General features: G+C 40.9%; 1 protein-coding gene across 6 annotated transcripts; it reads right to left on the bottom strand.

The window, feature by feature from the left end:
• Nucleotides 1-14,529: 14,529 nt before the first annotated feature.
• On the bottom strand, nucleotides 14,530-105,071 carry SEMA4D (semaphorin 4D). 6 transcript variants are annotated; one of them, XM_030236789.2, is made up of 16 exons: nucleotides 104,981-105,071; nucleotides 42,095-42,157; nucleotides 34,527-34,920; nucleotides 32,163-32,308; nucleotides 30,923-30,985; nucleotides 28,622-28,720; nucleotides 27,366-27,459; nucleotides 26,330-26,443; nucleotides 25,258-25,409; nucleotides 23,339-23,514; nucleotides 23,055-23,211; nucleotides 22,089-22,311; nucleotides 21,553-21,668; nucleotides 18,390-18,562; nucleotides 18,123-18,166; nucleotides 14,530-17,006 (listed from the first exon to the last, which is right to left on the bottom strand). In XM_030236789.2, exons 3-16 carry the CDS (start codon nucleotides 34,618-34,620, stop codon nucleotides 16,090-16,092), a joined length of 2,568 nt encoding a protein of 855 aa, XP_030092649.1. In that variant the 5' UTR covers nucleotides 34,621-34,920; nucleotides 42,095-42,157; nucleotides 104,981-105,071; the 3' UTR covers nucleotides 14,530-16,089. The 6 variants fall into 6 exon arrangements, with proteins under 6 accessions (XP_030092649.1, XP_030092647.1, XP_030092648.1 ...); XM_030236787.2 differs by lacking the exon at nucleotides 104,981-105,071 and adding an exon at nucleotides 104,828-104,933; XM_030236788.2 differs by lacking the exon at nucleotides 104,981-105,071 and adding an exon at nucleotides 104,538-104,672.
• Nucleotides 105,072-124,193: the final 19,122 nt, after the last annotated feature.

The following is a 124,193-nucleotide window of genomic DNA, read 5'->3' as shown; positions in this document are numbered from 1 at the left end:
TCTCCAGGTATCAAATTCTTTGGTCCATGCATCCTGACCAGTTCTATCTGAGAATGGAAATGGTATGATTGCATAACTATAAAATGGCAGAGGTCAGTACCTGATCAGATTCAGGACTGCCTGTCCTGCGGGAACGGGGCTAGAAGGAACCCCCATCCTTCATTTTGCTCAACATCCTTTCATGTTATTTGGCATGTTTTGTTGAAATGGTTGTCTCTTACACTGTGCAGCAAACTCAATAGCCTACAGAGTAAACAGGTTTAGTGCCATTATCTATAATTTGCTATCTAGAAGGTAGGATGTACAAAGTAATAGTTCAAACCCATCTAACAAGCACAGGAATGCTCAAGGTTGATCATAAGCCTGAGGAGAAGAGTGACGTGTTGGAGAGGACCAGTTAACATGATGGACATGTCCAGTTAGTATTCCCATTTTTCAGTAATCACAGGACCACAGAATCAATCAGGAAAAGACCTCTGAGATCATCAAATCTAAGCTATGATCCAACCTTGTCAAATCCTTGTCAATGATCAAATCCTTGTCAACCAGACCATGGCACCCAGTGCCACATCCAGTCTTCCCTTAAACACCTCCAGGGACAGTGACTCCACCACTTCCCTGGGCAGCCTACTCCAATGTTTTAATTATCCTTTCTGTGAAGAAATTCCTCCTAATGTCCAACCTAAACCTCCTCTAGCACAGCTTAAGCCTGTGTCCTCTTGTCCTGGGAGAAGAGACTTACCTCCCACCTGGCTACAGGCTCCTTTTAGGTGGTTGAAAGTGTGATGAGGTCTCCCCTGAGCCTCCTTTTCTTCCAGGCTAAACAGCCCCAGCACCCTCAGCCATCACTTACCGGACTTGTGCTCCAGACCCATCACCAGCCTTGTTGCCCTTCTCTGGACGTGTTCTGAGCATCTCAACCTCACCTTCCTAGCTCCCTCATCTTCTGAAACTGAGGGGCCAGAACCACACACAGAACCCAGGGTGAGCCCTCTCAGTGCTGAGTACCAGGTACTATAACTGCCCTGCTCCTGCTGGCCAGTCTATTCCTGATCCAGGCCAGGGTACCCTTGGCCTTCTTGGCCACCAGGACACACTGCTGGCTGGTGTTCACCTGCTGTCACCAGCACTCCCAGGTCCCTTTCTGCCTGGGCACTGTCCAGCCACTCTGATCCCAGCCTGTAGCATGCAAGGGGCTATTGTGTCCAAAGTGTGTCTGCAAAACTTGGACTTGGTCCAAGGCCCAGAACTTGGTCTGGTTGAGCCTCATATTGCTGGATTTGGCCCATCAATCCAGCCTGTCCATACCCCTCTGCAGAGCCATCCTACCCTCCAACAGATCAACACTCCCTCCTAACTTGGTATCATCTGTAAATTTGTTAATGAAAGACTCAACACCCTCATCCATGTCATCAATAAAGATATTGAACAGAACTGGCCCCAGCACAGACCCCTGAGGGACGCAACTGATGACTGGCCCCCAGCTGGATGCAGCACCATCTACCACCACTCTGGGCCCGGCCATCCAGCCAGTTCCTAACTCAGCAAGGAGTGCTCCTGTTCAAGCCCTGGGCTGCCAGCTTTCCCAGGAGTGTGCTGTGGGAATAGTGTCAAAGGCCTTGCTGAAATCCAAATAGACAACATCCATACCTTTCCTGCACCCACCGGGCAGGTCGCCTGGTCATAAAAGGAGACAAGAATGGTCAGGCAGGACCTGCCCCTCCTAAACCCATGCTGGCTGGGTCTGATCCTTTGGCCATCTGTAGAAGCCATGTCATTTCATTCAAGAGTTCCTTATACTTCCTCACAATGATCTTTTTAAAAGGGCTATGTGACTGCATTTTAGTCTATTTGCCAGCTTTTTTTGCAGAATGTAAGACTGGTGATGACACATTTTCTATTTATCTTTTGGGACAGTAGCAAGAGTCATATGTTTTTAGAGCACAGTGAGAGCCCCTCTGTCTGTTTTACATTTACACTGGTTTGGTTGAGATGCTCTTAATTCTGCTTCTGAGACAGACTTCAAAGTAACTGGAGTGATTGCATGGCTTTTCTCTGTCATTGAAAAAAGAGGCATTGAGCCTTCCTTGACAGACTCACATTTGGTATTAACCAGCTTCTTAATTTTTCATTCATCTTGCCAATAAAATCCCTGCTGTATCATATTCATTGCTCCTGCTGTCTTTTTAAAGACTATTCCGACCTTCTGTATACCTGGGTAAGGTCTCAAGAGCTAATTGCAGCAGGCAGTCTTGACACTCCAAAACTGTAGCTGCTGAAGTTACCTAACTGCCCTCCTGCCTAGTGTCCAAATGGTGCAGAGGCAACTGACCTTGCCCAATCCAAACCGTAAGTGGTTTACGAATCATGCAATTTTAAAAATCCAGCATAGCACGGGTTTCTCTTTACCATCTGACTTCCTTAAGTCCTTATAAATTAAAGAATTTTTCTACATTACCCTGTAGAATTCATCTGAGTACTTATTTGTAGCTCTCCATTACTCATCTGATTTTTTGAATTAGTGTATCAGGTTTTGCTTTGATTTCTAGATTATAACTGCTATTTTATATTAGTCCTTTGAAAGGGGGGCAGAGGAAGGAGTTTTTATGCTGCTAAAACCTTTCCATAAATGAAGTGCATACTAATTAGAGTAGGCAAAAGTTACCATTTTTGGGTATGCACATTTTCTGGGTGAATATTACAGAGCCTTACTCATATCAGGGTCAGGCCAAACATGGCACACTATTTAAACAAGCCTACCTTTATCTTCCACTGTGATCAGCACTTCTGACGTTGTGTTCCCAACTTTTGAGATGAATGAACATTTGTATTCTGTGTTTTCTGATACTGAATCTTTCACCCAGCTGAGGACATGCACTCTGCCATCAAGCAGCATGTGAGATTGCTCCATGATGCATGCCTTCATCTTTTGTCCATTCTTTCTCCAGACAAAGTAGGAGTTATCTGGACCTGGAAAAATGTCAGGTTAGTCTGTAAGAAAATAGAAGATGAGTCTTTGAAAAGAAAAACCCCATCACATCAAGATTAGGCTTAAAAACATAAATAGTTGATTGAAATGTTTCTTAGGTTTCTTTAACTGAAATTTTGGGTACCAAAACCCTGGGATTAAGAGGAGCTAGCATGGGAAATCTAGCTTCAAGCCAAAGTTGTGGGTTTGTATTGAGGAGTTCTGTGTGGATTCTCACAACGGGGAACTTAGCACACGTGGTAAGAGCCAATGATGAGCACCAGCACCATCTGTGCGAATTCCTGTGGCACCAGGACACGTTGCCTACTGCTCTGCAACCTAGGTCCTGGTTCAAAGCTGAAACCACCTGAGACATGCCTCACAGGATCTGAAAAAAAGGCCAGGAGGGGAAAAGTTCAAGAACTCAGTGCGTCAAAGATGCTGGAACTAGTAATGAAAGAGGAAGAATTGGAAAAAGCACAGAACCAGTAGTCACAGCAGGCACTTAAGCAAGACAGAACTTGAAAACACCTTGGATGAACAACAAAGACCAACTGAATTTTTCAGCTTTGTTACTATTATTTGTCTTAACCTGCAAGGGCAACATTTGAATAAATCAGAGATTGACAGTAGCCTGGAGGACAGAACAGCTGTTCCCAGAAAACTCGCTAGCAAGGTTGGCTGAAGTGCACTTGGCAGCATCAGAGCCTTTCCATTTAAAATACAGACATTTGGGCCAAGCTAAGAACTTGGCAATTCTTATGTTTTAAACATGACTATTTCTCCCTCTGGGCCTAGGATCCAGACTAGCCTTAGCAAGAGAAGATGTGGAGAGAAATTTGGGGTAAAAAGAAAATTAACTATGGCTGCAAATATGTCTTGACAGAGCCTACTATAGCTTTTACTGTGAGCGCTTCATACTGCAAGTTGATCTGGCATTTTTCCCCAGAAAAATACAATTCTTTCATTAAATTTTAGATAATCATGCAGGAAAAAAAAACAACTAATTTTTACATTTGAACATAGTAGACATTTTTACATTGTGTAAAAAGGAGATCATGGCAAATCCTTAACTCCTAAGTTTTACTTCCAAATCTCCCACAAATATGGGCACATAAATTAGCAGTAAGGGTAAGTGTGAATGATAGAGGACATGTTCTAGTTAAAGCATTCTCTCATTTCTCTGAGGGAAGTGGCACAGTCTGAAGGGCTGATAGCAGCTCTAACAAAGCAGAAAGGGCAAGCATACACTGCACTGAAAACAGCTGGTCTAGCACATACCCTTTCCCCCCACCCCCCCAAAGATGTTTTATGGATGATTGTTCTCATTCTACAGTTTACAGCAGATAGGCTACATGTCACTGAGTTCATGGGAAGTCTGGGACCAGGGACAAATTATACAGTAACCTAAAACTGAAGCTGGAATTTGGGCAAACAGGAGGAATAGTAAGTGCAAGCACAGCAACAAAAATCAAAATCCTTAAGCGCCATTTTAGAGCCATGCAAGGAAGCAGCATGTTTAGTGCAGAACACTTCCCTAAACTTACTTCAAATGTACTATTCTCAGCTGAGAACCTGCTCTATTTTCTAGTGCTGAAGAGCCAAATTGTGCTGGAAAATTGCCAAAATTTCAGCTTACATCCACATTTCACCAAGAGATTAAAGTGCAGCAATTTCCTTATACATGAAATTTTGCAAGCTGTGTTGGTTCAGATTGACCCCTTATGGAGTGCAGCTAGGGAATTTTACCCTTCTGCTGCTTTTCTGTGCAGTCAGAAGCACTGGAAATCCCCAGAGATACACACTCATCCCCACTTACGCTGGTTGACAGGCAATTACCTTCTCTACTTTGATTTCATTTTCAGGATGGATCAATACAAAAAAATACACTGTGACACAGTTTCATCTGCAAAAATTTTGAATCACATTTGTTAAATGCAAATTTTCTACAGCTCTGTGGTGAGAAATTCAGACTCTGATGGAATGGTTAGGGAAATATTTTTTGAAGATAAAGGAATATAATAAAAACATATACTCTGCTTTTTACTGTCACTATAATACAAATTATTTACATGTCTAGTGCAACCTTTAAAATACAAGTTTCTGACCTAATCTACTTACTTTGCCATCCATGTTAGGAATGCTTGAAAGATTTTAAGAAAGTAATTTTATTAAAACATAATAATCAAGCAGAGAGTTAAACAGCACACCAGGATAGGTACATAGGTAACTATGTCTAAGCAGCCATGAAACATATTTCCAACAGTTAACTTCAAAAACATTTCTTCAATAAACTACTAGTTACACATGATTAAATAAAATCAACTTCACCACCATGATGATTTTAGAAGGGGAATTAACAGTTAACAAACAAAAATACAAGAAGCTTTGTGGCTATCTGAACTACTCTTTTCTTTGCATAAGGCCTTCAAAATTTCCAGTGTCTGTGGAAGTGTTTGCTTCTTTCCCACATAGATTTCATTTTCTCTGTTTTCAGTAGTTCGAATGAAATTATAATGCCCAGGCAGTAATGGCCAGAGTAGTAATGGCCCAGGTAGTTTCTGCCAGCACAATGGGTTCTCTGACATATGTCAAATCAGGCTGGGCTACAATAACCACATATTTAATACCCAGATGACTTTTTCTCAATCTCTTCCATGAGACAAAAAATTCAACCACCATTGTTAGCACAGAAACTCAAACCAATGCAACTGCTTGTAATCTTCTACCCACAGTCTGACTGCATTCACTGGGGTATTGGTGTAAATTTGACCTAAGGTTAAAAGAATTAAGTAAATAAAACCAGAACTACTTTAAAGATCTAAAGTATACAGCTACAGATTCAGAACAACATGGGGATGCGCCCTGCTAAGATGGACCACATTAAGCATCACATCCTAATAGACATTTGGTTTTCAAGACAGCTTGGAAACACAAATTTAAAGAACAGATTATGGATTAAGTAGAGCTCAGTGGCATAAAGCAGGGGGAGCAAGAGTGAGCACTGGCCAAGCTGGCTCCTTGTGCTAAGTGCTGCCATGTGCAGAGAGCTGTGGAGACATTTCAAAAGCAGCCCAGTGCAGGTGCATTGTAAAACGTGAGCAGTGCTACCACTGGTGGTGGTTCAGCATAAGTCTCCTTCATTTCTAACCTAGTTCTTGAAGGGTAGCATTTGGATAAGACTTCCCTATATTCATGAAAACATTTTCAAGACAGGGGAGTTTTACTACAAAAGCAGGAACCATCAGAAAACCTACACTCCAGCTAATAATTTCTGCAAATGGACAGCAAATTGAAATCCTGCGAAGATAACTGACAGGTATCCCAGAGAGAAATTCTACCAGGGTAACAAAAAGTCTTTGACACAAATTCCTACAATCTAGACAACTGCTACCAGAGGCACTCCACAGGGATGGGAAGTTCAGGTTTACAAAAAACCTCCCTTGCATAACCTAATACACATCAAAACCTCTTTCAAAGCTCACCACGTACATCAGATTAAGAACGGCATCTGGATTTAATGCTTGTTATCAAGCTTGCAGCTTTGCTGAATTCCAGTGAAGCAAACATCCCAGATTTCTGAAAACCGAGATCATACAGGAAGCTCTCATCTGGAGCAGGGATTAAGTTTTAAAAAGGCACTATAATCTGGATGCAGGAAGGTTTTCTATTAAATCAGACATCAAAGTTATCCCAGGAGGAGGTTAGTCAATCATTAATATAAAACATTACCACCAGCACTACTACATGAATGAAAGATTTAGGGCTGGTCACAGTTTCTTGAGTTGTAGGAGTCTGAGTCATTGCTGCTGATAAGATACCAAAATAATAAATCACTATGAAATGAAGCCATCAGAGAGCAGCTGACTGGAAAAGTGAGGGGGGGGGAGAAACCCTTTAAATTGAGACAAGCATCTTTGCAGTTTTCTGATAACAGAGTGCAAGTTAAATAGCCTGTATCCCCTATAACTGGGGTGCATTTTTTTGGTAGTTTAGTTGGTTGGTGTTTGATTGTTAAATCAGGGCAATTAATTCTAGAAGACAAGCTTGACAGCAATGGAAAAAAACCCAATAAAAAGCAAGAAAACAGACCTCTCTGAAATGAGAGATCTCCAATACCAAGTATTCATACCAATTCCTTCCAATACCAAGTATTTCATACTGAAGAATGCATGAGGTCCTTCAGACACCTGGTGCTTCATTAAGTTACCCATCCCTTTGTGTAACATCAACACCTCAAGCTGATGCAGCCTTATTATGGCAGATGAAAAGCAGGAAGTGCTTCCAATGGAATGTGAACCATGTAAGAGCTGGAAGCAGCAACCAGTCACTAGAGGTAATGCACAGCACATGTAGGTGCAAGTAGGACACAGCATCTGACTTCTCAGAGTGGAATTTAAAAGCAGGTTGGGAAAATGGCTGACTGGCCCATTAGATAAAAACGCAATTTGTAACTGTTCATGCATTTATTCAGATACTCACTGAGAGTCTCCAGAAAAAGGTTTTGCAATTGGAACCTGCATAATTGTCTGTGAAAAAAAAAATCTGATGAAGCACTAGTAAGCTAGAACCAGGGACTGTCACAAAAAAAAAAAAAAACCAACCAAAAACAACAACCAAAAACAACAAACAAAAAAAACCCAACAAAAAAAACCCCAAAAACAACAACAACAAAAAACTAGGTTCTGCTTCCACAGTATCACAGAATTAACTAGGTTGGGAAAGACCTTAGAGATCCTCAAGTCCAACCCATAGCCCAACCCCCCTCTTATCAACTAGAGCACAGCACTAAGTGCCACATCCAGTCTTTCTTTAAACACTTCCAAGGATGATGACTGCACCACCTCCCTGAGCAGCCTATTTCAATGCCCAATCATTCTTTTCGTAATGAACTTTCTCCTTACGTCTAGCCTAAACCTCCCATGGCACTTTGTGTTTGCCTAATTATTTTTTGCCATCCTATCAGCTAGCAAGGCTAGTACGTTAAGTTTTAAAATGAAGAAAATTGGAGAACATATTTTAAGGAGTAACATGCTCTCCAAAAATCACTTCTATTCTCCAGAGAACACAACCTACTGCTTTTGATTTGTAAATCTAGCAGGAAGATGACTGAAGAGATGGAAATGATATTTTCATCTCCACTGGGGGAACAATGCAAACAACATGCTTAGACACTTCCAGTAGCAGTTTCTGCTGAAATAGTTTTAAAAAGATGACAGCTTTGGTCTAAATTAGTACTCAGTTTATCACACCAAGGGATTATTAATTGCAATGTCTACAGGCTGTAGCTCTCATGGGGGAGAAAAACAAGTGTACAGAGTAGTCTGGCTGCAATCCTGGCTGGCAGGGGGTAATAAGATGTTCTGAGGAAAACAGGGTAAAATTGTTGTTATGGTCCAGATTCTAGTACCAGACCAAACCCATCACATCTCACTAGGCAGGGCTGGGAAATACAGCTGCTCAATCATGGCCAGGGTGTAGCAGTTATTACCAGAGTACTGCTTCAAGCTGAGACATTACTGAATCAAGAGTTCCACATTAGCAAGGAGAAAAAGCTGAAATATTTTTGCTGAACTGCAAAAACAGAAAGGCTAAACTGGGAGGTCAGGTAAACTTCTGCAAGCAAATGGTGCAGAAAAGAAAATACACACCTAAGTGAATCCCTCTCCCTCCTGAGAGAGGACATCCCAAAAGGCATTTAGGTCTCAAAGTCCCCAGCGTGAAGCAAGCTTCTCCTTTTATACATACCTAGTCACACTACAAAAGCTGGTGCGGATTCTGCTCCCTCGCAGTCTCCCAAAATTGTGTACATTAAATTCAAATGGAGAATACTGCCCGTTTTGTGACCCAGGAAGTTTGTCTCTGCTGACAGCCCATGCTGACAGTCTCCAAGCATGCTGAAAAACTGAACTAGACAACTGAAAAGCAAAGCTGCTGCTTCACAGAGGTACTCCTGCACAGAGGTGCCAGCTCTTTGCCTTGGCCTAACCAGAATTTTTGACAAGTTGATCTCACAAAAGGGTGGCTTATTCAAACTGTGTGAGTGTAAAAACTGAATAAAAACTGGGGGTTTTACCAGTGGAAAGCTCGGAAAACCTTGCAAGGGCTTTATCTCCCCAAGCTCTGTGCTGACACGGGATGCAGCCTGTAAGACTGAGTGGTGAGTGTACCAAACAGCAGCTGGTGTGCACAGGACACACGGCAGCAGGCGGGCAGCCTCAAGTGCTCTACACGCAGTACAACAGCAGTGACTACTGCAGGCTGCAGCTGCTAGTCCTAAGGGGACTGAACCTCCCAAGGTACTTTAGGGTCTTTATGTTTTGTAATTTATAAACTACCAAAAGCCACACAAGATGTTTTCCAACTGCACCTTATTACTCATTCTGCAGGAAAAACCTGTACAAGTGCAGTCAGCTGCACACTGAGAAATGTAGGAAAACAATAAATTAACGAAATCTTCTGAGGAAACATTAAGATGACATCTTTGGTTCCACTTCTTTTTCTTGCTCTCCCCTTTTTAATTTAATGCCTGATACTTTTAAATTTGCCTTATGCTTAAATTATTTTCACACTGAACTTATTCTAATCTTAACTGGAAAACTAATATAAACTTAAAACAAAGCAAAACAATCAACCAAACTACAACAAAAAATAATCCCAAAAGCAACAACAACCAAAAAAAGACCCCAAAAAGGCATTCTTGATGCACACCTTTCCACATATTTCATACCTTGACCACAGTCTTTCCACAGCACAGCAAAGGAAATTCTTACAGAAATGTTTCAAAATCTACTGCTGGTGTCAGAATTTAAGAATGCATCATCGTTGTCACTAATAAAAATTAATTTTCAATTTTATTACAGAAATCACTATAAAGTTCACATCAGAACTCAGGTAACCACAGCACTTATAAAGGTGGTTAATGCTGTTGGTTTTGTATGCAGACTTAGCTATGAGGGTCTCAGCAGGCCCCATGTCTGAAAAAAAGAAATGCCAGTATTGTAGTAAGAAAATTAGACTGTTAAGATATCACAACCTTAAGTAACAAAGGTATCTTCAATGTCTGTGAGTTTTATGCAAAATAGATCTGCAATACTTACCCAATTTTATAAAACTTCCAAGTCCTTTTCTGTTATATATTAAAGGAACAATCTTAATTTTTCAACTTGTTTTCCAAATGCATCCCAAATAATAATAAACAGGTGGCATGTCAGAGATTTGCACATGGGAAAGGTGTGATAGTGCCACGGTGTTGTTAAGCAATACAAAGTCAGTGCAAAAATAATCGAAAAAAAGAGGTAAAGCACCACAAAATTACAAATTAACGGCTATGAGACAACTAGCCAAACACAGTGAAATTAAGTCAAATAGCATGTGACATAACACCCACGGTCTGTTAAGAAGACAATTCATAAAGTGGGATATGAAATTGTTTAACAAGGTGCAAGCTTACCCATAGGAAGGTAAGCCAGCCATTTATTAAGCACACAGATTAAAGTCATGGGTATTGCTTCAGGAAAGCATCACTGCTTAAATCTCAAAATATACTGCATAAAAATTTGAAAATGTTCCAAAGTGTTGAAATATTTGTGCAGTGGATTGATTTGTCCTGGAAGATGCAGAGCTTTTTCTTTCTAGGCTACCAATTGAACCATTCTCACATTTCAAAAACTAATACTGTATCTCTCCATAGCTGTAATTAAGAGCCACTTGCCAACTTCAACTGGTTATAAAACACAAGTGTATGAAAAATTGCTATTTGATATTGGTGTTCCTGTAAGAACACAAATGTAACAACCCAAGTAAAGCCAATTGTAAGACACTGATATGCTGTAATTTAAATGCTGCCATTTGTCATCCCGGACAAACACTTTGTCTGGCACAAAGAACATTCCTAGGCAGGCTCATTCTGCTCTGGCTGCTGCACACCTCCATGTCAGCCTCTCCTGACTGAGCTCTACACTAGACCAGACCACCCCAGGGCACCATGGCTGATGCAATCATGCAAATGATGCAAAAAAAACCTCTCCAAAGAATGAATTACTCATTTCCATGGGTAAGCCAGTCTCTGATATGTGACCTCCTCCTCCTTCTGGGGAAAAAACATTTCCCCACCCTTCTGCATGTCTTTCAGTGAAACTTCAGGCTCCACCAAAGAGCAATCCCTAGTGAACTACTTGCAATTCTGATTCTTGCCAAGTTATGGCTCTTTTCTTACACAGGTGTGGGAAACTTTTTTGTACTCCTTCTAAAATAACATAACCACAGGGAACAGGCACTGTACATGTTACCAGATACCCATTTCAGTATCTCCATGAAACAGTAACTTCTTGAAAGTGTATTTCCAAGTTCACAGAACTTTTATGTTGACATTACAGGAGTTTTTTTTAACCAAGAATGAAAACAACCCAGTATGTAAAAAAAGTATGTAAAAAATCTCCATCTACAGATGAATTAAGGGAGGGAGTCATCTTGACACCATTCACACAGAGAGGCTTGATCTTCAGGTGAAGCACAGTGGTCTGCAGCATTTGATTATAAAAGCATTTAAACTATTGCACAGCCAACTCACCATATTTTAGTTTTGCCTGTGAAATAATCGACATGGAGATGCTATTCTAAAGCTAGGGGAGGAGGTGCCAGTAAAACATCTTGAACAGAACCAAAACTCTGGAAAAAAGCCTGTTCCTACTATACCTAATTCCAACAGAGCACACCAGAGAAGTTACACAGCAGGTGCATACATCACCAATTCACTATCTCTCCCCTGAACCAGATGGTGCAGTATTTTGTTCAATTTATTTGAAACTTGCCTGAACTGCCTCTAAGAGTTTTTAAAATTTTGTAATGGGAGAGAAATTTTTTATTAGAGAAAGTACACAGGAAACCTAATGTTTGCCCATGCACATACAGATAGCAGACAGGTCTCTGGAAAAATGTGAGACTCTCTAGGGGAGTAGAAACAAACTGGGAGCAAATAAGCCAAGGGAGATTTATTCCTCCCTTTTCCAGAAGAGCAGGAGTATTCTATGCTTGAAAAAACTTATCTTTCAGAAAAACACAGCAGTTTGCCACAACTGCTGTTTGTGCTGTATCCACTTAGCTTTACCTTATGGAAATGAGCCAGTTACAAGGCTGTAAAGCCTTATCCTCAGGCGAGCTTTCAGGTTAAAACATGTGGGATGAGTAAGACATGTGCAAAAGAACTCACCAACTCCTGCTGAGTTTCCAGACAGCTTGAAACAGATATTTACAATTAAAAAAGGAAGAGATTCAGCAATTCTGATAAAACAACAATTAAGTTAAAAACTTAATTAAAAATAAGCTTTGATGTTTTTACTGGATGATGTGGCAATCTATGTATTTGCATCATGCAATTACTGATGCCATATCCTTTTTTGCAGACAACCAGGCACAACATTTAACTCTCTGCCAGTCTTATATAATCCTTTTGCTCCCTGCAAACACATTTTACCTTATATTCATAGCTGAGAGAAATCCAGTTCCACTAAAGCTATGTTAATATAAAGAACCTACTTTGAACAAATTTGAACAAATCCAAAGCAATACCTTCCTTGCAAAAGCAATTGTTTAGCCACCCCCCAGCCACGATGAAATCATATATCCTCACACCGGTTCTGTGTGCTGGTCTCCACTTGCAGGTTTGTTTGTTTTTTAAATCAAGAGACTGAAATTGTAATTCTGGGTAAGAGAAGTGTGATATGTCAGCCAATTCCCTTGCTTCCCAAAGGGAGCAAAACCTCTATCCACAAAACAAAGTCCACTCCTTCCCTGTTTTGACAGGCATTAGAAGCGCTTCTATAGCTGGGTCACCTTGGCCTTACCTGTGCCATTACTGTACCCCTTGGATTTCAGGTGGTTGTTAAAAGAGTTTCTTTCACTATTCACCCCTACACCTCCAGAGGAATGGAGTCCACCGCTGACTTTAGGACACTGTGCCTTCCTTCTTAAATTCATTACTAAGGCAAATACAATTACTGACAATTTTTAAGAGTGGCATCAGCATCATGTTAAGGCAGACACTGCTGGATGAAAAAAAGTAATTCTAAAATGAACTCTAGGTTTGTAGCACAATTATCAAACTGCTTAATCTTCTGTGCTACTGTAACTTTCTTTTCATAGTGGACTACCAAGTTTCCAAATTGCCTGTCACAAAAGTGAACAAATTACTGCTGAAAAGTGCTTTCAAATCCGAATGATTCTAGTCTATTAAACAGCCTTCATCCCACTGTTGTTCCTTTTAGCCATGGAAATACAAATAGTGCCATAAAGACTCAGAAATTTTGATCTGCTTCCACGTAACACTAACAGAGATGCCAATATGGAACACTACTTATTATATTCAATCTATCTACTTTCTTCTTTTAAAGAATAAGGTTACATATGAAGACCTGTTTTGACCCATTAAATCATAGTTAGTTTAAACCAGCATTTTCAAATTGTAATTTGTAACAATCCAAACAAAAATTAGGGGAAAAAAAGCTGAATTGCAGTGAAAAAAATAGCTTTGTCCTCCTGTACACCTCAGATAAAATATCTGCTATTACATGGAGGTTATTACTGTATGTACTTCACCACTTGAAATAAGATGGATAAAGGAATGACTGACATGGTCCACAAAATATGCTAAGTTCAAATTCAATAAAAGTGTATTTTTTAAACTGCACACACACTGGCAATGAAAATATCTGTCTGCTAAACATCCATAAGCAGTCCTGATTGACTGAATTCCTTCAGCATGCAAGTAAGCCTAACAAAATCAACTGATGCTCAACATACTAAAGTGGATTGCTGAAATGAGAGCCCCCATTATACAGCACAGTACTTGCAGTGACTTATTCTTGGTAAGAGCACATTGGCATCCTGATATTGTCTTTGTTCTCCCCGCCCCCCCAAAACATCAGAAAAATTACATGGTGACATAGCTAAACCTTTAATGCAGAAAGTGCTGGCTTATACAGGGGTCCTCCAACTTACCTGTGGCTTGGCAGAAGAGGTGGAAGGGTCCCCGGACACTAACATGCTGTGCCTGGTCACTTAGGAAAGGCGGCAACAACATGACCTTTACGGGGTCTTTGCTAGACCAAACATCAGGCTGGGTACTGGTGGGTGAAGGAGGTGAATCACTTCCCACACAGGACAAAAAGGAGGTACCAGTAGGAGGGAAAGGTATAGGAGATGAGGCTGTGTGACAGAAGAGGACAGAAAAGAAGGTAAAAGGGTACTAAGGAAAGAAGTGGCAAGAAATACAACACACAATGAAGAAATAATGCAAAAAGACAAATGAGTTTTAGAAAGGTAGTAAGACAAAGCGTCCCTAGGCTCCTAGAGAAGAGGAGCACTTTCCTCCTTCTCCCACGTTTTTTTTCTCCCATCCTTCCCACCTCCCCACCCTGTGTTATAACCCATCCAGTTGAAGCTGAGAGGCTGCTTCAAATTAGTTATGAAGTTTGTACATTCCCCCCCACCAAGGAAATCACAAGGAACATTAGTGCTTGCCAAATGGAAAGCACTGTGTCATTGGGTCACATTTCAGAAAAGCCAAGATGTAATACAATTTATTTTAATATTTATTCTGTTATATGTACATAATTAAAAATAGAAAAATAAAACCAAACTGAATCTTATAAAATATAAACTGTTTACACTAAGATGGTCTAAATTATGTTTGCATGAAGGTTCAACACAGAAAAGCAGCCCAGGCATACTGCTATTTACTGTTAAAATGTATTCTACTTCTAGCAATATTTACAGAACAAAGCAGCAAGAGGAACAATTCTTCAGGACTGTACTGCACACATAAAATGCTTTTACAGACAAACAGTGCTGCTGTGAACCAGGCTGAGAACAAATGCACACTTTCACGTTAGCAGGAATGATTCACATAAACAGTTCAAAGGACTGATTGTTTAAGCAGCTCCAGTTTCAGTCTCCAGTTGCATAGGAGAGTGAAGGTATCATCCAGAAAGGGTGATGCTGCAAGTATTTGTCACAAAAAGAAGCTGAGTTATTTCTGAATCTGAAAAGAAGAAAAAAATCAGCAACATTTTCTCATCAGGCTGTGTCCTAACAGTCCATTCCAGCGAGTCACCGGCTGAATTGTTGGAGTTAATTCTTCTTGATTCCTGTTTTCCTTCCACAATGCAAGAAACCTCTTTCCTTGTCACTGCTAACTGACAGTTGCTTGCCTGTACTGTTCTATAAACTATAGAAAAAAAAAATCCAGTTTTGTATAGAAAATAAAATGTGATTATGTCCAGCTGGCTGGCTGGTGGGGGGGAGGAAAAGACAAAAAAAAAAAAAAAAAGAAGAGCATTTGTTTCCTCCTTCCCCATTCCCCACTTACTCCATGTTTTGTACTGATATTGTTGTACCTACATTTCTAGAAAGCAGCAAAGAAAAGAGCCTTTAAACAAGATTATCCCTGAGTCTTACACAAATCAAGGCAATGCTATCCCCATTATACCTTAAAATCTAAGATACTTGTAGAGCAGTTAAAAAAATTAACTTTAATCAACTAAAGAGACCTAGTGTGCCAAAACACAAAGCATAAACCTAAAAACAATCACCAGAAGCAAAGAAAAAAAAATGTCCCAATCTGGACAAAAGTCTATAATTTACCAATCTGATAAACTAAACTCAATTTCCAATTTGGAATTAAAATGAAACTAGATCTTTTTTTAATGGCAACTAAAAATATGTGAAGACTGAAGTACTTTTTAAAGCCAACTGAATTATAAAGTTACTTTTACTCTATCGCAAAATATGGCCAAAGAACAAGCAAGTAGCTTCACTAGAGCAAAGTGCTCCGTGGCGGGGTGGGGGTAGGGGGAGAAAATTGGGAATAAACAAGTGGTGATCTGAAACTGGCCATTTGAAAAAAACAGAAAAAAAGACAGTACAACACAAGATGCTATGGTCTCCAGACGAGTACACCACTTCTCTAATCTGTTGAGATCTGAACGAAAACTGGCTTGCTGTACAGCTTAAGCATGTAACCCCTGCTATGGCTTAGCTGTCACACCCAGGCTCTCCGTGCTCAAATAGCCAGCCGCAGGAGCACAGCTCACTTCCACCACTGAGAGGGACCCCGGGCTCCCTCAGTCCCCCTCCACGTCCGAGTCGGCGTACTTGAGCTCGCACTTGACATCGAAGGGCTTGTCCTTGGCCTCGCGGGAGGCCTGCGAGTCCCCAGCCTGCAGCTGGCTGTTCCCGCAGTCGGGCTCCGTCTCGTAGCCGGTGTCATGCGCAGGCTTGGGCTGCTCCCCGCTCTGGTGGCTGACACTGCCCTGCTCCACCAGTGTCTCTTTCACACTTTGCTCGCAATCAGAAAAATCTGACTTCGTTTTCTTCTTACCAAGCAGCATCACAGAGCGAAATTTCAAGCACTGCCCTGGCAAGTAGCCTTTGTAACAGTTGTAGGAGAGCAGGCACAAAAAGAGAATGAAAAAGAAGAGGAAGAGAAACATCAACAGGAAGTTATCATTTGACTTGAGGAACATTGTCTTTTCTGGGACTGCATCAGGAATTGAATTGAAGAGCTCTGTGTTGGAGGCTACACTTGTTAGGACAGGACCAATGGGCTTTGTTAATATCCTTACTGTGGTTACTGGTACCATGTGAGTGGTCGAGATGTGAGCAGTGGACCCCTCGGTTGATACAGCTGACACTTTTGGCACATCACTATTACCTTCTGTTGGTGCAGCTGTTGCAGCAGGGCCCACCGTGGTATGCTGCATTTTTTTCAGTTCCAAAACATGCTTAGCCAGCACTTGGGAAAATTTTTTATTTTTCACTTTTTCTTCTGACAAACATTGGTAAACACCACTGTCTCCTTCTGATAAATTGAAGATGAGCAGTGCCTTCTCCAGCAGACGGTACTTGGGACTCTCCACTCTCAGCACATCATCTTTGAACTTCCAAACTACCTGTGCCAGATTGGACTTTTGAGAACACTTGAGTTCTGCTGTGCTCCCATGCTTGAATGTATGCTGTAGGGGATTCTCTCTTACTTTATCTGGAACATCAAAATAAATGTGCAGAGTATCAGCAATGATTCCAGTTTGCTCTAATCTGTACAGCTTCACCAGACTGTGTAACAGTCTTACCGGAAGCATGAAGATTATGGCATTCACCTCACAAGACCAGGTGGACAGCATGCAAGAATCTCAGTGGAATACCAAACTGCACGTGGAACATCAAGACAAACTAAGAGATAGGACACCTCAACTCTAAGATGGCCTCACTTCTAGATAAAGGTGAGACCTCACTGATCCACAACTGAGTGTGCACCTGAGAAGTCACCGTTTGGGAAAGATACTGTACTTGGTCTCACTTTATATCTAATCACTGCATTTTAAGTAAAGCAGCAACTACAAAGAATCCAAGAGGAAACTGAACTAGGAACTCTCTTCTGAAAAAAGGATATTTGCACTTATGGCACACCTGCAACTTATGACATCCCGTAAGTTAATAAAAAAAATTACAAGCAAAGCTCTCATGGTGGTCCACACTTTGCTTGGATTATAAATAAAAAGTGAGTACATCAAACTCTTAATAGCTTTTTTTACTTGCAGCTAAAATCTCCTGAACCTCTACTCCAGTTTACAATCTCCTTCATCTGGTGGCAGCAGCACACAGGACAAAGAAATGACCTGTGGTTACTGGCTTTAAAGCACTGTGGAAGGTACTTCAGCTGCTCTATATCATGTCCTAAGTTCCCCCTCCCCTTTCCCATAAAACCAGCTTTTTTTTTCAGAATAATTTAATCTGATGTAGCAGCAATAACCAAGCACTTGTCAAAGCTCACAGTAGAATGTCAAATGCTGCATCAAAGAGACAGAGGCCTCTGCATTAGAAGTACTTCTGGTATTGCTTTCATTCACAAGTCACTGTTGAGGTGCCCCCATTCATTTCAGGGGGTTGTGCACAGCACACTGAAATGCATACAAACACAGACAGTTTTTAAGACAACATGCAGGTTGTACAGATGCTTGAATATTAAAAGCAGAATCCCATACCTATTACAATGTAAATGAATGTCCAGGTAATCACAAAAGCAAAGCTGAACTAAACAGAACTCTCTCACCAGTTCACCTAGACATATGAAGGAGCTCTTTGAAGACTGACTCACCAGAACAAGAAGATGCATCTCCACCTATGTTTTGAATCCAGTTCCTGCAAAAGGAAGTCCAACCATTACAACTTCAAATCTTGTTTCCTAAAGTCTGCCCATCCCCTTATACTAATAGCAGTCATCTAAACAGCACTAACAGATCTAGATGGATAGGAAAAAGTCCGTATTTGAAAACATTCAATTTCTAAAATTCCAATTATCAGCATGGGACAAGACTGATTAAATACTGATTGTAACTGTAAGGTCATCATTAGATACCATTACCTTTCCATTTCACCTTCTTTAAAAATATCAATGCAGGAAGCTTCAAGAGGTTTCCAAGCACAGTAAGGATCCCTTGCTAAAACACAGTCAACACAAGTGGTGTACTTGTCACAAAATGCCACTGGAGACTGCACGACACCAGAATTTGAACCAGCAAAGAGGTATCTTCTGCCCTAGAGAAAACAAAGCACAACAAAACAAAAACAAAACAAAAAAAAAAAAAAAAATCACAGCCAATCACTTTCTCAAACCAAAAAACCCAATTAGTGGAACAATTAAAGTGTTATTAAAGAGCAGCATACATACAGCTTTTTTTGTAAAAAGTGGTGCCTCAGTAGAGTGAGCATTTGATTAGCTTTTGTTTCTAGAAAGTTATCTTGGGAATATTACAGCAATGCTGGAAAGCACAAAAAGACAACAAAAACTGGAACAGGTATGTGGAAAGTAACCATGTCTAACTATGACTTTATCCATTTTTCCAGAAATATGAATTCAATAATCCTTCTGTGAGGCAAGGCAAAGCTGCATTGGTGACAAGGCTGCCAAGTAGGCACACGCAAGACTGAGCAGGCAGTAGGGCTGCTCCTGTTAACCCAAAGCAGCCCTACTGCCTTCAGCTCTTTACCCAGCCAGTCTCTGCAGCCACATCAGCACCAACCTTGCAAGAGTCAAACGCTTCTTAACAAAGAACACTGCTAATCTCAAAGGAAACCGCACTGGCAAGACACTGAGACTAAGAGGAAAATAACTGCAGTGGCTGTTGAACCCTCGCTGCTGGGGATCCCAAAGCAGTCTGACTCTGAGCACAGCAGGAAGAGACCACACTCATCCTTATTATGGAAGGCAGGCAGCTGCCGTATCTCACTTATCTGCTTTAGAGCTCAGGGAAAATGATAGCTAAAAAGCGCTCCATGACTTTACATTCTATCAGGCAAAGCCTCAAGAAAGGAATGTGCTGCAGTGATCATAGAAGGAAGTCTACAGTGTTGGAGACTTCAACTTCCTAGGAAAAGCTTCCCATTCTGCTCCAAGATTTCCACAGTGCACCAAGCACTGCTCACTCTTTAGTGCTCTGCTGGATAACACTGCAACAGTGCAACACTGCACATGGGTTGTAGTGCCTTGGCATGTTTCCCAGTTCATACATCCAAGATTCCAGGGAACATGCAACAAGCTGAGCAAACCATTTAAAAAAAAAAATCCAGACACACCTTCCAGTTAAGCAGGAATTAAGGGGATCTACTGTAGGCTCATCTGACTGTCCACCACCCTCCACACACTATGGGAAGAACCTAGAGACTACTGAAAACTGCTCTCAGAAAGGACTCTGACTCCAGAGAGATATAACGCCACCATCAGGGTAATTATTACCTTTTTGTGCTTAGTCCATTACTGTGGGATGCCATGACAACTAAGACAATACCAGCTCTGCGACAGACTTCAGTAGCCACTGACTGTGGAGGCAGAAACTTGTGTTTTCAGGCTGGGAAGCAGCAGGAATCCCTGTTTGGGTGGTGTAACTATACAGTTACCATGACTCTGGCAGCTGACCCAAACTCCTACTCCCCATCACTGAAAAGAACCTCTGGTTTTACGGGAATGTACTGGGCAGCTGAGTATGCCAATGAGTATGTGACACCTGGACCCAGAGTGAATAAATTTCAATGCCATTATTCCTACAGCAGCCTTCCAAGTATATGCTGAAATTGTTACATGATGTGTATTTGTATCAGGCTTAATGCCCATCTCTTTCTTAGCACTCCCCTGAAATAGGCAAATCATAATTAAGCAAGTGTAGGAATGATCCCACAATTAAAAGAACGGGTATAAGCATATATATTGTAAGAGCTATTAATCATTATCTTCTATGACAGGGCAAATTCCAAAACTTCCTGTCAAAGCAAGTAGTTTGAGCCTTTTTTTTGCAGATATAGCAAATATTTTGTGTGTGTGTATGTATGTGTACATATATATACACACACATAATACAAATACGCTTACGGAAAACTAAGCACAGACATTTTTAATCCTGCTTTCCCTTTGTCTAGCAAAAACATACTCTGCCCTTTATTTCTATTATAAGGATAAAAGGATAAATAAGCATGCGGAACGAGCTTGTAAAAATTATGACACAAAGCTCTGTTCCACTGAGCTGATCATGTTGACATGCAAAATCTTTTTAAATATCACACAAAAATAAAAGCTGTTTCAAAGTATTCCTAAGTCCCTAAGCTGCACAGCACTTATGCATGGATCACTAGGTAGCTACTAAATACTGGCATTACCACTAGGTACTTCAAAGGAGGCATTCAATTCTTATGAAACCCAGAAAACCTCACTGATGCTGATGCTGCAAGTGATTTTAGGCACAGACAGAAATACTCATGGATATGAAGGGCTGAGCAAGTAGGGGCAGAAACCTAACCCATGAACAAACTTACACACAGTGACCATCCTCCTACTGTCCCAGAAGCACTCTAGGATTAAACCAAACAACTGATAAACAGCGCAGGACAGCTGCCAGGTTTGGAGTGTGCAGCAGATCTTCTGCCATGCAGCTGGAGCTGCAGCTGGCACCCCAGTGGGCAGACAGGACCTCACCAGAGATCCTCACCCACAGCTGCAGCAACGTGATTGCTCTCATGACAAAATCAGCATGCAGGAGCCTGTGAGATTTGGGACAGAAGTCAATTAACTACACAATTATGAGTTCCTACGCTTGAAAACTGTTCTCTCCTCTTAGATCTATTTCCTCAGAATCACACACCACTTCTCTGCTAACCTCAATCCCTAGGATTTTTCCTCACAAATCTGCAGTGGCCACAAGGGGTCAGGTTTTTTACATCCCTGCAAAACTGAGTTGGTTTCTTCAAACACCTTACAGTTTCCTGCTTCTGCACATGGAAACCAAGTGAAGACCTGCATGCCTATGCTCCTCCAGCCATTCCTCATGTCTAAGTACCTCCAGAAGCTTACCACCTACCAAACATACTGAAATGCAGCAGGCAATATGTGATTGCTGCAGCATGGTGAGTTACGAATGCAGCCTTTGGCTGGCTTTATGCACAACGATGATCTCTTGTCACAAGGTCACAAAGTAGTGCAAAAAAAAGTTTTGTGAAAGAACAGAAGGAGGTAATGCTGTGATGTTTATACCACTCACTGTTTTGGATGACAGCAAGAGAGTTTGGACTGGTTCAAAATTTGGAAAAAGCTGTGTTTCTTCAATAATATGCATTCCATTTTCATAGCTGATAGCTTTGTGCAGGGCTCCTCGATCTGAAACAAAAGAGCAATATGTTTAAGTAAGATCCTTGAAATAAAATGGCAGAAAAAGTCCTTCACAACTGCTGTAAGTTGTCTCAATAATCTGCCTGCTGTTCAGCAGAACAACTCTGAGTCCAAGGCAACCATTAAACTTGCCATCAGGACTTCTGAGCAGGAAATAACATTTTGGGGCACAGAATGACCAGTCGGGGATTATATTGTGTAGTTTTGCTGAATTCACAGAAGCTTTGCAGTTCTTTCCCTGCAATACTTTTTCAAAGCACCCAAGATTGTCCAGTTACTGTGATACCTTACTTCTTTTCTTACACCTGCTGCTGTAAAAGCCCTGTAAATATGGAAATCTCAAAGAGTTTCTCTAAGAAAACCTAACAGTCAGTGCATCCCCAAAACCAGGCGGTCTGCAGAACTCACCTGTACCAATGAACATAACATCATAGATGGAGCCATTGAGTGCTCTGACTCTGTCAACTACAATCTGTGTATACTTCACATCTCGCTTTACTAGGCGAGGTCTGTCTCCCATTGGGGTCACTGAGTCATCCATTAGAGGATGATCTTTAACAAACTGCAATGTTTTGTCTGGTAAATTCAGAGAACTCATGTAGTTTGATGCTCTGGCTTCATTGTTTATACACTAGAAGAGGGGACAGGGAGAGGGTGAAAAAGAAAAAAGAGAACAATCTGTATCTCTTACTTGTACAAAATAAAGACAATTAACAGCAGTTGCAAGCATTTTCCTCTCCATATTATTTTGGCCAGTAACCACACCTGTACACAATACTCATTGTACCAAGGAAGGTCCTCCGACCCCATAGTACTTTGATGTGCTTTGGACAACATTTTTGTTTCGGTCCAAAAGACATTCTAGGACAATATTCCTTCTATGCTCTCATGCCCCTTCAGTACTTTTAACCATCACCTCTTTCAGCACTAGCAATAGTATGACTATAATGAACATAAAGAAGTAAAAAAGTCTGACCCAGCACTAGGAAAATTTGAGTTTGCACAGCAGTGCACTAGATAAAGAGGCTGATTCTACTGAAACAATGCAACAGTTGCTATACTTCTTTTCATCTGAACAAAAGGTGTGTGATATTGCTAGTGTAGACTGAATTCTATTCACAATGAGAAAATTACTAACAAAATAATGAAATACAAAACCAGCAAACAACTTAATTCCAAATTAAAAAACCCCCAAACCCAAAGACTTTGATTCCCAGATAAAAAGGTCACAACATATAATTTGAGTGTTTTTCTATTAAGTTTTTACAAGAAGTAACCAGGTGAGGGCAAACATTAGTAGGTTACTAGTATTCCCTAGTCTATTTCCTCCTGAGCATTGAAAAAGTCATGAGATCCAAGACTACAGAAACTTACCGCACCAGGTCGAGGATTCGGAATTTCCCCATTGTATCGTACCCACTTTGTATGAGACTGTTCCACTGTAGCACTCTGCATGTATTTTCCTTTTGAGAAAACCTCTTCTACTGTAGACAGATTGTATGCACACACTGCTGACAACCCCACATTATTCCTATTAATTCAGGAAGAAATTAGGAAAAAACCAAAATCCAACAAAACACAGGAGTAATTATCATTTTCTTGTAGTAACCAATTGAGATTAAAGGTACTTATCCAGGAAAAGGCTATACCACACTTACAGTTGTGGGGTGAAGACTCCGTATATCACTGGTTCCTTCAAAGTCGGAGATTTGAGAATAAAAACATCATTGATAACATTGAAAATTAAATTCTTATCAGGGATGGTGCATATCAGTCTGGCCTTGAGAAACGAAGTCCATTTTTTTTGCAAGGTCCTTAATCCTCCTTGGTCCCTCTTATGGTATTAAAAAAATAAAAAGGTGTTTGTGAGGAGAACTAGCAGCATTTTTGCACTTAAGAACCACTGCCATATAGCACGCAATTACTAGTCCCTGGTGTTTTATAGTATTTCATCTATAGCAACATCAATAAATGTTAACACATTCACTAACAAAACAGTATGAAAGCCACAGGAAAACTGATTCAACAAAAATAATGCAAAATTATTTCTATTACACATACAGGGAAGATGAAATATGAGGGTTAATGAAGAACCGTACTTCAGCATCACTCAGAAAAATTAAGATGGGCAATGTATCATTAGGAAAAAAGAAAATTAAGCATGGAAGTATTATACTATCCTTTAAGAAAATATGTAATACTGCATTTGTTTGGTTACATCAAAACTGATTAATTCTAATGTTGCAGTATGCCTTAAGACTTGCCTGACACTGATAATTTCATTAGAAGAAATCTAGCAATGGATTAATCCTTCTAGAAGCTACCACCTGTTTATTAAGGATAAACAGCCAGGTACCAAGGCTTAAGTTGAGATATATTGACTAGAAATGTATTTCAAAATATTTATAACTGAGCTGTAGATCTGATATTTCCCTTATAAAAGGGCATATTGAAACAGTATTAATATTTCCATTCATTATCCAATTGTGTATGCAATGTATTAAAGGAAATCTGCAAAATTAATTAAGTATACATGCTTACAATTAAGTATAAATTGTACATGCATATAAGTATAAATGCAGATTTGCGATTTGTCACTGACTTCTATTTCAAACAACAGTCTGAAATATGTAATAACATAATAAATGAAGCTCTCATATTCCACAGTACTTCTCTTTTAAAGTGTACACAAGCTGTCAGTGGGCAGAATGCCATAGCAAGCCCCATCTAAACCTGCCTCCAGCTCCTTGTTTAATGGAAATCTCAAGGGCATTAACTTGCTATTGATGTTTTGACTTCCCTGTTTAAATACAAAACAGTAAAGTCAAAATAAAACTTTCTACCTCATAAAAATGAAACAGCCATATAAATTTCCTGCTGGGAAAAAAGGAAATTGATACATTCCACTGAAAAAGTTTTTGTTAAATAAACATTTTCCACTGAAAAAACTTCCATCAGCAAGACTTTTAACCAGCACTCCTGAGGATGTACTTGAATCAGCTTAACAAACTGTGGGTTAAGCACAGCAAGTGTGACAGAATCAGGCTGCTGGTGACCATTTTCCTTCAGGCCCTGGCAGCTGTAGCAGCTTCATAGAAGTCCCATCTGCTACACCACAGTCAAGAACTATTTGCTGTGGACACAGCTACAGTTGTGTTTGCATACAGCTACTTCAAAGTCACTTGACACACATCCTATCTGCTCATCAGCTCCAACCAAAGTCACTTCTTCAGGGAGCTGTACTTGTTTAAAAAAAAAAAATTAACAATGAAAACTGAAGCAACACTACTTCTGTTCCTGGGTTTTGTCACAGTTGCTTTGTTTTCTCCCAGACAAGATAAGAACCCCCAGATGTACTGAAATTTCACAACTGTGCAAAATCAAATCAAATATTTATTTACCAAGTAACCATTCGGCCTTCTCAGTTCTGATGAACTGATTGGAACAGCTTATTCATAAAGGTTTACTAAATTCAAACACCTCCATTTACCTGGCAGTAAGTCCAGAATAATATTTTTTAATGTGCACATGCAAAATTCTATGAGATATAGTAAAAGTAAACAGAACTATCTCCCACCTTGCATACTCTAGCTATTCTTGGAATCATCAATTTTCCAACAAATTCATACTCCACAGACACCTCAGTGAAAAAGAAGTATATCTTGTCGTCTTCTCCATCTGTGCTGTTTGGATCTGCTCTTATCACATCAGCAAAAACAAAGTTGGGCTCTACAGACACAAACAGAAGAATTTTCTACTATATATGTGACTACTAACTTGATTCCCTTAAAGATACTCAGAAGTTGTCTTTCACCCAAACTCGACATTGCATTTACCTCCTCTCCACTCACTGACCTACTTACACAGTTTGCTGTACATAATATTAACAGGATTTCTAAAAAAAGTCAAATCACAAAAAAACAACCAGAAACAGAAAAAAACCCAGAACACTACAAAACCTATGTGAAAGCACTAAGATACTGAGAGATCTCTATGATCTGACAAGCTCATTACTTCAGCATTCTTCAGTCCACAGTCAAATGTGGTTTCAGATTCTTTTTAATGGGCCTGGAGAGGTAAGTCTCCCTTGGCTGCCTCTCCTCTATTTCAGCTATTAGCTGAAGCACTAAAATGACACTGCCATTACAACATGTATTACAAAACTCAGAATCCTGTAATTTTTAGACAAAAAAAATTGGTCCCTTTTGGCACAAAGCCTCAAACCTCTGAAAATTCACAAAATTCAGTGAATTTTCAAATTCAAGAACTTTAAGTGTCAAGAACCATGATCAGCTCAACTTAAGAACCAATTCAAGACCAAAAACATTCAGTTCCTGACCATATCATAATTAAGCTGCATTATTGCAAGGATGAACAAGCAGGTAAGAAATAAACCATTAATTTCAAGTCGAAACATATACATTCAGAAGCTGTTTTCGTCATCAGTGCTGATAAAAATACTGAAATTTCAAAACAGAATCTCTTGGTGGCATGCATGAGGGCACACACTCACAGGGTATGCCAGTATAACCAAATCTGTCTCTTTGAGACATCAGACAATTGCTCCTTACCCAGGTAAGACACTCAAAACTCCTTATGTGTGATATTGAAAAAGTAACTTGTTTGGACCACTTCTTCTACTTACTTACCATTAAGCCAAGGTATTGCATACTCTGTTCTCAGAGGGCTCTGATGAGAGTGACGTGAAATAATAGGTTCACTTCCCAAGAAATTGTAAGAAGTCCCAGAATAAAGCTCCTCATCTTCAACACAAAACCAAACATATTAGAACTTATGGACTGGATACCAAAAAGAGTACACAAATATTTTGTGAGTCTAAGTTTTAATTTCCCACAAGAAAAGGTAAACACAGATTTCCTCTGAATTGCCCTAGACATGTCTTTTATGTTTACATTTCTGTCAATCATTCTCAAGCTAACACTTCCACACTTGGGTTTGTTATGATTATTACTCTAACATGAGAGCTAACAAAAGTCAATGCTATTTTTGTGGCATTTAACATGAAAACCTACATTTTATCTCAAAACACACTAATTTACCTAAATGCACCAGAATTCTGGAATTGTTTTCCTCTCTTTCTATGCCACCATTATTCAAACTCAACTTGTAAAGATTTAGGCTCAATGCAGGGAGCATATTTTTTTATTCTCATTTCCTGTTTCATGTGACATTGAGCTTCTCTTTTATGATCTTGATACACGGAGGTGAAAGCCACAAATTCTGGCTTCCCCAGATTAAGATTCAGTGGTGTGTTTCCATGCAGTAAGTACACTTGCATTAAAGATCTCACTTCCCTATTCTGCAGCATGTCTTCAGCTAACAATACTGCTTATTATATTTCCTGAAATTACAGTAATTGATACTAGAAGGGCAGTCTAAGAATATTTAGACTATTTGGATTAAATATGTTTAACATCTAGAAATACAGTTTAAAAATTGGTGTTTTAAAAACTGCTTCCAAAACAACCTAGTTTCAAGTTCTCCTTTTTAAGAAACATGCTTAGGTTGACTACTTAAGTATTTTAACATCTATACAGATACATAATAAAGACAAAAAAATATGGATGCAAGCCACAATTTTGATAATGACAGACTGGAGGGTGACAGTGGAAAAGACAGAACATTTTTAAACCTAAAAATGAGGAATGAGAAGTCTGAACTTACCAACCATAACAGATGTGTAGCTTTGAGCAGGATCAAATGGACATCTGCCCTTACCATCTTCATTTTTACCTCCAAGTTCAAATGAAATTAAATTCTGTTGAAAACCACAAAACAACTATTAGAACCTTTTTCCTTCAGCCACTCAACTTGCGCAAAGTTAGCTAAAAAGTAAACACTAAATAATGGGCTATGTCATTGACTTCCAGCTTCAAAGGCATTCTGTATAAAATTATAGAAGGCATATGTGTTTTCATAAAATCTTAGAGCCCTAAAGACAGAGAAAAAAATGTGATCCCATAATTTGTGAGGGTGGAAGCAGAAAAGAGCATAAGATGAAAAGTTAAATCCAGACAGACTTCAAGAATGAGCACCCAAAAAAGCTAGACAGCAAGAAAGGCAGAGAAGTTAACTGATACAGAGAAAGAACCAGCAATTATTCAGTAAGCCTGAAAAAATGGAGACTCAGAAATTAAAAAGGCTTTTTGAGGTGGATTAAGCAATTTTTGAGATGATGGTACATTTCTGAGATAAGGCATAATCCAATTAGGCTTTAAAAAGCAACAGAGTACTTTTGCGGCTACTTTATAAATCCCTTACAAACCAAAAGAATGACGATCAGAAAGCTGAAAGGTAGCCACAGTACTTGAGAAGTAATCAGTATGAAATGAAATGTATGTATGCAATGAATGCACTATGTTATGAAATGTGATATGTAATAAAAGCACTCGAAGCTAAAGGCACGAAGAATTACAAGATTTCTCAATTTTCAAATTGCCAAGAGCTGCAGTAAGGAAATGATATAAGAGTCAGTGGTGAGAAAAAGGAGTTTTAATTTTGTGCCAAGACTTCACTCTGAAGGATTCAGCACTACACATCTTTGGCACAGCCAGGAGCAGAGACAAGCAGAGACAGGAATCTGAGAAATCTCAGGGAAATTCAGTAATGAGAGGTAGCTGCAAACAGTGTAATTTCAGCTTTAATAACTAGTTTCATGTTAGCACATGATACATGAAGAAGCATAAAAGCTAAGAAAAAGTAGATCTGCAGTTAGACAAGATAAACCAATAATTCATTAAATGCTCTGTAAAAGGAGCAGTATATTCTGCCGCTGCAATGGGACAATGCAACAAGTGCTCCTAGCCTTACAGCCAACAGCAAAGATGCAACAGTTTTGGGAAAGGAGAGTAACTCATTGTTTACCTGAGCCTCTTTTAAGTTACAGCTGTTGCTGGTCAAAACATGTGTACATTTCTTACCAGGTAATCACATGTTGGCTGAAATGCATTAGTTCCACACACGTAGAGAAAAGTATCATTCAGCTGTTGCAACACACGCACGTAATTACGACATTCTGTCTGTAACAGAGGATGAGGAAAGGACTAGTCTGATAAACCATAGCTGCTGCATTCCAACATAAACAAACAACATTGTCCATTGCCGCTACTTATGCCACATCGCACCAGCAAGCCCAGGTGACATACGGGTGACACTGGGACACCATCTCCCTCAAATCTTCAGGAGCTCTAGTCAATCCTGCAAGCAGCTGGTTTCCTACAGACAGTAGTATGCAGCTGCCTCAGCATCGTAGCAGGACAGCATGCTCAAGTAGGTCCATCCCAAGCTGTTTTATAGTAGGACATAAAACAGCTGTTTTATAGTAGGACATAAAACTGCTTTGTCATCCCTTGTACATCTAGATGAAACAATGACAGCCAAGGTTGTTTGTTAAGTGCAAAGCGTCTAATACCCTTAAATAAATAAAGAATACAATAAAAATTCAGAATAATAATGAAGTAAAACAACTCTGAACAACCACTTAGAGAGAAAAAAACACTGTCAGTAACACCCCTTAATTCTTGCTGGTACACTGCCATATCCCTCCACTAACTTGTTGTTCCATGAACTTCTTAAGCAAGTTCAAGCACTGACCTTACTATTCCTTCTTATGAGACAAATTAGGTATTTCAGTGACTGTATAGAGAGAAAAAAGCAGGGGGAAGAGTGTAAAACCAATTTTCAGCCAGATAAGGTCTTTGAACAGCTGTATGAATGCTTTCTGCCAGAAAAGGCCCTTGAACAGCTGTATGAATCCTTTCTGCTGGCATTATAAAGCACAGTGCTGATGGGTGGGGGAGAGAACTGTCCATTAAAGTTCAGTAGTGGCTTAATACTCTGACCCTTTTGAAATTACTACACTGTGCAAAACACCATAGCTACACCATAAATGGGACTAGTAGAAGGTTAGAAATAAAGTGAGGAAAAAGCACGGCTAGCAGTAAGCATGAGCTGCTAAACTGGGAGCAGGAGAAAATAAAACGGATTCAGAGCTCTATCAAAGTACATATTTATGGAGTCTATTATACGCCACCAATAATTTTTGAGAGGACTTTTGGAGATTCACACACATGTCAGCTAAGTATATGTTCATGCACAAGAGAAACTTATATCCCATATTCATCATGGCCGCGTATCAGTATTATTAATAGCAACAACTGATACATAAAGTATTCTTTGATCCTATTCTGCAGAGGTAGACAAGGAGGAAACACACCTTAAATATCTGTCACACCTCATGTTCAAATAATGACTGAGGGTCACCAGTGGTCAGTCAAGGAAAAGAAGTAGCTAGTCAAAGGGAGACAGCCCACTCCTATGCTGATGAACCACAAAAAACCAGGGAAACTATGAGCCCGGGACACAGCATCTGGGGGTTTTTAAGAGCGCGAACTGAACAGGCTGCACGTTCAAGAATCACATCCTTCCAACTGCAGAACAGATCTGCTTTTTGCACTCAGATGACTTGCAGACTTCTACTTTCAAACCTGTGTTAAAGGCCTGACCATCAGTCTTTCCCAGCAAATCCCTGCTTTACTGCACCATTAAATGAAGTGGTTTTATGCAAACAGAAAGGTACATCCACATACAGTCAACTACCCCAAGTAAACAGGCAAGAGAGGCAAGACGAGCAGGCCAGCCTGTGCCTGGGCAGTCATAAGGAGTCAGTGGTTCCCAGAAAAACCAGGGGATCCTGCCAAGCTGACAGGAGGTCTGGCTGCTCGGGTGCCCTCTGAGCTGAGTCACACCACAAGGGGAACACCTGCCAAGTAACACAAAATATGCATATACGAAGCTAGCGAAGAAATAAACTAGCCTAATAAAAAACCCCTATGCCCTAAAGCAAAGCACACAAAATTAATCATTCACTTAGTAAAATCAAATGCTGTGAAGGAATTATTGCAATAACAAAACACAATAGTTACTACCAATTACTACAGTGACAGCAATACTGGTTTATCATCTTAATGGAAAAACATTAAGCACACATTAGGGTGTGTTCAGATCTTCAAACATTCAAATAATATTCAACAAGAAAAATAATGAACTTAAAAAAAAAGACTAAGTGTACTGCAATTTCTAACACTCAAGGTTAATTTAAAAATTTAGGTGATTGTTTTGAAATTTTAATTTCAAACAGTTGCAGACTTTCTTCTTTTAATGTCACTCCTCTTGAAGTAAAACGTGCAAAATCTTTCTCCAGGTTCAATAAAAGTACATACCTGTTCTGATTTGCCCTTAATTGCACATTTAGTCCTTTTATCTTCTGTCACCTTCCAGTGTAACTAAGTCAAAAAACATGCAACAAAAAAGCAAATTGTACACTTTAAGTGAAAGCAAAGTATGAAAATCTTGCAGTAACACACATAAGAAAAGGCAACCCCATCTAGAGGAAATAAAAGACATTCTGCAAGTAGCATTCAAAGGTTCAAAGCCATTTTTTCCAGGGAGGGGACACTTTCAAATCCATGTGCCTTAATCAGAACTAAACCACCATCTTTTGGGCTCATAATGATAATTCCCCACAAATGACTAATTAACTTTCATTAACATATGCATTAGGGAAATGCAACTCTAACTGGTTAAAGTATTTTTTCAATTTGAAGTATTTTCTATTTCATTAACACCTAATAAAAAACACTTGGGGGAAATAATCAAAGAAAATTGACTTGACTAATGTACATTATACTGAGTACAACTTACAATTATGTTGTATATGCTGGTGAAAGTGCCCACCACCACCCATGAACATTTCTTTGGATTAAAAATCACATAAGCATCTTCTAAAGCACCCTGGGTGGTAGTCCATGCTGTACCTCTACATGTCAGCCTGTGTTGCTGATGGGAAGAAAAGCAGGAGCCTGGGAAGGACCTGGAAGCAATATAACATTAGCAGACTTCTGCCTGGGCTAATCTACTTTGAGAAACCAGCACCAACATATTCAAAGCACTTCTCTGAGCAAGTTGATCAGACCTGTCTGCACCACCACTTGCTGTGCAGACACACCTAGACACCAAACAGAAGATGGGACTGAAAGGACAGGGCCTTCTTTTGCAACACATTCAGCACAGCCTGCTCTGAGCAAGCCCCAGATTTGCCTCTGTTTTAGATTACTTTTTGACTCAGATTATCAGAAAATGGCCCATTCCTGATATTAAGAAAACATGTAAGAACTACTGCTATGGATGATACATACAGTCCATCTCATCCATCCTGCAGCCAAGAAGAAAATACCCAAGGAGAACTCCCAATTACTTGTTTATATCCAGCTTCTCCTTTTTTATTCTCTTTTAGTCTGTAAAATCTTCTAGAAATAATAATTGAGTAGACCATACAGAGCAATTTCTCTTTTAGGTACCTACTTGTCTAAAATGCAAAAATGCAATGATACTGATATCGGGAAATTAAATCAAATTTGGAGTACAATTTTTACATGGAGGATAATGTATTAAAAGGCATACCTCGTGCTGCTTCTCAGCAATATTCACCGCGTTTAAGGCAAAGATCACTTCCCTGGCTCCTACATATAGAATGTTTTTGTCTTCACTTAACAGCAAGGTTGAATAGTTTGACACTTTTGATTCATTAAAATGTATCAGCTGGACCTCTGTTGAAATGGAAAAAAAATAGCGCCTCATGAAGAAACACAATCACTTAGGGTCAAGCTCATGAGTAATTTTTTCTAAGTTGTCTAAACAGCTGTTGGAAAACCTGAAAACAACGAAGGTTAATTCAGACAACCCATGTAAAAGACAAGGGACCCCTCAGAAGCTTGATTCAGCAGAAACAGCAGCTTCCACCAACATCAAAATCACTCGTCCCAACTTTCTCATTCTATTTCAAATGCTCTAATATTTCCTCTTGTGGTGATCCCTGTAACTCACATCTTCCTTCATTTTTTTTTCTACTTGCTTTTTCTAAACTTGTATTTTCCACATCCACTGTCAGACTGTTCCTCACCTTTTCCTTTCCACATACCAATCTACTGCGGAAAATCAGGCCAGTCACCACATCCCTTTGCAACTACCCTGAACAAATCCTACAAAATATTCTGCATCTTAAGACAACTCTTCAGCATACTGACATTACAGAAAGAAGACACAGAAGCAAATAACAAACCATATGCAGCTGACTGTGAAGTGAAAACCAGAGATTAAATATACAACATATACACAAAATAACAGCATCAGGGAAAAAATCAAGATGAATAGAAGTAAGACAAGAAAAACAGGGAGATATGAGAGAAAAGGCAGTGGAATGAGGAAGTGTGTAGAATGGACCAGAATGGCTTGAAGAAAGATGACACAAACTGACTAATACAAAAGGGTATTTTTTTTCTGAATGTACAACTATAATGTAAAAATAACTGAAAGCTTTGTACATGAAGACGCAAGATTAATTAAGCATGGCTTTTAACAATACAGATGAAAACAATGTACTACTGCATCCAATTGTATTATCAGTAATTGCACATATTCAATATTCTCATGCATGTAATTCTGAAATCTTTTACTTGGCAGGAAAATTTTCCCAAAATGGATTAACTGGTTCATGCAACTACACAGAACTAAATTCCCTCCTCTATTCAAAATAGGTTTTCAACATTTAAATGCAACAACCTTTAGCAGACAGAGAAAGAAACAGCAAGAATGAAAATAAACTCCATTTATTTTGACTAATTTGGATGTGAGTCGGCAGTACCTTACTATACAGCAACTTGCCAAATTTTAACAACAAGAGAGAAGCATCAAGGAGTCTAAGCAGCCTTGTCTAGGCCACCCCTTCTGAAAGGCTGTGTCAGCAACTCACTAACTGCTATACTAACCAGTAGGAAAAACACTTCCTACAGTCATCCCATAATCTGCTTACTCCTACTACATTCTTAATCTCCATCTATCTTTTCCTACAGAATGTCTGCTCAGAATTTAACATCCTTATTTAAGATTGCTTCATTATACAGTCAATGCATTTGTTTGGGTTTGTTCAGTTATTGTATATTTGGGAAAGTAATCAATTGCTGCTTACTTACATTAAAGAAGGACCCAAAGACTAAATCTCTTATAGCATCCATGTCACAGGGGAAAAGGGGGATTAGGAGCAGAAAAAAGGGAAAAATGCATATATTCGCAAATAACTACTCTACAGACTTTGCTCTGAAGTTCTTTTCAGACCCAGGCTAAATTATTAAACCAAAAGCTAGGGATCCCCTGATTTCTATTACTTCTCTTTTTACTTATATTTGCAGACTTCTGATTATTGTATTGGGAGATTATGAATACATGCTGCAATTTCAAAGGCAAGAAAAAGCACTGCTCTGTGAAAGACTTTCGTATCTAGACACGATAAAATGCTGTCAAAAGAGGGCCAAATGCTGATTTTTCCTTTGTCTGTTGATTTATTTAATGCTCAAGATGGCTCGGTGTCAAAATAGATTATTAGCCGGAGAAGTGCATTTTGCTAATGTATTCAGACTCCAGGTAAAAATAATTTGTTTAAAATAAAATACACCTACTGGGGTTTTCTCCTGAAACAAGTTTCAGTTGCAATATCCTTCAGCTGAAAAAGCCAAATTTGGAATTCCTCATCTGTTTCAAAAGCTGTTTTCAAAGCTGCTTGAAGGAACCAAAATCAGTTAACCCAGTGCCTCAATGACTTTTGAATATTGTGGTCCTAAGCACTTCATATGGTGAGCAAAGTAGCAACACCTGACCAATTCACAGCAAGTTGGCTGAAAGAACCTAAAGCCTCACAGAGCTTCAAATCCCACAGAAACCCTGAGGATGTGGCAATGTCCCATGTTACAATACTTAAATTTCTGCTCTTACCTTTGTGTTCCCAAGTGATCCTCGGCACTGGACCAAACGCTATTGCCACTTCTAGCAACAAACCCCAAACAGCATAAAAAGCACACAGAGCCATCTTCAGTGTCCCTGCTCTTCGGGGCTCACTGGATAACTGCAGCAGGTAGCGCTTCTTTGGCAGATGAAATGGAGACCCCAGGGAGTATTATTAGAGACCAGGCATTTCAGCTCTTGAGAGCAACACAACAAGGGAGGCTGGAACAACTGTACAAGTACGTGCTTTTCAGCAGATCACTTCAAGAGAACGCACATTTTCCAGGATGCTGCATACAGACTGCCCACACACTCCACAGGCTTTTGAGCTGCTGAGAAGTGTGACTGAGTGCATTCTTCTGTTTCACCAGAGAAATAAATGACGCTGTGGAGAGAGGAGGGAAGCAAGAAGTAGAAGAGAAATCAAACCAAATACTGCCAAAAAACCACTGATGTTGCAGTATTTCTACAGCTGTCTGCATATCTTAATTTTGAAACAAAATATATTAATTGGTAAAAATCATTTTCTTAAAAACAAGACTCACATTACATGGCAAATGGGCAACAACTGAAAACAATCGTTTCAATCTAGAATTCCAAGTGTAAATACTTTAAATTATCAATTCTGTTTAATGCACAAAACTTGATTCTAGTCTATTCTTTCAACAGTGTGTCACAGAAAACCGCACCTCTCTAACAAACAATAAACAAAGATAACAAAAAACACTAGTATCACAGAGCAAAGAACATGAGAAGGGCAGCATTAATAGTAAGAATGGTTACACAATCCGCTGTTATCACCCAAACTTGGGATCTTACAGAAGTCTTTTTTTTTAGTGAATTTTCCTTTAATGCTACTAACTCACTCAAGGTGTGCAGTGCGCAGGGGGTAAAAACTCAGCTACAGAAACGAAGAGCTAATGCACTGCATACAAAAATTAAGAGAGAAAACACTTCAACAGTGAAACTGCTAGTACTATGAAAGCACCATGAAAGTCATTGTGTCTCTAAGTCAACTATTACTCTCAGATCATGAAAGGCCTGTCCTAGTAAACAAAATTTCACTGATTTCTACACCATCTTGCAGAAGTGTCCACTCTTCCCATCTTCCTACAACCACTCTTAAGTGAAGACTCCAGAAGCAGTGAGTGCATTCACCAATTACTTGATCATAAATAGATTTTGAGGCCTGTACACTTGGGGTGGTGATGAAAAACACATGTCCTTTGCAGTACAGCACAAGATGCTAGATTTTCACTGTGCACCACTGCCTGAGACACCCAGGTGACTCTGGTAAGAGACACACTACAATACAGCAACTGTAATACCTAAAGGTTATTCAGCAGGAGGGCAAGTGAAGGTGTATGGATTTTGCATGGCCTGGTTTTGGTAGCAGGTGGGCTTCAGGGGTGGCTCGTGGAAGAATCTGCTAGAAACTTCCACCACATCCAGTAGAGACAACCTGCGGCAGCCCCTAAGACAGATGAGCTGTTAGCCAAGGCTGGCCCAATTAAAATGGTGGTAAGGCCTCTGTGATAACATACTTAAAAAGAAATCAAAACACAGTGGTGGAACAGTTTTAGCAGTGAGCAGAATAGAGCAGAGTGAGATCATGTGAGAGAACAGCCCCGAAGACACCAAGGTCAGTGCAGCAGGAGAGGCAGGAGGTGCCCCACGCACAGAGGTTGGATTGCCCTGCAGCCCGATGCAGCCCATGGAGGTCCATGGGGATGCTGAGATCCACCCATAGCCCATGGAGAAGCCCCAGGCTGGAGCAGTGGATGCTATAGGAAGCTGTGACCCCGTGAGAGAACTGTGGAGAGAGGGGCCCTGCTCCCCTGCTGCAGCAGCCTCTCCTTGAAGCACTGCACCCTGTGAAAGCATGATCACGGGGTGCAGTGCTTCAAGGAGTCACAGTGCTTCCAAAACTGCTGCGGCAGTTTTGGAAGGACTGTGTGTCCATGGGAGGGACTCACACTGCAGCAGGTCACAGAGAGCTGCTGCTCCTGGGAGGGACTCACATCAGAGAAGTTAATGGAGAACTGTCACCCGTGGGAGGGACCCTACGGTGCAGCTGGGGAATGACTCCTCCCTTGAGCAGGATAAACCATGGCTGATGGTTTATCATTCCCATTCCCTGTCCACTTGCACCACTGGGGCAGGGAGGTAGAGTTTGGGAAGGAGGGAGGGGTGGCAGTTGTTTTTAAGGGCTTTTTTTGCTTCTCATTATCCTGCTCTGATTGTGCTAGTAATGTTTTCAATTAGTATCTCTAATTAGAGCCTGCTTCGCTCATGATGATATTAGATGAGCAACCTCTACCAGTCATTATCTCTACCCATGAACCCTTCCTTAAATTCTCTCTCCCCTGTCCAGAGATCTTCAACAGTGCATGCTTTGTGGCTACCAGTATAGTAAAAGGCATCAAACAGCTACATCAAGCATCCTTTTTCTTACAAACCAGTATTTTATTATCTTTGGGGCTATATAAAGAGGGCAAGGTAGTCTGATTCTCCCCACAATCGTTTCTGAACAAGACACACCATGAAAATCCATTATACCCATCCATGTTATTAGCACCTGCTTTAGTAAATCACAGGCAAGACTAAAAGACTTAGAAATCTCATTTATTTCTATAAATCTCTTAACTACTAAGAAAATATCCACACAAGACTCTAACTTGCTCAAGCTGAACCTGTAACAATATTTTTTTCTGATTTTCTTTTGGTCTTGGTAAGCATTTTGGATCAAATCCAGCTGTTTGTAGCAGATCATATAAATAATTTTGGGTTTTAGTAATGTTTTCAGTTAAGCTTACTAGGCTTTTTTGTGTGTCTTTCATCCTTCCTGTTTATCATCATATACAAGCAATTCCAGGTTTTGCTCTCCATACATTAAACAGTGCCCACTCATCGGAGTTACACGGCATGACATATTCTGGGGCAAGCAAATAGCTTTACAGGTGAGTGTTTAAAAAGGGAACAATAGTTCAATTATTAAGTTCCAGGCAGTTTAGCTATTTTACTTTAAGAGAAATGTAAGGAGGAAAACAGCAGTTTGACACAGCTATTTGTTTTCTTAATGCTACCTTTTGTTACTGAAAAGAATGCATGTAAAAAATCAATTCCCTGTTAACTCTTGATTTTTTTTTTTAATTTATTTTTTAAAGATACAGCTTGGACACCTTAACGCTATCAGTTACGCACAATACCATACAGCAGACATGACTCTAGAGGAGACTTCTGAAGTCCTGTAAATTTTTTGGACTTTCAAACAGAATTAGAAAATATAAACCCTAGTAAAGAAAAATACTGAGTTTTCCTACAGTCACATTACATTCCTAGTCTAGCTCACCTACCACAGTAAATGGAAAATGACAGTGAAGCTTGAAACAAATTACATTATCTTTTGAAGGAAAAAAAGGTCTGGCTGGATCCTTTAATGCCTGCTTTGCTGTGTGGACTGAGAATTGCTTTGGCTATACAAAATGGAAATCTGTGACTTCATTCCTATTGTACAGGATTGCAAGAAAGGTCTTTTTTCACATTAATAAATGTGACTTGTCAGACATTACTTGATCTAGGGCAAAATTTTGCATGTTACAAAATTACTACCGTGAGCATTACATGCCCAATTGCGCAAGATCCACTTTGTTCTCATTTCTATAACTTTAAATAGAGATGAAAATGCACTCAGAACCTTGTCTTTTAATTTAGCCTTCAATTTAGTTACTCTCCCTTGCACCTCCCTTCCCTGTGCTGAAAATTATCTGGAGTAAGTCCTTCACTGACATCCACTGAGAGGTCATTCATAATCTAATATGAACCTCTTTTTACATAACACAACTGGTACAAGAAGTAAGAGTAAAAAAAAAAAAAAAAAATTGAAAAGCCCAGACAATGGCCTCATTTCCAGATTAACTCAGTTCCATCAGTGCTCACTAGCTTTGATTAGATCTTTGAATTTCTGAAAAGTTAGGTCTCCTAATACTTTGAGCTCTAGTACAAAAAAATAAGCCACAATTTGCTTGGAAACAAGGACATTGAAGAAGTAAAGAAGAAAGAAACCTGAAATATTTGGCTACATAATAAATTCTGATTAAAATTACCACAGGCCTACTTTTCTGTAAAAGTTTTTAAATTTTCTGAGGTAAATCATCAATAAATCCTTAATTTAGGGACTATGATGTTAATTTTGCATCAGTGATGTAATGTGTAATGATGAAATGGCACAAAATGAGTTTTCTGTGATGCTTGTACTTATGGTGACTAAAACCAGGGCAACTGCAGAAGCAATCAATGCAGCTCCTGTCAGTTTGGCAGAACACAGCTGGGAGTTCAAAGCTGTGAACATTCCCCTTGACATTAAAACTGTAATGCATGGGAAGAGAAATAGGTGGAAACAACCTTCTGCTCTCTTGAATCTAAAGCTGTTAGCAAAATTTCAGGCTGCATAACTGCTAGTAAGGAATACTAGTACAAGTTTTAACCAGGAAGTTGCAATGGCATATACTGATTGTTTCAAAGATCAGAAACCATCTCTCACATCAGCTGTGTCACTGGGCATCAAAGAAGCAGCTCTTTAGTCTACACCTTCTGGAAAAATGCAAAATCCTAGCCATGCAGTCGAAGTTGGAAAACCAATCATGGGAAGGAGACTGTCATCCTTCTCATCCTTCAGGACACAGAGGCAAAGTACACACAAAGAAGTACTTGTGAACACAAAGTGTTCATCTTTCAGAGATGTCAATTCCACAAACCCTGCCAGTACCCAGGTTTCTTTTATAAATAATGCAACCCAGTGCCAAGTGTCTCCTTCCCCAGTCAGCACAGTACTGCTGGATCCAAGTGCATACCTCGTATGAGCAAATACCACACAAGTTAGCCAGATTCTGGGATTTCAAAGCTAGAAAATGGCCAATTTTGCAACACTCATTTTGAAATATTTTTTCTTCTGACAAACACTTGGTTGCATTATGCAACTTCTCAGTTTGGATCAGTATTACATAAACTGCTAAGTGGATCTAGTTTTATGCTAAGCGGATCTAGTTTTATTTTGTATATGACGGTTAAAAACAGGAGAATTTATTAACACACCATAAACAGTAAGCATCATAGCTGGGACTCTTGTGATTTCCAAGAAAGAATCATTACCATCACAGAGTATCCAGCCTCTCCCTTGCAGAAAGCCCAAGACAATCTAGCCATTCTGGCCCAATTCCATCACTCTCTTCATGATTCCACAGCCATACTAAGTGCCTCCATGATTTTCCTCCCTTTTTGTACTGCACTTTATTCTCCTTCACAGGGTTTATCACACCTAGCAATCCCTTATCTACTCTGTACTTATTCTCTCACCCATGCTATCACCCACTTTTCTTCCCCAGCATGAGCAATGCACAGCTCCATGATCACAGGGGATGCAGCCCCCCAATGAGGCTGCCAGACAGAAGACCATCTTCCTTAAAGGAAGGCCCTTTAAAACACACTTCACCTAGCTCTCCATAAAATCACCGTCACATCACTCATTGTCCAGGGACTGCAAAATGAGGATCTCACAGTAAAGAACAACTAACTGCAAGACACCCTTCCTTCCCACTGCCAGGAGTGAAACAACCATGGCAGGTTTGCCAGGCAGTCAACCCCACTATTTTTAGATAATGAAAAAAAAGTAAAACAACCAAAATCCCAAAAACATTTGCAAAACTTGCAAAGAGTAACTTGTAAGTTACTATGATGAGAGATATAAAGCTGAATATGTGAAGACAGGCGAATTTATGAGTGAATTGCTTCCACCAGAAGAAAAGGGTGGAAGTAAAAGTATTCAACTGTCAGCATCAATTCCAAGTTCTCCCTAAATAACTTTCTTTTGAAGCTTTAACAGAATACAAGCCTGCTTTAATATTTATTGATGCCTATTTTAGAACAGATTCTAAGGCTCAATACTTGAAAAACAAACCAGAGAAATTCAACGAGATTTTGCTTAAACTTGTTTTTTTTAATTTTTCAATTTTGTTTCCATAACTGAAAGGAAAAGTTAGCAGTATTTGTATTTCAGGTAATCAAAATTACACAGTGAGAAGTGTACAAATTACCTTTGACAGCTGAGTTTTATTTACATAGCTTGTGACTTTCAGACCAGTAAAGACAGGATGCTTTAGTTCCCACCCTTTTAAAAACCTCAAGCACAGTGCCATTTTTATATAGTCTCATGAAAATATCATTATATACAATCTTTTTATTATAAAATACATATGGATTCATCTTCTCCTGAGGTAAGGTACAGCCTCAAACTAGCAGACCAGTAGCCCTTTACGATTAACATGCACATAAAGCATGGAATTATTTGCATTTTGAAACTCTAACCAAAATACTTTATAGTTGCTAGATGATTACAAATTAGATGAGGATTCCAAAGACAATTTGGTGTGGTCTTTATCTCTACCACAAAGCCTGATGGAGGATGTGCGCTAGTGCTAAAATATAAAAACTGAGGAAACAAATTCCTAGTTTTAGGCCAGAAATCAGTACTTTCTGTTTCTACTTGATAAATACTTTCTGTTTCTACATGATAAATCCTCAGGAAAGGACTAATGCTTGTGCTTAAAGAAGAGAATTTATCTTCAGAGGGATACTGCTAGAGATCCATTACTTTTTTTAAACTCACATTCCTGTTCTTTTACGACTATATTCTTTTTCTGTGGGCAAAGATTACACAAAGAAAGAAAGAAAAAAAAAGAAAAGATAGATTAAAATTCTTATTTTTAAGATTATTATGGGTAGATCTCTAGAAATAGGATTCAACTTCAAAGAGCAACAAGAGCTAACCTGGATGGTGAGTTATCCAAAATACGGAATTCAAGAGCTGCCCTGGGCATGTTCCAAGACCCTTATCTGCCTGACTGGGTACTCCCAAATATTAAACCTGGGTTGTGACAGTGACAGCACTGCAGTTAAAACCTAGAAAGAAACAAAGTTCCTGAAGTTCATCTTCTCCTACTAGTTAAACATACTGTCACTATCAAAATACTGTTCCGTTTTTTTCTCATTTTTTCTTGGGCTCATAGGACTGAATGAGTCATCTGAAGTTATTTGAAAATGCCTAATGGCACATGTGAAAGTACTTGCATGTCTAAATTAACAGGTATGTGTGCTTTAAAAAAAACTATGTTAGGTGTCCAGCAGCACTTTCAGAGTCAAACATCTCCAAAAGCAAGCCCAGTACCCCTTCATACATACAAAACACAACACAGGGAAGGTGCAACCCTGAAAATGACCTTTTAGTGGTAACTAAAGAACGGGTAACTACTGAGTATGTTCCTGAGTGAAAGAAGTCCTTTCCTGGTAAGTTTCCTGAGTATTTTGGTCTGGAAGCAAAAGAATCTAATCAATCAAATTTATAATCCAATCCTGATTTACATTTTTCAGTATGCACTAAGTCCCCAGTACTCTTGAAGTACATTTATTTGTTTTGCTAGCAAGGACACCTGTAACAGAGTCACCACAAATCCAACACAGCCACCCCTGCTGTGGGGATGTACCTCTGGTTTCAATGTACATACCTGCCACCCTTCAGACCCTCCTGCACACTCCAGAGCTGGGAAGCCGTCAGAAAAACGTCCTTTCTGAAAAGAGGTAAGAAACAGGCTTTGACATCAGTACCACATTAATCCTGAAGGGCAAGTTCTGATATGGGAATTATAATAAATCCTCCCCCAAAAGTTTGGCTTTTATTTTCCACATTTCCAGGGCAGAGCATTCCTGACAAAAACCAGAACTGCTACATTTGCATCCAATGAGCCAAGATCCTGACACTGCACTTAATACAAAAAAAAATAGTAAGCAGACCTGATAAAAAGCAGACACATCAGCCTTTTTAGAACTCGTTTATCCTATCCCAAACTGGCTGATATCCACCCAGCACAAAATTATTCAGTACTTGCACTGCAGTAGCAACTACCGATACTGGTAAGAGTCTGGGACCCCTCACATGCTGGTATGGGATGTACTAGAGAGAGGTTAGACACCAGCCAGCCTCACAAACAACTACCTTTACTAAATTCATATAAAGCAGTTCCAACACTTTCCTCCATTATTAAAGAACTGCATTACACACCAGCTTGGGAAAGAGGCTCTGGATATTGACAATGAAACCCAGCACGCTCGTATTTATTTTGCTGCAATCACAGGTCAAGAGCAGGCCACTATGAGGCAATCACAACTGGACACAACAAAGCATTAACCTAAGACTCTTCTACATAACATGCTTCCAATATGCAGACTCATAACGCTGTTACATCAGATTGTATTTAGCATACGGATTTCCTGATGTTCAAGGCACTTTTAGAAGGCTGAGCCACGTGAAGGCATAGTGTTTTTTAACAAGTCACTGCCGGTCTGAAGTAGATTTCACTACAGTCAATAGTTAAGGAGGGGCTCCTAAGGATGCAAGTGCACCTGTCAAAAAAATCTCTACCGCACTTCTGAAGGCTTCATTCTTGTCCCAGAAGATTATAATGACTCAGAAGACAGAAGCCTCAAAAGAAACAGGCTAGAAAAAATTACAAGAAGCAGCTCAATACTGCAGGTCTAAGGATGAGCCTATACAAGGTCTTTTCCAGAGATCTTCAGTAGTGCATGCTTTGTGGCTACCAGTATAGTAAAAGGCATCAAACAGCTACATCAAGCACCCTTTTCTTACAAACCAGTATTTTCAGTAACTTGCTAGTGTGTAGAGTAAGAGACAAATGCTGGCGTTTAGGCGTTCTGATTGGTTTCCTCATCGTGTGATGAGGACGAGTGTGGGGATTAGGGTTGCTTCAATTGTGATGTAGAAGAGTATTAGCTCTGAGGCTGAGAAGGCTAGAAGAATGAATAGTTGGGCTAGAATTACTGTTGTGGCAAAGATTCGTTTGCGGACAGCAGGTTCCTGTTCTAAGTGATTTTGGCTTGCTATGATTATGAGGGGCAGGAGTCAGCATGAGAGGACTAGTAGTGGGGAGGAGATTTGGTTGATTGATGTTCAGGGAGTTAGGCCTTTGCTTGGGTAGTATGTTGGTGTTAGTCACTGTAGGCTGATAGTGGCAATTAGCAGGCTGTGTAATCTAATGTTAGTTCATAGATGTTTAAGTGGGGACAAGAAGGTTAGGGGTAGGAATGCTGCAGTTGGAATAATAATTTTTAGCACTGTAGAAGGTTGATGTTGTGTAGGTGGTTGGAGCTGTGGGTCCGGGTAGAGGCTACTAGCAGGGCTAGGCCTGTGCCTGCTTCGCAGGCGGAGAATACTAGCATATAAAGAGGGCAAGGTAGTCTGATTCTCCCCACAATTGTTTCTGAACAAGATACACCATGAAAATGCATTATATCCATCCATGTTATTCCCAACGGCTACTTTTCACAAACAGTAGCAGAATGTAACTGACTTACTTTTGATGTAAAAGGCCCCATCCACCTTTCATTCTGCTGAAAACAAACTAGGGCAGGCAAGCTGTAAATCATCTGATCAGTTATGAAGTTCTCCACAAACCAACGTCCAAATCACCTCTATGGCTTTAGCTACTCAGTATTGAAGTGAATAGGTAAAATTTACCAAAAATTCCTGCTTGCCACAAGAGGCTATCAATCAACACAGACACTATTGGTACCAAGATCCAAGCACGCCTCCCTACAGCTTATGCTCCCAGAGCAAACTATAATCATCTATTTTGGCTTCAGGTACCTTAAGAGAAAAAGAAAATTCTATTTTGCCGCTCTTGAGAAAGAGCTTCCAGCAGCCTATAGCTTGTACAAGCACTTTCACTATAACAAAGCACTTGCAATCTAAATGAATAGCTACAGAAAGTGTGAAACTCCTCGGAAAAGCCTAGCAACAAATTAGCTGACCTGTATACTTTCCTGGCTTACTTCAAACAGCCTGACATGGAGGTTTTCAAGTCTCAGCAAATAGCTCCATGTTTCTGAACTATGATCTGAGGTCACTGGGGACTGAAAGACAGGTGGCAGATGGCTGGAGGTCAGGCCACTTCTCAGCCAGCCTCTGAACCTCCACGGAAATGGAAAGAAGTAGATGAACTGCTAGGACTTCCAAGCTGTGGCACCTCAGCTCAAGAACTCTGCTCCTAAAAGCAGTCCATCCCTCCTCAGTGTGGTCTTTGGGAAGGGGCCAGTAACCATCAGTGCTTCCGGCAGAGAAGCCCACAGGCATGGGGCTGAGTGTGAGGGTAGCTGGGCTAAGGTGAAGGGTGGTTTGCAAGTAGGGGCTCATTCTCCTTTGGTCACACTGCCACTGCCTGCCTGTCAAGACACCACCTGTAGCCATGCTGCACACAAGAAATACTCCCAGCTTGCCAGAAGCTATGACATAATTAAGCCCTTTAATCCAACTAGGACTTGAGCATGAAATTAAACATCTGTGTGAGCACTGCAGGTTGGCAGACATCCTTCAGGTGCTCTTGTTCAACCCAAACCTCACAGGTGATCCTTTACAGCAGGTACTGCAGAAGATCCTTAACAAAACTTATGCCCTTAACAGGTTTTAAGAGTACCTAAGTCTAAACTTATGGGAAAAAAGCCCTCTGAACTGTTTCTTCTGGCAATGATTACTTCAGCTTGGGGAGAAAAATTATACCACGAATAGCTCATTATTTTGACAAGTGTGACTAAGTCTGCAAAGATTAAAGAAAACACCTACTGGATTACAAATGAAAGACAGTCTGGAATACATCATGTAGAATAAAGGGATAGTTGCCCTAACAAAATTTTTCATAAAAGATCCTTCAATATATGTGTGTTTGCATACACTTTATTTATTTGAAGGGCTTCTGTTCTGTCAAATTCCAAACCACATTAATGTATTACAAGGTACTTCTGGCCGTTGCATCCTTCTTGCATTTAAAAAAAAAAATTAAAAACCCAAAGAACAACTACCACGTACTATTTTTCCTCCTGCACATCAATTACCACCTAGATCAGGAGCATTTCTTTCATTTTCTATTCAAGCCCATGCCTCCTGTAACCAGGTCCTTGTGATTCTAAATGAAGAGAAGAAAAAAGAAAACTCAAGAAAACTAGCTTATAAACAAATTTTCTTTACTTGGAAGTTTCTTTGGGAGCCCAGAGGGGCAAATTTTAAGTTTGGGAACATTTCAAGTGCTACAGCACTATACACCGACCTTACTGAAACACCATTTCCAGATAAATACCTTGATAATCACAACTAGAGCTATATTTGCTACCTCTATTCAAGTCAGCCACAACCTATACATACCGGCTTTCTTAAAAAAACTATTTTAAAAGCTTATGGGGAAGCCACAATAAAGCCAACATAAAGCTATGAGTAAGACTGCAGAGACAGCTGCCCACAGACAGTGTCTGTGACTAAGAACTTTCCTGTTAATGCTATGTGTGGTTTTACAGTTTTGAATTACATGAAAAGGTAGGCCAGATTATGAATTTCAAGATCAGTGCACGCTACCATCACTGTATTTAAATAATTCATCTGAAACACTAAAATAACTGCTGCTGACATTGCCCCCACTCCACTCTGGATAGGGCTGGTGATTATACCTGCACCACCTGTGCAAGACACTGGGGGTGAAAAATCAAGTAACAAATGTGCTACAATATTTAGAGAGCAAAGCCCAAAATTTTTTTTCCCCTTTCCTGCCTGCAAAGTTTACTTTTCATAAAAAACATCTTAATTTCACAGACCCATTTAACTGCCTATCAACACCAGTATACTTTTACTAAACATTACAGGAAAAATAAGTTTGTGAGCTTTAACCTGAAGCAGAGGCCCATGTTAAACCTTGTTCTGAAACAATGAAGTGAAAAAAGCCCTGCTGGATCTCAAAAAGACATCTCTATCACACCCAAACTCTGCTGGGATCCTCAGGTTTAATTTCTGTCACCTCGGCACTCCTCAGATATCATAAGCATCTTCAAAAAACCCAGAAAAAATATAGAGAATAAACTGGTGGCAGAGAGCTACAAATGCCTTCTGTATCCCAATGACAAAATAAGAATATCAAGGTTGGGCCAGCTACTGCCATGATAAGAGTTTCTCCATTTTTAAGTATATTGCGAGAAACTGTTGTTAAGCAACTTAACCTCTATAAAACTGAATGGGAGCTTTCATGATAGTATCTAGGAGAGGATTTGAGTGGGTTTCAGAATTTCAGCTTTCTTCCAGCTACAATACTGTACAAATATCAACACAAGAGTATTTTTATAAAAAACATGGTAGTGGTTCTGAACCAAATTCCAGTAAAGGCAGAGAACACCAACACAACTGTGTGAGGGCAACAGCCACAGCACAAATGCATAAAGAAAGTAACAAGTATCAGCACCCTCACTTGAGACTAATCTTTTTAAGGCACCATTTCAGGGGTATGAAAAATCTTTATGTATTCACACAGCCCTCACTGAGGAAACAAAAAATTCAGAAGGGACACAACAATATTCTGGTGAATATACAAGTCTTTGGAGAGCAGAAATCACTGTAACCACCTCCACAATCAAAAATTTTTCTACTTCAAGAAGTTCAATATAAAGGAGACAATTACTACTACTCTTGTCATAAAATCCCATGTAATCCATGTCTTCTCCTTCTATCAGAAAAGGAGCAATCGTGGAAATTATTTGCTGGTTAAAAAACCTGAACAAGAAGAAACAGCAGATAAGCCTCTAAATCTTATTCTTGCTATTCAATGAAAAGTAAAAGAAAATGGAAGTCTACATTCTGCCTGCAATTTTCATTATGGTTCTTTATTAGATGTCTTTAAGGTCCCTAAAGGAAAATCAAGAGCTAAAAAACCCCCAAAGACCCACAAAAACACATCTTACCCAAAAGACTATCAGTTGCCAATTATGGGGAAACATCTTCTAATATTAATAAGAGAAGTTACTTATTTCCATATTCATTCTGACAACATGCCAACCCAGGAAAGCTAAAACAAAGATCAACATGCTCTATTATACCACTTGCTTTCATAAAAGCTTAGATCAAATAAGCAAATTTTCTCACTTTCAGAGAACTTTTGTTCCTTTTCAACTATGTAATACTACAGTATTTCCTGGTTTTACTTTTCTGCATAAACAGAAAAGTCATAAATGCAGTCATAAACTGCATCAGTTGTGTTGACAGGTTTAATAGTTATCTGAACATAGATTACAAAAAACCTACATTTCAGTGTTTCATACTTAAGTATTTTTCAATGCTGTCCTGGTATTTTTCTTTCTTGCCTTGAGAAATACACAGCCCTCCCCCACCTCCCCCCAAAAAAACCCCACAAGGAAAAGACATGAAGAATTGTTCACATTCTTTAAAAATTACTATTTTACTATCTTGATAGTGTAGAAAAACCCAGTTCAGTATCAGATTCTAGTTTTTCAGGCTTTCAAGCGAGTTTTTAACAAAATACACCAGTTACTGACAGGTTCCAGATTCTGAAGTTTCTTGACTCTCAGAACAGGCAAATATAACAACTACCTTTTCCACACAGATGCAGTTTTCACTATCAAAGTATCTCTGGGCCAGCTTGCCCACTGAGAACACTCAACTTGTTTGGCTGTACATATTCCTACACATTGTCAACACCTTGTGCTACTCAGGGAATGCAAAACCAGCCTTAAACTAGCTTTAAAAGCACGTTCAAGACACTGCCTTCGTTTTTCTTTTTCAATTCCCTAAAGTTATTTGGCATTAAGTGCCACAGAAGGAAAAAGAGGAGCAATTTTCACATCAACATATAAAATTACAAACCAGTACTTCTTCAACTGCACAGCAAAACATTCTGCACCCTGAAGAGGAAGAGCCTTGGAAGAAGTTACCTGTCCGTCCTGAGAAAAAGCTTCTGCGCTGGAAGAAACAGGCAACTTCAATTCAAGGAGCCAGAGTCAGCTCCCTGCTTTTGTAAGACCTAGCACAGCCTCCCTGAGGGAGTTGCACAAGGTTGCTGAAGTAGGGAATTTGAACCAAGTTATTCAAAACAGTGGAGAAGTAATGAAAACAAAACTTAGAATGTCTTTGGCTATATAAAAATCAGAAATTGAACCTTGCAGCGGTATTTACTATTAAAAAAATCCCAATTAAAATTCACAGGTGGAATGCACCCATTTTTTGTAAAACCAAAACAAAACTGTTTGTGTCAAAAAAAAAAAAACCCTAAAAAGCTATAAAAAGGGATTTCCTCAAGCATTACAAGTTATGCAAGGACATCTCTGACTTATGAACAAGTAAAATTTGTTCTAGTTCTGAGTGTCTTTATCTCACTATAATGCACCACACCTGCTTTACCACACATGCCACTTTAAAACTATCTTACTCTCATGTTCAATTGTACAAATCATAAAGAGAATGTCACTAGAACTGGTTAGGACAACACTTCACAGCATGACAAAAACACACCCATTCAATGTAGCAAGACAACCAGAACGGACCACAAGAAATTCATACATTCCCAGCTACAGCTGGAACAAAGAATTACAACAACAAAATGCTGAACAGGTCTGCGATAATAATTCTGAGTTCTCAGTTTTGGATGCAGCGAGGTCATGAAAGCATTACCACTTGCAAATGCTTTACCTGTCCCTCTACATAGCCGCTTCTACTGCCAACCACACAAATCCAGCTTTGTATTTTGCATGAATCATGCTGCCTGAACAGTAAAATCTGCGCAATTTTCCCTCTATCTGGCATTACACACGTTGAAGGTTATAAGACCGTGTTACATTTAGTGCAATACAACAGAGGGTGGTGCAGTAAAACCCTTTTTTCAAAAAGCTTTTTCCTCAATTAATTGTATTTCTATGGCAGTTAGCTGAAGATTCGCCATCAGAAGCTGTCAATTCTCTTTCCAACACTCCTGAAGCCAGTGCCTCTATGCATGCGCTGTTTGTTTGGGAAGCTGCTTTTCAGCAGCAAGTTTCACCACTCAGGTTTCTGTATGACAAAAGACAGGGATATTAAGATTTACACAGAGCTTCAATTCCTTTTTTCCTGTCACCTATTCATGCAATAAAGTCACATAGGGAATCCTCTCAAAGCAAATGCAGTCTTGGCTTTTAAACTTATTTCCACTGAAAATCTGATACAGAATAAAGAATTAACAACAACAGCATACTATAAAACTGGTAATTTCCCTCAGGTCTGCTTACCCTTGCACCAATGAAAATAACAGGAACATCTTATTTTTACTTTCCATAAATACTCTTTGATACCTGACTTTCAGACAACAAATGTGAAGCTCTATTTTCAGACACGACAGCAACAGCATAAAAAAGCAATGCAGTTTTTCAAGTTTCATTGCACTGACACAAGTGGAGTCTGACATTCTCAGCCCTCACACCTGGTTTACCACCAGGTAACAATTTTTTTCCTCTTTCTCCTGCAGTATTCCACTTGCAGGATGAGATAATTCACTTTTTTAGTACATTTAGGCTATATAGGTCCTAGACACCGGATGATGCATTACATGTACACCTGAGTTTTAAGACACTTATCATAACTTCACCAATGTGCCAGGGTGAACTGCTTAAAACAATTGTCCCCTGGATCCCCGAAATGAGGCTGGGAAAACAAGCAAGATAACTGCTCTTCTTCCTTACAGTTGCAAGGCATCCAGCCTACTTACTTAAGCCATCCTGCCCCTGCCTGCTTCTGTCTCCTCTGGTCTCTATCCATAACTCCCCATCCAGATCTACACCAGTGTGCACCTAATCAGGGAGGTCAACTGATCAACTTCCACAGGCTGAAAATATGCTTTGGGGAGGGGCTAGATCATGGGAGTTTAAATCCATGCATAGTGTCCCTTTCAGCAGCCATGCTAGCTTCTGGCAGACTGAAATACAAGTGCAACACTATGGGAAAAGTCTAGGCCTTCCTTGGGTAGAGGGGAAAAAAAAAATGGGAGTGCCAAGTAAGACTCACTCCAAGTCCTCCTTGCCTGATCTCAGGCAAAATAAGAAAAAATGAGGAAGAGATGAGAGATCCTGGTCCACGAAAGAAAACCCTGAAGGTCTGAGGGCTGTGTATGACTAGGCCTGTGACAGACATAATGTGGCTCTCTCCCCTCAGATGCTGTACAGCACCCACTAGGTATGGAGCTTCCTGCAGGACTGCCTGCTGAAAAAGATGTTGAGAAGACAGAAGTCTACACAAGGGCAACACCACTTCCCCAAGAGTAAACACTGCTCTTCTGCTGCAACATCATTATGAAAACAACTTACTTTATTCTGCCAGTGATAAGCAGCTACAATTCCCTCTCATCACCTTAAACCCTTGCCACAAGCGTGTTACCATTACATTTGCTAGCATATTCAAGAAATTCCACTGTCCCTAAGGACTGGCAATGATCACATCCCATGGCACAACCACATGTCCCAGCCAACCTCACTCAAAACATGACACATGATGTCTAGGGTCAAAATTCAGAATTCACCACACACTGCAAGGATCATTTAAAATAGCTGAGATCATCTCCAACAGCAAAGTGCAACTCACGTTTTCCTACCAAGCAAGAAATACACTAAAATAGCCTTGAAATTTAAGAAATCATCATCTCACTCTAACAGATATAGCTAATGCAAACAGCTTCAGTGGCAAGCATTTTTAAAAAGGTGTGGGATTTTGCTGTGTTTAAGATTTGGCTAGGTCAGAAATGAACTATCCTTTTTCACTACATTAAAAACTCTACATCAACCCTCTCAATTTTTATGCTGAGAAGTAACAAAACCATACTTCTGAAATACGCTGCTAATGCTTTCCACCAACAGCACAGACACGGATTTTACAAATCATCCTCAAATTATTTTACCATTGCTCATTAATAACTTTTGCTGTTTTTTAAACTATGTACAGCCAGGGAGTCTGCACTCTTCTGCAAGATATACAAAGAAATTATAGATACCAGCAAATAAAAAATGTTTGCACAGAACTTGTTAAACATAAGCAGAACTCAGTCAGCAACAACTCAGCAATGACTGACTCAGGAGTTTGAAAAAAAAAAAAACAAAAACCAAACAACCCAAAACACTCTGACTTTGGGATATCTTCCACAAATGCAATGATTAATCATGTGCTGTTACATCTATTCTATGGGGTTATACAGCATTGATCATAACTTTTCCTGCCTCAATACAACCCTTGTGCTGATATTAATAATGCAAAGGTCACTTTGACCTTTACCTAGTAACTGGGTTTCAGTCTGTGCCCATAGTACTGCTTTCTGTACATCTAAAAACGCAGGTGCAGATCTTTCAGTACAAGTGCTTCAGGTTTCACATCAAATTATGTGTGAGCATGTCAGGAACAGGATTAATACAAGCTTTGCTCACAGAACATTCTCATGAGCATTATTGGGATTTTAACTCCTGCAAAGCCTAAATGAGCTTTTTCTTATGCCAAATGAAATGCTGCAGAGTCATTATAACACTCAATTAACTTGGAAAACTTTGTTTGCACTATCATTATAGATGTTTTAACAAGAAAGATAGGAGATATGCACACCACAGAGGTTCTGCCTCAAACTCTGCTGATTAAACAGATAATTACTATGAGTTTCTAGCCGTTGAAAGCTAAATATGAGGGTTTTTAATATTACAGAAAAGCAGAACTGGAAAATTACACAAAGGCATTAGAGGCAAGATGAGATTTATGTGCTTCCTACAAGGTTTAGGGCTCAACAAAGAAACAAAGCTTTCCTTGGCAATGCTGACCTCCAAATGCCACAGCAACCACCATTCATGTCTTATCTCAAACCAGAGATTCCCACCCCAGAATACTTACAGCTTTCACATTTCAAATGTCAGAGTTGAAAAACTAGGTTAAGCTGAGCCAAATGCAACACTTAATCCCAAACAAGAGAGATATGTCAGAGAATTCAATGGCAATTAATGTTACTTGTGAACCAGATTCTGCAGAGGTGCTCCAGCCATTAGCTGCCTCCCTGTATCCCTTTATAACTTTCTGAGATCATCAGACACTGGTAACACGTTACCAGAAAACATGCAAAGAACATCCTTAAGACTGCTATTTCCCTTTCCCTTGGTGCAAAACCCAGAACAAGTAGAGACAGGACTTGAAAGGACATCTTCACTGTCTATATTCCAAGCGTCATTCTACACCACAAAATACCCTTCTCTTCTGAAGCACGCTTAATAAAGCAAGAAACTAACAAAAGCCCCAATACAGCCTATAAAACAAATAGGCCCTTTTTACAAAGGAAAACAAGTATCACCCTTCTACATTAATTCAACTCAATTAAACTTTAACCTTGAAAGTTCTTTGTAAATGTACTAATTTTCTAAATTTATATTTCGACTGCTATGCAGTTTATTTGCTAAAAATCTGGTCATTTGTTTTGGTTTTTATTTTTGTTTGATAAAGGCAGACTTAATACACTACACAAATGAATGACTCTTACTAAAGGATTATTTTCGTTCTCACTCTCCCTTGACACTTTCCCCAATTTTCTCTAATTGGAATATTAAGCTATTGCAAGAATTTATAACAAAAAAAAATCCAAAACGATGTCCCATTATTAAAATGTGAACACCACAATGTTATTTGTGGAGCAACTTCTGATATACAGTTTTCTTCCCAGAAAATTATTATCTAGCCTTCTTTGAATCCAGAAATTTTATCATTTTTTTTATAATAAATTGAAAACCACTAATCTTCAAGTTTCCTATAGGATGTGTAGACTTGCACTGAGAATTTAAATCTACTAACAATCAGCTTGCTTTTCTTAAGTAGCTTTTGCAGATCTATTAGAAGTCATCCAAGGTAACCATGAATATACACACTACAAACCGAAATCAGTACTCCAGATTAGCATCCATGTATTAGCTGCTTTGCTACCGCTCCTTGACAATTTAAGACAGAATGACAGATCTCATTATTTTTGTTGCTAAGAATCCTGTCTCCTGCTGGACTGTTTGCTAGCAAGCTTCATTTAAGCTTCCTTATTCGTACAGGCTGCAGACATATTTCTGCTTGGCAAAACACTGTCTTGAACAACAGATTTGTTGTTCAGTGACACATGAGAAACTGCACTACAGTTGGCATGCAACGGTCTAAGTTGCTCACCAGCAAGGTCAGCCAACTGCACACCTTAAGGCACAACACAAGCTGCTCCTTATTGATTACAAAATTTCCCTGATCTCTCTCTGAGGAAGTCTAAAACTAGTAGTCATTCTGCAGAAAAAATATAGCTACAGGAGTATCTATGCTCAAACAGCTTCTCTATATTTCTAACACAATGGGCATTATGCACTTTATCATTAGCTCTTTTGAGCCATGGCACTTCAAAAGTATCTGAATAAGTTAAAGTTTTTGAAATCTAATATGCTCTGAAAGGCTGGTGGCATATCCAATGCTTTAGTGACAGAAAATTGTGATGCAATTTCACAACAGTTGACCCCTCCCTCAAGACTGCAAGCAAAATACTTGTCATGCTGTGTTGCCTTAGGTGATGTTAAATGGCATCACCCCTCAAGAGGAAAAAAAAATCATTGGTTACTTACCTTTCTGTTAGAATGAAACAAAAAATTTAAAATGTTAATATTTGAAAGTACTGCTCAAAATCAACCTTCACCAAGGCAATGATGAACTTATGACAAGCTAAAGAATTAGGTTTATTTCATATATGTTTCAGCAGTGATATAAAGGTTCCACCATGATGACATTCACCTAAGTTTTCCAAACTATTCATGATGCACAGGGAACCAAAGATGCTTCTCCCACTGCTTCTCAGACTATGAAAACTGGTTGCTTCATTCTACCTACTACAGGATTTTTTGCAAGACTTCCTACAGGAGTCCTTCCTGTGTAACAAGAGAGGCTTCACAGGACACTTTCCAAAAATACATGTCCTGAAAACAATCTGGTCAGGTCCTGACCAAGAGGAGATGCTGATTAGCAATTGCTCAGACCACTCCATGAGTGATGAGTCTTTTTCCATCTGAGGCTCAGAACTTGTCAATGGCATCTATCTTCTCTCCAGTGCTCTCGTACATTTTCCAGCTCTCAGAGACATGCATTATGTTCAAGCTTCTCTGATACGTGATAGTGCAGTTGCCAGATCCATGTCTGAGAAAGAGTGCAAGAGCCTGGGATCAACTGCTTCACCTCCAAAGGACATGGTAACTGCAAAAACACAAGGTGACCATGCCTGGGAAAACAGTTACTGAGCAGAGCACTCCACCTGTGGCACACAGAGGCTGCTGGTGAAAGCCTGGTTCAGGAAGCCTACTGAAACATCACAATAGACTCCATGAAAGCCTCTTCTTGGTAGGGCACTTGAACAACAGCTCAAAAAAGCCAAACTGTACTAATCAGAAAGACCTGAAGACCTCAGCAACTCCAAAAGAAAGAAGGTGAGAAGCCTGCCTTGTGAGGATTTCCACGTGGCTTGTAAAAGTTACAACTTTGGCAATTCAGTGAAAGTTTGCACTACTTTCAGCTTACACATCTTAATGCTTATGTCACTTGCCAATTAGTTCTCTCTTACTAAGCCACTTCATAAGGCTTCAGGGAGAAAACAAGTTTAATAAACATTATTTATCTGTCCCTTTAACAGTCTGAGGAGCTGGCAGCGTAGCTTGCTTGTAAGCACCTCCCATCACTTTCCATCCTCCTCTGTGAGTATCTCCCAGCCACTCACCACACTCCTTCACAGCTACCTTCACAACTAGCAGAGGTATCTCATTCTAGCAGCCACTGCTTTGCCACCACAGGACTCTTCCAACTGCACAGAAGCATGTACAATGGCCACAGGGGTAGTACAACCACACTTTCAGTACTTACACACAAGCTTAGAAAACACCTATCAGCTGAGACAATCTCACGCATACGAATGCAGACAGATATGAAAAAGTGCCTATTCTCTCAGGAGCACTCTATCTGGTCTTCTAGCAGCCATACCCTGTGCCCTAAACAAAGCCCTCTCCATGAGCTGGTGCTAAGCGAGTAGTGTGAATGCAAGCAAAGACCCCGTGCCAGACCCTGTACTCTCTTCCCATGCTGCCAGAAGAGGCATGGGTTAGGTGGACTTCTCTCTCCCAATGCTATGCAGGGTCCTATTTCATAGTTTTGACTTCAGGAGGATTGATAAATTTTCAGACCAACAAGCATTTCTCAAGACCAAGAAGCACTCTCTCAGACAGCAAAGCACAAAACCTGTTCTGGGGATATCAAAGATGCATGATTTCAAGGAATAAATGTGCCATCATTTGGATTGCCTCAGTGAGACTAAATAACCTAGAGCAGAATGGTATTTTTCAGGTGAAATCTCATCCAGTAAAAGTGTGTAGACCTCCAGTCCTTGTCCTCTCATCTTGAAATTGAGACAAACAAGATTACAAGACCTTAAAGTGATCTATTAAAGACGATAAAGCAAACACTTCAGTGTGTTACTGCAGCACACTGAAGACTTCACAAAAACATAAAAACCATTTCTCAAAGGAAGAGGTCTTCATAGGAGCAAAGCTATGGAGGAACATGGAATTGTTTCTGCTGCTAGCTTGCCAAATTTAAACAGAAAACAACAAATAAAAATGCTTAGAGAATATAAACTATGACCAAATCCCATTCCAATACTGTCAGCTGTTCAGTCCAAAAGATTAAACTCTATTGGATTAGAAAGGATGACATGTCACCTTCACAAGCCTGTCTGTGATAATTTTATCCATAAGACCGCAGAAGGCTGACCACCAGTAGGGGAAGGATAAGGCAAGTCTACAGGCCTGAAAGTCAACTTACTAGTCCACTCTGAAAACAATACTATAGTCAGGCCAGGGTTTACACAGCATTCAGACTCTTAAATCTACACAGTGAATGCTGCCCATCAACAGGACTTGAGGAAGCTAGTGTAATAATGACTCAGTTTTTTGTACCTGAAACAGAAACAATCTCCGATTAGCAGGATTTGCATTAAGCACTAAAGAGAACAATACAAGAACAGAACAGGCACAGCTTGTTTGGGCAAATAACATACCACCTAGTACAGTGGAGGTAAAAAGTAAAAATAAAAATCAAATTCAAAAATCAGCTGTTCAGAATAAGGGGGAATAAGATGAAGAATAAATTTTTTAACCAGGACACTCTAAAGTCCCATCATCATAAAGATCTCACTCAAGTGAAGCAGCACCAGCAGCACAAGAGGTTAAGGAGGGAGCAAAAGGACCTAGAAGAGGAAACTGCAGTCACTCAATTAAGCACAACCTAAAGCCACGACTTAAGGCTGTATCCTTGGAGTACTGGCCTTCCTCCCATCCTGCTCCTGGGCCACTTTCTGCAGCAGCTCAGAGTAGTGTAAAGCTACCTATGAGCTACAGCACTGACAACCAGGTAAAAGCTGCAGGAGTGAATATGGGAACACTAGATTCATTTTCCTCTGTCGCATATTAGGAAAAATCTGGAAACAAAGCAGACTACAACTAAGAATTATTTGCACACCAGTCTTAGCAGCGTTTTATCTTCTTAAAATATGGATGGATCATTATTACATCTCCAGCTTCAAGGAAGCTGAAAATCTACTCCACCAGCAAAGAAAAACACTACCAAACCAGAAAAAAATGTTTTGAGATCTTATTATTTGGTTCAAACCAAGGCTGACCAGACACAAGAGGCATCTGATCTGCAAAATGTCTAAAGACATTCTTTCTTTTGCTTCTGCTTACAAAGGGTCTGTGGCTGACAGAAGCTAAACAAAGCAAGAGCAAAAGGAGAGAATTTCCATGGGTCGAAAGATTAAACCTAGACTGCAAAGTGGCAATCATTTTGGCCTTTATGAGGAAAAGGCCATGGTTAGAACAAGCTGAGTGAATTTAGTTAAATCATAACCACATTAAGCCATTCATCTCTGTGCAGAACATCCCAGGCTTTGCAGCTAACATTTCTCTATGTGAATGGGTAGAAACATTTGCTCACATAAGCTGGTTAAATGTGATTCAGCCCAGATGTCCAAATGGCTTAGCAGTCTTTGTTTGCAAAACATCAATAAAGAACGACAGACACAAATATAGGACTGAGTTCCAGTCCAAAGGACGTGCAAGGCCTGGCGTTTAATAAGACTACTTTTCATAGCATATACTGCTAACACTCAGTGATGTACCAAAACAATGGTTATAAAACATTCAGTTTTTGTTCAAATGAAAGGTGAAAATGGGTGGAATCTATTATCTAAAACACCTGCCCATTAGGGTCCCAACCTTATGAAGCAGTGCTGCATCTGTCAGCAACAAAGAGGTGGAGAGGAAAAAAGAGGTAAGAAAAATGCTGCCAGTCTCGGTGAATACTTGATACACCATGGGGTGGGGTGAACTGCTCCACTTACAGCCATGACTGCTTTCATAAACATGTACCAGGATAAGTCTAAAAGCTTCATCTTACGGACAGTGGCTTATGAGATAGCTGGGGCCAGAACTGCATTTACTGTGGATCTGCTCATATACTTCTATCACAATAGTGGCACTGTCAAGTTCTCTTAGTACCACATACAGTTCTGGAAAACCCACAGATAAAGGTATCATAGACATACAAAGCTTAACAGGAGAATCCAGGGTGCGAAAAACACAGGGAGAAACTTCAAACAAGGGCAGTAACATGCCAGTAATTCATCCTCCCAAATTCAAGGTCATTTTCTACTCTCATGGCGGAATGTATTGATTCTAATTAAGCACAAAATTTCCTCCAGCAATATGATGTCTGGCTCAGCCGGTTTCCATGATGCATGTGTACATTAAAAATTTAGTCTTAAAAAAGCAACCTGGCTAAAAACTATGGTCTTGATCTATTATGCAAATATGTGTAAACATTCACAACAAACTTCAACACAACTACTACTCTGAGTTATTTGGTTCAGTATGGGGAAACAAATCAGTACACAAGTACCTTGACAAATAAAGGCATTCCTCTGACTCAATCATAAACAACAAATTAATCCCAACACTACTGTCCCAGATTATCTGCTAGACGCACTTTAACACAGCCGAAAACAACAAAGAAGCTGGTTTAGAGGCCTTGTTTTATATTCCCCAGAATATACTGTATACCAACAGACAAGCCTTAACACGCAAGTTCAGAACTATCAGCAGCAGACGCACCAATCCTCCTCCACTACTTAAAAACAGGTTAATATCCAATTTGTAACAAAGAGGCATTTCACAGGCAAAAGAATGGGTATGCTGCAAACAGTATCAATAAAGTTAGCATTATAGCTGTCTTCCCAGATACCAGGTTTATTGCCTTCAAATTTAATTTTAAAGACAACAAATTAAAGAAAACACTCAACTCTTAAAGGATTCAACAGCCCTTCAAACTCTCCTCCTTAAAGCTATCTTTGAAGCTCAACAGACATTCTGCTTGTAGGAGGGTATTCAGGTATTATGACTTGAGAGTATTTGCCTTGACCCAGACTTCAGAAGTTCTTTTTTAACACTGGGACAAGAAGGATTGGGAGAAAATTGAGCATCAAGTACCTAACTGCAGCTTAGGTGCAAGCAAAGCAAAAATTTGCTCACACTGCACACACACAAAACTTTGATCAATACAAGAACACTGAAACCCTGAGCAACTATGCTCTTGGTACACTTCTGCCAGAAGTTTTTTATATTCTAAAAAAAGAAAATTACCTTTCAGGTATCACTCTTCTTCAAAAGCCATATATAACTCAATTTTGTTATATTTAGTTATAAATGTAGTTTTCCACTGTGGTCTCCAGAAGGAAGTAAAAAAAAGAGCAAACCAAAGGATATTGTGACAAATAACAGAATTCTGGGGTCAAGGAGCAAAAAAAAAAAAAAAAATCAATTAGCAGAGAAACATGCACAGAAAGTTTACTGATGAAACGTTCAGTCTTTTGTTCTAATTCATACCTATCATTTCACAGAACAGAGGCACCATTTTCCTGCATCTATATTTTGAATGTACATGGAGCAATTGTTTTACACAGAGTTGTACAAATATTCTACCTGCCACACATTTAGAATGGCAATGTACAAGCAGTTGCTCTAGCCAATTTTGTTCCAAAAGCAGCAACTATTTTCCTTGCCTAAAAAGAATTTAATGAAGCCATCTGCTCACAGTTCAGTCTCTTCTAAAAACATCCTGCATTCTTCATGCTCTCTTTTACAGTTCAAAGTCTGGCTAGCATCCCAAGGCTACAACCTTTGCAAAAAGCATACAAAAATTCTTGAAAATATTTTGTTCATATTTATACTGTAATACTTCAGTATCTGCATATATCATATGCAGATAGCATGTTACTGACAATATTTTTGGGAATACTTGTATTTTGAAGAAAGGCAACAGACTAGTAAATTGGAATGCAAATTGAATCTTGGAATGCTTGTTTTTAAACATTTTAATGGATTACTTGGTAATGTAAGCAATGTCCAATCAAGGAAGCTAACTGATCGACAACTTAAAAATACCTCAGTATTACAACTTCATATAAGCACAGACAAGAAATTAAGAACTTATGTTCATTTAAACTCTAACCAAACATCTGTAAAACAGTTATCAGGAAATACAGATTTGTAACAATTGTTGTAGGTGCTGCAGGAATGTGCCATCTTTAATTGCCAAACACCTGTGACAGTTTGTTTCAGCTCCCAGAATGTTGCCATACACGTGGGACGTACAGGACAAGAGTACTGGAAGTGGCATAACCTGGCAAGAATGAACCTGAGGTCAGCCTCCTATGTGAAGTTACTGCTTTAACACATAGTACAGAGAGAGAACAAAGACTGACTTTTAACACTATAAACTTAGAGGCACATTCCTCCAATTTGCCATCTGTTAGCATGTCTCTGGCAGCAGCTTAAAACATGATTTTTCAAGGAGATATATTGCAAGAAAAGATTAACTTCAGCTGCATCTGGCAGTACAAATAAGAGCAAGTGTGGTTTTCCAAATGAAAAATATTCCCTTTACCCACAAGTTCAAAACCTGTTTCATTGTGCATCCAACAGAACTCTGAAACCAACAGTGCAGCAAATCCATTAGGAAACAGAAAATACATTCAGCATGGTACCAAGCACAATGGGACCTTCAATTTTTCCTGGCTCTCCTAGATCACTTTCAAACGCAGTTAATGGTTATGCTAAATTACAAACCAAACACCATGAGCAAAAAACCAAAAACAAACAAAACAAACAAACAAAAAAGCCAAAAAAAAAAAAAACAAACCACCAACCAAAAACCTGTAAATGGCACAGTAATAATACCTTACTTTGTTTGCAGGGAAGCAGAGCCTTCAAGACACCAAGATTGGCAAACAGAATATACACCATGCATGTTTTGGGTTTCACTGTTTCCACATAGGGACTTTGTGGAAGACTGGAAATAAGAAGGGGAGAAGTCTTTCAAATGCTTTTTACGACTGTTTCCAAAAAGCATGGTTTCTCTGTGGGACTCACATTGAATGTACTAAAATACACTGCACATCCAAAATTTCAGAAAGCATCTGGTGCCCAGGAAAGTTACAGCAGTAGCACAGGACAGGCAAAAATCAGACCAAAGCTGCTGTTTAAAAAAAAAAACAAAAAAAAAAAAAAAAAAAAAAAAAAAAAAAAAAAAAAAAAAAAAAAAAAAAAAAAAAAAAAAAAAAAAAAAAAACCAGGAAAATTCCATACCAAAACCTGTGTGTTCATTTGCTGTGTTCTCACAGCACTGAGTGTCAAAATTCCATGCTTGTAGTTCAGAACATATTGTCAAAGCACTGCTTCTTCAGAGAGCCAAGCCTGTTGTCACATGAAGAAAAGGGGGGGAAAAAAATCTCAATTTACATTTTTTTCTCCCAGATTTCTCTGTAATAAAACCAGAATTACACCTTCCAAACTTGGCCTTTTCATGATCAAACAGCACAGAGCAAGGAAAGGCTGTCACTCTGGGGTTTTATACATGGAGAAAAAGAAGCAGAACTGCAATGTACTGTAATGATTAAGCATTATTTTTTTTCAAAAATTCTTCAAAAGCAATCACATGCCTAGGGTCACAGCCTTAGGTAACTTATCTAAAATAACATGTGGCTGACAAAGATGGCTTCCAAACTTGGCCAAAGCTATCAAAAGGCTTCCATAAGGCCAAAATTGAACTTCTCACAGAAGCCAGTTCTCCTGTCGCAAATGGTGTCATTTCCTCATTCTGTGTGTGTTAAGTGACTGAAGCATAAGATTCATGAAAACCTCATCAGAAAGCACTAAGACAATGCCACAAGTGTTGAAAACACACAGCGTCTCCTATTCTAAGAAGCAAAAACAGTTCATAATTCAAAGGAAAATTATGTAAGTAGGGTGTTTGCTACACTCACTAATTAAAACACACAAATATACTTCTCCTCCTCTGCTCTGACCCGAGAATTTGTACCATGACAGCAAAATCTTTACTAAATGAATTGCATCAGCATTACCCTCTGAACCATACTGAAGGCACATATACAGAGAAATGGCAAGATGGGCCTTACTGCGAACAGACCCAGAATGCTGTGCCCTACATCCCTACACACCCCTGGTCTCAAGGCCAGAAGACAGGCACCCTACAACACACCTCATCACTGTGCAAAGGGCAAGCAAAGATCTTCCAACAAAGGTGATATGGGAGTCTGCACTTGGCTCTCAGTGGCTACTTTGGAAATTACTGCTCAAACAGCACCATCATCCAGCTCCTTCTCACACTAAATTAAAATCCCCAGCATCATTCCCCACTGCATACTGAACCAGCCTAGGCCATATGGAGAGAAGACTGGCATTCCCTACAAACATGGCAAAAAGTGAAACACCACTCCCTCAAACACCACTTCCTCAACCAGGGATCCTAGCTGAAAGAACTAAGGACGGGATGCACACTGCTGCTTGTTTCAGCACTTCTCAGACCTGCCATGTTCTGGAGAATATACTTCTGGGATATACAAAATATACTTCTAGGACGTAACAAAAAAAAAAAGTTAAGCAAAAATATATTTTCCAGGTTATTGTCAGAGTCACATCTGCACAGAGGCCTTTTTTCCCCCTTGTTGTCTGGTGTATAATCAATGTTACTTATCAAGGATTAAAGAGAATTGTAAACTATCACGTGTTTGAAATTCGCTCCATTGGAAAAGCCTCCAAATGTTTGAAGGGTATCAGGCACAAGATGGAAGGTAATTAAATAAATATTAGCAGTGTTTTAATGGAGATATAAAGATTTGCCAGCAACAAACACAGTCTTCTCTCCACCTCCACCAACCAGGAACAGAATGTCATCACCCAAGGGATAAGAACAACAGGATCAGATACACAAGCAGAAAAATTCAGACTTTATACAACCCCCAGACAGTGCTTGAGATGACACTTGAACAGCAGTATGTATGTAACATATGCATTAGTATGAGAGATGCAGAAAGCTACACATGCATAGTTTTCTTCCCCCTGTTCTTACAGACAAATGAAAACACTAGATTTGAAGTTTCAAAAGCTTTCCCAGCAGAAAAACTAGTCTATTTGCTTTTATGTGGAGAAATGGAGATGTGACATCACTTTTCAGCCTCATCAGTTTCTAAATGCAGCTCAATATAGAGCCAGACAAGTTTTAGTACTAAAGCAAGGAAACAAGTAAAAGCTCATTTAACTGCAGATTTTCAGGAAGAATATGCTCTCTTTCACAGCGCAGAACTAGTTTTGGAAAGTGTTAAGGTTTTTACTGAAACTCTGCCAACCAGAGAAAACACACTGGAAGCTACCAGACCAGTTACTGCCATGGAACAAAGCATTGTGAATGTATTCTTCACAAGTTCGGGTTTCCACTGATCCACCTGTCTCTTCAATCTCTAAATGCATCAATGTATCTTTTTAATCTCTTTTACATAATTTTTCTTCTGGCAGCTCTGCTTGATGAACTACGATGCATGCCTCTTCAGCTCACAGCACACACAGGGTTAACACGCTTGCAAACCAAGTGAAAAAACACTGCAGAATACCAACCTATTTTATTTGAAGTCTGCTTAACTTGTGTTTGACCTACAGTGAAGGTGAGAAGCAAACAGAGAGGCTGGACCCCTGAGGCTCTGAAAACTCTGTGCTGATACCAGAGGACTGAAAAGGCTTAAGTGCAAGTGAACAAGATGAACTTCTGCCACACACTCACACACACACAGAAGACAGCATTTCAAAAACACCAACCTGACCATCACTGAAACACACAGCCACAGACAGAACTCCAATCTACAATAGTACCAACAAGTCATAGCTTGTCATGCAGATGGAAGGGTGGAAGATCTCGAGGTCAGAATAGCAGGACTCAATGCAGATCCCACTAAACATCTGAGACCCCATTTCAGTCCCTAAAGCAGACAGATAATATGCCTCCAAAGCCTCTCTCGGCAGCAGCATATGGGGAATGCCAAGCCCACATTACTCCATTCTCACTGCCAGCCAAAATGTGAGCGCCTCCCAGAACATTAATAAATAAATAAGTCACTGAATTACAGTGGTCCCACAGTCCTCTTCTGTTCCCATGCTGATGAAAACAAGCAGACTGTGTCAGGGATGTAATGATTTAGCATAATGAGAATATAATGATGCATCACAAATGGTCAGTAGCAGGACCCAAAACCGAACACTGACGAAGAACAGAAAGGGACAGATCACCTATGCTGAAGCCTGTTTATTTACTTTAGTCTTCCAACTTCACTGACTGCAGAACACCAAAAGCCATTCTGAGTGCTGTGAGACAGAGCAGATAAATGCCTGATGACAAGTTCAGCGAGTGTAATTTGTAACACAAGCTGATTTCACTATTTGGATAGGACCAAAAAAGTATGAACAAGCACTGTTAGCATGTGTAAAACTGATGTGCCATGTGCTGAAGACTGAAAACGTACCATAAAGATCACTTAGAAAATCAAGGCAATGGGTATGGCAAATACAAACCAACTGCATTTACAGTTTTAACACAAACTCCCACAGCCCTCAGCCTGATTCAGAGGCTTTAGACAGCAAACAAAGTCTGCAAGAACTAAAAATCCATCTGAAAGACACAGTTCTGTGTAGAAACCATATGAAGTAAACTAACTTGAAATGCACTGATGTTTAACCAAATTCTGCCTTCTCACCCTATCGAAGTTAGAGTGGTACTCTCATCAGAAGATTCTAAAAGCACTGCTAGGGAAGCAGGTAGTGGAGTGAGTAATTAACAGCTACCCACCTCGAGATCAGTGAACAGTGACAGACTGATCATGACACAGTATAGTCACGACAGCTGCAGCAGACAGAAAACGCTTTGTACAAAAGCTGTAATCAGGATAGTTTAGAGCTGGCAAAGAAAAAGTTAACATACAACTAAGAATTTCACACACAGGCACTCCATTAACCTTTGCTTTTCATGCTATGCACCCTTGAGTAACAGATATGTGAAACTTTGTTTCAGAAGGTTTGTCTACCTTACTGTAAAGGTAAAGGGTTCCCAAAGAAAGCACTGCAGTTAATAAAATGGTTTAGGTGAGTACTGCCATCTTGAGAAAAAGAATCAGGTCTGTGGTTAAAGCCCTGCCTAAGTGTGATGGCATCCGCTTACTTCCCTGTGAGAAGAACTGGATACTAAGCCTGTCACTCTCAGAACCAGAGCTTCAAAACAAATAAATCATAATTCACAGCTACTGGCACAAGTCTAACTTTTCTGCCAACCAGTGAGTTTTAGATGCTGCAACTCATACACCAGTCTGAAAGGTTTCCAAGGCAGACAGCTAAATACTCCGGTAGGTTAGTGTATCATTGAGCAATGGGCCTCCTAGCACAGTTTAAACAAACAAACTGTACTAACAGACTGTCCATTAATTAAAGCTGACGCTTCCTTGCCCATCAGGCAACAGCATTCAGGAGCCATCACATAACGAAACCATTGTTAGTCAGTCTCTTACATATTCAACTGGAGAACAATAGGTGACTGTTGTACAGTCAACAAGGACTTGAACTTCTGCAGGTAGCTCCACTTCTCATCTCTCAACAAACAGAAAGTGAAAAAAAGATTTTGCACTGAAGGAAGAGGTGAAAACTCTTAGTAAAAATAAAACAGAGAAGTTTCCCCAAAGTTTCCTTACAGTTTTTCACTAAACAGCACCTTTTCACAACAGCCAGCAGATTTTAAGTACAACATCATACTACTTAACTACTGCCATTAGCTGGAAAAGATAGTACAAAACCCCTCCCCAGGAAGGACAGTTTATGCTCCCTCCATTCTCTCTAGTCACCACATTTAGCACTCTTTTGAAACCTTTAAAACGTATGAAAACAATACAACATTTTGACACTCGAGTATGAGACAAACATCTAAAAAAGCCTAGATATTCACTTCTTCCAAAACGTTTGTGATATGACAGTTATTCTTCAGCAAAAATATGACATAAGAAATTGCAAAACACCGTAAGGAAATAGTAAGGAAAAAATACCTTTCATAAAGGAAGGTAAGAAGAATTTCGAGCTTCTGGTATTCCATTAATATATATAACACTTTAAAATAAAAATCAATTCCATCAATACTGTTTCTAAATTGGGATGTTTGATCAATTACACTAACTACAAGCAGCAATCACAGGTGACACAGTGTGAGGACCAACTGAAAAGAGCAGAATAAATACTTTCATCCCAATTTTCATGAGAAAGGAAAAATGATGAAAAAACATAAAAAGCTTCAGAAACAAATAAATAAAGAAATCCCAGAATGAAAGAGCAGACTGAGACAAGTAAAGGGCCTCTAACAGTAGTGATTTATTCTATCAAAGCCTGTTAGTGTCAAGTTATGTAATAAACCCACATGATTTAGAAATTCACATACAGAGATAATGTTTTTCAATTAGCAAAATGGATCTGAGTTGGCTGATGTCAAGTGCCTGTAAGTGATAATCTCGTGAAAATGACAGATGAACACCTTAAACAAAAGTCTTAAAATTCACTACTTTTTATGACCTTAATCTTACAAAGACATGCCTTAATGCTATCTTCAAAATCAACCACAAGAAACTAGATACTAGATATAAGCTGTAATTCTCCCAATTACCAACATTTCCCATGTTTTTAAATCTCTCTTCTTCTGCACTAGGACACAGATGAAACCAACGCATTAAGTCGAAACACAGAAGTCAGTAATACAATGCTGTGAATTAAACCAGCTGAAGCCTGTAAGAAATGAAACAAACTCATAAGGAACAAATACTACATGACAAGCATTCACAGAAGGGAAGATATGGAAAGGAAAAAACCACACACCTAACAAAGCCAAAGCTACCACTGAAAATTGGTCTGCTCTTCCACGTAAGAGGAAGGCTGCTAAACCCATCCACAAGTCAGCTGAAGTGATAATCTGCTCCTAGAAAAGCAGTTCCCAACATACAGCCTCCTGCAGTGGTAGAATGCATTGCCACTTTTCTTTTATGCAAGCATGCTTTATTACTGCTCTGAAATCCCTGCTTTCAGTTTCCATCTTAACACTGCTGTCTTACACACATTACCCTAAGGAGGTTAGCAAAATTTTTCTTCCTCATCATTTGTATTTATCCATTTATGCCCATTCCTTTTTTTTTGACAAGTCACATAGGCAGTGCTTCTTGAATGTATCTCACTGTAAACATTTTCTAGTACTTATCAACCCTGCACAACTCAGGTCATATTCTGTACTCCCTCAGAGGCAAGATAATGGAAGAAGACTAAACCAAGCTTTTGTGAGTTCCACTCAACTAATATGCATTACAAGCACAACATAATATTAAAAACACACATGGAATCTGTTCACAATCACTAAGACATTACAATAAACTCCAAACTTCCAAAGGAATCTTTTCAAGTGCCTTTTAAAACTGTATTTCGAAACATTCAGACAACGTCTGTCCAAAACCCCATTTTCAAAGCTATGAGGTTCAGAGCCAAAAGTCATGACTGAGACCAGCAGCCTCTGGGGGTTGTCAGCACTGGAGTTCTCAGATGTCAATTTAGGTAGCTTGAGACTTGCTAAAAAGAGAAGCCTAGAGCAAGCATTTACTCTCCAGAATCTGTAAGACATAGATACTCTTTACAACATAAAGGGCACAGGTAAAGCCATTTCTTGGGGCCTGTTTTTGTTTTTTTTTGTGGTGTTTTTTTTTTTTTTGTTCTTAGAACAGTTACTTTTCAGTCAACTAAGGTCTTTCATTAACTCGCACAACTCAGCTAAGCATGGTTCCTAAGGTTAAGAAGCATAAAGTTAAGCCTTAGTGCACTTCTGCACTCCTTCTCCACTGCAGCTACATCACTTCATGGGGGTAAAGGAGGTGTGTCAGGTAGAAAGCCTTCTAACCAATAATAAGCAGACATAACCTACTAAAACAACAGATTTGTCTCGTGGTACAACTTTGGCCATGCCATGAAGACATGTACTTCTCTTTCATCTGAGTCCTATTCTGAAATTGCTAGAAGACACAAAATCCCCTCCATCCTCTTATTCTCATCAACTAAGACCTACTTAAAAGTCTTCAAGAGGAAAGGAAACATATGGGAACATAAAACCAAAAACCATTCTGATATACCTCCTTCTTCCCTTTTCATTCACTACAAGCCAACAAACCTCTTGCCTTCATCTTTTAGCAGAAATCAACCAGCTAAATCGGAACTTACCTTCTTTAGGCAATGAGAATCCCAATGTCTTCCTTTCAACTGAGCTTAAACCTTGCATGGATGAGAGAAAAGCAATTTCAGGGTGGGTATAAAGAAGCAAGGGGAGGGCCACACAGCTGCAGCACCAGGGAAGACAAGAGCTCCCTCACACTATAATGCTCAGTGCTGCACATGCCCCACACCACAGCTTTGCTTCCCCATATCCTGCAGCCAGTCTGGCCACCACTGCATCTGCTCCTGTCCATTCAGATATGAGTGTCCTGCTCATTCACGGGAATGAAAACAATGGGGAAAAGCAAGGCCAGAGAAAGGATCCCATGTTTTCCAACAGTCGACTTTCTAGTGTAGAGGCCCTTTTTTGTTTTAGAATTTGACTTACATGAGAAGCAACTGATGTAATCTCAATTCAGTACTCTAGGGCACCAGAACAGGAGTGACCATGGGAACTTAAGGTAGTAGTTACCTCACCTGCTCTGAAGAGCTCCTCAACAAACAGGCAAAAATACTTTAAAAATTGATACCTACAGAATTGAGAAGATTACAGAGGAGAGTTCAGCAACACCAAAATAGGAAAAGAAGAAGGAAAAAAAACCCAAACAATCCAATACGCTGTTGTAAGGGAGCCCTGGAAACTGTAAAAACCCGATGACCCAGATGGCATCAGTTAGCATTCAGACAAAACAAATGAGTTTGGACAAAGAATAGTCCCAGACTACACGTTAAAAAACCTTACTATCGGCATCACTACCCAGAAGAGACAGAGACCAACCCTCACAATAGACCCTGTTGTCATCATCAAATACAAATACCCTAGAAAGATATCTTACCTGTTAAACCTCCCATTTTTGCCGAATGCAACTTCTACAGATACAAAGAGATGATTCACAGTTCTTAACCAACATTAAATGGGACATGGAGCTGGTGTGGCAGGCCCAGTTCCACCTCCCAGGGCCAGCAAAGCAAGCCCTGCGCCACAGGGCTTTGGATTTCTCTCCCTCCAGTGCTGGCTCAGAAGCCAGCGTGGACCTGTATGCTCACAAACCACCATTTCAACTGTCTGCAATGTAAACCAAACCATGCTGCACAGCACTGTTCCTCAAAAATCACAGGGAAGGTAAGAGACGGAGGATGCACCTTCCAGAGTCTCAGAGCCGGCTCTCTCTGGCAGGCATAGGGCACAGGGAGGGAGCAGCCAGGCAGATGGGGATACAGCTGGGCAAGAAGCTGATAGAGGTAGTGATCACCATGGAAAACAGTGAGTGTAAAAACCTGGTGAGAGGCATAAATTACTAGAGACGGAGGCCACTTTTGTAGCGCTGCCAAAAGGAGCTGCAGCATTGCAATTTTCTCAACCACTATATGAGGGCAAAGCAAAACACCACGCTTCCCACCCATCCTTCAGAACGGGTTCATCCTGGCCCTGGTTCAGCTCCAGCAGCCCTTCCCAGAGTCTGGTGCTGGACCGGGATGGCTCTCCTGTCACACTATTTGAAAGCACGGAAGGGCTTGGCAGCTGCTCCTCATTGTCCCCAATCCTTGCTCCACACCTTCAAGAAGGGTATAAAGGCCTCGGAGGACAGCCCTACTGACCCCAGGACTGAAGAGCCTGCCACCCCAGCAGCAACTATACCCCCTTAACGGATGCCCAGTAGTGTTTCTGTTTGCTGAAGAGTTTGGGTCAGAGCCTCCCTGGATCCCTACCACATCCCACATTTCCAATCAAGTCTTCAGCTGCCCCAGAAGACTCTGGTCACACCAAGCCAGAAGCTGCCGGCCAACACTGCTGCAACAGCCAGAGGGCCCCTACACAGACACTGAAATACCTTGCAGGAAAAGGAAGAAAGTCTACAGCTATCATCTACCATTAAGAATTTAAGAAACAAAATTAGACAGTGTTATTATTTTTTATAAAGGCTTTGTGTTGCAGCACCCCTCTGAGTGTGTGGAGCCACCCTGGCTTGCTCTGGCACTGCAGGCAGTGAGGGACTCTCCACTTCCTCAGGAGGTCAGGATAAGGCTTTCACCTTTTGGACGAGACACTAGCAAGACAGAGATAGGAGGAGGAGGGTGGACTCCAGTTCAGGGCAAAGTCCAGCTTTATTCTGGGGCTCAAAGGACACAGCAACGGCAGGGAACCACGACAACTGACGACCCTAGATTGTGGTCTGCAGGGAGTTATAAAGGGAGAGTAAACTAGGGAGGGGTTTGCCCGCCTGCCAATGGGGATACAGGAGGACGTGGGGAGCAGGGAAACGGGCAGGTAGGGGGACCAACAGGACCACCCGAGGGTGTGGCCCAGGTGCCTGAACCTATCACTCGACACCCTTGGTAGAAATTTCTAGAGGGAGGGGATGGGCCATCGAGTGAAGGACAGGGCACGGGAGAGGGGTTAAGGGAAGGATTGAGCCACTTTTGGGGGACAGGGGGCGGGGGTAGGGAGATTGACATTAAAATGATGGGCGGAAGCAGCAGGGGCAGAACCATTATAACAGGGGGACCTGGGATAAACCAAAGTACTACTTAATGCAACTAAAACATGTAAGAACACAATACAACAGCTTTGTTCAATCACACAACTGATTTATCAGACCCTTTAAAGGCATCTTATCTATGATGAAAAACATCAACTGATCAGTTTGTTTCACATTATGGGTTAACCTTCTTTTCCTAAGGCAAAGACAACTTTCATCAGCTGACATTTTATACCCTGAAACTCTTGCCCAAGTTTTTCATCAAGAACCTGATTGTCAAATGATCTGTATTTTAACTAGACATTAAAAAAAATCACCAACACTAAACTCCACCAAACTTTCACCTATTTCTTGCTTTGAAGAAACTCTGCTGACATGCAGTTTTCCAACCCATGAACACCATACCAGCCTTGTAAAAGGAGGAAATACCTTTTCCAGCCTAAACCCTATTCCATAGTCAAATGTGTTATTTGAAATAAATGCAGTTGAAACAATATGGAAAATCAGGAGTTTAAAGTTCTAGAAAAACACACAGAGCATGACTAAGTATATTTCATTTTTCTCCAGTCACTCCTCAGCAAATAGACGGAAGATTCATCATGTCTACAGCAACCATTCTTTCAGAAAGATGATTAAAAAGAAGCTGCACACCATACTGTCCCAATGATGAAAGCTTTGATACAGAAATATTTCTGCATACTTAAAAACTTAAACATCAAATCAAGGAGTAAATTAAGCAGTGTCATTAAACAGCTGTGTTTTCCAACACACTTTTCTTAGAATTTTTCCACCATTCAAAAGCAGATACTACCATAAAAGATTAACCACATGCTATGTTTATGTACTCTGTGAATCACTGCAAAGTGAATCAAACTACAGAAAGTTAGTATTTAGTTAGTTTCTAAATTAAACAAAAACTTCTGGTTTCAGCCTTCTTACCTACTAAGTAGTCTGTTGTTAAGACAACTAAGCAAACTTCATGGCAACTGTCACATAAGAGTGAGTTCAAGTGAACCAGTTTTGTAGGAAAGCATTGCCTACAGCCTGAGAAGTCATTACTAAATGAAGACTCTATATTAAAATCAGCAACTTGCCCAACATAATTAAAAATATAAGTTGGAAGCAGTGTATTAAATCTTATGGAAACTGCTTAAGAAGAATGCAAGCTGTGAAAAAGCACCAAGCACTGACAATGACAATAATGCAGAAAACATCCCCCCATTCATTAGCAGCCAAGTAATTAATCACAGTGAGATGGTCAGTGTTGAAAAGTGCTCCCAAAAGCCTGCAAAGCCAGATTACACCACCTTTACATACTTTAAAGAGAGCCCTCCGTCTACATTGAAGGTCTGGGCTTAAACTAAGCCCACAGAACAAGATGTCACCTACTGGGAGTGAACCACATGGTGAAAATCTGTGGCTGCACAAACAAGATCAAATACTAACCTGAATTAAAATCAAAGAGGAAAAAAAAATGCAGCCTGCTTTAAGAAACTGTCAGCTGGTGACATTAGAATGCCAGATGGTCTTAATTAAACTGACCCATAGCAGAAATCAAGGTGCAGAGAGCACTGAGACATGAGGCAAAGACATCAGCATCAGAAGAAGAGGACATTGTGCAACAGGTCACCAACACTTCACCCTCCGCAATTCCATCCTAAAACTTTGGGGGAGAAGAGACAGCCTGACAACCCATCATCACAGAGATCATAATCTCTTGCTTCTGGAAGAGACATGGAATTAAAATAATTCCCTCCTTTGGGGGCCGCCAATGAACATGACATACAATTCCACACTAAACAGGAAGTGAAAGAAAGCCAACACTTATGAAATATTTTTGTCAGCTGAAAGAAACTGTCATTTCAGTCAAGTCAGATTCACCCTTAATTTGCTGATGCCCATTTTCATGCTCCACCTCACCACAGCACAGATCACACCACGGTTACACCAATACTCCTCTTACTGGCAAAACCAGCTGAGGCAGCTCCTGGCCCTGCAGCAGTACTGCTTTGTCACTGGTGGGGACACACCATCAGCAAGCAGCACTGATGCGCTGCAGCATCAAGCCTCTAAGCAGCAACACTACCACTTCTGAGGAAGCTGCATGGAAGCAAGGAGAGACAGTGGGAACTGGCAGAAGTAGCTCCGACTGGCTTTTCTGGCATATGCAATGGCAGTGGTGCACCAACACTGAGAGGCACAAGTCTCCATGGATGCCGTGACCATGAGAAACATAAAGCACCATTAATGCTGCTATATTTGAGTTGATCTTATTGAGCAAGTGGCGACATTAGATATTTGCATATGTATTCATAATAAAGAGTTTTACTGTGCAATTTTCAGGCTACATTAAAACAATAAATATTATCATGGTGGAGAAAAAGGCAGCTTTGGTTTTGCCCATAGCAAAGATGAACCCACAGGCAAGCCTATGTTGGGAACAGCCACCCTGCCCTGTCCCTAAGGGATTGTATTCATCCTTCACGTATCTCAAATCACAGACTCCTCTTTCAGGCAGGAGGAGGGCAGCACAGACGCATGCCCAACAACATGGACAGACAACCACAGCACTCAACACTCTATGCCCTGGCAGCACCACCATGCCTCCACAGCTAACCAACCCCAGCTGAGCTCCTCACAAGGTTTATCCTGTAAAAGTGCAGCACCACCATGCCCCAAGAGCCACTGACATACAAAGGGCAGCTCAAACCTCAGGGTCCTTTGCAACATGACAGGCAGCCCATGCCAAGCTGCAGGTATTCCTAAACAACCAAACATTCCACCAATCTCAGCATGGCCTCTCTGCCTGTAGTACACTACAGATATCAATTACCAACACAGCAATACCATGCAAAAACCTGCAGTCACATTTCTTGTGGGTTTCCATGCATGGGCAACCAGGACACACAAATAACTATCCCAAGGCAAGGGGCCCAATTCTTGCTATAGTTAAGGTAAAATGTCTGAGTACCATCACTAGTTGAGAAACTACCATCATACCTGAGTAATCTTTGCAAACGAAACAAGCCTCTTCAATGCAGACTGTCTGGGTAAACACTGCTAATGAAGATGAAGGACAAACAAAGGTCACAAAGCTAAAAGAGTTTTAAATACCTGCTTTGGAGGCAAACCTCAGCAAAACACATAGGTTTAAAAAAAAAAAAAAACCCAACCAAACATATTCTTTAATTGCAAAGTACCGTGAGATCTTCTGAGCTTCTATACCTTTACCTCAGTTTTTAATTAGGACTCTCTCAGTAACATGTGCATGGGATTATAGATTTCCTTCCCTCCCCCCAATCAAGTTTCAAGTTTGTGGACCACATCCAAGGAGCTAGTTTCTATGCATTCCTGAGGGAGAAAGGGCTATAGAAAAGTCTTTTATTTCTGCATGTATTTCCCAGAAGGCCCAACTAATGCAAAAGGAAATGTATCAGGCTTCTTCAATGGGGGGAGGGCAGGAGGGGATTAACATGTTTCATGGGCAGAATGTGTGCAAGCCAGGAGGGTTGAGCACTTCAGTATAAGCAATTAGATGCAACTCTTTTGTAAACCTTACGGTACGATATCTGAAATACCCTTTTCAACAGAAAAAACTACTCAAGTAAATGTCAAAGTAAATTGTGCTGAAAAACAGACTACGTCACAAAAGGCTACTGTAAAGGGACACGCTATTACTTCGCGAGAATCACCACTGAAGCACATCAGCATCGTGAAGTTAAAGGTGTAAATTCAGGAGCACACATTTTCATTGCAAGTGAGCATCATCTGCATGAACAGTTTCATGTAACTGGTAGCAACTGCTTTCTCCTGCTTAACTGATTTTGTACATACTTCTCTACAAAGCTTTTCAAGAACTTACCAAGTCTGGGTCCAGCTTCAGAAAGATGCATCAAAATTTAAACAAAAACAAACAAGCAAAAAAAGGCAATCAGGACCTGAACAACTGTTCCCTATACTAAAATATTACAGGAAAACTGAATAAAAGGTTATTTCTCCAGGACTGTGACTCCGCCTTCTAAGTCTTATTTCACTGGTTAAATATATCTATAGACAATGTTCAAAGCAGCATTTGCCCCATCTCACACCTTCAAGGGACTCCAACTACCATGTACACTCTCTATTGCAGCATTCCCCATGCCTCTGCTGTTCCCCTTAGGGCTGTTTTTCCTTAAAATACCTCCCCTTCCACTTGCTTCCAAAAGTAGGATTTAAGGCAGACATAGACTAAATTTGCTGAAGGTGGATACTGCTTTTATTTTTACAGAGCGGACAGGCAGCAGGCCATGCCACTCAAGTTAACAGACAAACACACAACTAACTGAACAAGAAGCTCAATTCAAGTTTTACTACATTTGCTGGTCGAAAAATTCCTACTCTATCTGTATTTAAAAACTGTTTGCAGTTTAATATAGCACACAATTATATTGTAACTGTCTACTCAAAGTAAAAACAGATTCATTCCCAGAGCTACTCAGCATTATTTGTTACAGGGTAAACAGCCTAGGATATTTAACTAGTACATTCAATAACAATCACTCATCCTCCTCTTCAACCCTCACATAGAAAAGTAAAAGCAGCCAAATTATTTATTTACTTAAAACCATACAATCGGGTTGATTGTTCCAGGACTCTGCTTTTACATGGTGAACTACCCAGCACTGTATTTACAACATTTAGTAAATCCATGGGGGGAAAAAAAACCCAATAAGATTCAGTACTGATTTTGTTCAGTAATTCTTTTCTATGATCTCATTTTACAGTATTTGAAGGGTTCCACTTTTGCAGAACTATATTCTGGAAATTTAACACTACAAATTACAAACTTTCTGTCCACAAACATCAACACTTCCAACAGTAACCAATCTGCCTATGAAACACATGCTACAGTCTAAACAGTATGTAAGCAATTTAAGATTTTATCATGTTGATAAGGTGATATTGAATAGCATGATCATAAATTTAATAAGGTATAAAAAGATCCAGCAGCTAGAACTGATGATCAACAACAAAATGTGCAGGCTCTTACAGAGGAGAGTAATTAATGCTTGGAAATAAGATGACAAGGAGGATTTGCAATCATTAGAATCAAAATGAGGAGAGATCCATTTTCTACATAGGGAAGATGAGAGCAGTGGACAAGTCTCATTACAAAATTTCATTCAGCCATTCCAGAGGTTTGTGTTACTCAGGGACTAAGGTAACACCTTTAATTTGCTTTCCTTCAGTGAAGCAGTGGCTCACTTTTTTCATCAGGTTAGATTTTTACTTTTAGCTGCTCAACACCCTACCTCTTCCCCACTCTCCGTCTCAGGCAAGAGAGTGGACATTGAAAGAGTAGGCAGAACACCAGCTGCTGTAATTCTGGAGTGCTACAAGAAAACTGATTTTGCAGTTCTATCAAGAATTTTACTATCTTTTACGTTGTTTACATAGTTCTATAACATAGCCATGCCACAAAGCTGCAGAAGCAATGAAGGATAGAGCACAGCTGCAGCAGTAGCATACACAGCTCTGTAAGCACAGCCCCTTCTCAGGGCAAAACCAACTCGGCAGTCTGCTCCTACACATACAGCTGGCTCACCATCCCATGTAGAGTGCAAAAAGACTTCATATGTGTCTTTGTTGTCTCTCTCTGAGAGAGACAACAAAGACCAAGGCATCAATCAGGCTGTTTTAAATACATTTCTCTGTTCTTTCATTCAAAACAAAACAAATCCAAAAAAACCCACACCAAAAACCAGTAATTCATCATTACAGCCCAGATTCTTTTCCATTAGGAATCTGCCCAACCCATTGTCAAGTTGGAAGTGAAACCCTAGCATCACTACATATGTGCTTTGCAAACAATGTCTAGTGATTACAGAGCAAAGCTCTACTCAGTGACCTATATGAAAATTATTGTGAAAAAACCTTCCTCATTTCTCTTCAGCTGTATACATAGCTTTGAAAAATCCCACCTAGATTTTTAAAAAGTTTCTGCAACAAAGCCACACTTCTTTAAGTCTGTTCCTATTTGCCATGAATCATTGCAATACAAGTTCTCCATATTAACTCCTTCAACCTTGCACGGCATAATTACAAATGTTCTCGCTGCATATTTTTACATATTTAACTAAGAGATCTCATGCCATGCAAAAGAAATGTCTCAGTACACATTTATTTCACATGTTAAGCTTACACATTTATTTCACATGTTAAGCTACACCATTTACTTCACAATTTCTAGACAAACTCTAGCATAGCGAAGCTCATAAAAAGCAATTGTAACAAGATAAAATGCAATGCAACAATGCAAATGGAACTCCCCAAACTGCACAGGATAATTAAGAGCCTTCACGGGAAATCCCATGTGAAGAAAAATTTCATTGGAGAACTGCAAAGTCATAAAACTATAAAATCACATAAATGGGAAAGTTTCAGCCTCCAGACACTGTACGTTCCGCATACATGCTTGCCGTCAGAAAACTCTCTATGAAAACCTAACATTGGATCTGAAGCTGTCTGAGAAAGTCTGCAGCAAAAGAAAAGCAGCATTATGTCATGTTTTGCCTATGGTAGCAACACTGTTTTGAGGAACTCTCTCATCCCTCAGTATCACATATTTTGTCCAAATTATCATTTGGCCAGAGCATTTGCGCTTATACTGTTTCTACCCTGAAGAAGGCATTATGGTCCAAATGGTTTAGCTTATTCTGCGTATCACCTGCCAAACTGAAGTCAACAGCAAATGTCAGCACAACTGAGGATCTTTCCTCCCACACCAGTCTTCCCCTTCACAAGAGTTTCCCTATAAACTCTTAAGCAGAGGACCACTGATTTAGTGCCTGGTGTTCAAGTGCTACCCTTCACACAGAGTTATACATAGTCCCTTTCCCAGAAGCCCGGTATGTCTGAAGCCTCTGAAGGCATGGGTGGTCCCCTCAGGAAGCAAGGAATCCCTATCAATCAGAAAGATGGACAAAACATAGCTAGTTGACACTGAGCTCAAGCAGCCTCCCTTCTCCATTGACTACTTCCTGAAATATTTCATTTGTTTCCTTCACCCACAAATTCAAATTAAGAAAGCAAATACTATAACAAGAGCAGTAAACTCCTAAGCTTGCAACTAAGAGCTTCTCTAATCAAAGAAAGACATGTAACTTGTTTTTTCTTCCCGAAGTTCCTCATCCATCCTCAGAAAAACACTGAACTTCAAGCAAATAGGGCCCTTCAGGATCCTGACCCGCACTAGATTTCCAGACAAGAAAATTTGTATTTACATGATTAATAATGTAATTGCTATAATTACTTGTAATAATACATTAGTATATATTATATGTTCGGTACTACAATACATATTAATACAGTGATATAATTACTTATATTTATTAGAAAAATGTTGATAAGTACAGGCTTCTTTCACTGACTGATGCCTTTAAAGTTTAAAGCAACATTTAATAAAAAAGGAAAAACAGTCATGAAAACTGGGCTGTGCACTCATTTTACTTAGGTCTTTCAAGCAAATGTAAGCACCTTACTTTACTGAGCTTTTTGAAATCCTCACAGTTGTAAAATTCTAACAGCAAATTTATATTGCCCACATAAACTAATTTCAAGATCATGATGCTACCACCTAAAATAACTTAAAACTTTTTAGAACAAACTACTTTTAAAAACTAACTTCTTTGTTCAGTTACACTTCATACAATGACTTTTCCAGAGGCCAAATAAAGCATGGCAACTCAGGCACTGCAGCTCTTCCCAAACATCTTAACTGCTTGCATCTCTGGTAGCTCATGTAATGGGGTGACTTTGTCAGCACTATTTCTGCAAACCATTTGAACTGCAAATGCCAGCATGCACCACTGGCTTCTGCTCTGGCACGCTGTTCTACACACCCCCAGTCTGGTCCTTGGTCACACTGCTGAAGTGCCTGCACTAATCCCAAACGTTTGTAATTTTTGTCAAAAGAGATCATTAGTTTCACAGCAGTTTTTGTGGACCTTACTTTACATGGATGAAGGCTAACAGCAACAACCAGAACAACCACAGCGACTTTGTTCACGCAGAAAACAATGTGAGACTGCCAGCATCATTGTGAATTGCCAAAATTGCTAAGTTTTATTGCACTATGTTAAATAGCTGGTCTACAAAGCAAAGTCACAAAACTGATGGTTGATCATTTCCCTCTCCCATTCACCCTCCCTCACAGCAGATGCCAGCTACTCAGCTACAGTTCATTAATAAGAAAAACACGTAGTCAGCTGATACAAACATGGTAACCGGAAACCTCTCATTGTTTTAACCATTTCATTCTTGACAGAATACTGAGAAAGAAAACCTGAACACTCCCCCCTTCTAATCTGCAGCTACACTTCTTCAGCTAAAGTTTAGAGCACAACTCTTTGACCAAAATGCAATAATCCTCAGTATAGAAATAAAAACTGCATTATGAAAATTATCTGGCAAATTCATTGTTTTGTGGGCTAAAAAAAGAAACAACGGCAAAATGTGATTTGTGTAAAATGAGAGAAGCAGTGGAGAGGGACACAGCTTTCACGTGAGGAACACTCTCAGTTCCACTTGCTACCACCGGCTGCAGTTTACACCCTCACATCTTGGGCAGCCCAGAGGCTCCCTCTGAGAAGGTTCCCTAACAGCATGCTCCCATGCTCTTATTCCTGGAGAGGGCAGCCCATGGCCTGGAGTGGAGGCTATGGCCAACAGGCAGGCTGGAGCCTCAGTGAGGCTCCCACAGCAGCAGGCACTGCTGCCAGGTCAGCAGAGGACATCCCGAGGTGCCCCACAGCACCCCTCTGCCCCTGTCTGCCAGCACCTGCAGAGCTCGGGGAAAACTAATTACCACATAAGGAACAGGAACAAAAGCAAAGACAAAATAATAGTCTGTGCTCAAGTGCATTAATAAACAAAGCTGTAGAGTTATGCAAGACAGCAGTCATGTGACACTAGCTTAAAATAAAAATTAAAAAGGAAGAGGAAAAAGCAGACACAGCTACATACCCAGAGAGAAAACTGAGAGAGCAAAACACCAATGATAGCTACTGCAGACCAGAAGTATCAGCTTACCACTCCCCAATCAAAGTTACGCCATGTGCCAGGTTTCAGCCATTCACGAGAAAACAGGTCTGTATCACACACATCTCCCACGGATAGATGGGACCACCCTCTCAAATCACTCCAACTGACTGCAAAGAAAAACCACCTGCCCCCACAAAAACAATCCTCATCTCCCAGCAGCCTCCAAAACCAAACCAAAACCAAAAAAAGACTGCTGTGGCAAACTCTTCCTGAAGGACCTACCACCACCAGACCAAACTCGACTCCCCTGCCTGCAGCCATCCAGTGCTGCCTGCACACTGATCTATGCACAACATCTACTCAGCCACATTCTTCAGAAGAGTCTCCCATCCCAACAAAAATGGACTTCCTCAACAGAGGTATCCAATTCTTGGTGTGTGCCATCATCTCATTTGCTGTAAAATCCTTCCCCATTCTGCAAACTACATCATCATCTCTAGTCTGCTATCTGCTGATCTCCCTGGAAATAAACATAAATATATACACTTTTTTTGTCACAGTAGGAGAGAAAAAGAAATTTCAAGATATAGAACTTCAGACAGCACTGCATGCGCAATTGCCACTAAACAACTCAATGACAAACACTCATTTCTCTGAATCTGCTTTTCTGTCATTGCTACAGTTTTGGTCTTTTCTTCTGAACAAATTTTAAAAAAACTCATTGGGAATTCATAGGTTCAGTGAGACCTTGTCTAAAGGTCATATTAAATAAAAATTACCATATTGAAAAAATACTGAAGAAAATATACACATGTTAAGGGAGTACCAGGTAAGTTTCTTCTTAAATTCTTAGGTTCTTAAAGTGGGCACAGATTCACCTCCACATTTGCCTTTTTTTTTTTATTAGCCAAAGCATCATTTTATTAGACAAGTCATCAAAATGTAACAGCATCCTTTTGGTATAATATATTCTTGTTATTAAAGAAAAGAGATCTTTTACAGGCATAAAAGACTGTTTTGATGCCTTCTAAAAGGCAGATTTTATTCTTGGTTTGCCTTTTGTTCTGCACGTATTTCGAAACAACACCCTACTGATTTTTCATTTGAGCATTCTACTCACTTATTCAAGTGAGCTTCAGTGATGCTGATAATCAAGGTACAGTTAAATTTTTAAAATCACAAAACTGGAAAAAGCAAATGCTAGTTATGCAGTACATACAACAAGTTTCAATAAAGAGCAAAAACACTGGCACGATTCAGAAGCAGTAACCAGAAAACACAATAGACCACAAGCACAACTGAGGTCTGTGCCTGTCATCCCAACCCCCATTTATTCATCTAACTTCATCTCTTTGGGCAAAAAATAGAGATATGCAACGGCCATCCACTTTTCTAAACACAGATTATTCTGTATACACTTCCACAAATCACACCAAAGCCTGATGTCTTCAAAATAAATCTCAAGATTCAAGTTACAGTTTTGCACACTTATAGTGCAAACAAAGCAGCCAATTGTTCAGCTACAATTTACTCAAAACAGTCATCAGTGTTTTTTATTATTTCTTCACATTTAAGCTGTATGGCAATAGAAAACATCCAGTAGGTATAAACAATGTACCAACAAAAGAAGAAGGGAAAGAGAGGGAAAGAGAGGGAAAGAGAGAGAGGGAGAGAGAGAGGGAGAGAGAGAGGGAGAGAGAGAGTGATAGATAGAGGGTAAGCTAGATGAGTATAGAGTATAGAGATAGATAGAGAGATATATATTCTCTCGCTCTCGAGCTAGCAGCCTATCGTCTTCAGCATATACGCGTCTCACTATCTCTAGTAGCTCTAATCGCGCTCTCATCTAGCGCTCTCTAATCTACTCGTCGCTCTACACACGCGACACTCTCCCTCTTTACAGCCTCTCGCCTACATCCCTCTGCCTCTACTCGACCCTAAGATAATCTAACGCATATATAGAAACCTCTCCCTCTCCACTCGCCAACCACCTGCCCTCCACCCCATCCCGCCCCCACCTCACCCTCACAAGAAAAAGAAAAAGAAAATAGACAACAAGATAAAGAAAAAGAAAGCTTCCCAGTAGGTCCTTCTAGACAACACTGAGGCCCTTACTCAGGCATTGCTGCTCTTGGGGACTACACCAATATGTCTCCAGATGAACCAAAGCTATTACAGAAATTATGAAAACTTGTCACAGAAAGAGAACCCAATGTAGATGTACAATAAGAACATTTACAATTAATCTCCACATAGGCAACAAGACTCAGAGTCAGTTTAGGAAATTTCAATCTGCTAAACAATTCAAACAGCTTCATTGTTAGTTATGATATAATGAAATTGACCAGTCAACAGTGACTACACTATGTAAACCTCTATTGGAGCCTAGATTACACCATTTTACAAGTTAAAAAATTCTTTTCCACTGCCACTTAATTATTCCCTATTATGACACTTCATTTACTAGAAGAATCTCTAAATGAGCTTTCATTTTACTCTGCCTAAAAAAACACCTACAAAATTAATTCCTTACCTGCAACTCAAGTTGCATGGCTGTTCTGAGAGCTCTATTACAAGGACAGTAGCAAATGGTTGCCTTGAGCAGTTGGCAATGCCCTGAATTTTGTCATCAAGTAATGAGTCTGCCACAAAAAATAATGACCACATGGCAGCAGTCTGCTGGATATAAATCCCTTTCCTGCTTAAAATTAGATTTAGACTGGTATTGAAACAAAAACAAAACAACCCCCCTATTTCAGATAGTTCTGAAATGAAGAGAAAGAAAAAAGAGCATCAGTGCTGGTGTCACTAACAGGATGCAAATTAGCACTAGGTTGTTTTATATTTGAGCAAGTGTAAAAATAAAGAATATGAAAAAGAGAACACTTAGCTCTTCACATAGTCACTTCACAAGTGCTAAATGCTTCACCATGTAAATGGAAAACCTTTCTCAAGAGACACTAATACTAAAAAGCGCCAAAGTAAATGTTTTGGGAATAGCCTCCCCCCTCTCCAGCCCTGCTTACCCTTTGCTCCCATATGGCTTCAGTTCTTGGTTAACATCTCTCTGTCTGAAAATAATTGCCTGCCTCCTAAAGGCATCTTGGACAGTGTCACTCCTTAATCAGCAGGAGGACAGCTGAGTGATGTGAGGCATTTTCATCTTCTCCCTAGAGCAATCGCACCATCTCTACATGCCACTACTGCAACATCAAGAACTAAAATGACTTTAGATGTGGTACTCTCCCATAATGAGAGCCATATGCCAATAACGCTGCCCTCTAAAAACCCAATTCTATTACCAGCTGCCTGTTAGGAATTAGCTTATTGATACAGCTATGCCAAGGATCAATCAGTGCAGCCTGAATACAAACCTCAGGGAAAATCTGTCTGTAGAAATGAATTCCCAGCATGTTTGGTATACCTAGATACAAAAACACAAGCAATAATCAAATGCATTGTCTTTAAATTTTTATCATAGTGTGAACATGGTAATCAGCATCAGTAGGTTTGCAAGTTCTAATGCTCTGGCACAAGAAGGATACCAGTAAAATTCTACTAGATTTACAAAATGCAATTAATTTACTTCTCCGCACAAATACCTTAGAAAATAAAACTACCTATTTCTCAGCAAATTGGAGGGATGGAGAAGGAAAACATGATCATGGGCTTTGCTGATATACTTGCAGGAGCTTTGCTGATATACGAAGAAGGTAATGTGTGAATCAGAATAATACATAGTCCAGCTTTCATTAGATCAATAATACACACTATAGTTTCACTCCACAATCAAACATCAACATCTAGAAATTGTACAGATGCATTTTTTCAGAGCAAGTCACCTTCTCTTTCCACATGACACATTCGCTTGAAAATCTACACCTAAATCACCTTTTCTGTAAGAAAACTTAAATCCCACACATCTTTTTATCCTGTTTTCCACCCTTCCCAGCTCCATGCCCTTCCTAACTATCCACTCTTGATGTCTGTGCCACACAGCTCAGACACATGGCTGATGCTCATATCCCCTGCCCCATACCTCTTTAATTTTGCTCCATATTCCATAAACTAACAGCTACTGCCACCTTTCACTCCTCCAAGTATTTGGGATTCACTTCCACAGAAAGACTTACCTGGAAGGCATTTTCAGATATAACAGCTAAAGGCAAAGTTGAGGGACTCAAAGGAGCAGGACCACTCAAATTATCTTTCAAAATTCTGCTTCTCCTCCTTCCACGAGGCTAATTTTCTTCTAGTTTCAAACTACTTCATGTGGCAGTGACCATGTTTCTATGTTTGGCATTTAGGTACCATAAACTCTTAACACATCTGCCTGTCTGGGACCCTCGAATGCCACCAGAATATGACAGCCCTGGTAACACCATAATGCCATCAATTACACTTGAGCCTAAAGTCTTTAAATTTTTGCAGAAAATGGAACTCATTAATTGTGAAAGCTACAAACATCAACCTTTTACAACCTCCAAGTCCCTCTTTTCCACATAAAGGGAACTACCTAATTCTGCTTTATCAGGCACAATTTTGACTGTTGGAAGAGAGTCATTCCGAAGCCATTATAATTACTTCCTCAGCCTCTCAAAATACCACTTATACATCTTCTGTTTCCTGAATGTTGTTTAAAGCTCCCATTTTCATCAACTACAAAAGATTAAACTACCCTTGCTTTATGTCACATCACAATAATACAGAAATACTTTCAACCTTTTCACACAAACGCCGAAAACCAAACACAATTAGGAATTAAAATTAAATCAACGTTCTGAAAATGGAGTAAAAATCTCCCAAACTATACTTTGGGAGATCCAAAAGTAAGAAGTGCTTTATATTCTGAAAATGATCAAGGCGTCCTGAGAAACTTGAAGAAACATGGCAGCAATGTAAACAGATAAAGAAACCTTGAGTACAAGAAAGTTTTGCCAGATTGTCATGGCCAATAAGCAGGCTGGAGCCCCAGTGAGGCTCCCACAGCAGCAGTCATCACTGCTGCCACTTAATGCTATGAACTAAGGCATTCAATTCCAGAAGTAAAACTCCTGTATTTCATCAAACAGAGAGGCTGGACAGGAAATGGGAAGTGCAAATGAAAAGCTCAGGTTTTTAAGTGTTTCCTGTTCTCACTAAAAACACTTTCTTAATCAATCAACATATTCCTCTATGATGCATGTCTACATGACCCCCCATTATAAAATGAACAGTGAACCGCACTGAAACATTTTCAACTCTGCAGATGGCCACAAGCAGCATTAAGCTTCATTACTGATCCTCCCTGCTATCACAGTTTCTCCCCCTTCAGCAGTTTCAGAGCTAGGCTGTTCCACATGCCTCTCAGAGACCTCAGGCTTTGGACCAGATCACACAGTCCTGCTGCCAAAGAGCTGAGCAGGGAGTTACAGCCAAAGTCCAGACACATGCCACAATTACCACAGCAAACACTCAGCTGTTTTAGTGAACTCCAATTTCCACCTGCCACAAAGTTCAAGCCCAAAACAAGCACAAGTACTTTACTCCTATGGGTAACTTGCTGGCTAACAGCTGGGCTGCAACAGAGCCTCTGATGAATTCTGCATCTTGCTGTGCATTTTATGAAAAGTTAACAGCTTTCACCTTCCCACTCTCTGCCTTTGCCACAAACACAGGCACTCGAAGTACTAATACAAATACAAGGTTTTGAACAATTGCTACACAGACTGTACAAATCACAACAGAGCCCCAGAAAAGACCATCATCACACTGCTGGTGCTGTCCTGGATACTGCATGCCTTGCCTCTTATTCCATACACTTAACCCTTCGGCACAAATGCCACTACTGGTTTGGCATGATGAGTCTAGAAAATCTGTACCAATGTGCAAAGAGAACAAACAGCTATGTGTGTAATCTGATGTACATGATAGTATTGGGAATTTAAGGCAACTGAAAAAGCAAGTTTTACATACTTCGTCCTAGACAGCAGAAACACCTACATCCGTAACCTGATTTATATAACAAGATACATTTTTCAGTCACTAAAAATTAACTACACCAACTATCTCTAATAATCTTTGCAGTTTTAATCTAAGATCCAGATTAAAACAATTTCTAAGCAGCTTGATATTAAAATTGAGAATAAAGTTATTTTAATTTTAATGAAGTCTGACTTCTAAGTCCCATGGAATTTATTTGTCTTCAAAGCAAGGTATCAGCTATGCTTTTATGAACTCCTTTGGAGTAAAGGAAATGAAATATCAAGAATTTAAACTAAACTGAATTTTAGCTACAGCTTTTCTCTTTCAGTGAAAAGCAATAATCATCCGTTTTTATTACAGTTTTGTCCTTCACATTCCTCTACTCAGGATGATTCAGGAAACACTAAAGTTGCTTGTTCCAGTACATGCAGTACCCACCTGACATTGTTCTGGCTCACGACAGTACAAAGAGTTCCATCAAGGCATTTAAAAAAAAAGACTTGCCAAAACAAACACGGTGGCTCAAAACTGTACTTGCCCTCTTTGAATGTTGATATGCATCATTATTGTCAGTATATCAGCAAGAAAACATTTTTTCTTGCTTCCCACAAGAATCTTAATATATGCCACTTTCAGATAGTATGGCCTATAAAAATGCTTGTGGCTTTACTGTCAAGATTTGATTAATTGTAACCCTAACCAAAGGGTTCATCTATCTGAACAGAGGGCACACTCAGGGGTGGCAATGTATAAAGAAAAAAACTAATAGCATGTTGCCTAAGTAACCAAATAAAGAATCTCAGCTACATTTACAATTTTTGACTCTATAAAGTCTTATATCCCTTATGTAAGGCTTGAATATCTTGAACTCATGCAACCACAAAGGATTTTCAACACCTCAGGAAGGGTCTCAAAAGAGCCTGCTGAAGTCATTTGATCACATCTGAAGGAGTTTTGAAGTCACAGTAGCAATTCCACAAAGACATCTAACCAAACATTTTTATGGTGTTACTGGCTGTAATCTAAGTACTACATTAAAAATCCACACTGCTCCTGCTAGTGAGATCATTGAAACATTTTTCAGAAGCCAAACATTTTTAATTTTCTCTGCAAATCCTGAACAAAGGCTACAGTATTATCTTCTAGATGCGTATCTATTCCAGCTGAGCTTTATCGAGGCTGACATTTCAGGATCAGGACAAACTGCTCAAAGACTGCCCAAACATCATGGTCTGAACACTCAAGTTCAGAGCTGCCACAGCACCTCTCCAACCAGAAGCACACGTTCAGGTCATCAGAGTCTGTTCTGCATTTTATGTACCCATCTTCAAACCCCGACACAAGCTTTCAGTTTACTTTAGACCACTTGATTCTCACCTCTCCACATCTCTATCTCCCATTTAGGCAGTTTCAATTAATGTTATTTATCTGGATCTTGCTTGGTTTTATTCTGTATTAGTGAGACAGGACATAAACCCTCACAAAGCTTGCAAACAAGTCTTCGGGACTCTAAAAACAGTGGTTAGAATCTTAGCTGTAATTGAGAGAGAAGCTAGCTAACAAATAATGTTTTCTACTCTCAAGCATTACTCCAATCTATTCCTGGCACTGTAAAAGTGCTATGAGAACATTCTTCTGCCACATTGCAGAAGCTGACAAAAACAGCACAACTTTCTTCTCCTGTGGTAATCACCAGAGCAAAACCCCAGAGAGGGGGGTTGTGACTGGTGTTATACTGACAGCAGTCTTCTCTCAGAAGACAAAAGATCATGCTGTTCATGGATGTTCCTATATTCACTTGCATAACGTCTTGCATTCAGGCAGAAAGGCAACTTGGCCCAAAAGCTACTTTGGCTTTAAAATGCATCTGTTTAACTCTAGTTAAAACCAAAAATTGTCAAAACAATGCCTCATCCTCTATCTACTTTAAAAAAAAAACTATCCACACTGACCAGTGCTAAACCTCACCTTTCTAATTCATGAAAATCGATGGAAATGCTGAAATTATGCTGCTATGTCCATTTGACATGCGGTCCTGACATCACAAAGACCTGTTTTCTGCTCTTATTTAGATCCCTAGACAACAGTTTTCTCTTATTTCAAAGTGACCAGAAATACTTATTCATATCAGAACAGTCACCGTAAACCATTCCAAATACATGGGAATTAATAAAAAATTACACAGATTAGTAACAGTATTGTCGTGGGGTGACAGCCTTTATCCCAATATCGTGTGTTGTGTCTGGCCTTTCTTCCCCCCCCCCCCCCCCCCCCCCCCCCCCACCCGGCCGTCTTGCTGCGGCGGGGGCGGGGAGGGTGAGGGTGACCGGGCACCTCGGCTTTTGCTTTTGGCTGGCTGCTGCTGCTGCTTAGCTTGCTGGCTGCTTTTGCTTTTGCTTGCTGCTGCTGCTTAGCTTGGCTGGCTTGCTTTCTTTTGCGCTCTTTTTTTTTTTTTCCTTTCCCTCTTCTTACCCTCCCCTGAAGATACCGTACCGGCTCCGGACCTGACCTGGGACGTCCAGGACCCCCCGGAGTCTGCGAGAAGAAGATCAGCGCCCTCCACGACACTGCCTGGTTTCTTTTTCTTTCTTGTGTTGGGGAGTGTTCCTTTGTTACTTGTTATTAAATAGGTTTTATTTTCCACTTTGCTCCTCCGAGGAATTCCTTCCCGAACCCGGTATTGGGGAGGGGTGGTTGGAGGTTGTTTTAGGGGACTCCCTTTCGGAGATTTCCCCTAATTGTCCTAAACCAGGACAGTTAACTTTTTGGTGCGTTGGCCGGGAAACGGAGGCCAAAGACAGTGGAAAAAAAAACCCTATAACAATAATATTTTTTGGTTCTGGTTGTTTTGTGGGCATATTGGTTATTCATAATGTCATTGGGGTGAAAGCCTGCCGGTATTTCTGGTCCCTAGGGGTGTTTGAAGTTTTATTAACCTTTGTGGTCCCTAGGGTTATTTCCTTACCCAAAAATAGCTCTGGTGTTATCCCTAATAAGTTATTTTTGTAGGCGGGGGAGCATTAACCAGAATAGTTATTGGGCTGGCCTTATGTGTGATGATTGTCGGGGGTTTAAAATGCTGGACTTTGTTTCAGGAATGTATAAATTGTTGACCTGGCTGTGTACTCAGTTTGTTTGGGGAGAAGAAGAGGAAGGGGCTTTTCAGCTTTCGTCTTCCTTCTTCTCCCCTGAATTGTTGACATCTCTATTAGGAAATATTGAATTCCCCTGAGTTTAAAAGAAACCATCTTCTGGCATTTAATTTACTAAGCCTTTTCTATACTGTCTGGAGTGTATATAAAATGAAAGCTGAGATTTCGAGAGGGGTTAGAGAGACTCCTGATTTGGGAGTAAAACAAAGCAGGAAAAATCTTGACTGGAGTGGGAAATGGGAGGATATGGGCCAGGCTTTAAAGGAATTTTCTCATCCTATAGACTGGGACTTCCCATCTGATCAAATTCAGAACCCAGTCGAGGTGGCAAAGTATTTGAGGGAGAAGTGCCATGGTAATACTAAGGAGGAAAGGATCACTGCAGTGAGCTGGGCCTTGGCGTTTGTTTACCGTACTCTGTTAGATACTGTGGAGCAGCAGATAGCAGAAAGGGAACAGGGAGATAAGTTGGTTACTATCCCAGTGACCCAGGCTGCAGCTAACATCCCAGGCTCCAGGCTAGCAGCTGAATCAGACAATAGGCCTCAACCCATGGCTGTTGCAGCTAATACAAGAGGTGGGAAGTGGTAAAAGCAAGACCGATCGAAAGGTGGAGGATGATGATGATGATGATGCCGGGAGAAGGACCCTCACCAAAATCAGAGGCCACATCAAGGGGCACAGGTTCTGGAGCCAATACTGACTCCGTTTTCTCTGAAGGGACCCAGAGGCTTAAGAAAGGATTACAGACGGCAACCTGACGAATCTCTAATTAGTTGGATTAGTCCGCCTCTGGGATGCTGCAGGGGAGGTTTACGATGTTGGATGGTACTGAAGCGAGGGCATTTGGGATCCCTGTCACATGATCGCCTGTCATCGATCAAGGTTATGATGATGAGCAGGGCTAAGCCCTCACAGCCTCTGGGAACGGGTCCTGGATAGTGTAGCCCAAAGATACTTATGTGCAGATGATCTCTATATACAGCAGACACGTTGGAAGACCCATAGAAACAGGGAATCCAACGCCTGAGAGAGATGGCGGTGGCAGAGCTCATTTCTCAGATGATATAACAACTAGGGATCCGGGACCTGGTACCATGCACACCTGTAATGTGGAGGAGGAAACTTGTGCGACTTGGGCCACCTGAATACGCTTCTGCCCTAGCAATAATGAAGCGGGATGATACATATGAGGACTGTGCTCGATATGTCAAAGAAGCTTCGAGCGTATGCAGATTCTGTGCACGGCCCAACTCATGCCAGAATTGCAGCAGTGGAAACTCGACTGCAGAAACTAGAGGACAAAATAGAGGAGAATCATAAGAAACTCCGGGAAGAGATTAAGGAGGACCTTATTCAAATCTCGGCTGTACAAATTAGAAGCCCTGGTATCCAACGTTGGCGCTCCTTTGATGGGCAGAGAAGGTACGCCCCACGGGCTGAGTTATGGGCCTTTCTGCGCGAGTCTGGAGAAGACATGAGGAGATGGGACAGAAAACCCACCGCTGCTTTGGCACAACGGGTGCGTGATTTGAAGGAAAGAGGAAGTATCAGCAAAAAGAGAGCAGCTCCGGTTGCTCGTAGCCGAGATGTTAAGTATGATGATGACAATGACATGTCCGATCCCCTTGAAGGAACTTCTAAGGCATACGCCCAAGGAAAGAAGGACAATCTGGCTTAGAGGGGCCCTGCCTCTAGCCAGGAAGAGGCACGGGAAAATCGGGTCTTTTGGAAGGTGTGGATCAGATGGCCTGGCACATCAGAGCCACAAGATTATGAAGCGTTGGTTGACACTGGATCACAGTGTACCTTGATGCCATCGGAACATGTGGGGACAGAACCTGTTTCCATTGCTGGAGTGACGGGGGATCACAACAGTTGACTTTGTTAGAAGCTGAGGTGAGCTTGACTGGGAAGGAGTGGCAGGAACATCCGATTGTGACTGGTCCAGAGGCTCCGTGCATTTTGGGCATAGACTTCCTCCGGATGGCTATTACAAAGATCCTAAGGGATTCAGGTGGGCTTTTGGAATAGCTGCAGTGGAGATGGAGGGTATTAAACAATTGAATACCTTGTCTGGACTATCAGAGAACCCATCTGCCGTAGGACTCTTGAGGTAGAGGAGCAACGAGTGCCAATTGCCACCTCAACAGTGCACCGCAGGCAGTACCGGACGAATCGAGGATGCCGTGATTCCTATCCACAAAATGATCCGAGAGCTGGAGAGCCAAGGGGTGGTCAGTAAAACCCACTCACCCTTAACAGCCCTATCTGGCCTGTGCGAAAATCTGATGGAGAATGGAGATTGACTGTGGACTATCGTGCCTTGAATGAAGTGACTCCACCACTGAGTGCGGCTGTACCGGACATACTGGAACTGCAGTACGAGCTGGAGTCCAAGGCAGCAAAGTGGTACGCGACCATCGATATTGCTAACGACGTTTTTTCTCCATTCCTCTGGCAGTAGAATGCAGGCCTCAGTTTGCTTTTACATGGAGAGGAGTGCAGTACACCTGGAACCGATTGCCCCAGGGGTGGAAGCACAGTCCTACCATCTGTCATGGACTGATCCAGGCTGCACTAGAAGAGGGTGAGGCTCCAGAACATTTACAATATATTGATGATATCATTGTTTGGGGGAACACGGCAATAGAAGTGTTCAAGAAAGGAGAGAAGATCATTCACATTCTCCTGAAAGCCGGATTTGCCATTAAGAAGAGCAAAGTCAAGGGACCTGCCCGAGAAATCCAGTTCTTGGGGGTGAAGTGGCAAGACGGACGGCGTCAGATTCCTACGGATGTTATTAACAAAATCACTGCTATGTCCCCACCAACTGATAAGAAGGAAACGCAAGCTTTCTTAGGCGCTATAGGTTTCTGGAGGATGCACATCCCTGAGTATAGTCAGATTGTGAGACCCCTTTATCTGGTTACCGGAAGAAGAACGACTTCCATTGGGGCCCTGAGCAACAGCAAGCCTTCGTCCAGATCAAGCAGGAGATCGCTCATGCTGTAGCCCTTGGCCCAGTCAGGACGGGACCAGATGTGAAGAACGTACTCTACTCTGCAGCCGGGAGCCATGGCCTGTCCTGGAGCCTTTGGCAAAAGCTGCCTGGCGAGACCCGAGGCCGACCATTGGGATTTTGGAGTCGGAGCTACAGGGGGTCTGAAGATAACTATACTCCGACAGAAAAGGAAATCTTGGCTGCCTATGAAGGAGTCCAAGCCGCTTCGGAGGTGGTTGGTACAGAGGCACAACTCCTTCTGGCCACCCCGACTACCGGTGCTGGGATGGATGTTCAGAGGAAAGGTTCCCTCTACCCACCATGCCACCAATGCTACTTGGAGTAAGTGGATTGCCCTCATTACGCAGCGCGCTCGAATTGGGAAGTTAAATCGCCCTGGGATCCTGGAATAATTACAAATTGGCCCGAAGGTGAAAGCTTTAGTGTCGCAGATGAGGAGCAAGAGCCAGTGACCCGGGTTGAGGAAGCCCCGCCATACAATCAGTTGCCAGCAGAAGAAACACGTTACGCTCTATTCACCGATGGTTCTTGTCGCGTCATAGGGATGAAAACGGAGGTGGAAGGCAGCTGTATGGAGTCCCACTCGACGGGTCGCAGAGGCTACTGAAGGAGAGGGCGAATCTAGTCAATTCGCCGAAATCAAAGCTATTCAACTGGCCCTAGGTATTGCAGAGAGAGAGAGGTGGCCAAGGCTCTATTTGTATACCGATTCTTGGATGGTAGCCAACGCTCTATGGGGATGGCTGAAGAGATGGAAAGAGGCGAACTGGCAGCGCCGAGGAAAACCAATTTGGGCTGCGGAAGAGTGGAAAGATATCGCTACTCGGTTAGAGAAGTTACCTGTGAGGTTCGCCATGTAGACGCCCATGTCCCCAGGAGTAGGGCTAATGAAGAGCAGCAAAACAACCAGCAGTACATCAGGCTGCAAAGATAGGGGAGTTGAAGATAGACCTTGACTGGGAGCATAAGGGAGAGTTATTCTTAGCACGATGGGCCCATGATGCCTCAGGTCACCAGGGTAGAGATGCCACCTATAAGTGGGCACGAGACCGAGGGGTGGATCTAACCATGGACAGTATCTCTCAGGTTATCCGTGACTGTGAGACGTGCGCTGCCATTAAGCAGGCCAAGCGGATGAAGCCCCTCTGGTATGGGGGGCGGTGGTCTAAGTACAAGTACGGGGAGGCCTGGCAGATTGATTACATCACACTGCCTCAAACCCGCCAAGGCAAGCGCTATGTACTAACCATGGTAGAAGCCACCACGGGATGGTTGGAAACCTACCCTGTGTCCCATGCTACAGCCCGTAACACTATCTTGGGCCTTGAAAAGCAGGTCCTTTGGAGGCACGGTACTCCCGAGAGAATTGAGTCGGATAATGGAACTCATTTTAAAAACAATCTTATTAATACTTGGGCTAGGGAACATGGCATCGAGTGGGTGTACCATATCCCCTATCATGCACCAGCTGCAGGGAAAGTGGAAAGGTACAATGGATTGTTAAAAACCACCTTAAAAGCATTGGGTGGGGGGTCTTTAAAAAACTGGGAGCAGCATTTGGCAAAGGCTACCTGGTTAGTTAACACTAGAGGTTCCACCAACCGAGCGGGTCCTGCGCAGTCTGAGCCCCTTAATATAGTAGATGGAGATAAAGCCCCAGTGGCCCATGTCAGAGGTTTGTTGGGAAAGACAGTATGGATCAACCCTGCCTCGAGTACAGACAAACCCATCCGTGGGATTATCTTTGCTCAAGGACCAGGTTATACATGGTGGATAATGCAGAAAGATGGAACAACACGGTGTGTACCTCAGGGAGACCTGATTGTGGGATGAGACTCGATATGAATGTCATTGTTTGTTGAATGTGAGACAGAAGGAAACTGTAAGTGTCAAAGGTGTGAGCAAGTAAGATGAGAGGAATGCGTAAGTGTTAAAGGTGTGAGTAAGTGAAATGAAAGTTTTCATTGTATGTTCACGATATGGGATAAGGGGTGGAGTGTCGTGGGGTGACAGCCTTTATCCCAATATCGTGTGTTGTGTCTGGCCTTTCTTCCCCCCCCCCCCCCCCCCCCGGCCGTCTTGCTGCGGCGGGGCGGGGGAGGGTGAGGGTGACCGGGCACCTCGGCTTTTGCTTTTGGCTGGCTGCTGCTGCTGCTTAGCTTGCTGGCTGCTTTTGCTTTTGCTTGCTGCTGCTGCTTAGCTTGGCTGGCTTGCTTTCTTTTGCGCTCTTTTTTTTTTTTTCCTTTCCCTCTTTCTTACCCTCCCCTGAAGATACCGTACCGGCTCCGGACCTGACCTGGGACGTCCAGGACCCCCCGGAGTCTGCGAGAAGAAGATCAGCGCCCTCCACGACACTGCCTGGTTTCTTTTTCTTTTCTTGTGTTGGGGAGTGTTCCTTTGTTACTTGTTATTAAATAGGTTTTATTTTCCACTTTGCTCCTCCGAGGAATTCCTTCCCGAACCCGGTATTGGGGGAGGGGTGGTTGGAGGTTTGTTTTAGGGGACTCCCTTTCGGAGATTTCCCCTAATTTGTCCTAAACCAGGACAAGTATCAATATCCTTTGCAGCCTACATGAAAAACAAGGAGTTTGCAATACCATCTAATTTTTCCTCCAAGTTTGCTTTTTCTTATCTCTTTTATAATGGAGACTATTCTTCTAAATATCTCAGCATCATGAACTTTCCAGTCCTGTTTGCACAGTCACTATGAACTTTCCACAGTAACCAACTGGGTCATTCAGTACCAAAAACTCTCTCAAGGAACATTACGGATTTGTACAAGAGCAGCATGAAGGGTGCTTTGCTTCAGGGTCAAGGCAGAAGCAGTACTTGAGGCTCATAGTAACCGCAGTCTGCTAAGTCTTAGCAATTCAGATGGAACAATACATCTGTAGCACTAAAACTCCCTGTTATGGCAAACCTAGGCAACTCTGTCCATTTAAACTATCAATCACCAACCACTAAGCTTAGTAGCATCTGTATACACCTCTTCCTTCAGAAAGAAATGATGACAAAATGCTGGAGAGACTCTGCATGCAGTCACGGCAAAATATCTGTCATTTTCCCTCACCAAGATAGCAGTGGCTTCACCTAGAGTCAGTACTGATTAGTCCAAAGGAAAAGGACAGCCTAGCTGTCCAAAGTAAAGACAGGGAAGAAACAGTTTTATTTCATCCCTCTGCAAAGGTCCCACCACATTAATTCTGGTATTATTGATCAGCTTCTTCTAGCATAAATGTGAAAACCAAAGTAATTTACTATTTCTTCATGAGGATGATCAAAGAAAAATGATGGGTGGCAAAATTCTGGTGCTTTTTGGTAATAAAAATTCCTAGGAAGTACAACATGGTGCACCTGAGAATTACAAGTGAGATTAGCTAAACTGGACAGAGAACACTCCTTTTACCATCCAAATACCTGGCCACCACTGCATGAAGAAAAACGCTGTCAAGAACACAGAGGTGGGTAAAGGAGGAAGAGATCTGAAGATGCAGCAAGCATACATATGCCCTTCCTCATATATTGCAAGCCAAGAGCAAGCCCAAGCTTCTGCAGGAACAGTCAGCTCTCCCCTCCAGTGTAAGGTTTTTTGCGCATCAGCCACTATACTGCTTAAGAAACTACAGTTTAGGCTATCTCATGTTCCTCCTCTTTGAAAATAAGTCTCTTTCAACAGAGAATTAAGCAGCTCTTTTCCTCAAATGTTGGAATCTGAAATGTAGTTAATTCTCAGAACTTTGGGCTTGTAAGACAGAGCTTAGAATTAAACATTGGATTTGATCTGAGACTTTGGAAGAGACTTCTAAATTTAGGTGTTAGAAGTGAGAATCTGGATTTATAGTTTAAAGTAGAAGCACATTAAACTAAGTAGAGGAAAGTTTAGAGTTGTAGGGTATACAATATTGTAGGTTTGTGTGTTATAACATGATTAGTTCAGAAAGCTTACACTGTAGCATGAGTCTATGACAAAATATGTAAAGATTAAGTTAAAAGTATAAATAGCTTTATTAGTAGTGTTTTATTAGTTAATAAATTTTAAAAGATTTTGCAACTAGAAGTCTTGTGACTTTCTAAGCCATGTGGTGAGGATGTGAGCTAATTTCACCTTTCCTGCTTATGTAAAAGGTAAAAAAAATAGATCACGTCATCTAAAACAATTTAGAAGTTTTGTCTCTAACTTATTCAAAATTTTTTCCCAAATTCTCACAAACGCTTATCAGAGTACCAGACTCCTTGCATAATAAACTTTGAGTACAATTTTGGTACAAAATACACTAATGTAAATAAACAGCAGCTAAGCTGGTGGAGTAATGTTGGTGCAGCTACAATCAGATATTCATCTCCAGAACACCACTTATGCCCTCAAATGTCATCTCAAAGTCTACCAAAGTGCAAAAGGATAGCTCTGTTTCTTATAAAAATCTAAACACTCCAAGGAATGTAAATAAGGGATATTGTTAAAATGAAAGATCTAGTTAAAGCTATACATTTGTAACTTTAAAAACATCTCCCACTCCTTTCTGTATCAAAGGTTATAAATGCGTATGGGATGGCTGTTGCCATGGAAATATGCAGGCCAACATCTCTCTGTGGGAACCTCAAAGCTCCCTTCACTGTCAGGCCCCTTGTAATGACAGGGCCACATTAGCACCTTTGACTCTCAGAGGCCATTTATTGCATAGAGATTCCATGCACAGCTGGCTCCATTCACCTTCCACAGACAAACAGTAACTACTCCCGCTCAACTGCCTTTCTGCTGCACCCGCCCATTCTCCCAGGAACTGCTCCCAAACCCACTTCAGCACCATCTCTCCCTCACACTACAGCAAATTCATCTTCAAAGTATACCCCCCCCTCAGCAAACACTAATCAGAAACCAGATGTTGCACAGGCCATCAGATGCTCCACCTGATGAAGAGCATCATTTCATAATCTGCTGAGAAATTCTTTTTTCCAAAGCAATTGACATATAATAAATCTCCATCCTATTCCAGAAGATGGAAAGCAGAGCTATGAAGAAAAACAGAGGCAGACATGCAGCAACAGGAACTGAACTCTCATAAAAGCCAACAATTGAATTAGAGAACAGAAGACAGCTTCTGAATAATGGTTACTTTTACCTCTGATGGTTGTCAGTGCTAAAGAGGGAAAAAAAAGTTTTTAAAAATCTCAGTGGAATTCCTGGATATCAGCACGTACCATTTGATGCACAATCAATTTATGCACACAGGACCATTTCAAGGCAACTGCAAAACAGATGCCTTTTTATAATATTATAATATTATTTTAAATTCATTCCAAAGAGGAAAATTCAACCATCTAAGAATGTGTTTTTATCAACATCTTGATATACACATGAGCCAACATACACATTTATACAGTCACATGTTTGTATGAAGTAGATTTGTGTCACATACCCCTGACATTGGAGTAATAAATCCCTTAGACACATAAAAGATAAGATTCAACACACATTTAAAACAAATTTATCTACATATTTCAAGAATAAAACTATTTCTGTAGTATTCACCCTCATTAAAAATAGCTGCTCAAATACATTAAACAGCTAATATACCATGAATGTATACCTATGGGTTGGTTCTTTTATTTTTTAATTTTTTCAGAGAAAGGAAATTGTAGAGATAAAAGCTCCTAAGCCTATGGAAAAGTCTCACGTATTCACCACATAATCCTTCACAACTAATTCCAGTACAAGAGAAATGAAACTATATTCTACGTCTCACTTACCTAGAAGACAATCAGGGTGACCTTTCAAGGCAGTTTATCAATTTCACTGATGCTGAATAAAACCTAAGTAAGATTTAACTGAGCAGTAAATTTATTTCCAGAGGGCCAGGCACCCAAACATTTAGATTTTTAGCAATCCCAATAATTTAATGAAGAAAAAGGCAGTCACTCTCTCATCTAAATAAGATTAGATTTTAAAGGAAAGAAAAAATTAATTCCTACCACTGTGCAAAATACAGACACATTTTAATGGCTTTGCAGGGTTTTTTGCAGCTTTGCTTCCTTGGTGGGGATATTAATTCCAAAGGCACTTATTTTCTTTACACCTACAGATCTGATCAATGAATAATTTTCTGACAAATGGACACTTTAGGTGGGGTACATCTACAGCCATACAGAGATGGGGATCTGTGTGCGCATATATATGCACCTACAGCAAATCCTTAGTAATTATATGCAATTGCTGAGTGGAAAAAGGAATGCCTGAATTTCTTGCCTCCAGCCATTTCAGGCACTTTTACTGAAAAGAAACAACAGCTATATGGGAGGGGAAAAAAAAAAGCTTTGAGCACAGCATTGGTCCAGCAGACTCCTAAAGTCTGCAGACAACTAAAGCTTGCTACTGGAGGGTTTTGGTTTTGGGGGGTTGTGTGCATGTGCATGTTTTTGGCTGGTTTGGATCATTTTGCTATCTTGGGGGGATTTTGTTTGGTTTGGATTTTTGCCGTTGTTTTTTCGAGAGGTCAGGAGAGTATATTTGTGCAGGTCCCAATATTAGAGGGAAACCTCTGCAGGCATATGCCTGACCTCAGCTACATGCCACCCACACAAACCTGCTAGCAAGATGAGGGCCTGATTATCAACTTCTGTGAGCAGACCACTCTTCTCTTCTTAAATGCTTTGCAGACAGTTCTTACCATACTCAAACTAAGTATATATTTAGACAGCAATATCTCGTGGCTCACAGTGCAACGTCTGGCATGAATTACAGTCTACTGAGAACATCCAAGATGGGGCTCAGAAAGAAGGGCAATAAATATTTTATAAGATTAGGTTGAGAGAATATTGATTGTCCCAAAGCCTGTCATTGTATCAGCTGGACCAATGATCCCCCTTCCACAAACTGTCTTCCTTACATCCTCAGACAAACAAAAGGAGTCTCATCTGATTTTACTGAACAAATGTTCTGCTTGCATTAACAACTGGGATTTTGTTTCTTAAATGTGACTTAATAAATATTCTCTGAATAAATTCAAGCATTACTAGATGAGGTGAAAGCACAGAGAAGAGTATATGTAAAATACTGTACTGACATACATTCTTACAAGTTACTCTAATTCTAGCAAACAAACCAGTGTTATCCATGGGAATACAACAGTCCCAAACACACGGTATGGCCAGTTTAGTCTTTCCTACTGTCACAAGAAATGATCTGCAAACTAGAAAAGTAAAGTAATGAATGCATTTTATGGAGATAAATTATGGAATTAACTTTGTCCTCATACAAACTTTGACCAGTCTGTATCATGCACAGCAAAACAAACAACAGTTACTTCTAAAGTATTCCAGAATTATGAGTTTAATTACAACAAGCCTAACCAATGTCAAGCACAACTTCAATGACCTGATTTAAGACATCAATTCAATGTGCACTTTGTTTTTTAAAAAGTCTATATTGCTCTATTCTCCCCAAAACATATAAAATTTACACAGAGAAAATTCACATAAAAATCCAAGAGCTTCCACATCTCTAAGTCTCTTCCCCAATCCTGCATTGTTTTTCCAGTAACACACAATCGTAACTCATTATCTCTTTCAGTGGAAATAAGAACAAAAACATTCTATAAAAACAAAAAGCCTCCACATTTCTATTCATCTCTTTGTGTATTCAATGACAAAGTTCATACAGTATCATTTGTTTATAAAAAAAAAAAGCACAACTGAGCATATCCTTATAAATCAATTATTTGGGGCAAGAAGAATGCCTGCTTTATATTGGGAGAAGGGAAAAAACCCAGAAATACTGTTAAAGGCTGGCTGTGAAAACTACTCTTCAACAAAGCAAGAACTATAATCACGTTTCATGCATTCTTTCCCCTACTACTTGGCTCTGCCATTTGCAATGTATGCAAATCTGTATGGACCTGGAGGTTTTACTCAGGCACAGGGAACTCCAGCCTCCCCACTGTCTTGCCTTGCTGCAGTTCTGTCAGACCTGCTTTAGGTTCCAGACAACCTTTGGTCTCTCTGCTGCACACCAGCAAAGAGCTAACCAAGTCTGTAAAAGTTTTTCCTCTCCTCCCTGCTTTCCAAGTAGAACTGGCCATCTCCATAAGCCCTCCTCTGGTTTGCATATTCTTTTCCTCTCCCAGCTAACTAATCAGATGCACTAACGACATCACAATTTCCCAGTCTGCTAATTCCATATATTTCCAAGGCACTTCCATACCAGTGCTTTATCACCTACACATCTGCTCAGCCTGCACAACCCTGCAGAGGAACACAAAACCAGGCTCCATACAAGAAACAGGGAACCTGTCTGTCCTTCCAATGCGGCCAACAGGTACTAATTTTGCAGCAGTGCTCAATCCTCTTTAGCCTGCTTCATATATAGGCTAATACTAATTTTTTAAGAGGATCAATGCAGAAAATGCCTAGTGGATTATGAGTTCACTGCTGTACATGAACAGAGACAAAAAGAAAGGAAGAACAGAGAAAAATAAAAAATGTGTCCACTATTTCTTGTACCAACAAACTTGGTTCTAAACTTCATACATTATCTTCAATTAACTATGGGTACAGTCTTTATAAAGGTTCCTGAGTTCCTTGTCTGCTTACATTTACCAATTTTTATTATTATTTTCATCTGTTTACAGTTCTTAATTATTTTGTCATCTGTTTTGTTCCCCAGGCCATGGGAACTGGCTCCCTCAGTACAGAACACCATACTCTTGAAGTAAAGGCTGCTGTTTGGTGCTTTAAAAGACTGATGTGTCAAAAGTCTCAGAGCTACAGTACTGAAAAAAACACTCATGACCCTTCATTCAACACAAGTCTTCTTCACCTCCTCCATCCCATAATAAAAAGAGAAAGCATTACACCTAGTAAAAGTAAGTTCTGGTATATTTATTAATTTTGTTTTCAGAAAGACAGACATACCCAGAAGCTCGTTGGACCCCAGCTCGGTGTTACAGGGAGCGGGAGGAAATAGAGCAGCTCTTGGACACCCTTGGCTAGAAGATGAGCTCAACACACTTCTTACTGCAGGCAATATCCTCCCTCATGGTGAAGGCAGGCTACAGCAGCACATCCAGAAGCTAAACAGACCTTTCCATTCCTGGAACTTTACAGGCAGATAAAAGAATATAAAAGCTATTTGGGCAGAATAAAATTAAATGTAAGACCTCATTAATCCCATTCTGGACAGCAAGATCTGTAACTTCCCAATCCAGGATGACAGTACACATTAGTCTGAAATAGGAGGTTATACTTTTTCTCTTTGTAGCTGAAGAGCTATGGGAACAGAAAAAGTAATTCTTGGTTCCTTTCATCAGTCTATCCAAGAAACAAGGACAAAACCTTCGTATCAGAAGGAAAACAATTAAAACAGCTTCCACATCTAGCCTGTACAGCTGTATCAACACACAGGCAAGTTAACTGCAAATGGAAGCTTTGGCAGTGCCTTTTGGCATTCCAAAGCTCCTTCTGGTACTCAACCAGTTGTGTGCTCCACTGAAAAGCAGCTCTTCAGCCACTCCAACTTCCCAAGCTCAAGACATAAGTAAAGTTAAGTGGGACTTTCCTAATTCTTTTCAATACACTTCTTTTACCTATCTACCTAGACATTTAGGCACAGGACTACTATGCAAAGCCAGATGAAGAAGACCTTATAAAACACTGCTTTATCATCAGAGAAATTACTAGTTAGAAAAAAGGAGGCAGAAAACTTCAGAGAAAAAGCAACCAAACAAAAAGCCAAAAGCACTTCCCAGGTTCCCAAATGAGCATACCTTTCTTCAGTTAATTAACATGCCATACAGCAACTGAGTATAGGGCACAACAGAGAACATTCCCCCATTCAAGCTGTTTAATATTACCACAATTCAAGTTTCCTATCTGCTTTACTTGTTTTTGTTATAATCTTTACATTTCCAACCATATTCTCACATGCTACCCAGAATTTAACACACTGTGAAAAATTGTCTCAGTCATGTCTACAAGTACTTGATTTTTAGTTTAGTAAAACTCATAGGAGATCACCGCCCATTCATGAATAATGTTTTCATGGTCATATACCTTCAGAAGCTACTTTCCAACTCATTTAAATCACAGAATATGAATTCAACAAGATCCAACACTTGGGAGCACTGGAGGCTTACAAGACATGTTAGTCAACTTTGGCAATTACTTTGTACGTCTGCACAGCAAAACCTGGGATAAGTAACTTCACCTCTCAACATTCAGGGGAAATACTTTATATTCTTGTTATCTACAAAATCCCTATTGCAACAACTAGCCTGAGATTCCCTTTTTCCTGGAGAAAACCAAAACTAAAACAGAACAGTCGGCGAAGTTCCAAGATAACATAACTATGATAGAAACACTCCAAGATTTTATTTCTGATGATTTAGAGTCCCACTTAGAAAAGTCATCCTTAAAATTCAGATTATGGCACAACCACCTATTGACATATCCAACACCTTTTGCAAACTAGGTGACATATGCAAGTATTACATCTAATGCTAGCAGCCCAGAGCAATAGTTGATTTTGACATGACCGAAAGAGACCTCCCACTTGCTTCACTGCAAGAAAACAGCTAATAAAATGTATTTTAAAATGAAAATATTCATTTGGCACACACCCTCTAAAACAGCTGGGAGAGAGGACAGGAGAGCACTGCAGAGCAAGTATAGTGTAGCTTTTAACTCCACCCAAGTGGCCTTCAGCAGATGACAGATTCTCTCAAGTTCTCCAGCTCCTCCCCAGAAAAAGGCTGCATAAAGCAGGGAACTCTGAGGCTCAGCTGCTCAGGAGGCAGGCCAATATGGGATGTGCCAGGGAATCCAGAACATCACTTCTTTTTGCAGGACCTCTTAGTGGTATAAATCCACACATTTTGGCAGGGTAGTGTTGTATCCATGCAAGGTTAACAAGAAAAGGTTATCAAGTGCTCAATGTAATAGCTTTTTATGCAGGGACTGGGATGGCAGGAGGAGAGGAGACTGAATCATAGTACCAGCAAAGAGGTGGCAACACAGCATATTAAATTAAGTCTGTGAGCACACCTGAAATTAACAGTGTCCAGAAAAACCTACGAATTCAGTTTTGAAATAGAACCGCTCACATCAAACACTTAATTTGTTTTGGAAGTAGCTACCGCCCTCCCCACTAGCTACAATGGCTTTTGTTTCTTAAAAAAAGAAAACACATGAGAGAAATTTAAAAATCAGCTATAGACCTATTTTGGTAGGTATGAATGCAAGCAGCTTTTATCAGTAGACTCTGTAGCAATCCTGGACCATCGAAAAAGGTATAAAAAGTAATAGCTTCAGAGGAGGGGGGAGAGATGGTGAAATACTTCCTCTACAAGCCAAGAGACAACAGTGAAGACAGACTTCATCTGTCAATCCAGCTCCTCATTTACAAAGCCCTTTTTTTTTTTCTCTTTAAGAATATAAACGCAGTAACATATTCCCATGCCACCCGTTTGCTTCCAGTGGAAAAAGTCACCTATACTTCAATCTCTGTTACCGGAAAGAATGAGTGGCCATCCATACATAGCCTGCTCGTCCCAGGCAGCACTGTACAAACGCTCTTCCCTGCACAGAAGGGAACATGGTACGTACTGTGTTTCACCCAACACGAGCCACTCGGTTCTCCCTTACAATGCCCCTTTCTAACTCAGTTTGTAAACGATACTCCCACTCCGGCTCGGCCTCCACATTCGCCATCCATGCAGCCAGCACAGCTTCCTTTAGGCGCACTTGCGTAACTGCCTGAGCTCGCACTCTTTCTAATAAAAGAAGTCATTAAACAGTTCTCTAACAAAACCTCCATACAGGTATCCAAAAGGGAGTATGAGATCAGTCGCTATTTCTGAGCCCGATGGGCACAAAGCACTCAACAGACGTGTGCTAATTACTGTGAGAATTCTAATTTTCTTAAAAAAAAAAGGCTTTATTACTACACTGATTTCCAGAGCTAATAGAAATAGCTGGGTGCCATAAACTTAAAGGTGATGTTTCACATTTTTCAGCCGAAGTAACTCCCCATAAGAGGTACATGACAATAAAGACATGAAGGAAGACAGGAAAATGTTTCAGCATTAAACCAAAAAACACACTTGAAAAATCCCTGCAACCTACAGATCCATCAGGTTGCCTCCTACACCAGGGCAGGATCCAGCTCCTGTTCCCCTCCCTGCTAAAGGCAGTCACGTAATAGAAAGGAGCTGCAACAATGAAGTTACCACGGCTGCAATCATCCACTCAATCCCTCTCCCTTAAACGCCCATGATGCGTAGTTTTGTATACGCGGAAAATGCCATTAAACAACCCACACCTCCGGGAAGCCGTGAAGACATCCCCTCAGAATTCGCTGAGGGGCAAACGGAGACAGAAAACTCTCTCTTCACCAGTATCCTGCAAACTCAACACCTCTGTGGAGACCTGATTTCAACTCTCCTAACAGCTAAAAAATAAAGCAGCACATAAAAGCTCTTCAGAACACATGCAGCCGGTTACCCGACAGCAAGCACCCAGTACCGCATACTGCTCTTCGCTCAATGAGGGACGGCGGCTCCCAGCAGAGAGCGGCCTCCCCGAAGCGCCCGGACTCATGGCAACCTGAGCTGCTGGCCCTTGGAAACCGACCGCTTCCCAGCCAGGCGAAAACGCCTCGCATCCGTTCTCACCACCCTCGGGCGCGCCCCGGGCCCCCGTCTCCGCGGCAGGTGCGGCAAGCACGGGCGGCAGGGGCCCGACTGCCACCCTGGGCACGCACCTGGCGGAGCCGCAGCCGGCGGTCGCAGCCGCCGGAATCAGCGGGGCTCGGGGGTGGAGGGAGGAAAAGCAGATTTATAAACCTGGCAGCCCTCGCTCATTTGCTGCAGCTGGAGGCTCCTCCTCTCCCTCTCGGTCCGGCCGCGTCGCATGCGGGGGCTGCCAGCGCCCTCGCCCCCCGCCCGAACCCAGCGGCGGCCCGGGCCCTGTGAGGCGGCAGCAGGGACTGCGTTCCGTAGGTGCGGCAGCGCCGCCCGCCCCCAGGCCCGGGTCCCCCAGCCCCGCACCCACCTCGACGGGAGAAGGCGCGGCGGGCACGGACGGTCGCTGCCCCAGTGCCGACCGCTCCCTCGCCGCCACCGCCTCCTGCTCCCTCCGCCCGCCCCTCGCCGCCGTCTCCTCCTCCCCGGCCGGCACACAGCCCGCCCCGCCGGGCGCTCCTACCTGCGGGGGGCTGCGGCGCTCCCCTCGCACGGCCCTCGGCGCACTCCCCGCGGCTGGGGCTGGGCCGGCGCAGCCCCCTCCTCCCTCGCCGGCGGGGGCAGGGCGGCGGCGGAGGGAGGGGCAGGAGGAGGAGGAGTTGGTGCCCGTGTGTAACAAGTTTGGGTTGCCCCGCAGTATGGCGGCCGAGTGGTCCTGGGGGCGGGCCCGGCCCTCGCTCCCGAGGGTCTGGCAGCGGCCTGAGCCGTCCTCTCTTTGGTGCTGCTCGTCCCTCCCCCGCGGCCGGCGCAGCCCCGTTAACGGCAGCGGCCCCGCGGCGCGGCCGGAGCGACAACGGCGCCGGGTGACATTAGCCCGGTCACGGCGCCGGCGGAGCGGCTCCTCCCGCGCCACCTGGGGCTGAGTGCCTTGGCAAGGCACCGAGGCGCCTCTGCCGAAAGCAGGTGCGGTGTCCCGCAGTTCAGCCGGGCCGAGTAAGAGCCGCCTCAGCTCCTCGCACCTAGTGCCACTTGTCGCATTCCACTGCTCCTCCTCCGCCTTTTCGTCGCTGGCAGGATGGATCCGCTCGCCGCAGACCACGGGGAAAACCGCCCCTGGGATCCAGCCTCTCGGCACCACGGGAATGAAAGAACTCGCATCGAAAGCAAGTGTTACTGGGATTATTGCACCTTAAAAGCATAGGTTCGCTTAGGTGACTGCTTGGCGGTATATAAAAGGAGGACAGAAAATAGGTCAGTAAATGCACAGATCTCACCTGCAATCTTCTGCTGAGTCACTGATGAGTTATTGATTACCATCATGTTCGTGCACGCCTGGTGTGACTGTTCAGATGAATGACATGGACCAGCACATGGCTGTTTGGTTTGAGACTGGGGTTTGGTTTGGGTTTTTTTATTGCTGTGGAAGTGGTGATACCAGTATCATGAGATTGCCATAGCTTGGTTAGCAGTAGTCATTGAAGCAAGACTGAACAAAATATTTAGTTTGTCAGATATTAGCACTTGCTTTACTGGCTGACCTTTAAATTCCAGCGTTACACAATACTGTATTTTTACAATAACATGCTAGTCAATATATAATAATTCACATTAGCTGTAGGTAAGAAATAATCTTGAGAAGAAATCATTGAGGAGATCAAGCCTCTTAAAGCATGGAGACATGATAATAACTTCAGATTAAGGAAGTTACATGCAAGCAACCTTGACATTTCAGGGTCTACAAAGTGGTAGCATCTGAAGGAGGGTACTAGCGTAGACAACAGTCTGTTGTGTGGTAAACAGTGGGAAATGAATTTTCCTGCACTACATTTTCAAAATGGTGATGTAATTTAGTCCAGCTTTATATTGGATAACCAGTGTTCATCACACCATTGACATCAAATAGGGCCATAATGCTGTCAAAGCATTGGATATGGAGCATGGAGAAAAAAGTAGTCATACCCAGCTCTGGGGGACAGCAGCAGCGGGGAGCAGGAGGGCCTGAGAAGCCATGGTCTGCAAGGAAGGGGGAGAACCACTTCTGATGAGTCTTACAGGGGCATAAATGAAAGGGTCAAATGAACCCATGCTAGAAAATCCTTGCTGAAAATACAGTAGCGTGATAAAAAATCATTATCATATTGTGTTGGGAAAATTGCTGTAATTTATACCATCAGAAGACTAACCTGCATCTCCACTGGGACTGAGTGCTGGTATTAATATGCTAGCAAAACCTAGTGTAGACAAGACTTTAAGCATGTCCTGAGGGATACAGATATGAAATGATATTCCAAGGGAAGAAACAAAGATGCTTTTTAAATCTCTCATTTTACAAAATCTAGGCATGGGCAGTTCTTAGCTCTGAGTAGGAAAATCACAGGGGTTTTGTCAGGTTTCCTCTTGAAGCCTTCAGTCTGCACAAATTTCCAAAACCCAGGAGTGGCACAAGGGAACTGGAGAAAAGGCTAGCACCAAGACAAAATTTCCATTATTTCTAACTCCAGGTTATATATCATTACCTTTTAAGAATTGTATTGTTAATGTGTATAAATTAGCTTTCAATCTCTATTCTCAGCAAAATCTGGAGAGTTTTACAGATTTGAAGGCTGGAGGTAAAACAAGGAATTGATATTTGTACCTTGTCAAATGGCAGATTCCCAATCACATTTAGAACCTTCTTTTTAATATATATTACCAAATGGAATTTGATGAGAAAAAAAAAACACTGGTAATAACAATGTTGGGAACTTAGAGCTGGTACCATGAGTTGCATCATTGAGAATTCCTTTTGGTTACAATTATAAGTAATTTCTTTCACAAGACTAAAAAAAAAATGGCCTCTGACACAAAATTGAGAGGTTTTCCAGAGGTCTGTAATATTAATCTGGGTTGTATGTGAGCCAGTGGTGTAGGGCTAAAGATACTGGTCCTCATGGTAATTATAACTGATTTTGTTTTCCTAAAAGAGATAATAATCTTCCAAATACTGCATGCTGTGGCAATGAGATCATACAATGCACAATTATTAATACATGTCCACATCAATTCCATAATGGGCATTCCAAGGACATGGAGGAAACATGGTTTTAAAAACCTCTACTATAAGCATAATAAAGTCTAATCTTAAAAAGGACACATAATGCTTTCTGCAAAGTAACATTATGTAAAGACTGCCTGAGTCCTAACACACTTCAGACAATGTGTTGAGGTTGAATATACACACTGGTATTTTAAGTCTAGGCAAGCTGTATCAAATCTGTGCCAGGAAAAATAAAAAAGCAATTAAGAAAGAAAAAGGGGTTAAAGAAAGCTGTAACAACTGACGGTGCTCTTAAACCTGCAGTCCTTAATTAAATTCACAAACAAATAAGCTGCAGGGTAGAAGATACAGGAGCAGAGTAGGGACTGAGAGAAGACCAAAAGTGTTTCAGAAGCCAGATCTGAGACCGAGGGCAGATCTGTCCAAGAGTGAGTGAGTGAACAGGTGGTAGGTTATTAGTAAGTCATGAAAAGGGCATTGAATATGCCCAGAGGTTTGCAAACTGATACATAATGCAGGGAATAGCAGGGTGCATGAGAGAATGAATAGATGAGGGAATAAAAGAATAAATAGGTGGCATTGAATGAATGCAATTGTGAACAATTCTGAATAAAGTCAATGTTTCAAGCTATACCTTTATATTGCTGTGATGGCATTACTTTTCAGATCACTTGTCATCACTCAGCATTAGAGGAAAACAGCACACATTGCTGAAAAAAAATCACTTTTCACTACCAATTGTGGGAGAATGAAATTATAAAAATACGGATTTAAAATACATTTTACAGTCTGATAATAAAAAGGTTTGGAAACGTTAGTACAGAAAAATAAGCACACAAAAGGCATTTAAAAGCATTGTCCAATAAATTAATGTTGATTCACATTATTAAACTACTAGAATTGACATAGACCTAAAATTATTTGCAGAGCAAGAAGATGCCATTAACTATCCTAATTAGGAACCTGATACACAACAGTTTAAAGTGATTTGTACAAGATTATACACTAAGTCAGTGACAGAACCACAGATGGATAAAGCCTTGACCTTTTACATTTGTATCCTCCCCATCAGGCAGAGAAAATGCATTGACTTCACTTTTGCAATTACAGAGTCAGTGAAATGAAATTATAATAGTCAAGGGGTTTTATCTCCTAACCTTGGGGTTTTTTGGGTTTCTTTGGACTGAACGCTTCCTATATCATTATGGATAAACATGGCAATTATACACTCAGAGACTTTAAAAGAGTCCCTGTATTTACCATGTTTGTATGCCTAAGACAGAAGAAGAGGGAGCTAAGTAAATGCTACACAGACATCTGCATTTAGATGAAGTAGAGTAGGGGAAGTGCATGCCTGGATGATGTGGCAGAGGAAGGTCCTTTTCTCTGCCTTTGGTGGATCTGTGCGGCTAAGAACACTGTAAAGGTCACAGAATATTTTTCTTTTATTTTTATTTCCTAATCTGGAATAACAGATTTAGCTACCCTGTAGGCTAATGTCCAACTATAGAGTTATCTGTAGTCTAGTCTATTAAATCTCACAGCATAGCCTGTTAAAAAGTTTGCTAAAAGGATAAGGGACACGGTGATTTTAGGGAAGGATGGCAAAAGTGATAGGGATTCCCCTCACTGAGGTGCTGGTCAGCATTTGTATTTTAAAATGAGATATTACTAGCAAATTACATTAATAACATACTTTGCTCCTAGGCAAAACAGCAACAACAAATATTTTCCGTTTTCACTTATCAGTGTCCAAATACAGAGTCTGCAATTCTTACACAAACAGCTAAGTTATGTGCGTGGTTACAAAATTAAGAAGCTAACCACTCCAGTGGTCTTTTCATAGAAAGATGGCATGGAAAGACTTTGAATCAACAGTCAATGAATAATAAATGAATTATAAAAGACACTTTATCCACTCTACATGGTGGAAGAAATACATGGCCTAGTGAAGAAGGCACGTGTTTATTAATGAGAAAAATAATAAAAAAGGTGTCAGCAGTGCTTACCTCAGGGGACAAGGTCAATGAGGCAACATCAATAATGCAGTACATTAAAAATAATGAAGAAACTAAAACTCAATATAATTTTTTATGTTTTTTGAAAATGCAGGTACATTTCCAAAAAGATCAAATTAATGAAAGTTGTTAAATGGAGTCGTCGCCAACAGAGGAATTATTTCTGATTACATTTTTTTCATATGTATAATACCAATATCAAACTGTTGGTGTGGGGTAACATGTGCTAGTCATGAATAAATATGAAACCAGAGGGGTAACAAAGGTGTTCTGTTGTTAATACAGGAACAGCAAATGTAGGGTTTGAGAGTACTGGATTGAGACGTTTGTAAACTTTATACTAAGCTTGCGTTCTTCCTATATGGATCCTACATTTTTATTGCCTGCATTACAATATTTTATGATGTTTTCTTATTTTTCTTACTTCTTTTTGTAGACCAATAACTTAATATGATGCTTTACAAAAACAAAATAAGGAATGGAATTATAAGGGATTTTTCTGGTGACAGACATGACTGTAAAATACAGTAACCACTGACCTGTCTCCTTTATGTCTCAGATCATAGTGTGGTCTGAGAAGGGGGAAATGCATCGCCACAGTAGTGGGTGAAGAGTCTGCATTTTTATCAGTCAGAATAGCATTTTAATTCAGTTGCTTTCCATACACACAGTTTACTTGGAGAGGATCACAAGACTAGTGGGATTCTTTGACTTGTACCAATGTCGGTGATTATCTTTGACTGTAACTTCGCCTGTGTTACCTGTAGAGTCCCAGCTTTGAACCTTGATAGCAAAACAATATTACTGTTAAAGCTCCTGTTCTTGTACAGAGCATCTATCTCAAGTAATGTCAAGCCAATTGATTCCTGTCAACACTCAGACAACCATGAATCTGCAAAATGAGAAGTCAGCAGTGGAAATATACTGTGAATAAAAGGTGGAAAAAAAGGTGAAAAAAGGTGAAAGCAGACTGCTTTCCTCTCCTTGTGTGACTTCCTTGTGTGACTTTTTTTTTTTTTTTTTTTTTTTTTTGGTGCTGTCGTCCTTTGTCCTTCTCACTCCCAAAGAATGCAAAAACCTGATGTAACTTGCTTCTTGAACTAAGTTGCCCTAATAACCACCTCTTTGGCTGAAACTAAACCAGGTCATGATTTCCCACTGTGATGTCTGTCACAGGGACATTTTTTCCCTGCCCTAGAGTAATGTTTTCCTTTCTACCGGTTGCTCCTATTAGGTTTCTGTTACTTTATATAGAGAACAAAGCAAAGGATCCAATTGCCTCACTATTATAAATTAAATAAAAGGACATACAGTGCAGGAGAGGATGGGTTTTTCTAAGCTGATATGAGCAATTTGCTACTATCAAAACCCTCTTGGGAAAACAGAGCTCTGTTCCAGGGAGTAACAAAAGGAAAAATAAAAGATAGACTGGTAGGGACCAAGGCTAGTCTTTGACAAGAGACTCACAAAGATAATTTTAAAGGGTCATTTTAAGCATCTCCACCTTGCTGTCCTCCCTGAAAGGGAAAGAAAAATGCAAAGACTGATGATTACTGCCTTCAAAGTGCATCAAGAGGTTTGGCTATCAGGAAAAGATGTCTTTTATCTGTCCAAAAATTCCCCTGCTTAGTTTTTTATTCGTGTTTCTTCCGAACTGCCGGACCATACAGGAAAAAAAAAAAAAGAGTTTAGGAAGAGGAAGCAAAAGTTTCATAGCAGAGTAAATTGGGATTTTTTAATATAATCCTGAAAATTCTCCATCACTTAACAAAAACTACTTATAATGAAAGGGATTAAGTTCCTGTTATGAAATACTGATTTTGTAACTCAAATCATCAAGCTGATCAAAATTTTATCCATTAGCCAAAAGTTTTTATCCTGAAGGTCTTCTCATTTTGAAAATTAATGTTTGTTAATTAACACTAAAAAATACATGTATTCAACTACAGATGAAACAATTTGTTTAACCATTTATCTGGGAACAACTTCTCTATTCATTTTCTGGTGTAAATTTGCAATGCTTTAATGTCAAGGGAAATTCTAAGGCGAGAAAGGAGGTGCCCAAAATTCTTGGTAGTCTTCAGGATGATGCAGCTTGATAGGAAATAATGACAGTAGAAGTCTGTTGCTCACTCAAGTTTACATCTCAGAGATGTCAGAGAGGGGGCTGTGGTCATCTGTGCACTCTGCCATCCTGAAGGATCCTGGTAACTAATTTACCTGTGCTGAGCCTGGCAAAACTGTTAAGTAAAACCTATTAGCTCAGATTTTGGTTCTGCATTCTTTTATGTGACATTAAAGTGATTTGTTACCTAAACAGCTGTCTCTCTTCCCTCTGCCACAGTGTGGTCACTGGCATAAAAGGGAGACAGGAAGGAGCATGGGAGGGGCTGTACTGCACATTTGGGCTTATGTCCTGGACAAAAGTGGAACCTCTTCCTTATACCTCATTGCTGAGGAACCCTGACTCTTGCTACATTCAATCAGGTATGGCTGATACAGCTATAGCTACTAACCTTAGGGATAAACTCGGAAAACTGGGAGAACATAATGTTTACCCTTTATTTTTCTTTGATTAAGGCTTAACATTTCTATTTTAGGTAAAGAGAGGTAAGAAGAAGGCTAAGGAAAATGTCAACAAAGGAATTATGACGGACCATAGCTGATAGCCATTGTTCTTTGTTTTGGCTTTAGGAATGAAAATAGAGAAAGGAGAGTCAAGTAGAAAGCAAGCATTTTTAGTAAGAGGTAGCCAAGATAAAGAAAAAAAAAGAGGTAGAAAAAACAAGATCAGAGAAAAATATCAGGAAAATGTAATGACTTAGCTGGGCCTGTTATTTATATGTTTCTCACATTTAAAATATGAGTTTTTCCACTGAGATAAGGAGAAAGATAAGAAAGATTCTGTAATTAGGAGCAATAAAGAAAGTTCACTCCCGGACTTCCTAGGGTTTTGAAGTTGCTTTCAAGGCCTGTTGTTTCTGGTTATTATATGTCTTCAGTGTTAGGGTAGGTCTGAAGTTTCCAGCTTCTGGGATTCGTTGAGTGATATGCCTAGGGGCAGACGTTTTTGAGCAATGTTTTTGAGAATCACTGGAAGTCTGCTTGCATTGTGTATTCTATATCTATTGTGTACACTCCCTTATTGGAAAAAAAAAATACCCTACAACAAAAAATGACCCTACAACAAAGGATAAGGAAACAGTATTTGCTTCTTTCTGTGCCCACTTTTTCTTTGACCTTGCAGCTGCACAAATAGCTCAGTCACAGGCTGTCTGAATAGATTTCAGGGATCAGAATCATATCAGCACCTTCTGCTCACTGTCACACTTCATACAGATGCTTCTGCCTTTTTTCTGCATGAAGACTCATCATTTTAAGGCAGAGACAAACACAAACACAGTGCCAGACTCCCTGGCTGGTGCTCCCTTACCTGGTCCAGAGCCCAACCTCATTTGTTTGTCTGCAAGTTAGTCACTTGGAAATCATTTTATACATAACAGCCAAGGAAGTCTGGTAGTATGAAATTAATAGATAGTATGTAATGTTGAAAAAGCCAATGGCATCAAAAGAGCCACTCATGAGTCTCTCTGTGAAGCAAAAGAAGAAGCCAAGCCAAAACCCAGACATGTTAAGCTGCCTGCTATTTTTGCAAAAATAACAGATACTTTCACCAACGCTAAGTGATAGATCTTCCAAAGTCTAAATACAGATTCAAAATGCAGGCTGGGATTGCCCATTTGTGCAGGAAATTACCAGTGGTAGGAGCTGGGGAAAACAATGCCAGGTACAGTAGGCCAAGTTGAGAAGCCAAATTATCTCCAATCTCAATGCAATGGACTGGTGGCACAACTTGCACTCGTACCATGTATCATTAAAGTTTCATGCAATGTACTAATTTAAAACATTTAAAAATAGGATAAGCAAATGCTGTTCTAAGGGATTTTAAGCCTATTAATACCATGTCCTAGTTTTGAGGCATTATTGTCTTGTGTCCTTGTTGAATCTTGCCAATTACTTTGTTTTCAATTAAGTGGAGAAGGCAAATAGAATTTACACAAGATCCCTTTCTGTGCCTTTTAATGGAACTTGCTCATTTCTTTAGAAGTGAAAGATCATCCTCTTCATGGTCTTCAAACATTAGTCTGTTCAAAAATTTCTGTGGGATGGTCTCAACCGTTCCCAGCTCTCTGACCATCCACTGAATTTGATCAGAGAGTGGTGCAAGACAACTTGCCTCTGCCATGCTGCACTTTGTGGGCGCAAGGGAGACTCTGCTGCCCCTCGGTGTCATTACCTCTCTCCCCTTTTCCCAGGGTTTTATAGCACCACAGCCCCTCTCCCCTTTTCCTGAGTGTTAGCAGTGCGCTGACAGCTCAGCTTGGCACCAGAGCAAGTTGAGCAAAACCCTGACCTGATACAGAGGAGCAAAGTTTCAGGGCATACAGCTTCATTTTTAGCAAAAAGTACAGATGTGGAGGACAACATATTCCTCTCAGGTAACACCTCCCTTCTCAGCAGGATTTGTTAAAGTCCCTGCAAACACAGCTCTCTTCAGAGAGCTTTCCCATAGAAGGAAATGACACAAGAAAATGCCATTATTTAGAATGTTCACAGTTTTTTTCCTTAATTTTGCCAGTTCCACCTCTATCATATTCTGGGTTTTACTGGTAATTCTTGGCCGGTCGCTTTATCATAATAGAGGTGTAGCTGGCACTCAAGCAGAAATTGTCCTTACAGTGGCTAGCTGGACATATACTTAGGGAAAAATGCAAGTAGTGATTTAAAAACATGTACTTAAGTCCTGATAAATCAGAATAGGATTTTTGTCCACATAGTTAACACTCCTTTTGATGTTTCAGACCAAGGAAATTAAATCACACAAGACTTTTTTCCCATGTTCTGGCTGACTGGCTTACAGCAAGGAGTGTGTGAAGACTTCAGGGTGGTTTTGGAGTGCTGATTAATGATAATTTGAAACTGACTGAGCGCAGGTATATATGCCTTGAGTTAAAAAAAAGTAAACACATTGCTGTCAGTAGTGTGTGGAGTAGCAGGTTTTATGGGGGTGCAAAAGAGCCTGTCCACAGCTCCTTTCACTTGACAGCCCTTGTGCAATGTTTGGGTATCTACACTTACACCTTCCTTACTCCTGTCCTCAGGCATCCAAGTGACCTTTATGGTGACACATTTCTCAAATGACCAAATGCAGATACACAGTCAATAGGCATGTTTGTTGTGCTTGTTTCATAATGTGAATGGAGGTAAGGACATGCTCTCAGATTCACAAAACACCTAAATGTATCCACCAACCAGAACTAATTCACAGTATGAATTAATTAACAAGAAGTAAAAGCTCAAAAGGGGGAAAACCGATGATTTTCACCCTTTATTGTGTATTGCTCCTCCCTGTTCTAAGAACAGCTCAAAATGAGTTACAGGAACTGTGATTTGCATTGCTTGGTCGTGTTTATACATGTTGCTAAACCACTCTCTGTGCTGGTTTAGTTACACCCAATACCGACACCAGTGATAAATGCAGGATTTTATGAGGCAGTTTACAAAGCTCAGATCCTTATATACTAAGGATTTGGCTACAGATAACAGAACAGCATATATCGGAGGGAGCTGTGCACTTCCCTCTTTCTGTTGGTAGGTTTTAAGTATTAAAGATGATTGATTCAGTCCTACCCTGTGTATCACAAAGGTCAGTGAATCCAGCCAGGGTTTTCTGCAGCTAGTGCAAATGATAAGCATCATGGTTTTTTTCCTGGAGCACAGTGCAGTAATCTTATTTGAAGACAGAGTAAAGATGGCAGGATGCAACTCCTCCAGGTTCAAAATTAAACACGGTGTTTTATGGTGTGGGAAGCTTGTCCAGCTGGTATTCAAAGTGTATGTAATTGCTTCTCACAGTTCTGCTTTGAAGAGAGACTGTCAAGTTTTCGTGATTATCTGCCCAGCACAATTCACAGACATGAAAGTCACATATAAATGTTTACAGACAGATATACATACCCACCATGCAAGATTGTTATTCATCCTACTCTCTTACTTTCAAAGAGCTGGGAAGGAGAAGAAATGCTGTACTGGTATATACAGCCTCACGAAGAACAAAGGATTGCATAGAGTAAAATAATGCAGCACAAATCTCAAGGGAATTAATGATGGTTTGGTTGTTGGTTTTTCCCCCCACCCCACCATGGAGCCTGTAAGTCTGAAAACCAAACACATGTGGGAATCAAACAGATTTCCTGTGTGCGTGGTAATTCTTCAAGAGCAAGTCTGTAACAGCAATGCTGCCTAACCAGTGTGTTTTCAGATCACAGTAGTGTGTGACCTGTTTAAAGGAAGAGGCAGCAGCTAATGACCACTCGGATACTTTTTAGGTACTTGAGAAAATTGTAGCAACCCTCCAGCTTTTTACATCCCTCCACTGTGGCTGCAAGCCACCGTGCTCCCTTGCTGAAGGCAGCAATAAGCTTAGGCAGATTAGCCCAGCCAAAGTAATGAAATTACATGTCGCAGCTCAGTTCACTGTGGTCAGTGCCCTCAGCCTCCATTTGGAGAATAATTTTCGTTATAGCAACTGTTCTCAAAGCTTGGTAATACCAGCTCTTGCCTCCTGCTAGTCTTTGTAGAAATAAAATCCTTTCTTCTCCTTTTTGATTAAATAAAGTATCTCACAAAGCCAAAATGACAAAGCTGTAATGGTATTAGGAAGAAAAAACAATAAATTTGTCTCTAACCTCAGAGACAAAAATACTAATCAGACTTGATAGTGCAGAATCAAAAGGAAGGAGCACTGATTGATAACTCTCTGGGCATAAAGCTATCCTAGCTGAACCCAGATGCAAACACATCTTCCCTAACGGAAACATTACCACATTTGCTAGCAATTTTATTGCTGGCCATAGCTGTCTCCTGGCATACAAAATACAGTGAGTTCATCCTGGAGCAGAAATCTCCCTGAACATTCATATGTTTAAGGCTACCAAGTGTTTGGATGATCCAAGCCTGAGGCAGCCCTGCTTCTGGGTCTCCCCATTGAAATCAGCTTTCATTCCTAATGTCTCCTCTGCACACACATGGATCTGTCTTAGGTATGGTGCCTGTTTGCAGGTTTCTTCTTTTTTTCTTTTAAGCTGGGGCATTTCCTCAAGCAGCTTGCAACAAAGCTGCTCTAGTAGTCTCCCCACCAGAAAGAAGTAAGCGGCTGGCAGGTAAGGGGAACAGGAACACCTTCAAGTAGTCCTGCCACCAAATGCTCCATACCATAAAACATCAGCCTGAGTAATTATACTTTTGTCAGCACTTCTCTTGATTTCGGGGATTAGTACAAGGAATACAGGCCATGCTGGAAAGATCAAGGGCTGCGATGACTAAGGAGTTAATTAGGGAGGTCAGAAACTCAGTACTTTCCTGACTCTTGCCAGACCTACTACTGCTGTAGAGATGTGAGTAAGGCCATACAGAGAAGGCCAGAAGGTGAAGCTGGGTGTGAAATCAGTGCCCTGCTGATGTGGCATTCAGGGCTCGGGGAAGCTGTTCCTTGAGGAGCGTCTCCTAGGAAAGTCAAAGTGTTGCTCTGACAGCCCTCCTGCTGTACCCTGCCGACTCAGCCATCTTGTTTATGCATTCCTCCTGGATGCCTTTATCCTGCTCGGCAAGGCTTTGGGTGGCTTCTTATCAAATTAATTTCCCATCTTTCAGAAGTTGTTATTCATTAGTAATGCAGAAAAGTTTCCCATGCACTACAGCCTTGTAAATGGGATTGTCGCTGACAGCAGTAAATGCCTTGTGATGTTCCCTTGCCAGGAAGGTGGTGTGTCATCCCACTGCCAGTCTTCAGAAACATTTTAATTTCTCAAGTGAAATGTAATAGTGGGAAGATGCAGTCTGAGCTCAGAAATCAATACCTACTGCTAACAAAGCCGCTCCTTTGGGAACTTATTGGTATGAACCAGCACAATAAATTGGGAGAAATTATGTATCATCGGGTTTTGTAGAAAACACTTACATTATGATATTATTTACCATTTGTGCAGCATCACAAAATGGTAAGAATTACTTGTTCCAATACAAAGTATTTTGAAGTAATTTAATTTTACTCAGCATGCATACAATGACTGCTTAAACCAGAATTAATATTACAGAAATCTCTTGTTTATTTCTAGCTTGTTATGTTGGAGTCTAAAAGTATTTGCACTCAATGGTTTATTCATAAACATTCTTGATCCTTTTTGCTCAAATTGGATAAAGTCCTTACTTAAAATAAGTATTCTGCAGTACTCCATCTTTGTTTACTTTATACAATGTCAGGCTTCCATCCTTGATGTAGACTGGAAACATACTGTTATTCCCAGCCTGACTCCTCAGTCCCTGCTGGGTTAACTACGCAAATTGATAGTAAGTGGTAAGCAGCCAAAAAGCACTTTAACCCTTTCCAAGGTCCATAACTGTGTTTATTATGAATGAAGATGGTTATTAATTAATAAATACAATTTTAATTAATTGCATGCTTAGTGAGTCTGGAGTCAGTTACAAAAGGAGAAAACAGTTTTTTCACAAAGCTTAGACTATGAAACAAGGAGGCACTTCAGCATGTAGAACATACTGCACTTGGCTTAGCTGAGTTCATGAAGGAAGGATGTGGCAAAAAGTAGCTTTTTCTATCATTTTAAGAATATAACATTTTGGTTTTGGGAGTTTTCTCTTTGAGACAACATAAAAACTTTGAATTTCCTCCGAGATGTGCTGTAAGCCTGGTAAAGTGCCCTTTCATTTGTGAATCATGTTTCCTTGGGAGCCAAAATGAGAAAGAAAGATCTCCAAGGCAGATGTGCAGTTTTTGGCTGGCTGCCCTGCAGAGGTGTACGTAGTATCTGGAGAAAAGTAGAGATTTCTCCCCGCCCCCCCCCTTTTCAAGAATTTAATTTGTGAAAGAGGTCAAGCTGCAGGTATAAATGAGGTCCGTGGCACCTCCAGTTTGTGGATTGCCCAGAAGGCCGCTCGGAACCGCTTTTGGGTTGTCTGAATGTTGGCACTTCTGCTTCACATCCCCCCCGCCCCAAAAATATCTTTTGTTATATTTGTTATTTTCTGAATTTCGGTGCTTCTGGTGCTTCTTGGCCACTTTCCAAAAAGGCAGCGCAGAAACTACGGCGTGTGACAGGATTGCCACCTGCCCGGGTCTTGTCAGACCTCCTGCGGCTCGTTGCTGGAATAATCAGGTAGGAGTGGAAGTCTGAATTTTAATGAAGCTTTTGCTCTAGACAAGAGTGCTACGAGGGATCCGATGGAAAAACAACCTTCTGCTATGGCTAGCGTTTGTGTAAGCGTCAGGGCTTAACCTTCAGCTATGAAAAAGAATAAGAGAGGCTGATAACAGTGACATTGTCCTCCCTTCAGGGGGGCATTGGCACGTCTCCGGAGCTTGTGTTACCCGCCCGCTTGCATGAGAACAGGCAATTTGCCCGGGCACTTTAGGTTAATGGTTATGCACATTCTGCACCGAATTCTTTCCTTTAACAGTAGGAATTCCCAGCTACAGCCTGAATTGCGGGAGCCCGTTGCAGAGCAGGGACGGATGTGCCCTTCCACGCTGCAAGCCCCGGGCGGCTCGGGGGCGGCTCCCGTCTGCCTCCGCCGCCGCTCGGTGCCCGGCCCTCGGTGCCCGGCCCGCCGGGAGCCCCCGCCGCGGAGCCGGGAGGGCGACCGGGGGACACCGGCGGGGACACGCCGCTTCTTTGTTTAAGCCGTGCTTGCCTCTAATTTATTTTTGCAGCCTGCCTCTGTTGTGCAGCCAGATAGACCGCACCGACGGAACCTTGGCAGAAGTGTGGGCCTCGCTCATGGAAGAATCAACTGGAAAACCTCCCTAAGTATATAAACGCCATGTTGGGGAGAAGGGGTGGTGAAACACGGTATTACAAGAACTATCGGCTCAATATCAGTAATGTTTTGACTAAAATTAGAAAATATGACCTAACAGATAATCGGATGTGAATCCAGAAGAATTGCCGAAGATAGCTATGCTTAAGAAGGTGTTAATTGGTCATGGTGAGGCCCAGAGCCCAAAGTTCATCACACCTGGCTAACACCTGAGTTCTTCTATTTGGAAGAGGTGTAATAAGAATGAGACTGTCAACGTGTGAGGAAAAAAAAAAAAAAAAAATATATATATATATATATACACATCTACATCTGTATATACATATACGTTTTACATCCTTAACACTTCATTCTTCTTAAAAAAATTCAGAAGCCGTTTTTTTCTCAAGGTAAGCCTGTCATAGGTGTAGGTCACATACAAGCTGGAAGCTTTTTGATCTCAGACATTGCTTTTGTTTCCCAGCTGGCCTTTGATTGTTATGGAGCACAGCCATGAAAACATATCAAAAGCAAAGAAGGGTTTGAACTGCAGACACAACCATCAATAAAACTAACTCTATACAAAACCTGGGAAAATCCAGAGAGATTTCCTAAAACGAATTGCACAAACCAAACACCCTGCGGCTGAGGAAGTTTCTGCTGTACCAATGCCTTATGAATCCACAAATATCATGGCAAAGATGGTGTATTAACTGCTGCTAATGAGTGCAAACATCAGTATAAACACTGGGAAATACTGTTGGTGTTTAAAAACAAACAAAAACCGGCGTGGAAGAGAAAAACTCTCCCCTCCCTTTGCAGGACCTGTCTGGACAGGCTGCCAAATCCCTGCCTGCAGCAGGTCCCCATGGGAGCCTGATCCCAGCCTCTTTTCCCCATCCCTCTCCAAGGCGGGAGCTCAGACACCCTGCCTGTCTTCACTGATTCCCTCTCTGCCACCACCCGAGATCCAAGTGAGTGCCAGAGGGAAGATTGGGGGGTCCTTTTTCTTTCCCTGGTGTCTGCTGCCTGGGTGATTTAGTACATCCACCTTTTTTTGGTTCTTGCTGGATGTTAGACCTGCTGTTCTCTATAGGATATTTTTCATTTCTACTTGGAAATGTTTTTTTCTTCCTTCCTGTTATTACGATTATCCCCTGGGTTAGATGGAAAACTGTATTCTCTTTGTACACTGAAGAAATATCCCTTTCCCACAGCTTAGTTGCTACCCCCACAACTGACTGAGGTTTGCTTTTGTGGATTTTAGTTATTCTTTCTCCCGAGAGTCATCCTGTAGATGTTTGCATTGTCTCGAAAGGGCATTGTGATTTGCCTTTTTTTTTCCCCTCCTCATTGTCCCCATGATATGGCAGTTTAAGGGACACCAATTTTTTTTCCTTTACATCTGCCAAAATGACTCATATAGCTCCTGAGTCTATAGATGGTGAATTTTTCATCCCCTAAGTAGGACATTCCCGACAACTCTTCCCTTCTGACAGCAGACCCCTGTGCTAAGCGGCAATCTGTCATCTGCTGCTTTGGGCAGCCATCCTGAAGAAGTGCTCTTGCACACGCTGGGAGCAAGGACAGTGATGTGCAACTGTTGGGATGTATCCTACATGGGGTTTGTCATGTGTGGAGAGCTCTTTTGCACGCTCCCGTTTCTGAGCACTCCGGGATGTGCTGGCCTTGCTGGGGAGATGCAGCTGCTCAGGTGCTCATACTGGGCTGCCCTCAGACTTGGATGCACCTGTCAGGGAGATGCAGTTGATAAGGACAGGAATAAGCCCATGAGTCAAGTGGTGCTGGGAAGTCTGCAACAGGCACTGGAAAGGAGCCTTGCCCCTGAGCACTGTGCTAATGGCTTAAACCACCGTGTGAGTAAAAATCAGATGTGATCTCACCTGAAAACATGTAAGGTACCAAGAACTCATTTCTGGTCACCCTTTAGACTCCATTGCCTCTAGTAGGGCAATAGACCAAAATCTGTGCCCTGTTTCTTTCTGAAAACTCTACAGCAGCCCAATTACATGATGGGACACCTACAGACATGCCTGTTTTCATGCCTTTCTAGGTCTTTGCAGGGCCAAAATTCCCTCAATCACTTTCTTACCATAAAGTTATTGCACAGTTTTGGTAGATTAAAACCATCAATCTAATGAGATCTAGTTACAACAGGAAATAATTTTAATATGTGTTGAATGAAATCCCCCTCCCCTATGTTATAAATTTCTAGATCTTCTGAATCCAGTTTTCAAGTTTCTCTGGTTTATTTCTTTCCTTTTTTACTATTTGACAATTTAACTGAGAACACAATGTACTTTAGACTGCCTACTCTTATTAAAAATCAGTAGATTTTTCACCCACGCTTTTCTTCCCTTGCTTATCTGCAGAGCAGATGCAGACCTATTTGCTTAAATCAAGGCTTGCAATTCCCCAGAACATCAAAAGAGCAGCCCCTATCACTTTGGTCGCTTTCATTATTGCAGCTTGTCTCCATGATCTCCACTGCATTCTTACTGCAAAAGGAGGTCTCTTTATCACTTCCCTTCCTTTCCTTCTGCTCTTAGTGGAATCTGCCTTAGCAATCAGAATAATAATGATTTATCTCCAAGGGAATGTGAATGTAAGCCAAGTTCCCTTGGTACAGGGAAATCAGTTTGGTATTGTTTACTCATCCCCTGTGGATTCACCAGATGGCATAAGACAGCATAATTTGGATTCTGTGCTCAAAAGAGAGGGAAGGCTGGAGCCACAGGAATTGGTAATGTGAAATTACCAGGGACAGTTCTGATCTTTTTTTTTTCACTATATGGCATGTCTTTCATCTTTGTCATAGAAGATGCAAAGAACCAAAATTTATTGCAGCACACCTGGACCCCTAAGATGTTAAGTAAACCATTTTAGCATGGTCATTTATGAGTTATTTTGGCTACTCTTCTAATAACTACTTCTTCTGGAGAGGATGCTTTTCCTGGGCTGGGTTGAAGGTCCTGAGCAGGTCAGCAGAGAAGAGGCAGTGGGAAGTGAGGCATTGCAGCTGTTTCCTTCTAGGCCAGCACAGCTTCAATTCAGTAAATAGAGGATTTAGGTTTCTGTTCTTTAAATATCCCAAGCATAAATTATTCACTCAAAATACATTTGTAAAAGAAGAAACACTAGGAATACAGAAGTGAAAAGCCTTAGCAGAGCCTGAAACAGCTACAGCTTTACTGACCACAGCACAAAGCATTCAGTGTAGCCTGATGTCCCAGCCCTGAGGGATGGAGGCGATGATCTAATCATTCTTGTCCATCTTGTTGCTGCAGTTTTATTATTTGAATTCTTTTCAGGCCAGATACTAAACAGACATAAGCTTTTCTGTACTGAATCCCACTGCACTGATTTATAGCTGCTGAGTGTCTGGCCTTTGAGGACTGTTTTAACCTCTAGAATATTGATTTCTCCTTTTATTTTCCCTGGTGCTGCAACCAAGCCCCTTGGTCAGGACCCTGGCTGTGCCATATGCAGAAGTGTGATGGTGCAATGATTTGTAAAAATGAGTGACCAAAAGGGTGAAAAGTTCAGCAATCTTAGCTGCAGCGCTGCATAATCACTGTAAAAGGGGCCATGGCCTCCAAAAATCACTTGAAAGCAGTCTATGATGGGTGGGACCCATTCTGCTGCAGATGAAGGACCAGAGCCAGAGGTGAGGAGCAGGCACAGGAGTACCCAGAGGAGTGGGTCAGAGGACCCAGGGCAGGCTCAGGACATTGATGGGAAGGACATGAGGACTTTTTTGGGAGGTGTCCACTCAGGAGAGCAGCTTTTTTGGAGCTGCCCACTCCCTCACAGGTCTTATTGCCTCTGACCCTTCCTTCCTGGTACCATTGCCCAGTGCATCCATGCTCTCTTTCTCCCCTTCTCCCTGCTGCTGTCCTCCTTTCAGGGCAGGTCTTCAGCTCAGCCCCAGCTGGCAAGTCTCCAAGGCCCCCTGGAAAGTGCCTGTCGAAGACAGAAACACTAGTTGAAAAGATTGCTCGTGGCAGAGGACAGTCTACAAAGGTAGAAGAAAGTGTGAAGATCAGGAGCATAAAAATAGTTTGCAAAGCACCAGTGGTGCTGATCTGCCAGCCAGATCACTTCCCAGAAGGCATCCAGGAGGGTGGTAGATGCTGCCCCCCAAAGGTGAATTTTGGTTCTTTGGTTCTTCCTGGTTCTCTGAGGGACGGTGCCAAGCTGCATCTTCACTCCTGAGATACCCAGGAAGAGTATCTACTATTGAAGGGAAAGGAGTAGGTGAGGGGCAGACCACCCACTGTGCCTTCATGGCAGCAGCTACAAGAAGGTGCTAAAAACTTTTGGAGACCCAAATCATGCATGGTCTTGTCATGTGACAGAGCTATCAGTATCAAAGAGTCCAGACCAGGATCCCCAGTCAGTCCCCAGTCCTTCTTGTGACTTCAAAGAAGGTCGGCCCAGCCAAAGGGGTGTCTGTCAGGATAAAATATGCTCTCAGTTTTAGCTAGGCCTGATGCAGATCTGCCTTTCTTGAAGAGGCTAATTAAAGTGATAGAGTATCTATCGTCTCTACCCACACACACACTCTGTCATGAGTGATTTGCTCCCTAAAAGGAACATACACCTGCATATGATCCAGCATTCTAGAGGAGACTGTTGCAGGAGCAAGTTCACCTTGGTCTATCCCTGCAATGCTTATCTGTGTTATTAGTAGTGGAATTCAGAGCTAGGAGTCTACCTGCTGTCTGTACCCTTCTGTGTCCTCATTTTGTAACTGATGAATAAAAAAGTGAGTTTTTTCTTGAACA

This window comes from Serinus canaria, chromosome Z, assembly GCF_022539315.1.
Source record: "Serinus canaria isolate serCan28SL12 chromosome Z, serCan2020, whole genome shotgun sequence".
In the NCBI taxonomy this organism is placed as follows: Eukaryota; Metazoa; Chordata; class Aves; order Passeriformes; family Fringillidae; genus Serinus; species Serinus canaria.
Note: the sequence above shows the minus strand (reverse complement) of the source record. Positions and strands in the feature narration are given on the sequence as shown.

Excerpts from the sequence above, each read along its gene's own strand:
- SEMA4D (XM_030236789.2), bottom strand. The coding sequence starts at position 34,620 with ATGGCTCTGTGTGCTTTTTATGCTGTTTGGGGTTTGTTGCTAGAAGTG. Across the intron at positions 18,563-21,552 it reads TCTTGCTGTCATCCAAAACA|GGCAGAAGATACCTCTTTGC; the intron begins GTGAGTGGTATA and ends TGTTTTCTCTAG. Across the intron at positions 17,007-18,122 it reads AGATGCATCTTCTTGTTCTG|ATAAAGTAAGAGAGAATCCC; the intron begins GTGAGTCAGTCT and ends TTGATGTTCCAG.